Raw genomic sequence first — 144179 nt, 5'->3', positions numbered from 1 at the left:
ACCACTCTTTGCAGATGATATGATGTTATACTTAGAAAATCCTAGAGAATCAACTACAAAACTACTTGAAATTATTAACAACTTTAGCAAAGTTGCAGAATTCAAAATATACCCACGCAAATGATCCACATTTCTTTATATCACCAACAAAGTCCAGCAGCAAGAGATACAGAAATTCCATTTAAAATAAATGTAGACAATATAAAATACTTGGGAGTCTACCTGTCAAGACAAACCCAGGAACTATATGAACACAACTATAAAACACTTTTCACACAAATAAAGTCAGATCTAAACAATTGGAAAAATACTAATTGCTCAGGAGGCTAATCCAATATAATAAAAATGACAATTCTACTAAAATTAATTATTTATTCAGTACCATGCCAATCAAACTATCAAAAATTATTTTATGGAGCTAGAAAAAATAGGAACAAAATTCATCTTCAAGAACAAAAGCTCAGGGATATCAAAGGAACCAATGGGAAAAAAAATGCAAAAGAAGGTACTCTAGCCATGCCAGATCTCAAATTATTGTAAAGTGGTAATTATCAAAACTATCTAGTACTGGCTAAGAAATAGAGTAGTGGATCAGTAGAACAGATTAGGTACAGATTACATTTTAGTAAATGACCAGAGTAAACTAGTATATAATAAACCAAAAGATCCAAGCTTTTGGAACAAAAACTCATTATTTGATAAAAACTGCTAGGAAACCTAGAAAACAGTATGGCAGAAACTATGTACAGACCAATGTCTCACACTGTATACCAAGATAAGGTCAAAATGGGTACATGATTTACACATAAAGGGTGACACCATAAGCAAATTAAGAGAACATGGAACAGTTTATCTGTCAGATTTATGTGGAAGGGAAGAATTTAGGACTAAAAAAAAAGATGTAGAAGGCATTGCAAAATATAAAATAGATTATTTTAATTATATAAAATTAAAGTTTTTGCACAAACAAAACCAATGCAACTAAAATTATAAGGCAAGCAGAAAAGTGGGAAAATATTTTTGCAAAAAAGTACCTAGCATAAAGGCTTCATTTCTCAAATATATAGAGATAATATTTGTAAAAGAGAATGAGGCAAAGAATTCTATTTTAGAAAAATGTGCAGCAAATGAAAATTCAAAAGCTAATGAAAGACAGAACTGAGGCAAACAGGGGGTAAATGACTTGCTCAAGTCTTCCTGACTCATGCCATCTAGCTTCCAATAAACTATCAGATCCCTGGCAAAGGCGATTATCTTGTTAGCTCTTTGCCTGTATTTATTCTATCAGTGTCTTTTTCTTACTTTATTGATACAGGCAACATTTCTATAATTATATCACATGATGATGGTGGTAAAGGACATCCTTGCTTTACTCCTAATCTTATTGGAAGAGCCTCTAGCATTTTTCTGTTGCACATAACTCCAGGTCATGCTATTTACCATATTAGACAATAGTCAGTCTATTCTTATGCTTTTCAATTTTTGTTTTTTTTAACATAAATTAGTGTTACATTTTGTCAAAAGCCTTTTCTGCATCTATTGATATAATTTTATTTTTATAGCATTTTTAGTAAGATAGTCTATTATGTTTATAGTTTTTCTAATATTGAACCAATTCTACATTCTTGCCATAAATAAATATCAGAATGTGTAATCTCTTTTAATATGATGCTATAGTCTCTTTACTAATATTTTATTAAAGATGTTTGCATTGATATTCAATAGAGATACTGATCTGTAGGCTGTTTTCTACTTTTACTTTCTCTGGTTTAGGCATCAGGACCATATTTGTATCTATTTTATTGTATTTACAACCTATTCAACTAAGAAACTTCCTTTCTCATGCTATGTGTTAAAAAACATATGGAGGCTGTATTTTTTTTGGAGTAACACAGACATCCTGAGTCAGGGTTTAAATGTCCTCCTACAATTACTTGAGTCAGTCAAAGTTAAAGCTCTGGCTCCATGTATATTCCCTAACTTAAGGGAATAAATAATATGGATTTACTTGTCACCTATGTGAGAAATGCTGAATTATTAGGTTCCCACATAAGTTGCAAAAAAACCAGGAAAGGTGTTGAACGGCTAACTGATTGAGAGGAGAGTGACACTCCTTGGGCCAGTTAAGCTAGGTTAACTTAACAGCAGGGTTCCTGGTTTTGCAGTCAAGCCCATTGGGGGTCAATGTCCAGGCACAAGAATCGGTTACTATGCAGGCTCAGTGAACCTCATGCATATGCTAACTAGAGGAGCAGGATTTCCACCAATTGTAACTCAGATTGAGGTTTCTCTAATTAGAATATGGAATTGTGAGCCTAACCAGTTGTAGAACTTTTGATTGTAACTCAGAGCAATCTGAGTCTTGGAGGGAGGGGTAAGGGGACCAGACTAACAGCATAAAAGCTCACTCTTGCTTCTGTGCTCAGTGTGCCTCCTTCTTGGGAGGGAGTGCACCCACTTCTCAGGAGAATTGAATAAAGGAATTTCTTCCTTCACTGTAAAAGAGCTGTAGCCTGCATTTCTGAAAGAACTGTATCCTGTTAGACTCTCAGCTAGCTTGCAGCTGGGGAAGCAGTGGGCAGCAGCAGCTTGTCCCAGGCTAACTCCCTAGTCCTCCTGGTCCTGGAGGTTGTTGATAACACCTAGCTTGTTGTCTCTTTAACCAATTTTCAGGTAGACAGACTATACAGTAACTTTAAAATGTAGGGAAGATAGGCTTCTGATTTAGAATGCAATACAACTAGCACTAACACAGGCTCCTAAGACTGTTTTTGCCTAGTCTTATAGACTTAATGAAAAGGGCTTTAAATTAAAAAGGAAGAGGAAGAATGAAGACTTCCTATATGTCATCCTCCCCATCCTCCTCTTTTCTCTCAAATCTGACTTTGGACGTTTACTAGCTACGTGACCCTGGACAAGTCACTTAGCCTGTGCATCAGTGAACCTCAACTGTAAAATCAGGATAATCATAGCACTTACCTCCCAGGCCTGTGAGGATCAAAGGATATAATGTTTGTAAGGTACTTAGCCCAGGGCCTGGCACATAGTGGGCACTCACTAAATGCTTGTTGTCTCCCCTTCCCTCCTTAGACCATAGCTCTCAATGGATACTCCTTATTTAAAAGGAAAAAAAAGAGGTACCATAAGGTCCAGGGTATTATATTCATGTGCTGCTGCTGCCATAGCCATTGGTGCAATTGTATAGAAAGAAGAAAGAGATGAAGAGTTTGTTAATAGATCACCAGCACAGGCAAACCTACAAGGGTGTGTTGGCATGACCTGGAACATGCACTGGTTCCCACCTTCCCCTCCAGAACAGCGAGTGGAGGCACTGGAATAATGTGCTTGCCAAGATCGCAAGCCACCCTGAATCCTGAAAGAAAATCCTGACGCATTTAGCCAATTGCTTTAGTTGTTTGAGAGCTTTGAGAATCTTGATTTTATCACTGAACTTCATAGCACTTACAAGTCTGATTTTTATGCCCTGTCTCTTTATTCAGACCACTGGGGTGCAAATCATGTTGCCCTGGAGGTGAAACACTCTGGGAGATATCACTCCAGCATCCACTAGCTTGAGACATTTTGGGACTAGAATTTCTGGAAACTATAGGTTCTTCTGGAGGAGAGGAGCTGCAAGGAGTTGAATGTAGCTGAGAGCTGAGGTTTGGGGTTTGTCCTTCCTATTGGGACCAGGCGGGTAGGCAGAGAGTGTTGGATGAGTCAGAGTTCTGTGGCATGACACAAGACACCTCCCCGAACAGTGGCATCAATGCATTATTCATCATCTTTGGGTATGGCTTCATTCAGCCAGCTACAGATCAGCTATCACTGGCATGAATAAAGACTGAGCATCTCCTATTTCAGTGATCATTCACTGAGGAGGGGCTCTTTCATTCCTTCACTTCTGGGAAGATTTTATACTGTGCTGGTTGTCAGGAGATCCCAAGCCTATCTGTGCTCAGCAGACACAAAATCTTGCTCCTTGTTCCTGAACTCATGCCTAGAACCAGAAGGAGCTGGACCTTTCTTCTGCTCGCCTGGGAGCATCCTGGGCAGGAGGCACAGCAAAGGTCATCAGCAAGGAGGATGCAGAAGAGGGGGCACCCCACAGCCACAGCCACAGCCAACCCTCAACAACCTGGAGACACTTTGTACTGACATCTCATCTAAACTAGCTGCTTTTGCTCCAGCACCTCTGTCTCTCCTGTGCAGGTAAAGCTCTGGTAGGCTCCTCCCAATCCCCCACCCGAACATTACTCCTCGGTGTCTTACTCTTGGGCTTCCAGGCTCCCAGGAGAAGCTCTGTGAGTGAGTCTAAATATGATGAATTCCCAAGAGGGTGGCAATCCAAGAAAGGAGTAAAATCCCAAGAATGTATAATACCTTCTTCCTCCTGGGCAAATCACTTGCCCAATTCACACCAGTGGTCAGTTGGGTCTCCATAGGGTGGCTATTACTCCTCACTCTGTGGATGCCATCTTCCTAAACACCAGCTCAGCATCTGCCTCTGTCTACCCCCAATGTGCCTGCCTTTAATTAACCAGCTCTTTTTTTTTTTTTTAGCAAAAACATCTACTCAAGTAGCTTAGCAAGGACAATAGCCACAGAACATTTCTCTCTCCTCTGCAAACATCAGGGGCCCATGAGAGTGGTCATGAACTTAATGTACAATGGGAGTGAGGTACCCAGGGCCATGACAACCCATAACTCTAGGGTTCTCACTCTACTTCTGGGCTGTCATCGCAGGGCCTATGGGTGGTTCTGTTGAGGTCTAGTGGTGCTGGGAACCCCAGAATTCAAGGGCAGAAGAAGTGGGTCCTGCCTCAAATGAATTCAACTCAAGCCTTTTTTTTTTTCCCAATCAGATACAAGGTTTATTAAAACACCAATTGAGATGAGTGAGATTCTTAGTGAGTGCTCTATTGGCCAGATTTTAAGAATCTGAGCAATTTAAATGGAGGTCAGGATGAACCTTATATACTGAAAGACTGGGGGAAGATCAGGATCTGGATGCGACCTAGGAGTGGAACAGAGAAGGAGTCTAGATGTACTTGAGGGTGGGAAGTGGCTGGACAATTGGAGGTAACAGACAATGGAGGGATGGGCTAGATTAGAGGTAGCAGAAAATTGGAGATTGGGGCTACAATGCAAGGACAGTTGAAAAGATTATACTGAGATGAGCCTCAGGTGAACACCCGGGACCTAGGCCACGTGAGAAAGTCCAGGGCCTTTTAGGGGTCCATTATTAGTGCCCCATCGGTGTCATGGTGCATAGTGTCTAGCCTGGAGTCAGGAGGACCTGATGGTTTGCCTCAGTTTCCTCGAGTTCAAAATTCAGATCATAATAGCTTGGGTTCTTGTGAGGATAAAGTGAGGGAATATTTGCAAAGCATTTAGCACAGGGCCTGGCACACAGTAGGTGCTTAATAAATGCTTGCTTCTTTCCTTCTTTCCTGAAAACATGAAGCCGATTAGACCAAGCCAATTTCTAAGCAATGATGAGCATATGAATTGTTGTCTGAGAACTTGGAACAAGAATCATTCTCCAGTCGATGGATGGTTGAAGGACATTAGCAGGCAGTTTTCAGAGGAAGAAAATGCCCCAAATCACTGGTAATTAGGTCATCCTTCCTGTATTCAACCTCATCATCCTGAGTTCTAGGGCAATCCGAAGATATACAGATATTTCCTTAAAAATGACTCAAATTTCGGCTTATCTCTCAATCAACTAAATTCTGTGATGAGTGAAAATGTCTGAGAGATAGTCATTTTTCTCAGCTCAGCGCCCCTATCCCTGTTCGTTAAGAATTATTTATTTAACCTGCTTTCCCAATAAGCACCTGCTATTTATATATTAAAATCCTTAATCTTACAAGAGAAACTATTAAAGTTACTGAATATATAACTTTTAACAATGAAATCAATAATCACAAAACTTAATTATTTGCAACATTTTATTTGTAAAAAGGACTCCTTTTTGAACCAGCATTGACATTGCAGATGACTTTGCCTTACTTGAGTTTATTCAAGGCATCAAGCAAAGTATTTCCTTCCCAGCAGTCAATGAAAACCTGTTTGTTACCTTAGTAAACAGTTTAATTGGACTGGGTAAAAGAGCAATAAAACCAAATTCAGAAACCATCTCACCATTTCCCTGAGCATTATTACATTTTACCCTTTTTAGTGAAAAAACTAGCAGTGCCTGGGGCCTCTAGGTGGCATTCAAATCCAGCTGCAGACACATACCAGCTGTGTGACTCTGGGTAAGTCACTTAACCCTGTTTGCCTCAGAACCTTGTCAGAAAAATCTGAAACAAACAAACAAAAATCTACTACAGGAGTGAGTGAAGGAAAGAGAAGCAGGCACACGGAACTCTAATAGCACTTGTGCCACCGCACAGTGGTAGAATCAACTTTTAAATGGTTAATAAGATCCATACTCCAGCCACCAGGGCTAGGATTGGTCTAGTGCATCTGAGTTCACTCTTCCTGAACTGCCCATCCCACGTTCCTCCATGTTCTTCCTTGTCATGTTAACTCCACCTCGATCATGTGTCCCATGTTAAAAAATGGTGGCTGTCTCTGCCCTCAGAGTGTATCAGTGAATATTTAATAAGCTTATTAAGCAAGCACAGTGGAGAAAAGCCTTTCCCCTGTTGAGGCCCCATCCCTGATGGCTTGTAACCCCAGTTTAGCCTCCAGGGCTCTGTCTTAAGGAACTAGTTGTTTGCAGAATGTTTGGGGCACTTTCTGATTGATTGAGGGACTACCCATGAGATCTTGGAAATCCTTCTCAGACTCCCCTCATTCTGTTGGGGAAGCCTAACTCCTAATCCTTTCTCACAATATCATCTAGTAAAAAAAAAAAAAGCTGGAGAAGGAAATGGCAAGCCATTCTAGTATCTTTGTTAAGAAAATCCCCAACTGGGGGGTCATTAAGAGTCAGACATGACTGAAATGACTTAACAACAAGAAAAAGTAGTCTGGGGAAGAAATAGAGGAGCACTAGACCCTGTGCCCTGTTTGTTGAGTTTAAGATACTGACTGAAATCCAGTCCAGGATGGATGTCCAAGAGGCAGATGGGGGTGTGGAATTGGACCTCAGCAGGGAGAGTAGGGCTGGATATGTAGACCTGGACATCATCTTCACAGATATGATAATTGAGTCCTTGGGAGCTGATGAGAATGAGATGGTATAGATGGAGAAAAGGGCTCAGCCCTTGGGGGACACCCAACCCTCTGCATATCCAGGAAAGGAGACCAGGTGCTAGAAGAGAGGGTGGTCAACAGTGCCTGAGGCTGCAGGAAGCCAAGAAGAAGGATTGAGAAAAAGCCATAAGATCTGGCCATTAAGAAAGCATTGATGACTTTGGTGAGGGCAGTTTCAGGTGAACAATGAAGTCAGAATCCAGATTTTAGGGGATCCAGAAGAATGCAGAAGAAAAGAAAGTGCTGGCACTTGGCTTAAAAGAGATAAAGGATGAAAGCTTTCAGGGATGGTTGGATCTAGAGAGGGTGGAGGAGGAACAGGCATATTTATAGCTGGGAAGGAGACAGTAGGTAAGTGGTAGGGGAGATCTGCTGGAGAATTTGGGAAGGAATGGGATCAAAGGTGTATGTAGAGGGACCTGCCTTGGTCACTTCTTTATCTAAGAAAGGAATAAAGGAGGAGATAGTGGAGACGTTGGAGGGATTTAAAATGGAGAAGGGAGAAGGGAGTGCTCTTGGAAAATGGTATCAATTTTGGGAGTGAAATATGAGGCAAGTTACTCAGTTGGGAAGTTGGGGGAGAGATAGGGTAGGAGGCTTGGTAAGGGATGAAAAAGGTTTGGAATCTTCACTGTGGTAAGAAGGACATTTAACCCATTAGGGGAGGTGTCAAAAGATTGCCTTGATGCTGGGAGAACCCAATTGAGATCATGTAATTTGAGTTTGTAATGGGCCAGTCAGCACAGGTTCATGACTTTCTCTATCTTTGTTCCGCACTTATGACAGGAGTGAGGGAGACAAATGGTAGAAGTGATTCAGATGTCAGGTTTGGCAAAGTGTAATTGGTTATAGGATTCCAGAGGATAGAATGACATTGGTTGAGATGTTCACCACGGGGTTGAGTAGACAGGTTGAGAGAGACAAGTGACTCAATGACGGTCCTCCATGGAGACCTAACCTTTTATCAGATGGTGATTTTGTGTCCTGTGAAGCTTCAGGTATACAGGCAGGATTAGACAGCGGTGTGGGCTGGAGGAAAACAGTGAGAGGCAGGAGGTGGCAGGATGATAGGGATGTGTTAGAGAAAGCCCTGGGGAAGACAGGCTGGTGCATAGTAAGGTTTAATACATGCTCTTCACTTCCTCCCTGCCTCATTCATCCTTGGGTCCAGAGTGTGGCTGAAGAGATATTCTCTGACATAAAGGTGAAACTTGTAGTGAATGCTTGGTTCAAATCAACAGTGGCAAACGGCAACCAGTAGAACTAACGGATGTGACAGGATCACTGCATTTTTCTGGTCAGGCCACATCTGGAAGTTCTGGGCACATGACATTGATAAGTTGGAATGCATCCACAGGTGTGTGACTAGGGTGGAGAAAGATCTTGAGTCCGTGCCATCTAAGATTGGTAGAGGGAATTGGGCACGTTAGCCTCGTTTAGAGCTGCCTTGGGGAAGAGCAGGGAAGAGGGGTGGGAAGGGAGGAGAGAAGCATCATCAAGTATTTGGAGGGTGGCCTCATGGCAGGGGCATTGGATTCACTGTGATTTGTTCTAGACTCAGGCAAAAAGAACACAGAGCACCAGGTGGAAGTTTCAGAGAGGCAAATTTAGACTGTAGAAAGGAAAAACCACGTAAAAGTAAGCCTGCCGTGGGAATTTCTGTTTTTTCCCCTCTCTTTCCAGAGGGCCCCAAGCAGAGTCTGGCTTCCTCCATCACCCTTGGGGCTTCAGGACTAACTAGCTGTGTTAACAAGCAGCCAAGGCCCTTGCCTAATTAACACCAAGTCGCTAACGAGGTGCTTCAGCAGTCTAGGGATCCTGGGGGCTGAGACTACCAGGGGCCTATTGCAACCCTAGATGGGAAGCCCAGAGGGGCAGCCTTGGCAGATGTGAGGAGGAAGCTAATGAGCTCACCAGAAAAGTCTTGGCTCCTAATAAGCCCTGACCCCTCCCAGCCCATTGAAGTGTTTCAAGAACTTTGTCAAGTTCTGTGGCTCATGTGTGCTCACCTCCTCAAACTAGTTCTTGGGGAAGAAAGCCTAGGAGTCAGAAGCCTCTGCCCATCAGGGTCCATACTTTGTGCCCAAGTCACACCGAGTAGCTACATGCTTTTGGGCCTCTGCCTCTTGTCACACGGGACCTGTGTCATCTCTTCTGTACTGCTTACATGGCGTCTTAATGTTTCCAAAGCAATCTGCCTTCATTCTAGTTATGGCCAATCAGACTGATGTGATGTTCTATCTCCATCCATTCCCCCATCATTCCTCCTTTGCCATCAGTCAATGAGCATTTATAAAGAACCTCTTAGGTGCCAGGCACTGTGGTAGGCACAGGAAATACAAACATAATAACGAGATAATCCTTGTTTTCATCGAGCTTACATTCTATAGAGTGAGACAACATGCATATAAATATATATTTTCCAGTTGTGTCGAACTCTTTGTGTGACCCCATCTGGGGTTTTCTAGGCAAAGATACTGGAGTGCTTTGCCATTTCCTTCTCCAGGTCATCTTAAAGATGAGGAAACTGAGGCAAAGAGGATTAAGAGGATCACACTGTGTGAGCTGGATTTGAACTCAGGAAGAGGAGTCTTCCTGACTTCAGGCCCAGAGCTCTATCCATTGCACCACCTAGCTGCCCATAGGTAGAATACTGTACCTGCAAAGTAAATGTAATGGGGCTTAAAGCATAAACACATCAACCAAACTGGAGGCACCCTGCCTCTTCCACTGTGTAGGTGGAGAGGGCCTCCTCTCACTGCCTTCAGAGTCAGAAAAGGCCTCATCCTGAAAACTGGTCTGACTAGGAAATGTCTCTTTCTTTCCCGTGCTTTCTTTGAAGATCACATGCAGTTCATTCACTTCATGGGCTCCATGAACTGATGTGGGACAGGGAATATCATCTACCCTACTTTCTCTAGCTCTAAGAAATGAGCCTGTGGCAGCTTGATAGTACAGTGGACAGAGCATAGGCCCTGGAGTCAGGAGGACCTGAGTTCAAATCTGATCTCAGACACATGATACTCACTAGCTGTGTGACCCTGGGCAAGTCACTTAACCCTGATTGCCTTGCCAAAAAAAAAAATGGGCCTGAGGAGTGCCATGTAGTTTTTTTTTTTTGGGGGGGGAGGGTTAGGCGAAAGGGTTAAGCTACTTGTCCAGAGTCACACAGCTAGTAAGTGTTATATGTCTGAGGTCGGATTTGAACTCAGGTCCTCCCGAATCCAGGGCTGGTGCTCTATCCACTACACCACCTCGTTGCCCCAGGAGTGCTATTTCTGTCTTGCTTCACTTGTCTTTCTCAGTTTCAGGTCCTGGTGGTAATCTCCACTGGCCAAACTGGGAGCTTGAACCACAGGCACTTTGGAGCCAGGATTACGGGTGAGAAGGTCAGAGTCAGGATAATGAAGCAGGCTTTTAGACTGGGACTGTACTGTATAGGAACCTCTCTTCCCCAGAGATTGAGGTAGTTTAAGGGGGGAGGAGAAAGAGGGAATTGTGGGAATTGAGTGAGCCACACTGATTTCATCCTGTGACTCCATTCTGGAGCCAACTCAGTTCCCTTTCGCTTCAGTTATGGGTCTAGTGCAACGTCTCTCTTGTGGGAAAACTATGCAATTGTGGGAACTGGGAGAGGACTGTTGCATTGTTTGAACCTAGTGCTGTGTGGCTGGGAAGCTAAATTACCTCTCCCTGCTGCTTAGAGACTCTTAACTGGGGACCCTGGTTATGCTGACTGACCATCCAGTTCCAAAGATTGAGGCAAAGAGTTTTCCCACAATTGTATAGCTCAAGCAACCCAAATACCTTATCTGAAAACTAGACCCATACTGGTCAATCAGTTACTGTTTCCTTGTTCCTTTGATTGAATACATATACTTGGGAGGAGTGGGACACCTCTTTTTCTGATTTAGGAGATGTTCATTATCCTCCTTCCAACTTAGAAAACCCCTAATCTTTCCTCCAATCAGAAATCAGATGACCTAATCTTATATACTGGTTTGTAGCCTGTTAATTGTTTGTTTTTAATATATAAAAATATGTCTCCTCTTCTAGTCGGGGTCTAGTGCCAAGCTGAGGAGGCCTGGTCCCAATCTGTTATGCAATTGGCATGTGTTGCTTAAATAAACCAAATACGCTCAGAAGCCCGGACCTTTGTGCCTTAGTTATTTCAGATTTCACCTGTCATAAGGATTAAGCTCCATGTGTTGGACGGTAAGTTTACATATTTATGATTATACCTTTTCAAGTCAATATTACTTCATAAAAGCTCCTCTTACTGTTAGTGGATAAATAGAATTGAAGTGCAGGGGACCCTTTCCCTCCACAGTTGAAGGAACTGTTGATGGTAGCTGGAGACATTGGTAGAGAGAGTTAGACAGCTCAACTCCTTAATGGGTACCAGAGAACCTTGGGGGATGGGTGAGATGTAACCTACCTGGTCTTTACTGGGTGCCAGGGTAGTTAGTCAAGGGTTACATAAATAGGACTTTTTTGGGAGGGAGGGAGGCACTACCTTTGGGATCAGGATAGGCTTCACACAGAAGGTGGCTTGTTGATTTCACCTCTGGAGCATCTCTGGTCAGTTTCACCTCTGTAACATCTCTGCTCTATTTTGCCTCTGTAGTATCTCTGGTCAATTTCACCTCTGTAGCATGTCTGCTCTGTTTCACTTCTGCAGCATCTCTCTTATATTCCCCTTCTCTCCTATGACTCTGCCCTCACCCTGGGACAGGCCCTCATCTCCTCACCTGGACTATGGCGATAGCTGCTGGGGGTAGGGTCTACTTGGTTCATCTCTCCTCACTCCACTCCATCCTCCCTTGATGATAAAGTGATCTTCCTAAGGCACAGGTCTGTACTTTCCCCATCCCTCCCCCTTACTCAGTGAAGTCCAGTGGCTCTTTGTCACCCTCAGGATCAAATACAAACCCCTCTATTTGGCCTTCAAAGCCCTTCCTAACCTGCCCCCTCTCTCCTTTCTATCCTTCACCTGACTCCTCAACGTGTACTCTCCACTCCAGTGACCGTGTTCTCTTTGCTGTCCCATGAACAAGACCCTCCATCTCTCAGCTCTGGGCATTTTCTCTGGCCATCCCCCATGCCTGAATTGCTCTCCCTCCTCAGCTCTGCCCACTGGCTTCCCTGCCTTCTTTAAGTCCCAACTCAAATCCCATTCTAGAAGAAGCAGAGTTCTACAAGAACCCTAATTCCTCATCCCCCTAAATACTAGAGCCTCTCTACCAACTGTTCTTATTATATCACTATGGTGAAAACCTGTTTCTTTTAGAAACAGGTAATTGTGTGGATAACAAATTGGTATCATTGATAATACATACAAATTGATAACACACACGAAATGGTATCAGTGGTATCATTGATAATATATACAAATTGATAACACACATATTTGCACATATTATCAATGATGTACATTTGTCATATTGATATGTATGATATATATTGTTGTTTATATATAGACAAATGTATATATAACTATATGTAATGAGGACCTTGGAGCATGCCCGTAGCACACAATGTGGAGACATCCTGCTTCTCTGTTCTCCCCTTCCATATGGGTGGTAGTGGCCTCCTTTGATTGGCTGCATCTTTAAAAACTGCTAGACTGGGATGGTCAGTCTCTTTCCTGAGGTGTCTCTAGGGTGAAGATCACACAAAGTTCACTCACAGTGCAGGCTTCATGAATAAAACTGGGATGAGGGATACCTTCCACCCCCCTTCTCTTTCACCCTGGCTCCAGAAATGGGTCTGGGGTCTGTGTTCTTTGTCATTTGTCCTTCTCAGTTTCCAGTGCAGGTGGTGATCCTCTCCAATAGGGATTCCAGGTTGGAGGAAGCTGGGAGTAGCCAGAGTGCCTGGGCCTTGAATCCAAGGGAGATTTTGGGATTTGGGACTGAACTAAGTTATGAACCTGATCTCCTCACTCTCCCCAGAATATGAGATGGTACAAATGGGGTGAGGTGGAAGGATTATGTCCCACATGTTGAAGAGTAGGTTTGCATATTTGCAGTCATACCTCTTGAAGCAAACATTCCTTCGTACAAGCTATTAGTGGTCAAATGGAGCTGGGGTGCGCACCCTCTTACACTTGTGGGCACACCATCAGCTGAGCCTATGGCTATTTTCAGCGAGCCTAGACACTCTCAGGCCTCCTTAGGGGAAGCAGAGAACCTAGGGGGAGGGGTGAAATGTGACATTCCTGGTCTTCAGGTAGTGGGGGCCAGGGTAGCAAGTATTACATGTAGATACACACACAAACTCTTGACCCTTCGGGGGTACCCATACACCCTGAGGAAACAAGCTTCCCCTTTTTAATCTTGTTCCAAGGACTCAACTTTCTGATGTGAATCAGGGTTTGGGATAGTATCCCAGAGCATGTACTGCAACTTAAAGGATGTAAAATCAGGTTTTAAAAAGCTCAACTGTGTGTGGGACAGAGACCACCTACCCAAATTAAAACCAGAGTCTTGACAAAAGTTTGCAAAAAGGAGAAATCTCTTTATTGACTTTCTCGAGAAAGGGTACTCACATCAGCCCAAGACAGTGTGAGTCCCCTTTGTTCAAGGCAAGAATGCAGCAGCCTACCCTAACCCCCTTCCCGTCAGCTCATTGGCTGAGCCTCAGGGGTACAATCTTTGCACATAAATCTACCCCCCAGCAACAGAGAGGGCAAAGAGGTATAGAAATTATGTTAGCGTGTTCCCCTTTTCAGGGCCTCACAGTTTAGGCAGCCTTTTATCCAAGGTCATATAACTAGCTAGAGGATGAGATAGACAAGATGTTCTTAAGGCTCAGGAATTTCTGCTAACACCATCTAAGAGCAGGGGAGGGAGAAGGAAAGGGGATGGGGTCTTGTGTTCTGAGGGGTTTTGTGTTCTAAGGGGTCTTCACTTAGTGCTGGTACACATGTACCACTCAATGGTATTGGCACAAAAGGGGAAGATGCGGGCCTGCTGCTTGGTGGTGAGTGGGATCACGAGCCCTGGCAATAGAGAAAAGGTAAAGCCATTCCTTCCTCTTTTGGCTTCCGGGTTCTCTGCCAAGAAGAACATCCTTTGTAGAAGAAATGGCAGGGCCAACACGGCTAAAGGGGAGTTGGTACCAATAGGTAATAAGAACACCTCATTCTCTTTGGAGAAATCTGGCTTCCATGGGGGAAGGATCAGAAGAAGAGGAAAGGACTTGAGGTCCAAAAGTAGGAGGATTTGGCCTGAATTTGGGGAACAGAGGAGAGATTTCAGAGAGTCTGAAGGAGGACTATTTCTAGGCCTGGAGTGTATTTCTGGCTTCCTTGAGAGAAGGCTGAAGGAAAAGAAGGCTCAAGGAGGATAAACAAAGAGCAAGATTGAAGGATTAGCAGCCAGGCTGCACAGAAATGACTCGAGAAGGAGAAGAGCAAGGGCGCTGCCAAACACCACGGCTGAGTAAGAAAGGGCAGGTGGAACATGTGGGGAGGAGGAAGCTGGGGAGGACGGGGCCAGCTGCTGAAACGGTTCCCTGCTTGGTGAAGCTGAGATTTTCGTTCTGCGTATCATCCAGTATGCCCCACCCTGCACAGTTTCCCCAGGTGCTGCTTGCTCTGGCTAATCTCTTTGATCAATTATGGGCATGGTCATCTTGTGTTTGGTGGGAGGGAGCTAAGCAGGAGAGAGTGAGCTGTCTGTTACCCTCCAGTTCTGGGACAAGACTGCTTTCCTCCTAGAGTGACTGGGAAGGGGCGCTTTTGTCCCCAATCCCTAAAAGAGCACCATGCCCCTAAATGGCAAAATCTCACGTGCAGTAGGTATAGACATATGACTCGAGCCCAGTAATCTTCTTGAAGAGACAAGGGTGGAGGAGTGGGTCCTCAGCAACTTCAGGAAGCCGGCCTTCATCTGCCAGCTTGTTCCACTCAGGGCTGCCATTTGGATGCGTTACCTGCTGAGTTCTTTTGTCGTGAGAACTGTCCACTTTTCAGGTCTACTGGATTTCATGTTGTCCATAATCCTACGCTCACATTCCATACACCAATGGTGAGTGGAATCATCTTCACAAAAGTTTTTGTTCTTGTGTGTGTGTGTGTGTGTGTGTGTGAGCCTCAGGGTGGGATCCCCACCTGCATCAGTAAGCAGGCCAGGGTTGGATGAAGCAGACAACTTGTGGGTCACCCTTTCTAGCCCCTCCCTCATGCTGGAGGGAAGCAGTGTAGTTCTTCAAAAAGGCTGCTCTGACATCCAGAGGGCTGCTGAATTCCATTGCTGTTTTAGTCCAGTGAGAAAATGATGCTGTGGCCTGTATGGCCCATGCGCAGGGTTGTGACTACAGCTCCCAGTGTATCTGCACCTGCTGCTTTGTCACTTGCCTGTCACCACAGGACTTAGAGGCAGGTAAAATGGTGTGGGTCATGTTTTTTGAATCCTATGTAAATTGGATTTAAGTGAGAGAGAGTTGTGCAAAGTTACTGGCCTCACTCTCTCTTCCATTGTCATCAACATCCAGTTGCAAGACAAAAGTCAAGGTTATTGGTGATGGCTTGAGATGCAGTGGATGACCTCGGTGTCTTTGATGTCTGACCAAGCTCTAAGTGCTCCACAGCGCCTGCTTCAGCCCCCTTCAAAAACAAATTGTTCTCATGCAGCCATTCCGCTAAGAGCATGCTTGGGGTAGACACCCCCTTAATTAACTGACAGGTTAGAGGCCCATCAGTTACCTTCAGCCTGGTTTAGCCTGTCTGCTGAAATGGTTTATCTGGGTGTGGTAGCTGTACATGCTACAGCTTCTTGGAGCCACAGGTGAGAATTGGTCCCTAAAAAGGGCCTGTCAGACAGACAGATAGATCGATAGAGAGATAGACAGACCGACCGACAGACAGACAGACAGATAGACATTCAGACACATAGATTGATAGATAGATTGACAGACAGATAGATAGACACGACTGACAGACTGACAGATCAATAGACAGACAGACAGATCGATAGATAGATAGACACATAAAGATAGACAGATAGATAATTAGACAGACAGATAGACAAATAGGTAAATAGACAGACAGACAGATGGATAGACAGACAGACAGATAAATAGACAAATATAGATAGACAGACAGATAGATTGATAGACACATAGATTGATAGACAGATTGACAGACAGATAGGACTGACAGACTGACAGATAGATCAATAGACAGACAGACAGACAGACAGATAGATAGATAGACACATAAAGATAGACAAATAGATAGACAGATAGACAGATGGATAGATGGATAGACAGACACACAGGCAGATAAATAGACAAATATAGATGGACAGACATACAGATAAATAGATAGGTAAACAGACAAATAGAGCTAGCTAGATGGATAGATAAGACAGATAGACAGACAGACAGATAGACATAGATAAATAGACAGATAGACAAATAGATAGACAGATAGATAGATGGACATAAAGATAGATAGATAAATAGATAGACAGATAGACAAATAGACAGACAGACACAGAGAGACAGATTGATAGATAGAAATGTGTAGATATTTGGACAGGGTCAATTTGAAGATTTGTGTTGTTTGACTGTGCAGCTAGGATAGAGTTCAGAAGTTGGAATTAGGAAGACCCAAGCTGGTGAGAAGGAAGGAAAGATAATGAGTTCATTTTTGGACACATTAAGTTTAAGATGTCTCTGGGACATCCAGTTCCAGATATCTGATAGGCAGTGGAGATGTAAGGCTAGAGCTCAATAGAGAGGTTAGGGATGGATACATAGATCTGAGAATTATTAACATAGAGATGATAATTAAATTCACAGGAGCTGACGAGATCACCAAGTAAAGTCACATAGAGGGAGAAGAGACGAAAGCTCAAGACAGAAACCTGTGGAAGACCTATGGTGACTGGGTGTGACCTGGATGAGGATCCAGCAATGGAGACTGATTAATTAATGACCCTAATTATGTCTACCTCCTTGAGATGAGGCATGGTTTCACGTTTGTCTTTTTGTCAATGAAATCCTATGCTCTCAAACATGAATGCACCGAAAGCCCTGGTTGTTGTCAGGCAGGCATTTTTAAAGATGCAGACGGTTCTGGCTAAGCAACTAGTGAGAAACGCTGCCATCAACCTCCTGGTAGGCCAGCAAAGAATGCTTGTGTATGTACGTGCCGGCTCCCCAGTCCCAAAGCAGATCCCCCAGCATCTTTCCATGTGAATGACATCATCATCAGTGGTCTAGGCATGTGCCAAGCCTCCCATACTTGGCATCCTTTCTCTTGGATCCTTTTGGATCTGGTAGTGGTATCTCTGGGTCAAAGAGGACACACAGTTTACTGACTTTCTTTGCAGAGTTCCACATTGCTTTTCAGAATGGCTAAACCACCTTCACCAGCCGTGTGCAAACACGTCTGTTTTCTACAGCCCCTCCATTTTGGTGGCCTTTGCCAATCTGTTGGGTGTGAGGTAGAGTTTCATGTTTGGCTTAATTTGTATTTTCTCTGCATACTAGTGATTTGGAGCACTTAAAAAATATGGCTATTGACAACTTGGATTTCATCCTCTGCTAACTGGAGGACATTCTTTCTCAAGTATAATTTGGACTAGGTGGCCGTTTCAACTCTGAGAGGTGCTGTGATTTGTGATCATTTTGCCTTTGCTTGGAGACCTCTGGTGAGCTAAGGGACACTCACTACCTTCTGAGGGAACCCATTTTTTTCCCCACAGCTCTTAGTGTTATAAAGAACAATTAAGAACTCTGTTGCAGGTTGAAGGTGACAGATATATGGGCAGCAGTCTATCTTGAAAACAGATCCTGAGTAGGTCGCCTAACAATGATGACAAATAATAGGCTGTCCCTCATGATTCATATCGGAGCCCGCAGAATCACAAATGACTGCTAGGAGGCTGAAAGCTGAGTGGTTGGAGCTAGTGATCTCTCTGGCTATTTGGACAGGGCCAAAGAGGGAAAGAAAGCCTTGGGTCATTTATTCTGATCTTTGGTAGCTTTGTATTCTAATCATGATGAGTTGTGGCAGAATTCAAAGTGAAGGTGAGTAGAGTGAGATGATCTCATGTTGAAGCTATGAGCCACCTGGAGGTGGATGCTTGCTCTGTGTCAGACATAGATCTCCATGTTTTCCTCCAAAATTTAAAATATCACTTTGGTGCCACTGTGAGAGTGCAGCAGTGCAGCTTGGAAGTGGTAGTTCTGGGCACTTTGCTAAATACAGGAACACAAATGCAAAAGCTGGGTGGGTCCTCTCCCCAAGGAGTTCACCCTCCAGGAGGGACAGACAGCCCACATAACTGCAGGAATGGGAAATGGAACCATAGGACAGCTGATCTTTCTGGTTTTTTTAGAAGGGCATGAAATGACCTTGGCATGTCTTACCGATGTTATAATTATTGTTCTTAGGGCTAGAGGTGGAAAAGCGTATTTGGGATGGGGTGGGGGAAGCAAGGACAGAGGAGATAGATGGCAAGGAGATGGCCAGGTTGATGGCAGCTTGGCAAGCAGGGTCTGCCTGGATGGAGTCTGGGGCTGGTACGTTCGCTTTCACGGGCTAATTTATCAGCCAGTGCAGCACTCCTAAGCTGGGTGGATTAAGCCACCCTGGTCATGGCCTCAGGAAACCACAAAAGGGAAAGCATTCCATTGAAGAAATGAGATAAAGTTTTCAAATGAGAATAAAATGAAAAATAATTGCAAAATGAAAGCCAGAAGATACTTTTCTTTCCAGAAAACGTCCAGTTGAAAAGAAAATTACCTTCATTTAAAAACTCAGAGTGTTAAAAAAAAAACCAAACCCAAAACAACCTGTCCTAAGGTGAGTGTCCCACCTTTACGTGGGTATTCGTTTTTGGCCAGTTCATAGCTACACAGGGGCTAAAACTTCTCAGAATGCAGTATCTGAGCTGTGTGCGAGGTGACATTCACTTCATCTGGCCGGCAGCTGGGTGAGAAGCCTACCCTTTCAGCAAGCTGTAGTATCCTACCTGGCCACTAGTGGGCTGGGCTGGCTTTACTTCTGACTGGCCGCAAGCTCTTTTGGCCTTTTCCTTTGGGGAAATGGCTTCTGCATGTACTGCGTTCTAGTCTAAGAGATAAAATATTAATATTTAAACATAGAAGTCACTGCATTTTTGCTGTCCTTCCCCACCCTCTCAGTAGAGAATCAAAGGCTCAGCTTTTCTTCCCTCTGTAAGCTGCATGGTTGGACAAATTTCTCTCCTCCTCTCCCTTCTCTTCCTTCTCCTCCTCTTTCTTTTTCTCCTCCTTCTCCTCTTTCTCTTCCTTCTCACTGTCCTTATCCTCCTCTTCCTTTTTTCCTTTTTCCTCCTTCCTCTCCTCCTCTTTCCTTTTCTCCTCCTCTTTCTCCTCTTCCTCTTCTTCCTCCTCTCTCCTTTTTTCTTTTCTCTTCTTCCTCTTCCTCCTTCTCCTCTTTCTTCTCCCTCTCCTCCTCCTCTTCCTATTTTTCCTCCTTGTTTGTCTCCTCCTCCCTTTCCTTGTCCTTCTTCTTTTCCTCCTCCTCTCTCTCCTTTCTTATATTCTCCTCTTCCTTTTCTTCTTCATCCTCCCCTTTTCCTTCTTCTCTTCTTCTTCTTCCTCCTTCTCTTTTTCCTTTTCCTCCATCTCCTCTTTTTTCTCCTTCTCCTCCTCCTTTTCTTTTTCTTCCTTGTCTTTCTCCTTCTCCCTTGCCTCCTTTTCCTCCTCTTCCCTCTCCTCTTCTTTCTTTTCTTTTCCTCCTCATCATTTTCCTTCTCCACTATTTTCCTTCCCCTCCATCTCTTCCTCCTCTTTCTCCTCTTCCTTTTCCTCTTCCTCCTCCTTTCCTTCCTCTTTCCTTTCCTCTTGCTCCCAATATTCATTGAAATAGGTGACTTCTACCTGACCCTGCTGGTTGATTTGGGCACATCCTAAGGCTGCATTTGCCTGGGGTCTTGCATTGGACCTGTGGCTCAGTAAGGAAGTCCAGGTAGAGGAAACCCCCTATATCAATACAGGTCGACACTTTCTCTGAAATGTGTGATCTAACCAAGCTGCCTACATCTCCAGAATATGAAGTGATTGCCCAGGGTCACACATGTGGGATGTGCCAGATACTTGAACCCAGGCCGCCTGGCCTTTATTCACAAGACTGCTTCTCCTGATGTTTCATCTATCTCATCAACAAGGCTTTGAGCTAAGAAGGGATGGAGGGAGATTGTCTGCATATACACACCATCAACAGAAGCTCTGTAAGAGCAGGAAGAAGAGCGGCTGAGACACACAGAAGCTCACAGGAGAAAAGATCAAACAAATGGCCGCACCTTGGCCTGTAATGGCTATAAACAATTGCCCAAAGCTTGGGTCACAAAAAAGAACAGCAGAGGCCCTAAGGTGAGGGGGCTGCTTTGATCTCCTGGGTGTTGCTGAGATTTAGTGGGAGAAGCCCATGACTAGACCATGGCTCTGGATGGCTCTGTGATGAAGACAATGATGATGCTGATGGTGCCAGCACACATTCACGGTATGCTGTGCTGTTGGCTAGACCCTTTCCAACTCCTATCTGATTTGGTGCTCACAACATTTCTGTGAGCAGGTGCAATTTTATCCCCATGTTAATGACACTTAATAATAGCAGGCATTTGTATAGCATTTTTAATTTGAAAGAGATTTACATCTGCTAGCACATTTCTACAAGTGAGGAAACTGAGGTTGAGGGAGATTATGACACCATAGTGTCTAAGACAGAATTCAAACTCAAGTCTTCTTGACGTCAAGCCCAGTGCTCCATCAGCTGTGCCATCTCACTGCCTCATATATTTCAAGAGAATCATTTTTAAAAATAAAAAAGATAGGATAGATAAAATAGAGACTGAGGAAACATTGTATATTAAGAAGGTAAATGCACATGGGTGTGTCCACATTAAATAAATTGATAAAATGTCCAGAAACGAGAGTCGAGAAACATGACAGAGATTAGTAGTGGGAAGGTCAATAGAAGGGTTTTTCTCATTAGAGTGTACTATGGCCATCTAGCCAGGAGAGGGTGGGAAAAAGACCTCCCATCTGGCAAAGAGGCATGAGACCAGTCAGCTTGGGGAGCCCTGTTGACCTAGACGAGGCTGGATCTCACTCACTGCTGGAAGTAGAGCGACTACTTCTTAACTGGTTGTAATGATAATTTTCTCATCTGGAAGGGAAAGGAGAGACTCTTTTCTGGCTCTGGTTCTTACTACCAGCTGGCGCAGGAACGCTAGGAAACCTGATGGGAAGTGACCACTCTCTCCCCAGAGTTCATGATCAGGAAGGAGAAGAGAGCTGGATGGGGCCTGACATTTCCCTAGATTTGAGGAAGCTGGCTTCAAGGGGCCCCCTTTTTATCTATGATTTTGGCCAATGACACCAAGCTGAGAGAGGCAGTCAGGGTCTAAAATGGCCTCGGCAGCTTAAAGCGTTCCACAGGGACCAATGGAAAGTCTCCCTCTTAGGTTGGAGAAATCACCTTCATAAGCACCGTTAGACCAGAGTTCTGAAAAAGATCTGGGTCTGCTGGTCAAGTAGCGGCAACCCCAAGCCTCATGGGCTTGGGAACCCCCTGGAATAGAGAGGTGGGGGTGCTAGTATGCTGTTCCCTGATCAGACTCCATCTAGAGGGCTGTATTCAGTTCTGGGGGCCGGCACTGAGGAAGGACCTTGGTGAGTGGGGGAGAGTCCAGAGGAGAGCAATTAAGAGGGAGGGGGGCCTGGGGATGGGAAGAGAAAGGAAGGGAAGAAGCCTTTACAGAGCCCCTCCTAGGTGCCAGGCACTGTGCTGAGCACTTGACAAGGGTTATCTTACTGGATCCCTCACAACAGCCTGAGAGGGAGATGCATTATCATCCTCATTTTACAGCTGAGGAAACTGAGGCAAATAGAGGGTAAGTGACTTTCCCAGGGTCACATGCTAAGAAGTAAGTGAGGCTGGATTTGAACTCAGGCCTTCCTGACCCCACTGTGCCTGTGCATCACAGACAGGAGAAGCCTCAAGGGCTACATGTGAGCTTGTCTTCAAGTATCTGTGGGACTGTCATAAAGGGATCTGATGGATTCCCTTTGGCCTGATAGCCTGGGATAACAAGAGGAGTGGCAGGAAACTTTACAGGCTTAAATCACAAAACAAATGTTTTCTTGATTGTTAGTGCAAAAATGCCAGATGTTTTGTGTAAAAGGAATGATTTCCCCCCACCAAATGTCAAGACAAAAGGCACAAAAAAGGAAATTCCCAGGTGATGGGGCAGAAAAAATTAAGTAAATCAATGTATTTTCTAGAAAAACCAACTCAATGATTTAATTTTCAATTTTCAGTAACTAAGCAGCCTTGGGAGGTCCCAGGAAGTATAATTTGGTGCCCTGAATAGACTCTACCCACATCTTTAACAAAAAGTGTGATAAAATATCATCTCTTGAAATTTTTCCTGGCAGATGTGTTATTGAAATGGGCACTCTGGACCACAAAGGTTAGTGGACAAAGATGCAGAAAGATCGTACTTCCCTGAGCACATTTTTGCTGACTTCCTCACAAGGAAAGCTGCCTGAAAACTGAACGCATGAACTTCCAGGTGCTGGGTGCTGCCTCCCCAGAGGTCCACCAGAAGAGGACATTAGGTGAGTTGGTGAGATGTTGTGAGGACCCCTCCCCAACTTGGCTATTTGGTAATTAACAAGTAGACCACCTCCCCTTCCTGCTCCTCCCGCAATGACTGGGCCGGAGGTCTTTGCTTAGTTAGGCATCTTCATGATGAGCACTGTGATGATCTAACCCCGGGGTAGACAGAGTCAACAGGAGCAAAGCAGGCTTTCTACCCAAGTTGTCCTGGGGCCTTAAGTGAAACTCCTCCCTCCTTTACTCAGGGCTTCCCTCCTTTTACCTATTTGCACCCCCCACCCACCCCAGGCAGGGGCCTCCTGGCTTGGACTGGTAGTCAGCCTGAAGGCAAGTGTGCTTTAGGGATGACGGAGGGACCAGGGATATCAGGAGATGGCTAGGACCGTGAGCATGGACCAGCCTCTGCCAACAGTAAGGTCTCTCTCTGACTTCCCCCTCCCCCCAGCTCCTCAAGGAGTAGCCCCGCTGGGGCTGCAGGGACTTTGTTCTAATTGGCTGCATGGTGTGGTCACACCTGGGCAGCTTGGGGAATCAGGACCCAAGAGGTGCCAAGCTTCAGTAGAAAAAAATCACCTTGTGCACAGTGAAGGCAGAGGCCAGTCAAACCGTGGCACATGGTCTTCCTTCCATCCCGCCCTTCTGATCCCCAAACACCACATCAGGATTGCCAGCCCACTTTTCACCAAAGAAGCAGGGCATTTAGGGTTAGAGTTCAGGTGACCCCGGCCTGGGCTGAAGAGAGTGCCAGTGTCTGTCACTGCTGTGGCTGGAGCGCAGCAGGTAAGGTGTGGGCCAGGTCTCTGGCCCCTTCCTGCTTCCTCTCTAACAAGAGGTGTAATGGGACCCCTCCCCCACTGCACATCTCCTCTGCTGGGATAGCCGAGGCTCCCATGTGCCACAGGGGAGATGTGAGAGTTTCTGTCCTGGTATTAGAGCTGGGCTCTGTTTCCCTCACAGCATGCCTGTTCCAGAACTCCTGTCTGTCTGTCCACTTTGCTCACATTCCTTAGCAGCTCTCAGCATCACAGGTTCTGAATCATTCCCAGGGCAGTCAGCAATGTACTGCTCCTGCTTGGTCAGTCTAGAAAGAAAGTGGTCCATGGCTACCCAGTGATGGAGGGGAAATGCAGGGGCAGTGTTTATGTGGATGGTGAGAGGAACTGCAGGAAACAGAGAGGTTTCTCTTTTCCTCCCCTGCCCGTGCCCAAGCCCTGGGCTCCACAGGGTCCCAGTCCCAAATGAACTGTCAGGAAGCTGTGCTATTGATTTCTGGGAGGGTGGCTAGCCACAACTCTGGGGACTGAGGTGGGGTTGAGATTGGGTCATCAACGGCCACCCACAAGGAAAGAAGGAACTGGGAATGTTCATAGACTTTAGGCCCTGGCTGCGGGTGAGGGCTGTGCTTGGGAAGCCCCCAAATGGAGGTTGGTTCAGAAGGAGAGAGGAAGTCACCAAAGGACTTGGAGGAAGAAAGACGGTGACAAGTCCCAGGTCAGGTCCAGCCATGACAGCTCCCCTGTAGGGATGCCGAGAGCCCTGGGTCTGCAGTCAGAGGGCTCAGGCCACAGTCCCAGCTCTGCTTGGGCATCCCTTCTCTGGAAACAAACTGGCAGGGCCTCTCAGGTCCCAGTCAACTGAATCCAGGACCCTCTGACCTTTCTCTGTCCCTCTTCTCACTCCTTCACTGTTTCTCCTCTCCTCTGCTGGCTGGGACCTGAGGAGAATGGGGGGCCCAGTGTGGTCATGTCTGGCTGGAATGAAGAGCAGTTGCCCTTGGGAAGGCTGGAAAGGCAGGCTCTAGGAGCTATGGGGGATCGGAAGGCCTATTCTTAGAGCTCAGGTGTCAGGGAGAGAGTAAAAGGCTAGCAAAGCTCATTGGCCACAAAGACCTTTGGGATGGAATGTCCAAAGATCTTTGTCCTCATTCTGCAGACACAGAAGCTAAAGCTCAGAGAGACTTTTTTTTTTACATAGCTGTTCACATCTGTGCTTTCTCCTTTACTGAAGGTGACAAGGTATTTGTACACAGGTGAGAGTCAGGCTGTGAACCCAGATCTTCTCGAAGATAATTAGCTGTCACACAGTGCACAGTCAAGTAGAGAGGGGAGAGTCAGGAGGCAGCAAGTTCTAATGGCTCCATAGTGGTCAGCTGGGTGGCTTCAGGGAGACTCCTCGGTTGCTTGGATTTGGGGGGAGGGTCAGGAAAAGGGAGGCGTGAACCTGGGTGCCCAGAGGATGGGGGAGGGGTGGTGCTGGTGGTGGTCAGGGCTTTTCTATTTCCAGTTTCTTCAAATTATGTATCTCTAGGATAGATGGATGGATGAATAATTGAGTAGGTAGAAAGATGAATAAAGGATGGATGGCAGGCAGATAAGTAGGAAGCTAGGACGACAGACATGCAGACAGACAGAGATCCTCAGAGAGGAGGCAGATGCCCAGGTCCCCTCTGAAAGGGACCTCCTGATCTCCACCTGCTGGACCCACTCTAAAAGCCAGTGCACACTACAGTGTCATGAATTTGGACCTTCTTTCTTGTTAAGGAGAATTACATGTTGGCTTCAGGTGGAAAGCTGTGCCTGAGGTGAAATCAGTAGAGTGCCCCAAAACAAGACAGAACCCCCTCCCCCTGCCCAGATCCGATCGATGCCTGCCCACCCCCCTCCCCAGCTTGATTCAGCTGTCTGGAATTCCTTTTTAACTTCTTTGTGGTAAGACTTCAAGTAGATGGAAATGGCCTGAGGGCAGGGATTGGGGCTTTCTCTGGCACAGCAGGGGGTGCTCCTGCACCTGGGCATAGTTTCAACTGGGGCAAAAACAATTCAGGGGTGTGTTCGTGTATGTGTGTATGTACATGCGGGTGTGCATTCATGTGTGTGTGTGCAGACCACAGGCCAGCAGAAGTGTGATCACACTAGCTAGGGTCCAATTTTCCCCCATGGGTGCAGGGATGGGGGAGGGGGTGAGGACCCTGGAGGTGTGTGCAGAAGACCGTCATGAAAGGCAGATATGGTGAGCATGAAGTCCAGCTCCAGCTGTGCCCCTAGGAAGGCAGCATCTTGACCCCACCCACACAAAGCCCTATGCCATTTGGCTAGGAGGAGCTTCTTCCCTAGGTGACTCTGTTAAACCCAAATGTCCAGCCCCTCAACTTTCCTGAAGCTTAGGAATTTTATATCATCACCCTAATACATCCCATAGTACTTTAAGTTAGGGTTGTTGTGGCCTGGTCATGCCTGATTCTTCTTGACCACAGGGACCATGCTGTCCATGGGTTTTCTTGGCAAATACACTGGAGTGGTTCACCATTTCTTTCTCCGGTGGATTAAGGCCCATGGGGTGAAGTGACTTGAGTGGGGCCACACAGCTAATCGTTGTCTGAGCCCAGATTTGAAGTCAGGTCTTCCTGACTCCAGTGAGCTACCTAGCTGCCTCCTAGGTGAGGGTTAGCTTTCCTTAAAATGACCTGGGAAGCAGGTAATGGCTTGTTTTCTCCTTTCACAGATAAGAAAGCAGAGTCTCTGAGAGGGTAGGTGACTTGCTATAGATCACAGAGCAGGTAAGGCCCACCTTGGGAGAAGCAGAGACCAGGCACAGGGAACAAATGATCCTTGGTCAGACCTCATGGAGTGTCATTCTGGAGCAGCTGGATCTGACTTCTTGAAAGAGGTGTCTATTTGCCCAGGGGTCTACTCTTCCTTGTGCTTTATGACCCAGCTTTGTTCCTTGGCAACAAGGTCAGGAGAGGCAGCAGGTAGAGGAAAGCTGGCCTTCAAGGCAGAAAGACCACTGCCTGTCCCGGCTGGGGGACCTTGTGCCCCAAGAGACTGTCTAGGAGGGGAGCTGGCAGGAGCCAGCATACATCAGGGGAGCAAGGCTGGGGCTCTCTGGAAGGTTTCTCTCTGAGCATCTCTCTGCCTCTGTCCCACTCTATCTTGAGGTGGTGTTTTTCAGACTCAGCTGTCCTCAGCCCTACCACAGAATGAGGGGAGAGAATGTGACCCACATCAGGGAATTCATCCTTGTGGGCTTCCCCACGGCCCCATGGCTTCAGTACCTGCTCTTTCTGCTCTTCCTCCTGGCTTATCTCTTTGTCCTGGCAGAGAATGCCACCGTCATCCTTGTGGTCTGGACCAGTGCTGCCCTCCACAAGCCCATGTACTACTTTCTGGCAAGCCTGTCCTTCCTGGAGGTTTGGTATGTTTCCAACATCCTCCCCAAGATGCTGGACAGTTTCCTCTCCCAGCAGAGGAGTATCTCCTTCGCGGGCTGCATGACACAGCTCTACTTCTTCAGCTCTCTGGTGTGCAGTGAGTGTGTCCTTCTCGCCTCCATGGCCTATGACCGCTACGTGGCCATCGGCCACCCCTTGCGCTACTCAGTCATCATGACCACTGGCCTCTGTGTATGGCTAGTGGCTTTCTCCTATGCTAGTGGCTTCACCATCTCCATGATTAAAGTCTATTTCATCTCCAGTGCCACATTCTGTGGCTCCAATGTTATGAACCACTTTTTCTGTGACATCTCCCCCATCCTCAAACTGGCTTGCACAGACTTCTCCACAGCCGAGCTGGTGGACTTTGTCTTGGCTTTCGTCATCCTGGTGTTCCCACTCATTTCTACCATGCTGTCCTATGGACACATCTGCATGGCAGTGCTGCAAATCCCCCTCCTCCACCGGCCGCTGGAAAGCCTTCTCCACCTGTGCCTCCCACCTCACAGTGGTGGTCATCTTCTACACAGCCATGATCTTCATGTACGTCCGTCCCCAGGCCATTGACTCTCAGAGCTCAAATAAGCTGATTTCGTCCGTCTACACAGTCCTGACTCCAATTGTGAACCCTCTCATCTACTGCCTGAGGAACAAGGAGTTCAAGGGCAACCTCAAAAAGAGCTTGTTCAAGGCCCAGGCTCAAGGGGAGGAGCCAGCCCTCCACTATTAGAGGCATTATGTGACCCAGGACCCCAACTCAGCCACATTAGCTAACTAGCAGAACCACAGTGATGATAGAGGTCCTGGTGGTGCTGCACACAAGGGACAGGCAGGCGAGGGTTGGGTCAAGGGCCAGGGATGAACATGGAGTTAGATTTCTGGTCTGTCCTCTCTCTGTCCTTCCTGTCATCTGTGGGCCATTGTCTTCACTTAGGTAGTGACTTTGGTTTCTTTCTCTCTTGCCCATTATTCTCAGGGTACCATCCCAGACCATCAGATTTGGAAGGGCCCCTGAGGACCATCTACTCCAACATGCAACCTAACAAAGTTTCCTTTCTGTAACACACCTGATACACACCACCTTCAGCCACCATGTATAAGCGATCAATAGAGACCTTTTCCTTACCCGCAGAGCAGGGGCTCCTTCTTCCCTTTTCTTGTCTGAAGCTGGAGAATTTCCCCAGAGCTTCTGACCTCTGTTCACTGTGCTGAGTATTTATTGTTAATCTTGATTCATTTTGGTAAAGCACTCATCCTCCTTGTTTGGTTTTTTGGTTTTGCCAAGTATGATTGTAAATGCTTTCCAAGTGTTCTAAGGGGTAGAGGGGGCAGCTCTGAGGAGGTTTATGTTGCATAAAATGTATAAATACAATCCCACTTCCACACAAACCTGGGGCAGTTTCCCTGAAGCACAACCCCTCAGATTTTATGGACACTTTAGAGAAGAAGTCTGCAAAAGGTCTCTGAGGGGCAAGTGTAGACTTTTGAATGACAAACTGGGGATCTCTCCAGAAATGCAGACACAGGAGGAAATCAGCCCTCCTCATGGTTCTGAATTCCTGTGTTTGCAACCTCAGAGAGGGCTAAGAGCAGAGTCCACCTCTGCCTCTCACTCCCTTGACAACTGCTTTGATTTGTTGCTTCGTTGATTGTCTAGACTTCAGAAGGGGCAGCGAGGTGATGCAGTGGATGGAGCAGCCTGCCTGGAGTCAGTCATCATCCTGAACAATAACAACACACTTAAAAAAGTGTTTAAAATTCATCTTAAATTAAAGAGTATGTGTGGCACACCCCCATCTTGCTCTTTCCACATTGCTTGAGTTGAGCAGTAGAAGGCTCAGTAAATGAAGTCATCACCAGTCTGGAGGCCTGGCAAGTATTTGAGTCATGTCTGACTCTTTGTGACCCCATTTTGGGGTTTTCTTGGCAGAGATACCGGAGTGGTTTGCCATTTCCTTCTCCATCTCATTTTGCAGATGAGGAAACTGAGGCAAACAGGGCTAAGTGACTTGCCCAGGGTCACACAGCTAGTAAGTGTTTGAGGCCAGATTTGAACTAAGGATGATGACTGACTCCAGGCAGGTTGCTCTATCCACTGCACCACCTCACTGCCTTCTGGGGACCATAGACTAATGGTGATAATAATAATCATCATTTACATATCCTTTTAAGATTTTCAAAGGGCTTTGCATACATCATCCCATTTCAGCTTCACAGCACCCTTGCTCCATCACCCCCTATCTCCATTCTCTGTAGCTCTGGTTTGTTTTGTGTTTTCTTAACCCTTCTTCCTAAGTCAAAGGGCCTGTTGACTCTGATATGGTCTAGGGGCTGCACTAATCTTTGATTTTCTCTGATTTCTCATTACTATTTACTAGGTATTCCTGACAGTCTTTCTGTAATCAGCATTTGGTGGGTGGGAGCTAAGTGTACCCTCCCCTAGAGAGCAATCAAGGAAAACCACTTTTAGTTGGAAGCCACTACACCCTCCGCTATAGGTATTGGCTGTGCGATAGATAGAACTTGAGCTTGCTACACGTTTGGTGCATATGACAGTGACTGCTCTGATGCTCACTGCCTGTAAGCCAAGTATGTGACATGTTACCCTTCCCCAAGGGTTTTCCAGTACTCTGAAGGGGTCTCTCCACCATTGGCTCCAAACCTCTATGATGGATTTTCTCAATTTTGTGGTGTCCCCTGCAATCCAGTTCCATTTAACCACTTAAGAATTGGATTAGCTTTTATAAAGGAATATTTACCTCAAAGTTATAATAAGAAAAAAAACAAACATCCTTCCTTAAACACTTAGGGGCATAATTTATTCTCCCTTCCCCCCCAATATCCTACACCACCACCTCATATTTGGGGAAGGGAAGAGAATTAGGTTCACAGATCGGCTCAGTTCTAATATATCACAGACTCACCTTCCAAATCGAAAGTGCCCTTGGGCTTGAGTCCCCAGGACCCTGGCATTTCAGGGCTTCCCCACTGAGTTGGCTGGCTTTAACATCAATCCTAGAATCCTAGCTCCCTAAATTCATGGCTGGCACTCCTGAGTCCAGTGGGGATTCCACCCCCCACGTCTAGCACCAAAAAGGACAAATGAAATAATAAAACAAACCCTAAAGCCCATTTTTTGGGGCCATGGAGTAGATGGGAAAGTGAAAGGAGAAGGTGGCCCTTTCCACCTCACCAGCTCAGTTCATGGTACCAATGCTGTGGGTGAATTTGGATTTTCACTATCTCCAGACACTGTAGGTAAGAGAGGATAACTGTCCCAGTCTGGCTATACAGCCAATCAAAAGAGGCTATTCATATGGTAGGGGAACACAGTTTGTCTTTTCCCAGAAGTAGGGTGCTTTCATATTAGGTGTTATGGGCATGCACAAAGCCATGCCAAGCCAACCCTGGTTACATATACAAGAGAGGAAAGGAGAGCTCACCTTCCCGTGGATCCCACCTGCCCCTTTCCTCCCAGGCTGCTGCTGGTGCCAATAGGGACCTCTTCCTACTCTCCACAAAGATGGAAATTGCTATCTTGTTGGAGAGCGGTCCAGATCCTAGACCTCATCTAATCTTTTTTTCTTAACCTCTTAATATAAAGTTATTTATTTTTAGCTTTCAACATTCACTCCCACAAGTTTTTGAATTCCAAATTTATACCCCATCTCCCCCCTCCTCCCACCCCGAGATGGCATGCATTCTGAATATCCCTTCCCCTAGTCTGTCCTCTCTTCTGTCTCTCTTCCCTTCTCTTATCCCCTTCCCCTTCTATTTTCCTGTAGGGCAGGATAGACTTCTGTACCCCATTTCCTGTATTTCTCATTTCCCAGTACCATGTGAAAACATTTTTTTTAAACATATGTTTTTAAAACTTTAGGCTTCAAATTTTCTCTGTTCCTCCCTCACCACCCACACTCATTGAAAAGGCAAGCAACTCAATATAGGTTGTACATGTGCAGTTATGCAAAACACATCCATAGTAGACATGTTGTGAAAAACTAACTCTATTTCCCTTAATTCGATCCTGCCCTCCCATTTATTCTATTCTTTCTTTTGACTCTGTTCCTCCTCAGAAGTATTTACTTCTGATTACTCCCTTTCCCAATCTGTCCTCCTCTCTATCATCCCCCTACTCTCCTATCCTCTTTCCCTCTATTTTCCTGTAGGGTAAGATAGATTTCCATACCCAATTGAATGTGTTTGTTATTCCCTCCTTAAGCTAGATCCTATGAGAATAAGATTCACTCATTCTCTCTCACCTTCCCCCTTTTCCCCTCCACTGTAAGAGACTTTTCTTTTCTTTTTTTTTTTTGGTGGATCTCATCTAATTTTGCAAAACACATTTCAGATGTATCGGTACATTGGAAAGCTACCAATCACGTTAGCCAAGGAAGTGGTGAGTAGAGACTAGCTGGAGGCATATTTTATGAGCCATTTTCCTCTATATGAAACATATAGTATGAAACATAGTAACCCTTTTTCTTTCTGTCTGCCCCTGAAATCATGAGCCTGGTTTTCATTTCTATTGGTAGTAATTACCTAGTGTGGCTCCCTTCATGGTGAGCCTCAGAGGCTAGGCAGTTCCTCTATTCTCAGTTTCCAGAGAGAAAAGTAAGGATGCTTCCCTTCTGGAAACAGGAGGATCTGATCCCTCTCCTTAACCCACTTGGTCCCCACTCTCTCTACTCCTCTTCTCCATCAAGGGTTGCAGATTACCCAACCCATGCTGCAGACAGAGGGTTACTGTTTTTTTTAAAAACCGGAAGGCAATCTGGTCCTCCTTTTTTTTTAATCCTCTCTGGGGGAGCTTAAGGAACTACAGATCATTGATAAAATATTGCGAATAGTGCTTGAGCTTTTGAAGCCAGATTTGAACCCAGGTCTTCCTGACAGCCAGCCCAACGCTCTCTCCATTGCACCATCCAACTGCCTTTCTAGGAGCTCCCATGGAAAAGTTGGCTGGCAGGATGTGGAGCAGATGGAAATATGGAGGAGGGCGTCGTGTCCAGGTTAGGACAAGTCTTTCCAATGCTACCTCTATCCCCTGTGCATTCGTGCTAGAACATGGAACCCACTGTGGGAGCTTTGCCAAAGCTGGAGAAAGGGTAAGGGAGAGAAGGGATCAGAGGAGGTGAATGGATTTGGGGCCAACAGGAGAACTAGGAGGAGGGAGGGAATGTTGTTGGATGTTGGATGTAGGCTGGATATCTGGAACAACTTCCTCACAATCAGATCTATCCCAGAGTGGAAGGGAAGTGGAACCTGTAAAGGTAGTGAGCTCCTTATCCTTGGAAGTCTCCAAGCAGACCTTGGATGACCCCTTGTTGTGGATGTTGCAGGTGTGGGTATTATTGCTCAGATACTGGTCAGAATTCGAGGATACTGAGGTTCCTTCTAATACTGAAATTTTATGATTCTTTGAGGAGGGAGAGTGTAAAGAACATTGGGCTTTTGTCTATTACAGTTCAAGGACCCTAACCCTCCCTTTCTCCCATAGACCTTGGACCCCTTCACCCTTCTTCCCCTCGTGCCTTTACTGCATTTCACCACATAATCATTGCAGATTTTATAAAAACTGGGGTGTGACCATTATATGAAACTTAAAAATTTTTTTTGTGCTGGTATTATGTGTCTTTTAATTTCCACCAGTCTTGCCCCAAAATTTCACTTACTGAAAGCTGTCTTTCCGCAGCTCTGTTTCCATGCTGTTCAGCAAACACAATCACTTTCAGCTTGAAACCCACAGAACAGTTTTTATATTTACCCTATGATCAGAAGGAAATGCTTCACACGTTAATGTATCGCTGGCGGGTGAACTGTACAGGTTCGCTAGCATGGGAAGATGCAAGTCTTACCATATCACATGACTTACTCATGGCAGCTTCACCTGCCCACTCACTCCTCTTGTGCCTACAGCTCTTCATTGGGTTGAGTGACAATATCTTAGTACTGCAGTGCTCTAAACAAACCACACAAGTAGGCTTTCAGAAATATGCTGACAATGTGTGTGTGCTGAGAATTCTAGGTTCCCAGCTCATAATGCATGAGAGATAAATGTGTATCCACATGCCACTGGTGATTACATTGCTGCTGTTTACCCTTTAAGTGTCATGATGAACATAATTATACCATGTGACAATTATGGTTTATAAATCAATTTTTGGACTGAAAAAGCAGCATGTGATGATTATGCAGGGGCAATGATTCTGTGGTGAGATACAGCACTTTGCCCATTCCGTGTTCCACCCGAAGCCCTTCTTCACCAATATAGCTACTGTAGTTTGCTGGAGTCAGCTTGGTTGGCCAAGGCTGATTGTTAAATTTTTAGTGTGAGTTTTTATACCTTGCAATCTGGGTTTGATCCCTTTGTTGGCTTCTCAGACTTAGGAAAGTGACAAGACCATATTAATAATGCAGATTAGGCTTAGAAATGTGTCCCTGGAGGTGTTCAGAGGACCCAGTAAAGAAAGGAGGATAGTGGGAGTTGCAGTCTTTTCCTCTCCTCAGCTCCTGATCTGACCCCCTCTCCACCCCCATTCACTCACATCAGGGGAGATGTGCACACATTGATGTTTAACACTGAAGAACTAGTGCTGGGCCCCCAGGGATACTAGGGTATTAGGTCCACTCTTTTTCCTTAAGGGACCCCTATGCTGTGGTCCTAAGCATACAGTAGAGAGGCTCCTTATTTTCACAGTTTGCTCCAGGGGCAAATTATTTAAGAGGTTAGATTTTGGCTCATACTCAGGGCTTCCCCCAAATTACTCAGCAGACAATATGAGTCAGATATGGGACAGCTATTTATTTCCTGTACATCAAAGACATGCTAAACCACAGGCTAAACCCTACTCACAGGTGTACATTTGACATAAACCAACCTAAAATAGGAATGAGTGGCTCACTTTATCACTGCTCTTCCCATTTGCCAGGGGTGGGGGGAAATGGGGTAGGAGGCATTTCACATTGGTTCTGTGCTGTCCAATCATGTTGCCTGCTCAAATGGGCCAGGCTCAGGCCACTCCTCTGGCTGTCTTCTCTAAGACCACTGATGTAGTGGCCAGGGATTCCTGTCCTGCCACCATTCAGCTCTAACCAGAAGGAGTCACCTCCAAGCCTGGACATGTCCATCTCGCGATTGATGCTTACTCACCTATGATCAGGACAGAACAAACACGAATGTGGATGAGGCAGCCAGAGGCCCAGATGCAAACATACCTGCACAGTCCCCACCAGAAGCAGAGAAGAGCCAGCCCATCCCCCAGCCCTTGCTGGGAGTGTCAGAGCTACATGATGCCTTGGGGTGTATTCAAGGAAGACATCATTCAGGCAGAAGCTGTCTCCTTTGAAGCGACTCAGCTCCTTGCCCCTGCCCCTGTCACAGGGACCACTCAGGGTCTTTGGTGCCATGCTAAAGCCAGCGATCCTGCTGGGATGGATATTTGTCACCTCCGTGTCCTTGGAGACCCCAGCAGTTTGGAGGGGGAGCTGCAGGTGCATGCTCCACAGAATGGCTCCAATTCAGCTTCTGCTCCAAATGCTTGTGGAGATGGAGAAGAAAGCCAAAGAGGGCCCCCTGCTTGCTTCCCCTTCCCATGGCCCCATGTGCCCCTGACCCATGCCCTGCTACCCAACCGAATTCTCTCTTCTTCCTCTTCAGGCTGAGCAGCCACACAGTCCCAAAGGACATCAGTAGCTGCGGCAGCAGCATTGGCCAAGCTTCCTGCTGAGCTCTCCATGTGTCTTGTGACTCTGAAGGAGTATGAATGTGTGGGGTGTGAATGGGGCTGGGGTAATGACTGTCTCCTGGACATCACCATAGCCCTTGGCTACAACAGAGGTCTTGACCTGCGCTCTGCCCTTAATCCTCACCACTGAGCACAGCACAATTTTGGCTCAGGCCCCCGTATTCTGTGCTCCTTTCCAGGCCTGGTGGGTCTCATCCCACCTGGGCGAGGTGACTCCCCCCACTCCGGGAGACCTGGCTCTCTTCCTCTTCTTGCAGCCAGGTCATCCTGAAGTTCTGGGGGTGGAAGCCCAGCACCTTAGGGTGTTGGTCCCATGTTGGTCAGAGGTCCTTCCGGGGGCCTCCATGTAAGTCGTTCTTATTGATGGGACAGCTGGAGAAAGGGAGAAGAAAACTGAATGAGGACATTTCACCCCTTTACCCTGAGAGCCAAGAGGAGAAATGAATTCCCACATCTGCCCAAGTCTAAGGCAGGTACCAACCCTCATCCCTTCACCAACCATCATCATAGGAGAGGCTGGTGATATCCCAAGGTGCTGGACAGAGGCACAGCTGGGACTAATTTTCCTCTCTGGTCCACTGGAAAAGAGAGAAATTGAATCAGGACCCCAGAGGCAGATTGGGGGTAGGCAGTAGTACCTTATCTGTTCCAAGAGTTTCCTTTGGGTCTCTAGGAATCTCTGGAGCAGAGCAGACAGTCATTCATTTCCAACCTGTTCCTCAGCTGGTCCCCTCCCAGTCTGTGGGTCTTGGGCTGGGTCACTGGCCAGCCCAGGGTCTTAGGGTAGAAGATGAGGAAGTCCAGTCCATTGTAGACATGTCAGGAGAAGCCCCAGGGGTTTCCATCCTCCTGGAGATCACAGTTCAACTTGACCTAGAGGATGTGGGACCCTGAGCCCCATTCCCTGTCAGGTCACTGTTCAGCTCCCAGGGCACAAGACCCAGACTCTGTTTGCTGACACTACCCCAGCCAGCACTTACCTTTCCTCTGGTTCCTGTGCTGGCCTGTGATCTTTTGAAGGACTGACCTGATTTCCTGATTCTTGTTCCACAGGAACTAAGGCTCCTTCTCCCAAGTTTCGGAGGCCTCCGAGCTCTTGTCTTGTCCCTCTCTAGACCCCACAGGGGCTGACTCTCATTCTTATTTCCACCTATATACTCACATTCTAGGTCACCAAGAAACTCCCACCCTCATCTTTACCCCACTCTCCTTCTTTGCTCCATAAATCATTGTGTTAAGCAAACTTCCCTAATTGCACTCCCTGTCCCCCTCCTTCTCTCTCTCAGCTTGGACCACTGATTCAGAGGGTGAGAAATTACATCTTTGGCATGTGATACAAAGGGAAGAGATGAAGGGATAGGCACTAGAAACTAGTCCAAGTAGATGGGGCTGGGGCCAGAGCCTAGGCATTGAAGGTTAATAGGGAGTGGAGTGCCCCAGGGATCAAAGTTTGGGCACCCTGGGCTGTTTGACACTTTGCTCATGGACTTCCATCAAGGCCTAGATGTAATGATTTCACCCTTTTCTTCACTCTCTATTCACATTGCATACACTTCTCTGGATCCTTGTGGTCTCCCTCGTAAATGTGCTCTCCTTGAGAGTCAAAACTGTATCATTCCTTGTGGGGACAACGTCCACACATAGTGAGTGCTTGGAAAGGTTAAGTGCTTGACTGAGAGATGGGGAGCATTCTTGTCAGCACTGCTGATGATACTGGGCTAGGAAGGACAGGCTAGGTCACTGACCCAAAGTGGACAGGAGGAAATTCAATAGAGAGCAATAAGAGAGGTGTCACAGCATAGCTGCAGAATACAAGGCTGGCCTCGAAGCCTGCAAGATGGACATGCGTATGCCCCTCTGACACAATGGGAAGTTACCCCACTTAAGTTAATTGGTAGAGAGAATTTCCTCACCTGCAAACTCCCTATGACAATGAAACCATAGGTCCAGGACTGTCCCTAGAGCTCCTCGTCAGTGCAATGATGGGACAAACCTGCTTCCTATTTTTGGAAAAAGAAAATGATGTTCTATGAAAAAGTGATGTCAGCTTCTCATTCTCCTGTTAGGAAGGTCTGGTCTGCCTTTTCATAGAACCTATTGGCCAGAACAAACCTCACAGGCAGCTTCCCAACTGAGACCTGAGCAGGAATCCTTTCTCTACCCTGTCCTGGGAGATCTCTGCCTGGTTTCAGCTCCTTGACAGCCTAAAGAGAACCTTACCCACCATCATATCTAGAAAATTTGGTGTCCAAGAGGAAAAAAGAAAGACTGATTGGGCCAGTCGCACCCTCTCTTTCTTAAGGTATAGAGTGAGTTTATAACTTCAGACTTGCTCAGAGTACACAGCCATTCTGAAGCAGAAGGGAAATGGGGGTGTATGTAAGCCTTGGGGTCACCAGAGTTGCTAAAGGTCAAGTTTGTTCTTGTGGGAAAATACATTTCTCGGTGGTTCGTCTTATCAGAATATCCTGAGTAAGCAGGAAATTTCTGAGATGCTTCTATTTTAAAATGGAATCTTTCTTGTTCACTCAGTTATAGCCAGTAGGGAGTGAAGTAAAGGGCAGACTTCCCAGTTCTGTCTCCTTGGTCTCAGAGATCACTTAATTTGAGAGCCGATGTTTTCCCCAAATCCAAGTGTGCTGAGGTTCATTCTCCTCCTCCACAATTCTCCCCTTGGATCCTTCCTCAGGAGTTTCACCAAATCTGAACTACTCAATGTCTGTGTCTGTAATATAGCTAGGCAATTGTTTGTGCAGGCAAAGCAGAATCTTAGTCCAAATTGGGTTATGGCAGTGAGGAAGCCAAAAATGTATGAGGAACAAATACTACAAAATGCAAAACATTCTCTTTAAGGCTGAGGAGAAAACATGAATCAGTCAGTCATAATGCCATACATCTGAAAAGAATAAGAAGGCAGCTTCAACAAAACGTCTAAGCAAGAATGGAGGGTTGCAATAATTTCCAAAACTCACTCTTCCCTCTCAAGGTTTCTGAAGCAATTGCTCTGAATAGCAGTAAATATTTAGCAAAAGTGTCCACAATTATAAAGGGGAACTGGATCTCAAGAGTAGAATACACTTGTGTGGGACCCAAGATGCTCCCATACATAGATGAAGATATTATTACCTGTAATTTTGTGGGGAATTGGAACAAGGAGGACCTGGGTTTAAACTTCCAGTTTTTATCTTAAATCTGGTGCCTATGTACCCTTTTAAGTGGGTAAGAAAATTCTAAGAGACAAAGGGCAGTAAACATAACTGTATAATCAGAAGAACAAAAAGGAACACAGAATGCATCTTAATGTCCATTTAGACAATATAGTCCTCTCTCTGGAGTCTTGGGTTTAGCTGTCTGCTTCATGAAATAGTATGCTACTGGGGAAACACTTTTTCATTGCTAATTCTGAATCAAAAGGTTCTGTTTTAGATCACTACTCCACAAAGGGTTCATTTTGGCCCTGAGAAACATATATCCATGAATTAACACCTTCAACTTTTCAATTGCAGCATCAATTGTTAGCAGTTCCTCGTATGGACCTGTCCACCTTGTTTCTAGAGAATTCTGAAGAGTTATTTCTTCCAGCAGATTCATTTTTCTGGCTCTGATCACGCAATGACTCTCATGTTGGTTTCCTAGGTAATACTGCTCAAATCTGCTAGTGATAAGACTTAATATAATTTAGTAAGGTCTGACCAAACCTAACTACATTGTCTTTCCTGTAATTAGTCCATGAGGTGAAAGCTTGTGCAAACCTTATGGTATTAACCTTATAATTATCAAGGCTATAGGAAGAACATCTCATCTGAGTTTTAATTTTCACATGCCATTTGCTTTTTCTACCTTTCCCAAGACCTTTAGATGATATTAACAACAATGTTTAGTAAGGTTGGAGAAAGCATTTTTAAAAGGATCTTTGAGGACCAGACCTCAATGGACAGTTTCTTAACAAAGACTAGAGAAATTTTCTAAATGAAAGCCTCAATCCAACTTGAGAATTTATGGACAATTACTAAACATATTCAAAGCTCTCAGTTTTAGGCATTTGCATGAAATCCGTCTGGGGCTATTCAAATGGACCTCTTCTGGAGGAGGTTCAGTTCCTGTCTCCACCTTTTTCCGTCTTGTTCTTTGTTACCTACAAAGTCAGATATAAAACATATCACTTTGGGACCACTGTCTTCACTTGGCCTTTTGCCATTGTTTTTACTGGCACAACAGAGCAGAAATTCTAAAGCTCCTAGTACAATTGCATCCAAGATGAGATCTTTTAGTATTTTTAGTACCCATTGGGAAACCAACCCTAAAGGGAAACAGTCTAATTGTGCTGCCTCTCTCAAGGTAATATTTACTACTCCATTAAGAATTCTAGCCTTTATATGTCTTTCATCATTTCTCCCCTTTTGAAGATTATATTGTAACCTCATATCTTAGCTTCAGGTCATGGGAAAGGGAAGGGTCACTTGGATAGAAAGAAAGTGAGACCCTAAAAACATAATCTTATATATATATATATAAATATATAGCTATTAAACAAGTGAGCTAATGGGCTAATGGTCTACATCAGGAAGATGAGACAAATGATGACCAGAGTCAGAACAGCAAAGACAAGCAATAAGGTCCTTTACATCTGCTCAGAGAAGTCTGATGATTGGAACAATGAGATTCATTTTAAAACCTTTGTAATTAAGGGTCAAGTCTAAAGTCACAGACTGATAGATTGATAATGGGGTAAGAGGACAAGCTTTGTTTGATTTCAGGTAAAAGTAAAAAACACCTTTTTTAGAATAGCCAATTGTGCACTAAACTCCCATACTCTTCAAAGAGTCGAATAGCTGGGTTCGTATTATAACAGTTGGGAAACTTTCCTGCTCAAAGAGGAAATGGCATACTGGGAAACTGAGTCAAGAAGGTCCCATCATTACTTTTATAAGGCTGTCCTCTCAACTTTCTCAGCAATTAACATCTCCCTGTAACACACGGAGATCACACTCCTTTCGAATGGCTCTTGGCATTTCCCTTAAATGGTGGATTGCTAGCTTAGCAATCATTCAAACAGTTCTACCCAGACTCAATACTTGGGACAATCAAATTATCATCCTCAGAGGGTCCGTTTCACGGTAAGTTACCATCTCATGGGCACAGCAGTTTCTCAAGCTAATGGCAATATCAGTAAATTCACAATAAATAATAATTAAACACATTTATCCTTAGTGGTTATTTAGCATATACAAAGTTTTTCCAAAACTTTTAGTAGATTCCTTCTAGTTTAATACATTCCGATGCAAAAAAAGATCATTAGAAATTTAGAAAATAATCACATTTGGGGATTTTACTCATAAACTGAATGTACTCAAACCCCAAAAGACTCTGGTTATAGTCAGCCTGGACGAACTGATGCTCAACCCCGATGACAAAAGGAAAATCTTTGAAACTTGGGTCTGTTGATCCAAAGTGGACTCAAAGATGTAACACTGATATACGCCAATTAAGTTACAATTTTATACAGTGAGTTTCTATAAATCATATAACAATCAATACTCAGACAATTCACCATATTACAAACCAACATTTAAGCAATCTCCCCATTAGCATGTGTGTGTGTGTGTGTGTGTGTGTGTGTGTGCCTGGAGTGTATGTTGGTGGGGAAAGTTGGTTCCTCTGTGAGCCTTAATATCAGGGTAAAATTTACAAAACCTTTCTGCTTCCTCTTCGGTCGCGAAGCTGATGAGCTTTTCTGACCTTACCAAGGCAGAAGATTCAGAGGAGCTGGCTTGTTGATAGAATTCTCATAGTGAATCTCCCCAAGGTAGCAAGTTAATTTTGACAACCCAGAGGACACATTTAAGACCATTTTTAACCAGAAGAGCAAGCTGCCTTCCAGACAGGAGCTGCTAATAAGTGATAGCTTGAAGTCATAAAATCACAGCATTGTGATCAAAAGAGGAACAAACTTCCTAAGGATACAAATGTATCACACTCTGGGCATCATCCTGCAGACCAACAGTGCTTCTGTATACTCTAATCACAATGCAAAGAATCAAATCACAGTGCAAGAGACACATCAATGTAAGTAACACTAACAAGAAACAATATTATGGACTTAAGACATAAAACACAAAACAAAAGTTCCTGCCAGAGGGCATCAATCCAGTTGAATACATTTTCTAATGATTGTTTAGATACTCTGCCAATTTTGCCTCCTATGCCAGTGGCATTCAGAGAGGAGCCAGACTGAGCCATTCTTACTTTAACTCAGAACAAAGTACAAAACTATGGCCCCAATAGTGGGTGTTCAGAGCACAGATCAACCACGCTGTAAATAACAGTTTTCCCTAATAAATTTATTAAACCAATACAAATCTGTATTTCAAATAGCTCAATTTTAAAGCTCAAAACATTATTCCAGCTACTTTTAGACATCCACAAGGAACCAAGAATCTTTAACATCAAGCTTAGAAATGGTTAGAAATCCAAGCACTAAGTACCCGGGGGAGAAATCAGTATTTCTCCAAGGGGAGTTCACAGCTTTACAGACTTGTCAGTTTTCCTGTTCTCAATGAGGTCTCAAACTTCTGTCAACCCCCTACAAGGCTTTCCTAAAACCCAGGCTTTCCTTAGGGCCCACACTGGAGATTCTAATCTCTGATAAACCTTTCAGTGTATCACAAGTTTGATATTTGTGCTCTTTGGGAATCAAAGCTGAGGTGAATTTGGAATGTTTCTACTTTCAGGAACATCCTGTTTTAATTGAATTTCAGGTCTAAGTTGTGTCAGGGTAGGTCACCTCTAATTCCCCCCCACCCCCTCTGCTATTTTTCCTATACACATCAATTTCCATTTTATTGTAAGCCTTTGCATGAATGCTAATTCAAATGAATTTATCTGAAACTGTTTAAATGAGCAAATTATTTGGTATAGCGTCTTTGAAAAGATTTATCTATAATTTCCTTCCATTACAAAGACCTCTAACCTAGTGATGAAAATAATCAAAAAACCTTTTGGTGAATGTATTTAACTTTGAGTGGAGTATAATCAGAACTAAAAATCAAGCACTTCCATAGATCAAGATATAGGAGAATATTTTAAAGAAAAGAATAAGAAGGGGATCCCCACCCCCACCGCCCCTACCCCCAGCTCGGGAACAAGAAGACAGGATGAAAATGAACAAGATCCTTACTCCTGAATCTCTGAGGGATGAAAACCTTAGTTCCCTATGAGAGGGAAAAGGAGATCATTCCAGTCTATTAAGAGTTAAGTGGAATGAAATAAGAGATCGTTTTCTTGTTAAAATGTAGACAACAGGCCCTGCTATGTAAATGCTCTCTGGGAGGTGGGCTGGGCTGGGGTGGGGGTGGGGGACTCGGATTGCATTAATTTTGTGTCCAGGTCCAGAGGTAGAGAATCACGCAAACCGGCAGGATAATGGGCAAGAGAAGACTGTAAAAGCACAGGCTGGTCGTGCTGGTGCAGCCATGGGGGAAATTCTCATCCACGGAGGCCGAGTAGATCAGGCCGGCCAGAGAGATGAGGGGCACTAGCACTGTCAGCGTGGGCAGCGACATCAGCATCTTCCTCTGCTGCTTCCTCGGGCTCGGGGCTGGGCTGGGCTGGAGTAAGGTCCACGACTCCTGCTCTTTCCCCTCCGGCTGCTTATTCGGATGGATCATCCGAGCTGCCTGCGCTGTCATAGGAGGAATAGCATCTGGAATGAGCTGGGTACCAAGCCAGCTCTAAGCGAATCATTAGCTTATTTGGTGACATTTCATACCTGTGTGGCTCCGAGAAGCCGTCGCAGACTTGGGATCCACGTCCAAGGTGGCGGCAGGTGGAGGCCTAGCTTCACCTTAGGCTCCCGGGCAATCCCCTGGTCCTCCGCTGCGGCCCGGTCGGGCGATGTCAACCGCTACCTCCTCCGCAGCGCTGACGCAGCTCTGTCGCACCGCACATCTCTCTCTCTCTCTTTCTCTCTCTCTCTCTCTCTCTCTCTCTCTCTCTTCTCTCTCTCTCTCTCTCTCCTCTCCCTATCTCTCTTTTCTCTCTTCCTCTCTCACTTTATCCCTCTCTTTCTTTTCTCTCTTCCTGTCTCACCTTCTCCCTCTCTCTTTTCTCTCTTCCTCTCCTCCCCACTCCCACCTTTCTGTCTGTCTGTCTCTGTCCCTCTCTCTGTCTCTCTCTGTCTTTCTCTGTTTCTCTCTCCTTCCCCTTCTCCTCCACCCTCTCTTTTCTCTTTTCCTCTCTCACCTTCTCCCTCTCTCTTTTCTCTCTTCCTCTCTCCCTCCCTCCCTCCTCCCCCTCTCTCTGTCTCTGTCTGTCTCTCTCTCTGTGTGTCTTTCTCTGTCTCTTTCTGTCTCTCTTTCTTTTCTCTCTTCCTCTTCCTCTCTCTCTCTCCCTCTCCTTCCCTCCCTCTCTCTCTCTCTCTCTCTCTCTCTCTCTCTCTCTCTCTCTCTCCCTCTCCTTCCCTTTCTCTCCTTCTCTCTCTTTGTCTCTCCCTCCCTCCCCACCTCTGTCTCTCTGTCTCTGTCTTTCTGTCTCTCTTTCTCTCTCTCCTTCCCCCTCTCTCCTTCTCCCTCTCTCTTTTCTCTCTTCTTCTCTCACCTTATCCCTTTCTCTTTTTTTCTCTTCCTCTCTCCCTCCCTCTCTCCCTCCTTCCTCCCCCTCTCTCTGTCTCTGTCTTTCTATCTCCATCTCTCTCTGTGTCTCTCTACTCTCTTCCTCTTTCTCTCTCTCTTTCTTCCCTCTTCCTCTCTCTCTCCTTCCCCCTCTCTCTTTTCTCTCTTCCTCTCTCACCTTCTGCCTCTCTTTTCTTTCTTCTTCTCTCCCTCCCTGTCTCTCTCCCTCTCTCTGTCTCTGCCTGTCTTTGTCTCTTTGTCTCTATCTCTCTCTGTCTCTCTTTCTCTCCTCCCTCTCTCTCTTTTTCCTCTTCCCCCTTCTTCCTTCTCTCTCTCTCTCTCTCTCCTCCTCTCCCTCTCCCTCTTCCCCTTCTTTCTCTCTTCACAGAGTCTTAGGGATGAAAATCTTTTACTGTGGTTCTAACCTCCCTTTTCAGAGACTACAAGTATTTAGAAAGTTGAGAACAAAGAGATAGTCTCTTCAACTTAGAGATCTGCCAAGAAAACCAAGGGTGCTAAAGGAGAATACTGCAGGTGGCCTTACCTGATAGCTTATATTAAAAAACAAAACAAAACCAAAACAAAATCATAATGCTTGCCAGTGCAGTCCCAAGAATTTTGCTTATCATGTTTATCCTTAAAACAAGTTGCATGTTCTGTTGGTTTCCAGCAATTCATTGTATCCTGGACTAGAGGCCACACTACAGTTAACTTATCTTAAAGATGAAGTTCCACAGACTTCCCTTCAGGCTCCAGAAAGGAAACAATACTGGGATTAGTCTCCTAGTCTGATCTTCTTGCTTTCAATCACCACTTACTAGCCACCTATTCATACTACTCCACTCACAGAAGCTGGTTCAGATGTCATTTTTTTTGTAAGGGAAGAAAGAGAGACCATGGAGCATGAGGTTCAGAGTCAGTCTTATGACAGGCTCTGTCTGGGTAGCAACAGTCAGGGAGACAATCCTAGCATGGGGATTATTGACCCAGCTCTTGCTCTCTATTAGCTCTAAAATTAATGCTTGGATAGTAGTTGTGGTTGCTAGGTAGCTAGACTTAGCCTTGGACAATGGTTTACAAAACTGAGTTTCCTGATTCATTGTCAAAGTAGAAGGAGGTCTTAGGCCAACAAGATTCATATTTCACTTGAGTCTTGTATCTGAAAGTCAAATTTTCTATTCAGCTCTGGTCTTTCATCAAGAATGCTTGAAAGTCCTCTATTTCACTGAATGTCTATTTATTCCCCTGAAGGATTATACTCAGTTTTGCTGGTAGGTGATTCTTGGTTGTAATCCTATCTCCTTTGACCTCTGGAATATTATACTCCAAGCCCTGTGGTCCCTTCATGTAGGAGCTGCTAAATCCTGTGTTATCCTGACTGTCTTTCCATAATACTTGAATTGTTTCTTTCTGGCTGCTTGCAATATTTTCCCCTTGACCTCAGAACTCTGGAATTTGGCTACAATATTCCTAGGGGTTTTCCTTTGGAGATCTCTTTTAGGAGGTGATCAGTGGATTCTTTCAATTTATATTTTACCCTCTGGTTCTGGAACATCAGAGCATAATTTCTAGGCTCTTTTTCTGATTATGGCTTTCAGGTCAGCCAATAATTTTAAAATTATCTCTCCTGGCTCTATTTTCCAAGTCAGTTGTTTCTCCAGTGAGATATTTCACATTGTCTTCTATTTTTTTTTCATTCTTTTGGTTTTAAGTTATGATTTCTTGATTTCTTATGGAGTCATTAGTTTTCATTTGCTCCATTCTAATTTTTAAGGAATTATTTTCTTCAGTGAGCTTTTGGACCTCCTTTTCCATTTGGCCAGTTCTACTTTTTAAGGCATTCTTCTCCTCATTGGTTTTTTGGCCCTCTTTTGACATTTGGGTTAGTCTATTTTTCTAAGTGCTATTTTCTTCAGTATTTCTTTGGGTCTCCTTTAGCAAGCTGTTCACTTGTTTTTCCATGATTTTCTTGCATTACTCTCATTTCTCTTCCCAATTTTCCCTCTACTTCTATTACTTGATTTTCAAAATCCTTTTTGACCTCATCTATGGCCTGAGACCAATTCATATTTTTCTTGGAGGCTTCAGATGTAGGAGGTTTGACTTTGTTGTCTTCTTCTGAGTGCATATTTAGATCTTCTTTGTCATCAAAGTAAGATTCTATGGTCTGACTTTTTTTTTTTTTTGCATGGTTTGCTCATGTTCCCAGCTTATTGATTGACTTTCAAGTCTTTCTTAAAGTAGGGCTCTGCTTCCAGCATGAAGGTCACACTGTCCCAAGTTTCAGGGGGGTTGTGTAGCTGTTTTCAGAGATACTTCTAGGGACCTGTAAGTTTTCAGTTCTTCCAAGGTGGTATGATCTAAGGAGAGGTGTTTACTACTCTCCTGGCCTGTGCTCTGGTCTGTAAGTGATCCCAAGCACTCTTTTCTGACCTGGAACTGTGAGGAGGTTCCTCTCTCCAGGGCTGGCACAAGCTCTGCTATGCTAGTGCTCCTCCTTGCCCCAGGATTGCCATCTAGGACTGCAACCCAGATTGAAGTATGGGCAAAGCAATAGAGTACTGCCTCTGGGCTAGCAAAGAGACTGCTATAATCTCCTTCTGACTAGTTGTTTGATGCCCCACCTTACTGTCTGTGGGCTGAGAGCTCTAGAAGCAGCTGCTGTAGTTGCTGTGCTAATTCAGTTACTCCCAAGGCCTGCTCCTGGTTTGCTGGGGCTGGGGCTGTGCTGGGGCTGAACCTGGACTGTGCTCCTCTCTCACCTAGGTCCAACAGACCATTCCTACTGACATTCTAAGTTGTCTTTGGCATTTGTGGGCTGAGAAGTCTGGAAACTGCCACAGCTGCCAGTGATTCAGTCCTCTGAAGCCTGCTCTGGGTTTGCTGGGGTCTGGTCTGTGTTGACATGGATTGCACTGGACTGTACTTTTCTCTCACCCAGGGGCAACAGACCTTTTCTGTTGATCTTCCAGGTTGTCTTGACCTGGAAATTTTTTTTACTTTGTCTTTTTTTTGGGTTCTGCTGCTCTAGAATTTGTTTAGAGTCATTTTTACAGGTATTTGGAAGGGTTTGGGGGAGAGCTCAAGAGAGTCCCTGCCTTTACTCTGCCATCTTGGCTGTACTTGGAAGTCCTCTATTTCATTAAAAATCCAATCCCCTCCCCCACTGGCCTTGAAATTAAAATTTGGGTAATAGCTGTAGCTGATAGGTAGCTAGACTCAGGACCAAACTCAGTTTTGCTAGATAGGTTATTATTATTTTTTTGGCTAGGCAATGAGGTTAAGTGACTTGCCCAGAGTCACACAGCTAGTAAGTGTTGTGTGTCTGAGGCCAGATTTGAATTCAGGTCCTCCTGAATCCAGGGCTGGTGCTCTATCCACTGTGCCACCTAGCTGCCCCTGTAGATAGGTTAATTTTGGTTGTAAGTCTATATCCTTTGCTTTCTGGAATATTGTATTCCAAGCTCTATATATCTTTATGTAGTGGCTGCTAAATCTTGTGTGATTCTGGCTTTGGCTCCTTGGTACTTGAATTACTTCTTTCTGACTGCTTTCATTATTTCTTCTTTGACCTGGAAGTTCTCAATTTTGGCTATAATATTTCTGAGAGTTTTCATTTTGGAGTTTCTTTCAGGAGGTAACCGATGGATTCTTTCTATTTCTACTTTGGAAAGATCTTGTGAGTTTTCTTTTATGATTTATCTTTTTAAAATTAAATTTTTTCTTTTTATTTTCTTTTTATTCATTTTGAACTTAAATACAGAAAGATAGAAAGAAAGAACATTTCCACGTACACAGCACATAAGAGGAACAATATAAAATCATAAATTTCTATTTCACACTGTTAACTTAAAAAACCCCCCTATGTAATAGATATTACACATCATTTTCTAAGCTACCTTGCTTTTCTGTGCTACCTTCTAATTTTTCTTTCATTTTCTGCTGTGCAATTTTTATTTTTTCCTCCCTCCCTCCTCACCTCACCCTAAAGAAGGCTACCATTAGACACAAACATACATACATAAAATCATACTATGCATACTTCTATTTATCAGTTCTTCTCTGGATGTGGATAGCATCTTCCTTCATACGTCCCTTATAGTTGATCGTTTAATGTTTGGTAGAATTCACTTGCAAATCCATCTGATACTTCTTTTTTAGGAAGCTCATTTATGGCCTGTTCAATTTCTTTGTCTAAAATAGGTTTATTTAGATATTCTATTTCCTCTTCTGTTAGTCTAGGCAGTTTATATCTTGTAAATATTCTTCTATTTCTCTTACATTGTTAAATTCATTGGCATATAATTGGGCAAAATAACTCCTTACAATTACTTTGATTTAATCTTCTCTAGTGATATAGTCACTCTTTTCATTTTTAATACTAGTGATTTGGTTTTCTTCTCTCTCTTTTTTAAAATTATTAAACAATGGTTAATCTATTTTATTGTTTTTTTCCATAAAACCAGCTCACAGTTTTATTTATTAATTCAATAGTTTTTAAAAAGTCAATTTTATTAATCTCATCTTCAGTTTTTAAGATGTCCAATTTGGTGTTTAATTGGAGATTTTTAATTTGTTATTTTTCTAGTTTTTTAAATTGCACGCCCAATTTATTGGTTTGCTCTTTCTCTATTTTCTTTATATAAGTACTTAGAGATATCATTTTTCTTCTGATTACTGCTTTTGCTGCATCCCATAGATTTTGATATGTTGTCTCATTATTGTCATTCTCTTAAACGAAATTGTTGATTGTTTCAATCATTTGGTTTTTTGTCTACTAATTCTTTAAGATTAGGTTGTTTAGTCTCTAGTTTTTAATCTGTTTCCATGGTCTGTTATTAAATATAATTTTTATTATGTTGTGATCTGAAAAGGATGCATTTATTATTTCTGCTTTTCTGTATTTGAATACAAAATTTTTATGCCCTAATAGTGGTCATTTTTTGTAAAGGTATGATAGACTGCTGAGAAAAAGGTGTATTTCTTTTTATTCCCATTTAGTTCTCTCCAGATAGCTATCACATCTAGCTTGTCTAAGATTCTATTCACCTCTTTGACTTCTTTCTTAATTATTTTCAGTTAGATTTATCTGATTCTGATATAGGAAGGTTAAAATCCCCTACATTATAGTATTAATATCTATTTCTACCTATAATTCATTTAACTTTTCCTTTTAAAAAATTAGCTGCTATAGCATTTGGTGCATATAGGTTTAATATTGAGATTATTTCATTTTCTATGGTACCTTTTCTCATAATGCAGTTTCCCTTTTCCTGTCTTTTAATTCAATCTATTTAAATTTTGTCTTTGCCTGAGATCTTAATTGCCACCTCTGCTTTTTATTTTACCTCAGCTAAAGCATAAAATATTCTACTCCAGACATTTATTTTAACTGTTTATATCTCTCATTTTAAAAATTTGTAAACAATATATGTCAGATTCCAATTTTTTTTAATCTATCTGCTTTATGGCTGAGTTCATCCCATTCATATTCTTTAAAAAAATATTTTATTTCCCCCCAATTACAAGTAAAAACAATTCTCTTTTGAAAACTATTTTTGAACTTTCAAAAATGACTTTTAATTCTCATTCAAAAAGCCTGAAACTTCTAGACACGAATGCACCTCCATTTGATCACTTTTTGATATACAAATAGCAACTTAAAATAATATTTCTCTATGTTCATCTCTTATAGCTCCAATATATTATATACTTAATATATAACATGTACAATGCACATATGCATTCAGCAGGACTAAAAAGTATTTTTAAAAGTTTAATGATGGGGGCAGCTAGGTGGCGCAGTGGATACAGCTCTAGCCTTGAAATCAGGAGGACTTGAGTTCAAATCCAGCCTCAGACACTTATTAGCTGTGTGACCCTTGGCAAGTCACTTAACCCCGATTGCCTCACCAAAAAGAAAAAAAAAATGTTTGATCAATGTCGAGAAACATTTTTGTGCTGTTTTAAGATAAATTTGTCCAATAATATAGAAAATAATAGAAATTGAGGCCCACCCAAATTTGTGAGATCCAATCGTAGTAGCAAGCTGCTAAAAGCAATTGTTTATATGGCCATTTGTTATTGTTGTTTTAAAGAACTGCAGAGATTGAGACAACATACATTTTAAAATAACAGATGTCATGCACTTATATCTCCACTAAATTAAAATGATACACTACAGCTTCCTTTGCTGTAATATACAGCAGCTGTTTCTTCTTTCTTGTTGGATTTGTTGTAGTTGCTGCTATTCATTTGGAAAAGCAACTAACACAGTCCCAACAGAAGTTTGTTTTTTTCTCCCTTGTCTCCCCTAAGTATGGCTCAGTTTCTAGATTGTACCTTAATATTATTAAAAGGCATCAGACAATGCCTGAAGTCATAAATGAAGCTTCAAGGGTAGTTGGGTGTTACTGTAAACCGAGGTATCACAAGGATTTAAGTAGCCCTCTCACATCATTAAATGTGTATGTATATGTGTGTGTGCGTATATGTATATATGCATATACATACACACACATATGCACACATATATATATATAAATGTGTGTGTGTGTGTGTGTGTGTGTGTGTGTGTATATATACTTATCTATATAAAGAAAAAAGTCACAGTTTCACTGCCATGATTCAATAGTTACTCACCTACTCTTTACATAACAAAATTAACAAACCAACTTTTGATTTTAAACATTAAAACATCAGTTGACCCTGAGAAGACAGAGGAAGCAATAAAAAAAAAAAGACCATTTGAACGCTATGTATTTGTATTCAGTCTTTCTGCTTTCTTCTGATTTTCCCCAGCCCTTTCTTCAAAGGCACGTGGACTCCAAACTAGGCTGCCTTCACTACCTTGCTGTTGTTGTCTTTGTTAGCTGATCAGTTCATGCCGCAGTTAGGTACTGGTGATAGAAAGGTCCTCTTTGCTTGTGGCAAAGAGGCAAGTAGCAATCCACCAGGTTAGAAATGACAAGAGCCCTGGGAAGATCAGAAGAGTAAAGATGGCCTTTAGGCTGCCCAGCGCCACTGTTATCTGGGTAACAGCTACCTTCATTTTTTTTTTCATCAGCAGATGGTAATTCATTTTTTTATTTTTAATTTTTATTTTTTTTAGTGAGGCAATCGGGGTTAAGTGACTTGCCCAAGGTCACACAGCTAGTATGTGTCAAGTGTCTGAGGCTGGATTTGAACTCAGGTCCTCTTGACTTCAGGGCCAGTACTCTATCCACTGTGCCATCTAGCTGCCCCAGCAGATGGTAATTCAGAATGAACCGAACCAGAGAATGGATGATTCTCCACTAGAGAGTCAGAGCTAGACCTGGAATAAAGCCAGCAGGAATGATTACCTAGTGTTTTCAAAAGCAGGGTTGTGTGAAGCAGCATGAGCAGAGGTGCCATGTACTGCAGTGCAATTACACAAAGGTAATGAAGCAGTCTTACCACCATTTTCTGTAAATCAATAGTACTTAATCACCCAGCTTCTTTCATCTGATGCACACACTTCGCGCACATTAGAGTCAATCTAAGAGCCAACATAGCAGGATTATCAACCAGAGTCCCACAGCATCAAATGTCATTTCTGTTACTAAAGGAACACTTTCTTTACCCAAAGTTGGGTTCATAATGTAGTCTTTCGTGATTGGTTTTAGCTAAAGCAGGGCCATAAAGAAGGGTGCCAAGAAGTTGATGTGAAGTAATGCTTGTGTTATTTTTTCTGTTGCCAAATTCAGGGCATCCAGATGCATTTGAGCCAACCACAGCCCAGGAAAGTAAAAAAAGCACCAATAAGTGAACACAGAATAGTGAGGAAAAATTGGGAAGTAAGTTTAGACACAGGACCCTAGGATTCTAAACCTTGCTTTTTGAGAAACTGCATCACTCTTTCTGAAAAATTTGTAAAACCTGTTTCAAGTCCCAATTCTAGATAGTTTTTAGTAATAATCAAGATTGCCATGGCTTTGACAAAGAAAAAAAATCTAAAGGCAGCACAGACTGATCTTTCATCACTTTCTTCTACTTTAAAATAATGTGTAGTCAATGAAAACTGTACCTTAATTGCAAAAGTTAAAACAAGCAAGCAATAGATAATGCTGATATTCATTTCCTGTGTAGGTTTCATCAAACTTTAGTAGATTTTAGTTACTAGATGCACTACTGTATCTGCCACTGTGAAATCCACCAGCCATTGATATTCAGTAACACAATGCAATGCTAAAGTATCTACTTGTATAATTGTCTTTATTTCTAGATGAAGATCAATATCCTTTGGAATGGTCAGTGGCTTACTTTCAATATGGCCATTATATTCCTATTGGTTTTGCTCTTTCCCCTTTTTTCCTGCAAGAAGGCATAACTCTTCTTCTGCCATCACAAACTCTCCAAAAATAGAGTGGCTAAGCAAGACATTTTTAAACATCTACCACAATCAGGTCTCAGCTGCTGGCCTTCATTCTACCAGGGAACAGAGGAGGAGTCATCAATACAAGACAGAGGAAGTAACAGCTTGATCTGAAGAGCCCAAAACTCCATTAATGCATTAAGTCCAATTCTATCTATCTTTAAGTATATAAAATTATCATGAGGAAGGTGGTATTCAGTTATTCTGTATCTCCACAAAAGGCCCAAACATAAGAAAATGGATGAAAAATAATTTAAGGAGTATGGTAATTTCACAAAGATGAAAAACTGCCATTACAGAGAAGCCAGTGAGCAAGAGAATAGTGAGGTAAGATCTTCCACATGACACTGTCCATCATCATGGTAACAATAAGTTTTATACCTATCACACCTGTGACTCTGGAGCAAGGTAATCCTACCTCCTTATTTTGCCAGGATGATCCGGAATGTCTCACCTTCCTGTCCAGGAATTTCTGACTCCTTCCAGGAGTGGAGGATTTCTGGCTCACTTTTATTTAAAGTTGAGTTCCAAATTCTATCCCTCCCTCTCTCTCTCCCTCATTCCTGAGGTGGTAAGCAATCAGGTATAGGTAATATGCAATTACGTATAACATTTCCATTTTAGTCGTTTTGTACAAGACTCAAATTAAAAAAAATAAAGAAAGTGAAAAATAGTATGCTTCAGTCTGTATTCAAATGTATTAGTTCTTTCTATGGAGGAGGATAGTACGCTTCATCGTTAGTCCTTTGGGGTTGTCTTGGATCATTGTTTTGCTGAGAATAGCTAAGTCAAAGAGTAAAGACAATTCTTAATATTAATTTTTTAAGAAATTTTTGAATTCCAAATTCTCTCCATTCTTCCCCCCCCCATTGAGAAGACAAGCAATTAGATATAGGTTATACATGTGCAGTCATGCAAAACTTATTTCCATGTTAGTCATGTGAAAGAAAACATAGATTAAAAAAAATAAAGAAAGTAAAGAAAAAGTATGCTTCAGTTACATTCAGACTCCATCAAATCCTGCTCTAGAGATGGATAGGATTTTTCAGCATAAGTCCTTCAGAATTGTCTTGGATCATTGTATTGCTGAGAACAGCTAAGTCATTCACAGTTGATCATCATACAAAAAACTATTACTGTATACAGTGTCCTCCTGGTTCTGTTTATTTCACTTTGCATCAGTTTTTTAAAGTCTTTTCAAGTTTTTCTGACAGCATCCTGCTCATTATTTCTTATAGCACAATAGTATTCCATCACAATCATATACAACAACTTGAGCCATTCACCAATTGGTGGGTATCCCCTCAATTTCCAAGTCTTTGCCATTTCATAAAGAGCTGCTATACATATTTTTGTATAGATAGGTCCTTTCCTTTTTTTTTTTTTTTAATCTCCTGTTACAGACCTAGTAGTGGTATTGCTTGGTCAAAGGGTATGCATGGTTGTGATGCAACAAAAGTTTGAGAATCGTAGTCTCTGGGTAGTTAATCAACTTATTAATTATTGCTAGTGGATAATTAATAAAAGGGTCATTTGGATGTCTCTGCTAAAGCAAAGACCTCTCATGGAACTGATTCAATGCTTATATGCCCTTGGAACAGAGGATGTTCCTGAAGGTAGAAATCAACTGCGATTGGTTAACAAGTAATGAGAGAGTGAATATTATAATGAAAGGTGGACTTATTCTAATGTGGGTCTAGGGAATGTGACTGATCACTCAGCCTTGGTCAAAGAGACATCTAAAACCATACTACCCTGTTTAGGGTAATCTAAACAAAAGCAGAATCCACTTTTACCCAGACCTGTCTGACTAAAACACAATGTTCCAGAATCCACCAATTCCCCTTAAGTATAATTTCTTTACTTTTTGATCAGACCTGAACTTTCTCTGTTTTGCCTCATCTCATTATCAGTCCCAGACTTCAAAGCCTATCTAATTAAATAGCCTATAGGGGTTCATTTATGAATGAGGAAATAAAAGGGGAAAAATCCTGGATCTCTCTAATAGTAAATGGTTATTAATACGAGAGAAACAATCCTTTCTTTCAATGGTTTGGTAGCCCTTTGGGCATAGTTCCAATTGCTCTCCAGAATGGTTGAATCAGTATACAACTTTGCCAACATGGCATTAGTGTTTCAATTTTCTACATACCCTCCAACATTAATCATTTTCTTTTTCTGTCATATTAGCCAATCTAATTGGAGTGGAGTGGTAGATTAGAGTTATTCTTAATTTGCATTTCTCTAATCAATAGTGATGAAGGTAATTTTTATAAGACTATAGATAGCTTTGATTATTTTGTCTGAAAACTGCCTATTCATATCCTTTGACCATTTATTAAGTGAGGAATGGCTCTTATTTCTATAAATTTGACTCAGTTCTCTCTATGTTTAAAAATTGTTTTGAAGTTATTAAGCATTTTAATTTTCCCTAGTTACATGGAAAAAAATGTTCACATTCATTTTTTGAAACTTTGAGTTCCAAATTCTCTCCCTTCCTCTCTCCCCATCCTCTTCATTGAGATGGCAAGTAATTTGATATAGATTATACATGTGTAGTCGTGTAAAATATTTCCATGTTTGTTATGTTGCAAAAGAAAACATAGACAAAAACAACGTATCTCAAGAAAAATAAAGTAAAAAAGTATGCTTCAATCTCTAGTCAGACGCCATCAGTTCTTTCTCTGGGGATGGAATAGCATTTTCGATCTTTGACTTGAAGCTACTTAGAATTGGTAACAGATGGCATCTGGAACAACAAAGGAAACCCTTAGGTCCCTATCACAGAATGCAACGACTTCCTATGGGAAAACCAGGCAGCAGGAGGACTCTTGGACACAGGAGATCAACACTTTTCTCTCTCTAATAATTGAAAGATCCTCCAAACCCTGCACACTAGGAATGAAGATGTCCTCTTTGATGGCAGACTCAGAGTTATTAGAGGAAGTGTCCTTACTTAGGGAGAGCAGAGTCCAGGCATTCTGTAGCATGACCTCTTTGTACAACCTCCTCCAGGAAGCTCCACTTCTCCTGGGTGAAGTCGACAGCCACGTCCTTGAATGTCATTGTCTCCTAGATCATCAAAAGTCATAGCACATAGAGCTGAAAGACACTTGAGAGTTAAATAGTCCAATCCTCATCAATTTGCAGGAGGAAACTTGAAGCCCAGAGAAGGGATTTGCCCAAAGGTCATATCTTTATGAGTGTCAGAGTCAACTCTTAAAATCACAGTCATTAAGAATTCAATGGAATTTTGAGGAAAACATTTTATATGGTCAGTTGGAAAAAAAGCTAAGAAATGTCTTATTATGAAATGTGTCTCCCTGTGGAATCAGGGAGAAAGTTTGTGTTCTATCTGTGAGGTAGGTGGATCTGTGGAGGAGAAAGAGAGAAGGAGAAATGTATTTCTTCTAAGAACTGATAAATGTGATACATTGTAAGGAAAATTCTGTGAAGTCCTTGTGAGAAGCTGGCAAGTATAGTGTATTTGGGGTGGGGGAGGGAGTTTTATGTGATCACTTAAAAGAGAACAAAGTTAAAGAAAAGATCTAGTTTGTTTCCTGAGAGGCTGGAATTCAATCTTATCTGGATAGAAACATGAAGAGGATTCTAGAAAGATATTCATCAGAATATGGACTGCACTGAGTGGTATGAGATGGTTTCCAGCCAAGTGAAGAAGACTTATTTGTTGTTACATTGCAGGCTTGAGGTCACTCTAGTATGATGTTGCCATAGCCAAAACAAATTATGCCTTTGTTTATGATTGCTTTCATTTGTATATGGCATATTTTCCTTAATTATAATATTTCATTACAGAGAAACAAGAGTAACTAGGATAAAGAAAGGAGGCTTCATTCTTTGATTTAAAAAAAAAACCCACTAAGGGGAGACAGAGCCAAGATGGTGGAGTGAAGGCAGGGACTTGCCAAAGCTCTCTCCAAAACTCCTCCAAATACCTTAAAAATGACTTTAAACAAATTCTAGAGCAGTAGAACCCACAAAAAGAGCAAAACAGATTTCCAGCCCAAGACAACTTGGAAGGTTGGCAGGAAAGCTCTGTTGCACTAAGGTCAGAGAGGAGCACAGTTCAGCACAGGCCAGGCCAGCACAAACTGGGCCCCAGCAAAGCCAGAGCAGTCCTCGGGGTGACTGAATCACTCGCAGCAGTGGCAGTTTCCAGACCACTCAGTCCACAGATGCCAAAGACAACTTAGAAAGTCAGCAGGAAAGGTCCATTGCATCTGGGTTAGAGAGGAGTACAGTCTAGCCCTAGCCCCAGCACAGCTCTGGCCCCAGCAAACCAGGAGCAGGCCTTTGGAGAGACTGAATCAGCAGTGGCAGCAGCCGTAGTTGCTTCTGGAGCTCTCAGCCTACAGATGGTAAGGGAGTTGAAAAACTGGTCAGAAGGATGTGTGGGACAGAGACCACCCACTCAAAATAAAAACAAAGACTTAGATACCTTGAAAGCAGAAAAAGAGTTTATTGCTTTTTCATGAGAAAGGGTACTGCCCCTAGTCACCATTGCTGGCCCGGAGAGTACGAGTTGGGAGCCACACCCTTGGCTTTTTATCCCTTAACACGATGCCCCCTCCCACTCTCTTACCCCTTTCTCCTTTGACTGGGTACTCAGGGAGTACATTCTAAATGTGGCAGATGATACCCATGTCCATGTTTGGACTATATGTGTATATGTACTAGGAAGTAGGAGTGATCAGGCACTGAGCTCCCTCACCCATGCTGGAGAAATAGAAGCTTATCGGGGAAAATGGAAACTTAACTCAAGGCTTTCTGGAGGAACGAAACCTAGGCCTGTGGGAACTGTACTGCAGGCCATCTCTCACACTCAGGCAGGTTGCAGAGGAGAGACAAGAGCATAGCAGGGAGGTAAGAATGTAGTAGGAAGATACTAACAAGGGAACTTCACTGTGAGCCATCCCTCACAAGGAGATTACAAAAGTCTTTTTGTTAGTACTGAGGCAGGACTCTGTTGCTTTCCCCATCTCAGATCTGGGTCCTGAGTGGTAGTCCTGGGGTGAGGAGGAGCACTAGCACAGCAGAGGGGGAGCCCTCCTTATAATTCCAGAAGGTAGTGCTTGTGGTCACTTACAGACCAGAGCACAGGCCAGGAGAGTAGTAAACACCTCTGCTTAGATCATACCACCTTAGAAGAACTGGAAACTTACAGGGCCTTAGAAGTATCCCTGAAAACAGCTATACAACCCCCCCTGAAACTTGGGACAGTGTGCCTTCCGTTCTGGAAGCAGAGCCCGACTTCAACAAAGACTTAAAAGTCAAACAATAATTGTATTGAATTCCTATTATTATTCCTAATATTGAAATCCTATTGTATAGGTTTCATTTTTCCCCAGTTGACATAATGTTGACAAAAGTCCTTTTCATTATTCTGAAGACATTCTGTTTGTGAGAACATCCTGGTGGCTTCTTTCACATAATCCTGCAGATCATGAGTAATTCTATTGCCTCCTTCAGCTTTGCCACTTGGTGAGTCAGTATGAATTATTTTCCCTTAATTCACCATTCTGTAAGACACAAAATTTAACCTTTCACCAGTGACCTCCATCTTCTGGAGAGAAGCATGTCCCCTTGGAGCACATTCATAAGTCTTTTTTCCAAGACGAATCCTCTGATGTAAAGTCAGAGCTGATCTCTGGCTGAAGGCCTTCTCACATTGAGGCCATAAATGGCTTATACCCAGAGTGAATTTCCTACTATCTCAGAAACTCTGTACTCCATTTTAATGCTTTTCTGCATTCATGTCAGTGGTAAGAATTCTATCTCCTTTGAATTCTCTGATGGGAAATAAGGACTTTTGCTGAAGGCTTTACTACATTAATTACATTCATAAGTTTTCTCACTAGTATGGATTCTCAGATGTTTAATAAGATGGGAACTGTTTCTAAAAGCCTTTCCACACTGATTACATTCATGAGTTTTTTCTCCAGTGTGGATTCTCTGATGTACAATAAGATTGCCACTCCATGTGAAAACCTTTCCACACTGCATACATTCATGAGATTTCCCTCCATTGTGGATTCTCTGATGCTTAGCAAGAGTGGAGCTCTCTCTGAAAGCCTTTCCACATTGATGACATTCATAAAGTTTCTCTCCAGTGCGCATTCGCTGGTATACAATAAGACTGCCACTCCATGTAAAAATTTTCCCCCACTGAATACATTCAAGTAGTTTCTTCCTACTGTAGATTCTCTGATGTTCAGCAAAGCTGATTCTGTATTTGAAAGCCTTTCCGCATTGATTATATTTGTAAGGTTTCTTTCCAGTATGGATTTTGTCATGTAAAATAAGATGCTCCATCCATGTAAAAGCCTTTCCACATTGATTACATTCATAAGGCTTCTTTCCAGAATAGATTCTCTGATGTGTAGTACAGAATTTACAAATGACGTCACAGAGACCAGCACTCATGAATCTTTGCTTGTGAGTTTCTTCTGCAGTAGTCTCTTTCATTTCAAGTGTGATTTCTCCTTCTGAAAAAAAAACAAACAATAAAACCAATATACACAGACACACACACACACCCTTCCCTCCATTGGTGGAACATGAACTCATTTACTTTCTATTTCCCTAGGCAAAGAAAAAAATCTTCAAACATAAATGGGCAAAACCACTCATTTTAATATGCCATTAGCTCACATCTGAAAGATGATTTAATTTACAAAGAGCTTCACATAGAATCACACTGCATCCTCACAACAAACCTCTGACAAAGGCAGGGCTGGCATTGTCGTCATATTCAAGACTCAGGCCTTGAGCTCAGAATGTCTGAATGAATTGACCCAAAGACCAACAGCTGAGGCCAGCACGCAAACTCTTTGACTGGGCACGCTCTGTCCACAGGACTAGACAGATTGTTTCCACTTCCAATGTTTCCTTTCCCTTTTTACTTTCATTGTCTGTACTTTCTTTCCTTTTTTCATAGATATCATGCCATTTGGCACACATATACTAAATATTCAAATTCTTCCATGCTCTATCCTACCTGTAAAGTGATGTAATTTGCCTGGTGATCACTTTCAATCTGATTTTTCCTGTTGCAGTATCAGAGGGCACATGAAGAATACCAGCACTGTATTTTGTACTTACTACTTTTGGGGATAATGCAGTGAGTACATCAGACCCTCACTGCTTCTAAGTACAACATATTCTTTCAATTTTTCAACTTGAGATCTATGTGCAAATGGTGACAGGTATGCACAGCCCCACGCTGGCTGGCTGCCAATGCACCAGAGTAGTTCTCTCATTCCTGGGTTACTTCATCAAACCTGTAATCACCAGAAGAAGACATCACTTGTGTTTGCATTCCTGCAGCAGAGGTAACAAGCTCTTCGAAAACCATGATCGCTAGGTAAGCATAGGAGAGGGCATCATGGCATCATCATGGACCACCACAACCATTCTGCAGATGCAGACCTTAAATGGTCACTTATTCCCCAGTTAAGGTTTTCTAATGTGGACCTCTTTTCTCCCTAAGGCCAGTTGATGGGATTGTAGCCTCAGGTGAATGGCAGAGATTTGGCCATGTGGAAAAGACCCCTTTTTGGAGTCCAGATCTCATCCTCATCATTCCCCCCTCAAACAAATGGGACCCAAATTCTTTTGGGGTAAGGGGCGAAGGTCTTGGCTTCTGAAACTGCTTTCTGCTGGTAAGGGGCTTAGAGCTGTCCCTGGCTTGAGGAGGTCCCAAAGAGGAGGTTGACTGGAACTGATCACAGGCTGCATCCAAGGGACGATGGGGGGACATTGTCTGGTACTCACTGTTTGCTCCCAACTGTAGGTGAATGGCCTGTAGTCTGGAAGACACAAACTTGACAGAAAAGACTGCAGGGCCCAAATGACAGGATAAAACATCCTTAGCTCTGTTTGGATTTAGATAATTCAGTTTTCCAACCATGCTGACTTCTGATGCTGACTTCCCACCAGTATCACATTCTCTCTGAGTAGCTTGTGGTATTTCTCAGATGTGGATATTGATTTATTGATGGATTATTATGATCCATTAGAGAACTCAAAATAAAATCCCACATGCTTTTTTACCTCAAACAGCAAGTTTCACTAATCAAGTTTAGGAAAAACTTTTCCATGATCTGCATCTCAAATTTAAATTTGTCCTGGTGTAAAAAGCAACTCATTAGAAATTATTTCTACATACTTGTAAATTCTCAGCAAGACAAAACCCAAACGAGCTTTTTGGCAAGTTTAGACATTAAAACAATAACCAACAATAGCCAAATTATTTTAGTGGTAACCAAATTATGAAAATTGCTTGACATAACTGATCCAAAATTTCACCAATTTGAAACTTGAAATAAACACATTACCAATCAGGTGACTTCAGTTTTGTTAAATGCATTTCCAAATTACTTTACACAGAGAATCAACATCTCATCATTAACAGTTAAAAAAACAGTTTTAAAAGAGTGTGCTTACCCAAGTTCGGAGGCTAGCTTCTTTAACTTGAGCAGGATGCGCCGAACCTGGATGATGCTTCCAGGCAAAGGTTGCCCCAGGACCCAAAGCCATTGCCAGTGGGGCCCATGCTGTAGCTGCTGCCGCTTCCCCCTCCTTCCTTTTGCCATGTGAGGGAGGGTGAATTCGAAGGTGAGGGGGAGAAAGGTGAAACTTTCTTCTCCTATGATAAGGGTTAATGGATGCCCTCTTGACTCAAGGGAAGGGAGTGGGAGAAAGAAGTGATTAGGGTTGTAAGGAGGAATTTCAAAACTCCTTAATGATCAATCACAAAACCTCCAGAATCTGCTAAGATATTTTTAGCTGTTCTAACTTTTCCCTGTAACCTCCATGAAGGAGGATTCAGGGGTGTAGAGGGAAGGGATCAAGTAAACCTCAGGGAACCAAAAAGCACCTGCAGTTTTCCCAGTTCCCTAGTGATGAGAGAATTGACAGAATTGAGCATATGCTTCCAGACAGGGCATCTGTCCTTGTCCTTTATGCTGTGGAAGGTGCTTCCAGGTCCATGGCTTTGAACCGACCCAATGGACTGAGAGCCTGAGAGCATCAGGCTGACTGTGAGACAGCCTCATAACTGTCTGCCCTAAAAGCACCTCCAAGCCTTCTGAGGTGCTTGGAGAGTAACCTCAGCTGCAGAGCAAGAAAGAAGGGAGGAGGCTTACATATCTTTCAGTATTGGCTGGAGAAGAAGTTGGGGTTAGGTAGTTTTTCCCATATGGGACACCAAAATGTTGAGATTTAGGGGTTTAGGGGTTCTGGGACCCCAAAATCACAACACATGGGCCCTGCCTGAAAGAATTTGACCCAAGCCTTTTTTCAGCCAAAGACAAGGTTTATTAGCACATCCACCATATCGGCCAGACTCTTAAGGAATCTGAATACTTGTGAGCTATTGGCTAGATTTTAAGAATCTAAGCCCTATGCTTAGATTATTATGCCGTTATTATCCTCCCTCCATTTATTCCCTCATCTCCAGCTGAAATGAGTGTATTTACATTCCAAAATGTTCTTTTCCAGTAGATCAGCCAAGAGTGAGGTGGATGATGTGTTGCTCCTTACCAAACAGACTCATCTTCCTGCTTTCCTTTTTTTTTTTTCTTTGTTAACTGTCTTTATTTCAAACATTTTAGGAGAAAAGAAATCTTTGTGTAACTGAAGAGAACAGCAAATATCCTTGCAACATACTCCCTGCCTGGCATCTGCCCAACCTGCAAGGATTTGGAAGATATACACAATATATGGAGAAAAGGCAATATACCTGTACTCACACCATGCCTAAGTAGAGACTGATCATAGATGGACCAAGGAAGAAAGATATCTAGTGTACGGAAGGGAATGTAGCAAGTCTGAATCAAATTTGTGGTAGCCAGTCAAAGCAGGTCTTCTGATGGTCATGTCATGGTCACAGCTGCGGGTTGGATAGAGCTTCCAAGAAACTGCATTCAGATCACAGAAGGCAGTATTAGAAATGAAGTCACTACTAACATCAGCTGTGCTACAGGCCTAGCTGGGGTGCCATCAAGTCAATGTCACTCAGGTTCCTAGCGAACCAGACACCAGCAGCAAATGTAATGCAGAACATTATTTTACCATTTAGGTAGTAGAACCCTTTAGGCCATGGAAAACTCCAAATTCCTTAGCAAGACCCTTATCTGGCTGCTCAGGCTCCAGCCCTCAGATCATATCTCTGGAAGCCTCCATTGTGAGAAAGTTTGCACAGCATTATCATATCTACATAGAGGGAGAAGGGTGTCCTTGACCAGCCCCCCAAAAAACCTCTTCCTCTTGCCAGACTTCAAAGATCCATCCCCCTCCCTGTCCTGTATACTCCCTATACAAACCCTAGCTCAACCCCTGATGGCTGCTGCTTGATTTGGATGTGAATATCCCTGGCAGCCGCGCACTAAGAAAGTCCACAATTTAAAATTAGCTTGGGTCGTCAACTCGCTCATTTCTCGGTATAACATTTTGGAGGCCCCAGCGAGATAGCAGCGTACCGTGTCGCTGCAGAGACCCACCTGGAGAGGACATCGGCCTCGGGAGGGGGAATTGTTCTGTTCTGACTTCTAGGGGAGCCGGCCCCTGATGATGTTCCAGGGCCCCAGGACTCAGGACTAGGAGAAGCCTCCCTCCCCGACTCCGACTGTACCTCATTTCGGCCCTCGTGGACCTGGTAACCCTCTGGAGGTAAATGTTTGCAAACCTGTTTTCTGGGGGAACGAGTGCCAGACGTGGCAGAGCACCTAATTAGTGCCTCAATCCCCCAGGCACCCCGAGACGTCGGGACTATGCCTGTATCTGGTTCCTGGTACCCGGTTTCTGGTTCCTGGTTTCTGTCTTAGTTCTGTTGGGCCCGTGTCTCGTTCCTGGTTTCTGTCTCAGTGTTGGTCTATTAGTTTATATGTGTAGAGATTGTGTTTTTAAGAGATTCTGTTTTGCAATCATCTGCCTGAAGCCACCTCTGTTTCATACTGAAAGACAGGTGTCAGACTGGATTGCAGACAGTTTTCTCCAGGGCAGTTCCTTTGACTTCATTGGGAGGATGTGTTGTGTTCAGGCTCTTATTGTTTGTCTGTGTCTGTGTTCTGCAATAATGGGGGGATACGGCCAGTACATCATTTCCCTCCCTTTTGGGTTGTTTGCAGCCAGACAGCCAAAGGCTGCAGCAGGACTCTGAAAAGTTGCCTTCATTCTCCCCCTCTCCCTCCCCAGGTAACAGCAGCTTCAAAGCAGTGCGTGGATGGGAGAGGGAAAGAGAGAAGAATACTTTATTATTTAGGTTATATGGTTGGTAGAGGGCAAGTTGGGAAGGATTTTTGAAGTGTCAGGTCAGAATTAGAAAGGAATGAGATATGTACAGGTTTTAAGGGGATTTTAAATCATTAGAAAGAAAGGCAAGGAAGTTTAAGCATGTAGGAGAGAGGAGTGTGTGTAGAAAATTTGAAGGGAATATGATTTAGTTGCATGGTGTGACTGGAGGTTTTGAAAGTGAGAAGGTTTTGGGACTTTTGCATGAGTAATAGTTTCTCTCTCTCTCTGCATTCTAACTCTGGCCAAGTTTGAGTGTGGAGACAAAGAGAAAAGTTCTTGTGTACCAGAACACAGACAAATGGTTTATATGCTGAGGACTATGGCTTGCTGGGTTTAGTTGATATTTTCCCACGAGCCCCAGCTCATCCAAATTGGTAAATATGTGAGGTTTTCAATTTCAGCATTTGTTACACTGTTTTGCACTTAGGTACATTGAAGGAAACTCAGACGAGTGGATTGTTTTGAGTGCACAGTGAGGGCAGTTTGAGGAGAGATGGAGGGAATTATGTCCACCCACCTTTCAGGCTAGATCCCCGGGTGGGTTCTTTTAAAGACTTGTCATTATGGGAAAGAAAAAGCAATCAGAATACTGGTCCAGTACATTTCTAAGCTTAACAAGGGTATTGCATTTGGGGATATATTTTTGTCTACCCCTCCAAAAACTAAATAAATAAATAGGGGAGAATGAATGGGTTAGAATAAGCTTCCAAATTTTATTGCTTTTAAGAGGAAGTTTCACCTATAATTCTTATCAAATCTGTGTAAACGTTTTCTGTGTTGTGAAATTCCTGAGTAAATGAGAATTCTTGAGATAAAAATTGAGTAAATTTTTAAAGGTTTGATAATATTTGTTATTGTGGTAATGTTCTTATTATAAAAACTGAATTTTTTTCTGTTTTTGACTAAGGAAATTTGATGTCTAGGAATTCTGTAACAACTAGGAATTTAGTTTGTTATGGTACTTTGGGAAGTTATTTATGTTACTTGAGGACATTTTACATCAACTTAGTTTTAATGAATTCCATTTTTAAAGGTTTATTTTTACTTTAAGGTAGAAAGGAAAGATATCTATCACCTTAAAAATTTCTAACAAATGTTCTTCATGAAAGTTTAGTGATTATTCCTTCTAACATCAGGATAAACTGTAAGCTTTTTTAGAAAGGGAAATACTTTTTACAAAGTAATGTTTTGCAAAATCTTTTTGTATGATTTTTAGAAGGCCTACTAAATTTCCATTTGCAAGCTAATTTGTTGCAATAATTTAATACTGATAACAATTATGTCTTAATCCACTGTGAATTTTCTAAGTTTCATTCCTATGTAAATTGTGTCCTTGAATTGGCCTTAAATGGGTGCTTTCAGAGAAACAGAGTCAATGGTTCCTGCTTCAGGTAGCATAAGAAAGGGCACTGGTCTCAAGAATGTAGGTTTGAAAGTTCAATGCCCCACTCTAAGTTTTTAAGGGGTGGACGTAGAAGTGAAAAAGATAGGACAGCTAAAACATCTTAGCAGATTCTGGAAGTTTTTGAGATTGATCATTAAGGAGTTTTTAAACACCTCCTTACAATCTTGTCACTCCTTTCCCCCACTTCCTCCCCTTGAGTCAAGAGGGTATCTCTGTGTGGGGATCCCAAACAGTGCTGGGTTTCTCTATTAACCCCTTTCAGCCCAGATCAGATTAGGAAGAGAGTGTTTTACCCCCTCTCCCCTGCCCGCAAAATTCACCTTCCCCCACCTGGCTATAGGAAGGAAGGGGAGGGGTAGCAGCTACAGCCTGGAAGTATCTTCCAGCACACAGCCATGGGGAGTAAAAGGGGATGGGTCAAGGTAAAGAAGCCAGTCTATAGGGATGAGTGGCCCCAGGAGACTGTTGGACCTGGTGAAAGGGTCTAGAAAGAAGAAAGATTTTTTTATTGGGTCAATTGTATTAGTTATGTTGCTGGAAGGGCAATTTCTTTTATAATCTAGAATGTTAAGTTAATTGTGTCTTAAAAAAAAAAAGGAGTCAATTTGGCTGTTGGGGCATTTTATATGATCCTGTTTTGTAACATTTCCTTTTAAATATTGTAATTCAAGGAAGTATAAAATTTTCAAATTTTGTCTCTATTGAAAGGGAATTTTCAGTTGAAATTGTTTTGTTATAATTTATGAAATTTGTGAGATTGTTAACTAAGTTATTTGGGGTTATTGTTTTAATATCAAAACCTAAGATTGTTAATTGATTACTTGTGTGTGAAAAGGAGGGGCACATGGCAATTCCCCTTATTTTGTAAACTTACCAGGATCCCTGGAAACTATGGGGGGGGGCAAGGTCATCTGCCCTGAAAAAAAAAAAAGTGCAGCTTCCATATGTTTGTTTGACATGTGGCATGGGAAGGAATTTTCTTAATTGAATGGGTTGTAAATTCAATAGAGCCGGAGGGTGTCAAAGTGTCAGTTGAAATTATAGACCAAGATATCTGTGTTTCTTTTACCATTAACATGACATAGCATAGTCTATGTCCATAAGATACCGAGATAAGAAAAGTCCCATTGTTCTGGAGAGTGTTTGGTCCCAGACATCTTGGGCTCAGTGATAACACACAGAAAGAATGTTGGTCAGTTCTATCTGGTCCTGGAAAGGGGTGTTTTTGGTTCACTTGAAAAAAAAAAAGAATTAGCTCAGGTTTTTTGGCCCTTATTGGGGTTCAATTGATTATACTCACCTCAAGATGTTCCCATTGTTTAAAGGAATTATGAGAGCAGTAGTATTTTTCTGTGATCAGTCTCTTACTATTACCAATGTGAGATTAAATTCTTATTATCAGGATTTGTGATTTTATGGGACAGACATTTACTATTGTTTTGAGCTTTGATTACCAGGGTACTTGTCTGAGTTGTCATAAAGCCAATAGCAGAATGGCATGTGCTGCAGGCTGATAACTGATAAAGGTGGAAGTCTGTGCCTGGGAAGACTTTTGAGGACAACCTTGGACACAGCCTAGATAGGATCTTCTGACTCTATTTCCCAATTGTGCTATTTCCTTTTGACAAGGGAAATCCCCACCTGATTAATCCCAGGCCCTGCTTTTAACATCCAGTGACTACGTGATTACCTATCAGATATGACTCATGCCTGGAATCAAATGGAGCTAAGGAAGTTCTTTCCTTCTGATATGATATATGACCCTGTCCCTCTGGAACATCCCTGTGTTACCGTAATAGGATGCAAGTACATTCATGGCCACATAATAATAATATAGGGATAACATCCCCCTAAGGAGGAAATGTTTACACACAATAATAGGACAAAGGTGTAATGTGATAGATGTCTAATTAAATAGGATAGCAAATTTTGAGAAAAGCAATAGGATTAGACTGATATGATTGGCTTCCAAGATGTATCTATCATAGCAATCCAAGCTTTAAGCATGTTTAGGTAGGAAGATCACAGTTTTGGATTTTTACACTAAGCCAGAGAAGCAGAGCTCCCTTTTTGAACTGCCTATGAATTAAACCGATTGTACATGAGCAAGGAACTTAATGTTAGTTAATATAGGTAATACTGATTGTATTGATTTGTATGATTCCTGTCTAAGGTTTTCTTTGTTACCCTGATTACATGTAAATCTCTCTTTTCCAAACTAGTCTATTGTGAGCTCTCTGATTGGTTTAATCTGTACCTGACTTAATGTAATTATGCAATTTTGCGAATTATGAGTAAACTTTGTTGTATTGTTTGAACCTAGTCCTGTGTGACTGGGAAAACTGAACTATCTCTATGTGCCTTTAACTAAAGACTTATGAGGGATTCTGGAATACTTAGGAATTCAGTTTCCTTAATACTACTCTGGAATTTGTGTTATTTAAGAACTGTTTTGTACCAATTTAGTGAGGTTTTATGAACAAGAGTAGAAATGCATGCAAGCATTTTAGGGCTCATTTTGGAAATGTTCCTTAGGCAATGTGACATCTTAGGGTACTATAGAACTGGGACTTGTGTTCTGTGTGTGTTCCTATATGAGTTAAGTTCTTTACAATTCAGGGGTTTGTGAGAATGTTATTTTGTTATTTGGGTAATATCACACTTGTTTAAAGTTTTGTTACAATTAATAATGTTAAAAGGGAAATGGCTTGTGGTTTATCTTGTCCATGTCATCAGAGAAACATGGCATGACTGAAACATTTAAGATCCTATATGCACTGTGTTAAAATGGATTCTTTCATATATCTATGTATGTATTGGGGCCTGTGGATTAATGTAAGGTATGCATATTGTTGTTTGCTCTTGTTTACTATTTAGTGGGGGTTGGCAGTATGGGTCCGGCTCTTACGGCAGTCCTCTTCCTTGGATGATTCCTTTGCCAAAAACTAAAAGGGGGAGTAGGAACTCAGGGCAGATGGCACTAATTCTTCCTTAACCAAGTTCCTGCAGGGACTCCAGAAAGAAAACACAGAGGACTCTCCAAAAATATGTCCAGGACACCTACCAGTCTCTACCTGTCAGCCTGTACCCGCTTTCAGCCCAGGAGACCCAGTCTTGGTCAAGAAGTACACTGCCTCTGGCCTGGAACCTAAGTGGAAAGGTCCCTACACCATGATCCTGACCACTCCAACAGCCATAAAGGTGGACTCTATCCCTGTCTGGCTTCATCATTCAGTAAAGGCAGCCGCTTCATCTACCAGTCCTGAGAAATGGGAAACGATACCTGGTCCAGATCCCCTCAAGTTGCGTCACTCCCGAACATCCCCTTCCTAACCTTTTCCCTTGTTTTTTTAATCCTTGCATTGGACATCCTAATCCCCACGCTCCTTTGCCAAAACCTCAGTGGGTCCTCAAGTCTAGGGGCGCTAACCCCGAATACACCCTCACTATGTCTGACTGCCTACCTGGACCCCAAGGCCCTGGTGCCCTCTTCAATGTTCCAAAACCACCGTGCTCTGGCATCCCTTCCAAACCCTTTCTCTGCCAGGGGTTAAGGGTATGTCAGCCTCCTGAGTACTTTGACCTGACAGCATCTTTTACCCTCATGGCCAACTCTACTCATGTGACTCTTGTTATCCCTAATCAACAGTCCCTCCAGTGGCTCACACCCCAGACCTGGGGTTTGTATGCCTGTAAGGGGGGAGAAGAAGGAGTGCTCCTCACTGTGTATAAACAGGTCCCTGAGAGGTCCCCTTTGCCCATCGGTCCCCTAGGAGGACTGGCCCGCCCACCTGAAATTCCTCCCAATCCTCTGACCCCCACTAGGATCCCCTCCGACCGGCTCAGCACCCCTCAGCCACCTAAGATTCTTCCCGATCCTCTGGCTCCTAGTAGGACCCCTCAGGCTGATCCCCCTCACCCCTCAATTATAAGACTGCTCCGAGCCATCCATAGCATTGTCAACTCCACCAGGCCTGACCTAGGACCTAGCTGCTGGCTGTGTATGGATGCACCACCCCCATACTATGTGGGAGTGGCAGTTAATGGTTCTGTTTCCCATAGCCCAGACTCGGACCTAAGTTGACCCTGGGGGATGTCCAAGGAAAAGGTACCTGTCTTACCTCATCCACCACATCCCTGAAAACTTCTCCTTACTCTCCTGTCTGTAATAGTACTGTGGTTGTTCCCCAATCCTCCTCCTCTTTTTATTCAGCACCATCCGGCACTTGGTGGGCCTGTCTGGATGGGATCACACAGTGTGTCTCCACTGTGGTGTTTCTAAAAGAATCTGAGCCTTTATGTATATTAGTCTCCATTATCCCCAGGGTCTCCCTTCTTCAGGGCCCGGAGGGTTGGGAGTACTTCAGTCATGAGGGCAGTGTGTCCTACTGAAGCAAGCGAGCTGTTCCCCTCCTCATCCCTATCCTCAGTGGGGTTGGGGTTAGTGGGATCAACTGCTGTGGGTACCGCTGCCCTAGTCCGAGGAGAGGCCAGTTACCAGGAACTTAGTGCTCAGGTCGATGCAGACCTCAGTCAGTCATCTGGAGCACTCTATATCCCAACTCGAGAGACAGGTCAACTCCTTGGCAGAGATGGTTCTGCAGAACCAGAGGGGTTTAGGCTTATTGTTTCTCAGGCAAGGCGGCCTTTGTGCCGCCCTAGGGGAGGCCTGCTGTTTCTATGCCAATAACTCAGGTGTAGTTCAGGAGAGCCTTTCCCTACGGAAAAATATTGCAGACAGGCAGAGGGAACGAGAAGGGAACGAAAATTGGTACCACAGCCTGTTTCGGACTTCCCCATGGTTAACCATTCTTATTTCTGCCTTAGCCAGGCTCTTTGCTCCTCCTTACTATAACCCTGATTCTTGACCCTTGTCTAGTTAATCGGCTCTTTGACTTTGTTAGATCCTGTATTAATTTAGTTAAGTTACTGTTGGTTAGAGGTCCCTGTTATCAGACCCTGGTGTCTGCCTTCTTTGCACCCTATAATGAGGCAGCCCCCACCACGTCAAGGGTTTGACGTGGTACACAAAAGAAGTGGGGAATGTAATGCAGAACATTATTTTACCATTTAGGTAGTAGAACCCTTTAGGCCATGGAAAACTCCAAATTCCTTAGCAAGACCCTTATCTGGCTGCTCAGGCTTCAGCCCTCAGATCATATCTCTGGAAACCTCCAGATTCCTTAGCAAGACCCTTATCTGGCTGCTCAGGCTCCAGCCCTCAGATCATATCTCTGGAAGCCTCCATTGTGAGAAAGTTTGCACAGCATTATCATATCTACATAGAGGGAGAAGGGTGTCCTTGACCAGCCCCCCAAAAAACCTCTTCCTCTTGCCAGACTTCAAAGATCCATCCCCCTCCCTGTCCTGTATACTCCCTATATAAACCCTAGCTCAACCCCTGATGGCTGCTGCTTGATTTGGATGTGAATATCCCTGGCAGCCGCGCACTAATAAAGTCCACAATTTAAAATTAGCTTGGGTCGTCAACTCGCTCATTTCTCGGTATAACACAAAGAGTCCCAAATTAACAAATTCCTCTGGAAGTCTTCCTGTCGATGGCAAAGCGATAGGCACCCTGCAGCCACTTCCTGACACCCTCGGGGGCTCCTGTCCCTCCACTTGAGGCCCCTGCAGGAGGCACCACCTGAGGCGGCACCAAGGACCTCTCGCAGCCATGGCAGGTAGCCCGAAGGGCTCAGCTCCACATTATCTTCCTGCTTTCCTAATGCAATCCCAATAGTCCAGGCTCAGAGATGAGGTGTCAGGCACTCCTCAGCAACTCTCACATTCACTCTCTTGACCCCCATATTCAATCTGGAGCAGAGTCCCATGATTCTACCTATGTGACATCTCTCCCATACAACTCCTTTCCCATCACTGTCACTTTCTTGGTTCAGGCCCCAATCACCTCAGAGCTGAGGTATTTAAGAACCTCCCCCAGTCCAGTCAATCTTCCCTTGAGCTGTCAAGTTCATCTTCCTAAGGCTGTCACCTAACCGTGTCACCACCTACTCGACAATCTCCAGAATAGGCTTTGCCTCAGTCAGACTGAGGCCTGTTAAGGACCTAACTTGAAAAAGTATTTCCAGTCATCCTGATCTATATGTGGCCACTGGACCCACATGGGTCACTGGAGAAGAGAGTGAGGCTGGTGACTTTGCACAGCCCTCCCTCACTTAAATCCATTTCACTTTCATATCATGGCATCACCTCGATGATGTCATGTCCTCTTCCAGAAAGAACAAACAGCAACCTCTGCGAGTAGAAAAGGAGCTGCCCACTAGGGACCAAACTTCCAGTTGAGCAATACTTTCCTTCTTTCTTTGTTTCTTTCTTACTTTTTTTCCTCCTTCCCTTCCTCTTTTTTTCCCTTCTTTTCATTTTTTTTTCTCTTAAAGACCAGCCTTAACCACAAAACACTCTGATCCAAAACCAAGCCTTACTTGGTCACTGCTTGGGCCTGATTGGCCCAGAATGAATGTAAATAACAATTGTTTCTGTTTTCCCTAGAAACCCTGAGGGTCTTCCCTTCCCAGATCTATTTTTTTTTAAAAGAAGCCATCCTTTGCCTCATTTTTTTTTTTTATTAAGCCTTAATCACTGAGTGGGTGCTGCCTGAGTCAAACTGAGTCTTGTTAAAGATCTTAGCTTAGTCCCCTACTGCATCCTGGGCCATCTCCAGTTGTCCTGCTCCTTCTCTGGCCACTGGACCCAGATGTCATTAGAGAAGGAGCTGCCCACTAGGGAGCAATTTTCTTTCTTTTCTTTTCTTTCTTTCTTTCTTTCTTTCTTTCTTTTCTTCTTCTTTTCTTCTTTCTTTCTTTCTCTTTCTTTCTCTCTCTCTCTCTCTCTCTCTCTCTCTCTCTCTCTCTCTCTCTCTCTCTCTCTCTCTCTCCCCCTCTTTCTCCCTGCTTCCTCTCTCTCTCTTTCTTTTTTTTCTTTTAAAGATCAGCCTTAATCCCAAATTACTCTGGTCCCATACCAAGCCCTACTTGGTCACTGTTGGGGGCTGATTGCCTCAGAATGAATTAAATAAAAATTGTTCCCATTGTTCTCAGAAACCCTGAGGGTCATCCCCTCTCAGATCTTTTTTTTTTTTTTAATGAGGCCCTTCTTAGTCTAGTTTTTTTTTTTTATTAAGGCTTAATCCCTGAATGGGTGCTGTCTGAGTCAAATTGAGACCTGTTAAAGACCTTAGCTTGAAAAGGCCAAGGGCTTCTACTGCATACTGAGCAAACTCCAGGTGTCCTGATTCATATTGAGAATAGACTTAGAATGTACACCATTTGTCCTCTTTTGCTTATAAATGTGGGAGTTGTCTTGGGAATCAGTTCTTTGCACCTAGGAAGGTATTGTAAACATGAACAGCACATGATCCCCCTGAGGACACACAAGAGAGAACCCACAGGAAGATACTTTAGCCAAAGAAAATTCTGCACCCCAAAACTTATCTGTAGCCCACAGATTTTGGCAGTCCAATAGTCATCCTGTGATTGTTAAAATGGTAGGCAGCCCATTTTCACCCCCCACTCCTCTTGTATCACAATTCTTTCCACAAGGAGTCAGAGCAGCTTCCAGAATAGGTAACAGGTCCATCACACACACACACACACACACACACACACACACACACACACAAGTAACATGGTGAGCAAGATTACAATTGGTGAATAAAGACAGCCAAGATGGCAGGAGCTTCAGGCATCCAGTCCTTTGGGAGTATCCATGCTCTTTAGGAGTGTGGCAAGCACTTCCTGTGCATGGATCAGGGCAGGGGTGGGGCGCATTGTCTGGACCTCTACAGAGGCCAGGTCACTTGCAAAGATTCTCTAGTTAATGTGCTAGGTCCTTACTACTCCCACAGGCTTTTCAGTTGTTCTCCTGGAAAGGCCAAAGAGGAGAGGGGATAAAGACAGCCAAGCAGGCCTTCCCTTCTATATCCTGCAGTGCTTTGGCCCTGGTTCACTCCTGCTGCTCCCCTTGGCTCAACTTCTCCCGGATGCTCGGGGCCAACTCCCAGGGTCCCTGCTCCCCAGGAGGTTGGCTATTTCTATGTGATGAGTTCCCTCTATGTGGCCAGGTCTGGGGGAACATAGTCCACCAAGTACAGCTCCTATGACTACCCCATCTCCAGTGGACACCTCCTGGTTCCCACAGGTTCCCCTAGGTTCCCAGCCCAGGCTCTTTGTATTTGGAATTTGTATTGTACACTGGGTTCTTTTACTCCTCTGTGAATTTTGTATTTTACTCCACTCGATGAGTGAGCCTGCTCTATAACCCACCTAACAGGTCCAGTCCTTCTTGGGAATGCTTTAGGAATGGCTTCCATAAGGCCGTGGCCCACTTTTTCTGTCTCATCAAGGTGTTCCTTGTTAGGCAGAACCTGACAAACGTCTTCTGGGAGATGTTTACCATCAGCAGTTCTATACCGTGTTCTGCCTCCTCCAGACTCACCAGAACCTGACTCAATTGATAAATGGCAGGGAGGCTGGGCTTGCAAGTAGGCCAACTGAGTTAGAATTCTCCTGTGAAACTGCCCGGGTCTTTACAGCCTTTTGGAAAGTCCTTGGCTGTAGCCCAGAGTTCAGCTTTGGTCCAGGGTGTCAGAGTGAGTTATTTTGGTGTCCTTATCTCTCCTGGCCGTTGTGATTTATCTTAAACGGATGTTGGGGCACAGGGTCCAGCGCCTCAGAGGTCCCCCCCTCCCTCTCTCCTTTCCTGATTTCATCCTAAGGGGAGGGGTTCTCTTTGGGGAGGGGTGTGTTGTGATGTGAGAGGTTGTGAGGTTGTAACCCCTCAAAGACCAGAGTACAGGCCGGGCCGTCTGGAATGAATTCACAGATTCAAGCATTCTTTGAGTCAAGGTGGCAAGATTTATTGTTACGCTTTTCAGCGGGCAAGGATTCTTACGGATCCTGCAACCTTAGAGAGGTACAGTTAAAGTTTATATGGGATAAAATACAATAAAACATATGCCAAATATGCTAACTAGGGGCTTCAGGGTGGGATTAGGGAGTGGTTAAGGAGTGGTCAGTTCTTAAAGAAACATGCAGGGCAGTGAGGTGGTGCAGTGGCCCTGGAGTCAGGAGGACCTGGCTTCAAATCTGGCCTCAGACCAAACGTTTGACACTTACTAGCTGTGTGACCCTGGGCAAGTTGCTTAACCCCAATTGCCTTTAAAAAAAAAAAAGGAACATATACTTCTTGTTCCTACTACGCAGGCATTTTACCCAGAGTTCATTAAGAAAAGCCCACAAGGTGGGCCACATGGAGGTGTGGTTTTAGGCCTGCTTTGTCACTAAGTCAACTAGAATTCAGGGTAACTGAGAGTTGTCCAGTCTGCCACCAGTCAATGTCTTGTTTGACAAGATAGATGTAGGGAGTATCCATATGTCTGAAGTCTAGAATACAGTTAAGGAGGAGCCCAGGATGTAGATAATGAGGTAGGGCGGTACTATAGATAGTCCAGTGGGGATGAATATCTTTATGACCCAGTGCAAAGCCAGTTCAAACTAATAATTACTTCAGGTGCTGTTTGTAACTGCACCAGGGAGAGAGATAAGTGTCTTGCTGGGGCCCACTCATGAGTAATTGCTAGGCACAGTGTCCTTGGGCTGGGGAGAAACTGTCAGGGATAGTGTTTCTGAGGCTAGGGAGAAATTGGGGTCCAAGTACAAGCACCCAAACACAAGCACCCAAGCACTCTGTCAGGTGGATAGGTTTTCTTAGGGCTGGGCAATTTGATCTGACATGAACCCAAATCTCTGATTTCCTATTGTAACTGAGCAATACAATTCTATCACTGTAGAGGGCCCAGATCTTCTCTTCTACCCTTTCCCCATTTTTAAAAATTCTACTTAAGGTTTCCTTAAACAAGGTATAAGAGGCTTCTCCTTTGGTAGTTTTGAGTAGCCATTTATTAAAAGCATTCCATTTCTTAAGGCAATTTATTTTATCCTGATCAAAAGAACCCCCTGTTGGCTAATAGTGATAAGGGTCACCTTGGGTCCATTTCTGCCATTTAGTTAAATACATAACATAAACATGTGGCCAGCAGCCATCATCTTGGGAAGTTTGGTTCTCCTTGGAAACTTGGTCAAGATCTTACTTTATTTTGGAATTTGTATTTTCACCAAATAATATGTACTACCTAAATTAAAAACTGGGGATATTTAATCAGTTGCTAACCCTAACTTCACTGTAAATCCTGGCACTCATCAGCCCCAACCTACAGGTTCTCACAAGTCCCCACCAGCAAAGTCTTCACCACTTCCCCACTTACCAGGTATCTGCCTTGTGGAGCCCACAAAGGAGTCTGCACCCTGTGGCCACAAACCCTTGGGCCCTTTGGGCCTTAGTCATTGGTCAACATTTCCCTTGCCACTGAAACCGGAAAAGTTTTATTAGCAGGAACGTAAGACATTAATGCTGAGGCACCCCAGTACAAAAGGGGCTGAATAATTGTTACAGAATGATTAATTGAAGTGCATGTCCTCCTGACTAGAGGGAATGGAGGCATAGTGAGTACAGGACATGCATGTACTCAGAGAACAGGAGAACCTAGTCTGGCTGCTCCAAAGATTGGGAGCTAGGGAATGCTTTCTATGGTTTTGCAACAAAGAGAGGCATGAGAATAGGAGAAATGCAGAGTACCTAGGACCAAGATGTTTGTGTAAGCTCTGTCCATTTGGGGTCAGTATGAACCAGTTTGAGCCAGCCCTGTGGTTGCTGGCACAGTAGACATGTTAAAGACTCACCCCTGAACACTGCAAAGGATCACTGGTATGTCAAACTTGAGCAACACTCATTCCACTTTCTGATTGGCTGATTTGATTCCCAGATTATTTTAGCCTCTTTTGGATAATGAGGGGGCTCAAGCAAGTCATGGTGATTAGTAAACTCACTATCATTCCATTTCCACAGAGCCTCCAGCCTAGGAGCAGCAGGTGCAATATGTTTGAAAATCACTAAGGGGAGGTTCCGGGAGGAGTCAAAGTAAAGAGTGTACAGTCTTTCCCAGGAACAGGTGAGGCATAGAAACAGGATGTTCTGCAGGAACAATTAACCTCTAGGCTGGTTTGGGCCACTTTGGGTGATCAGAGTTCAGCAAGGTCAGTGAGAGAACACCAGGAAAGGCATCTTTTTTTTTTTTTTAGTCATTGATCTGGCTGACTGCAGGCTCCTGATTGGCACCTTTTGGCAAACAGGCTCACTCTGTGTCCCAGTGCATGTGGCTGGTGAGGTAACTCGTGGAAAACAGACATATTAATCTCAGGGGCACTTTAACAAATGTAAATCCAAAATTGATGGGACTGAGTTTGTCCTAAACTAAATTCTAATGGGACATCATTTAAAGTCACATGTGTTTTTCTATTAGGATAATTACGATGTTTGACCTTAGTTTGGGGATTAAAATTGTCCAACTAGAATAAGAGACTGAGGCAGAATTCTGAGACAATAGCACTTTATGAAAGATTTCATGGTCCCCTCTAATGAAGTGGACCTCAGATCTTTCTCACAGTCTGAGGTGCTCCCTTCTTACAGTACTTTGTTTTTTAGGGTTTGATACTCAAATATGCAAAAGAGGCATGGCAAAATACAGCATCTCACGGGCTGATAAATGTTGCTCTTTAGGGCCAAAAAAGACATATGGGGGGCACAGGTTGGGTGAAGCCTGGGGCATGTCCACTGACTAAGTAGTCCTAAGATGTTCACTTATACGGGCTGGACAAGAGAGAATGGTCCAGAGATACAATGACTTGGGGGACTTTCCAAAGCACCAAGCAATGCCACCCACGCTGGTTTTGGACATGGAAACTGAGTAAAACAGGATGGAGATACCTTTGTCAGCATTCTTATGGTTGCACAAGTAAGCCTTGGTAAACAAGCAGTGAACATTACATTAAAGTTTGAAGTCTACTATAAGAACCAAGCTATCCCCATATAATTTATGTAGTATATGAAACTGATTAATACTGACTGAAATAGAGGAGGTATCCAAATGAATGATTTCTCACAGTAGGTCAGATCTTAATGCAAAATATGTATAAAATTTGATATGAAGGTGATGTTTGGAAATTGTGAGAATAAGAAATAAAAGTGTAATTGGACCAAAATTATGCTATACTGGTATCTGAATGCAATCAGCCCACAGTGTCAAACTGAGAAAGGCATAAAGTCATTTTCTATTTAAGATGATTTGGAAAAGCATTAAATTGAATTGGTGTCATTGGACTGCCAATAATTTTATCTCACATTTGAAATCCATAAAATCATTTTGCTATTATCTTCTAATTTTTCATATATTGGGATATTTAGGAAACTACTGTGTATGAAATGTTGCTAATTAAAGAATGATTCCTAGAAGTTGATAAAATTATTTTTGTTGCTCAGTTGTTCAGTTACCTCTGACTCTGTGATCCCATGTTCCACAGCATGCCAGGCCTTTCTATCCTTCACTGTCTCCCAAAGTTTTTCCAAGCTCATGCTCATTGCTTCCATGACACTGTTCCACCTCATCCTCTGCCATCTCCTCTCTCTTCCTTTCATCATTTCCAACACCAGGGTCTTTCCAGTGAGTCCTGTCTTCTCGTTACGTGGCCCAAGTTTCAGCTTCAGTATTTGACCTTCCATTGAATAGCATGAATTAATTGGATTTGCTCTCCTTGCAGTCCAAGGGACTCTCAAAAGTCTTCTCCAGCACCACAATTTGAAAGTGCCAATTCTGCAGCAATCAGTTTTCTTTAGATTCCAACTCTCACAGCCATACATTGCTACTGGAAAAATAATGGCTTGGACTAAACTTACTTTTATTGGCAAGGTGATGGTTCTGTTTCAGTATGCTTTCCAGATTAGCCATAGCTTTCCCGCCAAGGAGCAAGCATCTTTTAATTCTATGGCTGCAGTTGCCATTTACAGTGATCTTTGAGCCCAAGAATATAAACTCCATTTCTTCTCCCTCTATCTGCCAGGAGGTAAAGGGACCAGTTGCCATAATCTTAGGTTTTTTTTTTTATTGTCAAGCTTCAAGCTAGCTTTAATACTCTCCTTTTACCCTTTTCAAGCAGCTTCTTGGAACTTCTTCACTTTGTGCCATCAGAGTGTAATCATCTGCATATGTGACATTAAGCCAATCAGGGTCAACTGACTGGCCAAGGGTCACACAGCTTATAAGTGTCTGAGGTCACATTTGAATTCAAGTCCTCTTGATTTCAGGGCCAGTGCTCTGTCCACTGTGCCACCTAACTGCCCCGACATTGGTAACATTTCTCCCAGCAAACTTAGTTCTGTCTTTTGATTTGTCCAGACCAGTATTTAACCTGATGTACTCTGTATATGTGAAATAAATAAGGCGGCCATAGACAGGCTTGTTGTACCCCTTCCCCAATCCCGAAGCAGTCAGTTGTTTCACGTTCACTTCTAACTTGCTGCTTGACCTGCATATAGGTTCCTTAGGAGAAAAGTAAGATGATCTAGGAGTCCCATCTCTTGGAGAACTGCCCACATTTTGTTGTGATCCACACAATGAGACAGAAGTGGATGTTTCTTTCTGGAATTCCCATGCTTTCTTCCTAATCCAGCAAATGTTGGCAATTTGTTCTCTCCTTCCTCTGCCTCTTTGAGAACCAGTTTGCACTTCTGCTCATTCCTGGATCACATTGAGCTGAAGTCTAGCTTGCAGAATCTTAAGCATAAATTAGCTGTAGTGTGAAATGAGTGCATTGTTTGGTAATTTAAACATCCTTCTTCATAACCCTTCTTAGGATTGGGACTTAAACTCATGTTTTCCAATCCAGTGGCCACTTTTGAGTTTTAAAATTTGCTTGTGTATTGAGTGAAGCACTTCATTTTTTTTAGTGAAAATTTTATGTTTTATTTTTTTCAAATTACATGCAAAACCAATATTTTAACCTGTTTTTAAATTTTGAGTTCCAAATTTTCTCCTTCCCTCTATCCTGATATTGTGATGTGAAACTGTGTGTGCAAATGCAAGATGGTCCTGTGCCCAATGCCAGCAAAGGAGTCCTTATCATTTCTTTCTGACCACTTTACTGCCTATGAACTGAGAGCTCTCTAAGCTGCCGCTGTTGCCTTGGTGAGGAGTGACCTTCACCACAATGTCCTCCAGGCCTAACCATCATCAATTTTCCTGTAGCCTCCAGAGTTACCTTGTTTTGGAAAATTGTCTTATGCTGACTTTTTCTTGGTTCTTCCACTCAAGAATTTGATTCAAAGCATTATTTAAAGTTGTTTGGAGGGGGGTTTGGGAGAGTTCTGGGGAGTTTCTGCCCTTACTGAGCCATCTTGGCTCCTCCCCCCTTCTTAAAGTCATAAATGTAGCCTTTACTTAGTTTATGATACTATAAATTGCTGCAGACTGAAAAAAAAAGTTACCCTTTTGTATGTCTCTTGTCTGCCTACCAAACTTGACAGGAGTTAGAAAAACAGCAGGAGAGACTCTGTCTTTTTGAAGGCTTTGCAAGTTCCTCAGAAAAACTTTCATTCTTTTTACACCCCTTTTCCTTTGGCTGATCTGGCCACAGGAAACAGTCTCTTTAGATTTAGCAAGACACAGCACTATCTCCTGCAGAGGAGTCCTGGGAGGTCCCTCTGACTGCCCAGATCTGTGGATTGTAAGTGACAATCAGCCCAGACACCTCTTATGGGGTTTGTAGCTCTTCTCATTTCCCCTGCCAGGCTGGCGGAGCCCAGCAACCATGGGAGGCTGGTTAGATAGAAATTGCAGGGCCTCTTACTTGCCTGGGAGCAGCTGCTTCTCCACACGATAGTTCTGCTCTGCCTCATGTGCAATCAGGGAAGCCCTTCCTCATCACCATGATTGTTGGGATCACAAAAATCAGGAGGCAGAAATGATCTCAAGTCAATGAGAAGTCTTCTGACTGTCCCATTTAGTAGCCTGAACATAGGCTGATACATGCATGTTGGTGGCCTGCAGGAGACCACAAAATTCCTTCAAATCATCACAATGCTTATACCCTTGATCAAGCACCTCTGATTTCTTCCCTTCACCAAACATTGTTCCCCAGTTGACATACTGATACAAGTTCATTTCCTTATTCTGAAGACCTTCTGTTTTGGAGAACATCCAGATGTCTTTTTTCATGCAGGGCTACAGTTTATGAGCCTATTTCCTCCTGTTTTGGTCTTGCAACCTAGTGGGATGGCATGAATTATTTTCCATTATTTCATCATTCTGTTACAGTGAGACACAAAATATAACCTTCACCACTGACTTCTTTGTTCCAGAGAAAGGCATGTCCCCATCGAGCACATTCATAAGGTTTCCTCCTAGTACAAATCCTCTGATGAGGATAAGAGATGATCTCTGGCTAAAGGCCTTCTCACATTGAGTCCATAAATGGCTTGTACCCAGAATCTTCTGCTTTCTTAGAACCTCTGTACTCCATTTACATGCCTTTCCACAATAAGTTTTAATATCTTATATGAATTCTCTGATGTGAAAGGGGGGCTGACGTTTGTCTGAAGGCTTTGCCATATGGATTGCATTCTCTCCACTGTGGATTCTCTGATGTTCAGCAAGCTTGGAGCCACCTCTGAATGCCTTTCCACACTGATTACTTTCATAAGGGTTTCTCTCCAGTGTGGATTCTCTGATGTCTAGTAAGATTGTTCCTAAACGTGAAAGCCTTTCCACACTGATCGCATTCAAAAAGTTTCTCTCCAGTGTGGATTCTCTGATGTACTCTAAAACTGGACCTCCATGTAAAAGCCTTTCCACATTGATTACATTCATAAGGTTTCTCTCCAGTGTGGATTCTCTGATGTATTCTAAGACTGGATCTCCCTGTAAAAGCCTTTTCACATTGATTGCATTCATAAGGTTTCTCCCCAGTGTGGATTCTCTGATGCTCAGCAAAGCTGGAGCTGAAGCCCTTTCCACACTGATTACATTCATAAGGTTTCTCTCCAGTATGGCTTCTCTGATGTACTCTAAGACTGGACCTCCCTGTAAAAGCCTTTCCACATTGATTGCATTCATAAGGTTTCTCACCAGTGTGGATTCTCTGATGTTCAGCAAGAATGGAACTGCCTCTGAAAGTCTTTCCACATTGTTTACATTCATAAGGTTTCTCCTCAGTGTGGATTCTCAGATGTTTAATAAGATGGGAATGGATTATGAAAGCCTTTCCACACTGATTACATTCATAAGGTTTCTCTCCAGTGTGGGTTTTCTGATGTTTAGCAAGAGAAGAGTTGCTTCTAAAAGCCTTTCCACATTGACTACATTTATAAGGTTTCTCCCCAGTGTGGATTCTCTGATGTTCAGCAAGAATGGAGCTGCCTCTGAAAGTCTTTCCACATTGTTTACATTCATAAGGTTTCCCCTCAGTGTGGATTCTCAGATGTTTAATAAGATGGGAATGGATTATGAAAGCCTTTCCACACTGATTACATTCATAAGGTTTCTCTCCAATGTGGGTTTTCTGATGTTTAGCAAGAGAAGAGTTGTCTCTAAAAGCCTTTCCACACTGATTACATTCATAAGGTTTCTCTGCAGTGTGGGTTTTCTGATGTTTAGCAAGAGAAGAGTTGCTTCTAAAAGCCTTTCCACATTGACTACATTCATAAGGTTTCTCCCCAGTGTGGATTCTCTGATGTATTCTAAGAGTGCCCCTCAGTGTAAAAGCCTTTCCACAATGATTACATTCAAAAGGTTTCTCCCCAATGTGGATTCTCTGATGTATTCTAAGACTGCCCCTCTGTGTAAAAGCCTTTCCACACTGATTACATTCATAAGGTTTCTCTCCAGTGTGGATTCTCTGATGCTCAGTAAGACCAGTCCTCACTGTAAAAGCCCTTCCACACTGATTACATTTATAAGGTTTCTCTCCAGTATGGATTCTCTGATGTATTCTAAGAGTGCCCCTCAGTGTAAAAGCCTTTCCACACTGATTACATTCATAAGGTTTCTCTCCAGTGTGGATTCTCTGATGCTCAGTAAGACCAGTTCTCACTGTAAAAGCCCTTCCACATTGATTACATTTATAAGGTTTCTCTCCAGTGTGGATTCTTTTATGAAAAGCAATACTGGTTCTCCGAAGGACAAATTTTCCACACTCATCACACTTGTAAGGTTTCTCCCCAGTGTGGGTTGTCCGATGTTTAGCAAGTCCAGAGTTGCTTGTGAAGGCCTTTCCACACTGATTGCATTCATAAGGTTTCTCTCCAGTGTGTCTTCTCTGATGTACAGTAAGAGTGAATCGGTGTGTAAAAGCCCTTCCACAGTGATTACATTCAAAAGGTTTCTCGCCAGTGTGGATTCTCTGATGTTCAGCAAGCCTGATCCCATGTGTAAAAGCCTTTCCACACTGATTACATTCATATGGTTTCTCTCCTGTGTGGCTTCTCTGATGCCCAATAAGACTGCCCCTCTGTGTAAAAGCCTTTCCACATTGATTACATTCATAAGGTTTCTCACCAGTGTGGATTCTTTTATGTAAAGCAAGATTAGCCCTTAGAAAGAAAGATTTCTCACACTGATTACATTCATAAGGTTTCACCCCTGTGTGGATTCTCTGATGTTTAGCAAGATTCGAGTTGCCTGTGAAAGCTTTTCCACACTGATTGCATTCATAAAGTTTCTCCCCGGTGTGGATTCTCTGATGTTCAGCAAGACGACTCTTCAGTGTAAAAGCCTTTCCACACTGATTACATTCATAAGGTTTTTCTCCAGTGTGGATTCTTTGATGTTGAGCAAGACTGGAGCTGCCTCGGAAAGTCTTTCCACACTGATTACATTCATAAGATTTCTTACCAGTGTGGATTTTCTGATGTACACTAAGACAAGACCTCTGGGTAAAAGTCTTTCCACACTGATTACATTCATAAGATTTCTTACCAGTGTGGATTTTCTGATGTACACTAAGATAAGACCTCTGGGTAAAAGTCTTTCCACACTGATTACATTCATAAGATTTCTTACCAGTGTGGATTTTCTGATGTACACTAAGATAAGACCTCTGGGTAAAAGTCTTTCCACACTGATTACATTCATAAGATTTCTTACCAGTGTGGATTTTCTGATGCACACTAAGATAAGACCTGTGGGTAAAAGTCTTTCCACACTGATTACATTCATAAGGTTTTTCTCCAGTGTGGATTCTTTGATGTTGAGCAAAACTGGAGCTGTGTCTAAAAGCCTTTCCACATTGATCACATTCATAAGATTTGTCTCCAGTGTGGATTATCTGATGTACTCTAAGACAGGACCTCTGTGTACAACTCTTTCCACACTGATTATAGTCATATGATTTACCTCCAGTGTGGATTTTCTGATGTTGAGCCAGACTTGCCCTATTCATGAAAGCCTTTCCACATTGATTACATTCATAAGGTTTCTCTCCAGTGTGGATTCTCTGATGTAGAGCACGGATTTCTCTCCAAGTGATGTCACAAGGACCATCATCCATGAATCTTTGCTCCCGAGTTTCCTCCACAGAAAGACTTAGCTCTGCCGTAGTCTCCTTCACTTTCAGTCTCATGTCTCCCTCTGAAAGAAACAAGCAATAAAACATATGTAATTATTTCCCCTTCCCACCATTGGCAGAACATAAATTCCTTTATAATCTCTTTCCCCAGGTAAAGAGAAAAGTCTTCAAATTTCGAAAGTCTTCAAATTAGCAGAACAAATTGTATAAAAATGCCATTACCTCACATCCCAAGGATGATTTAATTTACAAAGAGCTTCACACACAACCACGTTAGATCCTCACAACAAATCTGTGACAGAGGCAGAACATTTTCATCACATTCACAACTCAGGCCATGAGCTCAGAATGACTGAGTGAACTGACTGAAATCTCAGAGGGTGAGACAAGAACTCAAACCCATGACTTAGCATGCTTTGCCCACAGTACTAGACAGACTGTTTCCACTTTCAATATTTCTTTTTCATCATCTGTACTTTCGATTTTTTTCCCTAGATATATGCCATTTGGTGCACATATACTAAATATTCAAATTATTTCATAATCTTTCATATCTGGAGGTATTATGTAATTTCCCTAGTAATAGTCTTCAATCTTATTTCTTTCTCTTGCAGTATTTAAGGTCATATGAAGAATATCAATACTGTTTTTTGTATTTATGTAAAGCGTAAAAGATTTTGTTCTGGCCTTTAAAAATTTTATTTGTGAGGCAATTGGACTTGTGGAGGGTCATATAGCTGGTAAATGTCAAGTGTCTCAGGCTGGATTTGAACTCAGGTCCTCCTGATTCCAGGGCTGGTGCTCTATCAACTGTACCACCTAGCTAGCTGCCCCTTGGCCTATTAATGTTTTGGGCTAGCCATTACCTCTCTCTCTTTTTTTTAATTGTCTTTAAATGCCTGCACTCACTAAGATAAAAATGAAATCCTTGTAATAATGATTGCACATGTATAACCTATATCAGATTGTTTACTACTTCAGGGAGAGGAGAGGGGAAAGATGGAAAGAATTTGGAATTTGAAATCTAAACAAATGTTTAAAAAGTGTTTTAATGTCTAATAGGAGAAAATAAAATATTATATTAAAAATAAACTATATTTGTACTAAAAAAAAATCCTCATAATAAATGCAATTTTAAAAACGTATGGTCTTTCCCATGTCTGAAAATATGTATCTCATACATGAATTTGAGTCTATCATCCTTTTGTAAAGAAGTGGGAAGGTATCTGGATGTGGGTTTGCCTTGACACTTCTAGTGTAGAAGACCTTTGTTCTCTTCACCCATCATGTGTGTTTGGTCCCCACATGTTTCCAACCCCACTCCTCTACCTCTTGGCTCCAGCCAGACCCCCAGGTGGCTGGCCCCATTCCAGCATATTCCTCTTTCTGCTCTTTCTTCTCTGTCCCTGACCCCCGACATGTATTTGGTCTGTGTGCTGGCTTCCTCCCTCCGCAGGTGCTCAGCTTCCTTCCTACTTCCCCCACCCCACCTTCCCTATCAAATTCACATTTTGTAAAAATCACTTTTTGTAGAGTTCTGAGCAATGGTCCACTTATGAAAAGTGAGAACTGTCTGAACCAGTTTCATTTACTGTCTCTGTACCTTGGCACATCTCCCTCATGCCTATAAAGCTCTTCTTCTTTAGTAACATCTTTTTAGAATCCCTAGCTCCTTTAAAGCTCAGGTCAAGTACCACTCCCTAAAGGAGACTTTTTTGGATTATCTTCCACACGCAGAGAAAGTCTTTGTATCTACATATATATGTTTCCCCTCAAAAGTCTTATTCCCTTTGATAGAATGCAAGCTCCTTGAGGGCAAGAAGTATTCCATTTTGTTTCCCAGTACCTACCACAATGACTGACATTTCTAGGAAAACATTTGCTTAATAAATGCTTATTAAATGATTAATTTTCATAAGCTTGCTTATTTAATAATTTTGTAGTCATGTAGTTTTACTTTAAAGTATATTTTGAGTTTAGTAATGTTGCAAGCCATTATAAGCTAGAGAATGCTATTTTTAACACAGTATACAGTTCTCTGAATCTGATTTTTTTTAGCCTCTTTACAATTCTTTGTCTGCAGCCACTGTAACTTGTACCTTTTAAGCTTCTTTTTCTTAATTTTATATTCTTTGACAGTAGGAATTATAGTTGAAGGTACTGATTGTTAAAAAAAAAAGTGGTCAGGTGAAGTAGACGGGGAAGGTTGGAAGTGAAGCAGAAGTGGCCAGCTGCTTGTGGAAGGTGGTTTTGCTTTGTCTTGTTCTGAAGGCTCTTCAACCAGCTACAATGTCAGCAGACAATGATGTTTCCCTCTCCATTTATGATGAGACTTTGGGATCAAAACTTGCTCAAAAAGCTAAAGAGGCACCATTTGTCCCAGTAGGAATGGCAGGCTTTGCAGCTATTGTTGCATATGGATTATACAAACTGAAGAGAAGAGGGGAGACTAAAATGTCTGTCCACCTGATTCACATGCGTGTGGGAGCCCAAGGCTTTGTAGTAAGAGCCATGACTGTTGGCATGTTGTACTCCATGTATCGGGAATACTGGGCAAAACCCAAACCTTAGGAGGAAAGATACTGTCTTCATGCTGATGTTTTAGAGCTAAATACCTCACATTGAGGTTTTTGTTTATGTTTAAAAATAAATCATTTAGGGATACGTGGTTCCAAAAAGCAGCACAAGTCAGACATGACCAATCATGATATTTTAAAGATTGGATTTTTTTCATGGAAGCTTTAGTTTCCCAAGTGATTCCAGGTACACTGATTGGTATCAGAGAGTTAATTAGGAGAACTAAGTTAGTACAAAAGGAACTGGTCACTGAAGCTTACTTGGGTGATAAATTATATTCATAGTCCCCAAATCTCAAAAATTAATGACTAAAAAATTAGAGGTCCAGACATAGCTCCTATTGCTTTAAGATCAGAAATATTTTGGGATATGATATGGGAAGCTGCTTTAACACAATTCAGGAAACACTTCCTCATCTTGTAGAATTGGTGGAAACTTCAGTGTCTAGGGCTGCCTGGCTTTGACTAAGGCCAAAAGAACATCTATAAGAAAAACGTGAAATAAAATATTGTAGCAAGAGTTTTCTTGTTTGTATTTAAGATGAGCCTTGAACAGTTGTTAACCAGGCTACTTAACACAGTAGTATTATGAAGTTAGTAAAAGATAAGAAGAACAAATGGTATGGCTTAGTTGTATTTTTGCTGCTACCACACTGAAATTGTTTTTTAAATGCCATCTGTTTTATATGTATTTGAAGTGCTGGTTCAGCAGTAAAGAGACTTAAAATGTGTGCAGTATTGTGTTTTCTCTGTAAGAGTCATGTCCAACTGAAAAATATATTATTGTGCTTTAGATTTGATGGTTTATCATATTATGGGCAGCATTCTCCTTAGACAAATGTCGACATATTTAAGTAATGCTTTGTTACACTTGTGGAATTCTAATGTTTAAAATGAATTGACATTCCATGGTATTAACATGGTATGGATATTATTAAATAAAATGAACATATCACACACACACACAAAAGAACTGGACAGCATGCTTCATTATTAGTCTTCGGGAAGTCCCTTCCCATTTATGGGTTCACAAAGCCCATTGGAGATTCTAGACAGTGGGCCAAAGGATTAACTAAAAATTTGCTAATGCCACCTTAAGCAGTAAGTAATCATAAACTTTTGATGCTAAGATATTTACGCTCTAGGACAACAAGCTTGTACAAATTTCAATAATGGGATTCTTTGTGCAGTGATTCCAAATCATTATGGTCAGGCATATAATGCTTTTGGGGTTCTTCCAATAAGAACATCACACTCTGACTGCTTCTGACTGTTTGCAACATGTTCTTTCTGTTTCTCAATTCAACATCAAATTGTTTCCAAACTTCCTGAAACATTGGACATTCACGTGCAAATGGTCACAGGCATGCACAGACCCTCACTATCTCGCTGTAACTGCACCACAGTAGTCCTTTCATTCCTGGGTTACCTTGTAATCACAACTCCTCAAAGCTGTAATTACCAGATCAAGGTGTTATGGGGGTTTGCATTCTTGCAATAGAGATAACAGGCTCTTTGGAACACTAATTGCTCTGCATATACAGTAGAGGCCACATTGAAACCATCACGGACCCCTACAACTGTTCTACAAAAACAGACCTTAAAGAGCCCCTCATTGCAATGCTAAGATTGTTCTCAGATTTGAACCTATACTCTACTTTTGTTATTATTCGCCTCCCTGTCAGCTTCTCAAATGAACTGTTTGGCAACACAGATTAGTCAATTCAGTAGTTTCAGTGAAAATGTACCTGGTTTTCCATGGATAGAAAAAAGAAAGTTATGTCTGAAGAAATATTATCCTTACAATGTTGGTTTTAAATAGAAACATTGTTTAAAAAAAGATGTATTCTGTGCAATTAACTTTCAAGTACATTTATCATTATACATTATCACGGTCTTATACCATGGGACATACTTGTCATGAGCCAGGAGAAAAATAAGTCTTTTATATAATAACCATCAATTCATTGTATTTACTGGTTAGGGAGCTCAAAACAATGACTTTCCATCATTTGGGATTGTTTTGGATCATTGCATTGCTGAGAAAAGCCAAGTCATTCACAGTTCCTCGTTAAACAATATTACTGTTATGATGTACCATGTTCTGGTTCTGTTCACTTCCTCATGCATCAGTTCATGTAAGTCTTTCCAGGATTTTCTGAAATCATCCTGCTTGTCATATCTTATAGTACAATAATATTCCATTAAAATCATATATCACAGCTTGTTTAGCCATTCCCCAATTGATGTGTATCACTCCAATTTCTAATTTTTTGCCCCCACAAAAAGAGCTGCCATAAATATTTTTGTACAAATAGGTGCTTGTCCCTTTTTTTGGATGTCTTGGGGATGTAGACCTAGAAGTAGCATTGCCCGATGAAAGGGTATGCACAGTTGTATAGCCTTCTGCGTATAGTTCCAAATTGCTCTCCAGAATGGTTGAATAAGTTCACAGCTCCAACAGTGCATTAATGTCCCAATCTTCCCACATCCCCTCCAATATCCAACATTTTCCTTTTTGGTGATATTAGCCACTTTGATGTGAGGTAGTACTTCCAAGGTATTTTAATGTGCATTTCTTTGATCAATAGTGATTTAGAATATATTTTTCATATGACTATATATGCTAGCTGTTTTTTAATTAATTAATTAATTGATATTTTTAATCATGATTTTGATTTAGATTATTTCCCCCAATTGTGTTCTCCTTCTCAGATTGTTATTATCCTCACTCCTTGTCATTTCTCTGTTGAATTATATGTATTTCCATTCAAAAACAATCTCTTTTCAAGTAGATCAATTAAGAGTAAGGTTCATCTTCTGTTTTTCTCCAACTATCTCCATGTTTGTTTACTACACTGGGAGCTCCCTGATAGCAGAGACTTTATTTTGCCTTTCTTTGTACCCTTAGAGCTTAGCATAGTGCTTAAAACACAAGGTGCTTAATCAGTGTTTATTGATTGCCTGACTGGGTAGAGGGCTGACAGCACACCCTAGCCTCTACTTCAATCCCTGCATTCTGGCCTCTCTCTGAATTATCAAATGCATGTTCTGGCTTCAGTCACAGTTCTGTCTCTTTCCTGCATTAGGTTCTAACTCTAATGGAAGCTGACCAGACCCAACATTGAAGACCAGAGATGCTTCTTTCTCGGCTCCTGAAGGGTCTCATACCATGGGACACCTTCAAGTCTCTACCTCCCAGCTCCCTAAACTGAGGTCATAATCACTACATGAACCTGGTCAATGAGTCTCCAAGAATGGGACAGAGATTGAGGCATAGAGATCAGGAAAGGGACTTGGGCTAATGATTTATGTATAGCTCAGCCTTACACGACTTCTAAGTAAGACAGCAGCCTTCACTCCAACTCATGTGCTCCTGGATGAGAGAGAAAATCATGAAATCTGGCCACTTGGGTCCATCACAAATTTCAACTACATAATCTCAGCTGGACCCTCATTGTGGCAAGGCAATCCTTTGACATCTACCAAACTGATTCCCCATGCCACTCACCACAGCAGCTTTTCCTAATCTTTTCATTCATCCCCAACCCTCCCTAATGGCTAACCCTACCCCTAACCCTATCCACACCTTCTCACTTAAGAACTAGGCCTCTTACTTCATTGAAAAAACTGGACATTTATCAAGAGCTATCTTATTCTCCTTATCTCACATAAATCACAGCGCTTATTTCCTTTTTGACCCCAGTATCAGAAGATACTTGCTTGCTATATTTGCTAGAGCAAATCCCTTTATGTGTGCAAATAATCCCATTCCATCCCTCATCTAGCCTATTATATTCTTCCCCAGTATATCCATTTTTTCACTAATTTTCACTCTCCTACACTAATGACTCTTTCCCTGTTGACACAAATAAAATCATTTCTCTCAAAACACCTTCAATGATCCACACATCCCCATGAGATATTGTCCAACATATTTCCTTTTTTTTAGGACTAAACAGCTAGACATGGCCATTTACAACTGGTGTCTCCAACTCCTTTCTCTTGCTTCCTTTGAAACTCTCTGCAGTCTGGCTCCCACCTTCATTGTTCAACTGACACTTCTTTCTCCAAAATTACCAATAATCTTCAAATTGCCATTTCTTGAACCTCATTCTTCTTGACTTGTCTGCAGGCTTTGACACGTCAATCACCCCTTTCTCTTGATACTCTCCTCTCTAAGCTTTAGTGACACAACTCTCTTCTGGTTCTCATTCTCCTTGCCCCAACCATCCCCTCTTCCTACTTTCCTAATGCTATCACAGGCATCCTCCAATAATCCAGGCTTAGAGACGAAGTATCATGCACTTCTCAACAACTCTCACACATGCACACTCTTGACCCCATATTCAATATTGAACAAAGTCCTGTAATTCCACTTGTGTGACATCTCTCCCATACAACCCCTTCTCTCCCACCATTGTCATCTTCTTGACTCAGGCCCCAATCACCTCACACCTTAGATATTTCAGTGCCTTCTGGTTGATCTGGCTGCCTCTCTCCCCTCAGTCAGGCAATCCTCAACCCAGTTGTCAAGGTCATTGTCCTAACGCTCTCACCTGACCATGTCACCACCCACTCAACAGCCTCCTCTGGCTCCCCAGCACAGGATCTAATATAAAATCCTCTCTCGGGCTGCTAGAGCACTTCATCACCTCCCTCTCTCCTGCTTTTCTAGTCTTTTTTCACCCTATTTCCCCCCATATATGCTATATGGCATGGGCCTCCTTTGTTCTGTGAACAGGACACTCCACCTCCTGACTTCCTGGGTTTTTCTCAATACCCTTTTTGCCTAGAACACTTGCTTGGCTTCCCTAAAGCCCTGGCTAGAACCCATCTTTTACAATAAATCATTTTCAATCCTTCTTAACTTTAGTGCCTTCCTTCTCTTGACCAGCTCCAATTTATCCTGTCCATAGTGGGTGTCTGCACAGTTGTTGGAGTGTTGTCAGCCCCGCCAGACTGTGAGTTCCAAGAGAGCCGGGGATGTCCTTGGTATCTCTTTATGTCTCTGGTGTTTAGCGAAGGGCCTAGCATGCAGCAGGCACTTAATAAATGTTTATTGGCTTGAAGGTCTAAGAAAGAGCTCATATTGGAGAACCTAACCCCTTTTGACACTTTCAGGAGATTCCAGGTCCCTAAATTCCAAATAATGACTTCTTATAAGATGAAAGATTTATCCCCAGAAGGAGCTGAAAGGCCATGGAGTCTAACGGCCTCATTTGACAAATGGGGAAACTGAGGCTCCATTTTTTCAGTGAATGACCCAAGAAGCCACAGCTAAAAAAAAAATCTGAAAGAGAATTCCAAGGCAGGTCTTCCTGCCCCCAAATCTAGCACTTGCTTCACCATAACATTGCCTCTGGTAATTACAGTTCTCATATACTTACTTTTGCCTCACTCACCTGGACAGCGGCTCCTCAGGCCTTCTTGCTCCAGCATCCATGGTACTTCCCTTTGCTCAAAATAAGAGATCACATCTTCTCTGGGAACTGGAAGCCCTGGGCATAGAAGTCAGTTAGGGATGAGCATGGAGAGAAACTTGTAATTTAGTTCTCTTTGGCGAGAGGAGTGTGGGCATAGATCTGCTCCACTTTGAGAATCACTCCATTCTGGTCACCCATAGAGAAGTCTGTACTGACCCATCAGAGCTTATGTTGCAAGTAACCCAAAATAGGATGTGTTGTACAACCTGTTCTGAGAAACAGCCAAACCCTCTGCCCCCCATCCTGTTATGCTCCTCAAACTGGATAAAAGGGTAATTATGACAGATTGGCCTCAAGCCCCAGCTCCAGGGACCTTGATGAATCACCCTTTGCCCTGTCCTCCTGCACTGGCTCCTCACTCCCTGAAACCCACAGAAACCTTGTGTACTGTTCATTCAGGGAGCGTTTGCCCCTTTGGGTGAGAGGAGGGGGAAAAGTCATGGAATCGGTTTGGAGTCAGAGAATTTGATCTTGTGCACCTTCTTCATAGAAGGATGGACTCATTGCATAGTTTCCATTGTCTAGAAATCAGAGGCAGCTGATGGTGCAGCGGAGAGAGCCCTGGGCCTGGAGTCAGGGTTGCCTGAGGTTAAATCCTGCCTCAGATAGTTACCAGCTGGGTACCTCTGGACAAGTCACTTAACAGCTGTTTGTCTCAGTTTTCCAACTACAAATTAGGGATAATACCACCCAACTTTAAAGGCTATTGTGAAGATAAAGTGACATAATATTGTAAAGAAATCACTTTTCCCGGCACATGGCAAATAGCAGGTGAATATAAATGTCTATTCCCTTACCTTCCTGCCCTACCATCTATGCGGGAATTTTGGGGTAATAGGAAGGAAGATGAAGGACAAATGTGCTACACTGGCTATAAGAGCTATGAGCTACCAATGTCTGCTTGTTAAATAGCAGACTATTCCAAACACCAGGCCCATCCCAAAGAGGAAGGGGTTGCAAGGAAAAGCTGGCTGAGCAGTTCTCAGAGATTTGGCCAACAAAATTCATGTCCGAGAAGAGGTTAGACCAAATAACCCCCGAGATTACTTCCATGTCTGAGATTCTTCCACACTGACTGTATCTCTGACCTGAAGCTACCTAGAATTGGTAAAAGATAGCATCAGCTGCAACAAAGGAAAATCTCTGGTTCCTTGCACAGAATGCAAAGACTTCTTATAGGAAAACTAGGTAGCATGAGGGGTCTGTCTCTTTGACACAGGAGACTAACATTTCTCTCTTTAATAATTGATAGATCCTCCAAACCCTGCACACTAGGGAATGAAGATGTTCCCTTTGCTTGCAGACTCAGAGTTACCAGGGGAAGTGTCCTTACCCAGAGAGAGCAGGTTCCAGGCATTCTCCAGCATGACCCCCTTGTACAACTCCTTCTGAGGAAGGTCCAAGAGGCCCCACTCCTCCTGGGTGAAGTCCACAGCCACATCCTTGAATGTCACTTTCTCCTAAATCATCAAAAGTCATAAGCCATAGAGCTGAAAGACACTGAAGAGGTAAATAGTCCAAACCTCATTGATTTATAGGAAGAAACTTGAAGTCCAGAGAAGAGATTAGCTCAAAGGTCATACCCTTTATGACTCAACTGTTGAAACCTCAGTCAGTAAGAGCCCTGTGGAATTTTGAGAAAAGCATTTTATATGGTCATCAGTTGGAAGAAATCCGAGAAATGTCTTATTTTGCAATGTATCTCCCTGTGGAATCAGGGAGAAAATGTGTTCTATCTCTGAGGTGGATGGATCCATGGAGAAGAAAGAGAGGGTGATGTGAAATTTCTGCCCTCTCAGAAGTGATATATGTGATATGTTTTAAAGAAAACTCTGTGAAGTCTTTGTGAGAAGCTGGGAGTTTTATGAGATCATTTAAAAGAGAACAAAGTTAAAGATCTAGTTTGTTTCCTGAGAGCTTGAAGAAAGTCTTATCTGAATGAAAACACGAAGAGAATTTTAAAGAGATATCATCAGATTCTGCACTGCACTGAGTGGTATGAGATAGTTTTCAGTCAAGTGAAGAAGAGTTATCTGTTATTACATTGAGGACTTGAGGTCACTCATATCCAAAACAGTTCATGCTTTTGATTTATGATTGCTTTCATTTGTCCATGGTGTATATTCCTTAATTACAAAATTAATTACATAATAAAAAGAGTAACTATGATGGAGAAGGGCAAGCTAGGTGGCTTAGTGGATAGAGCACTGGGCTTGGAATCAGGAAGACTCATCTTTAATGAGTTCAAATACAGACTTAGTAACTTAGTAGCTGAGTGACCCTGAGCAATTCACTTAACCTTGTTTATCTCAGTTTCCTCATCTGTAAAATGAACTGGAGAAGGAAATAGCAGTATTTTTGCTAAGAAAAGCCCTAATGGGTTTACTAAGTGTTGAACATGAATGAAATGACCAAACAACAACAATGATGGAGAGAGGAGGGCCTTTATTGCTAAAAAAAAGGGCAATATTTAATTAGTTTGGGTTTTGTTTGAGCTAATTTATCAGAAGAGTTTAGCCAGTTTCTTTATGAAAAATGAATTATCTAAACACACCTCTAAAGCTGCAGAAACTTGGGAAAACAAGAGTCAAAAGAATGAGCTAAGAGTCTGACTGATGGGCCATATATAGGAGAGGCTGGCCAGATCTGAGCATATTTTGATACTTGGGAGGGGCCATCCATATTTCTAGCCTTATACATTCACAACACGTGTTTGGCCAATGAACTTGGAATCTGATCCATTTCAGTCATAAGCATAGGTTTCACTTTGGGAATAATCCTCCATCCTATTCATAAAATTGTTGATTCATTTTTCATCATTGTGATTTCTTCTTTAAAACATTTGATTTAGGGTTTTCTTGTAATCTGTATTTCACCTTTCACTTCTTTATTCTATTATTTTACATTGGAACAATTGAGAAATTTATTGCTCTTTTACACTTCTTGAGATTCCTAAGAATTTCTAAATCTTTTCTTTTCTCTAGGGTCCCCTGAGTCACTCCTTTTTCACTTAAGAGTCAGACTTGGAGAGGATTTGGGGAAGATGGTCAGAAAATTTCAAGCTCTCAAGATTTTCCTCCACAAAAGAAATGAAACAGCACCTCAGGGTGAACATAGAGCAGTTAAAATACACAAGAGTAGGAAGTCCTCCTGGAATCATCAGGGAAAACCTTAAGAAAAATCCCAGGATGAGGTATGCTCCCTATGAAGAGTAAACACTTCCAGGCCAGACCCTTGGTCAGCCTCAACAATAAGCAGCAAGTCCTGGGGTTAGCCGGGTCGGAAGGCTGCCTCTGCCCCAACCCCAGGAACTTTTAACTCCGGGACAGTGAGGGGAGTTGGGTGTCTGAGCCAGGAACAGTGGACAAGAAATAATAGACCCAGCTGTGCCATGGAGACCCCACAGGGGCGAGAAGGAACCGGCACATATCTGGTAAACGCAGAGACAGTGAGGCGGGGATGCGGCTGGCTGTGGGCATTTACAGGAGGCTGGAGGTGTTGATTTGGGTTCAAGGTCAGACGGAGAACTGAAGGAGGATCTGAGGCCAGAGGCACATCCCCCACGCCCCAGGCCTAGAGATGATTACAAAAACTAAAGTATTACAAAAAAATGCCCAGACAAAGGAGAAAGAATCTAACCATACAGAGTTTCTATGAGAATACAGAAGACCAGAGTTCATCTTCAGAGGACGATACAGAAGCAAAGAAACTCTCTCCTGCTCCAAAGAATACTGTCAAATGGTCAACTGCCCAAAAAGAATTTATAGAAGAACTTAAAAAAGACTTTAAAAATCAAAGGAGAGAGATTGAGGAAAAACTAAAAAGAAAAATAAGAATCCAAGAAAAACAAGAAGATTATGAAAAGAAAGTCAACCAATTAGAAAAGAAGATCCAGAATCTTAAAGAAGAAAATGACTCCTTAAAAATCAGAATTGGGCAAGGGGAAGCCAGCAAAGTTATAAGAGATAAAGAAATAATAAAAACAAAATATAAAGAATTAAAAAAAAAGAAAAGAACATAAAATATCTCATAATAAAAATAACTGATCTGGAGAACATATCAAGAAGAGAAAACATAAGAATAATCAGACTACCTGAAAATTATGATAAAAAAAAAGAATCTTAAGAAATAATTGAAGAAAAATGTCCTGATACATTAGAATAGGGGAAAGTAGAAATAGAAAAAAAATCTACCAATCACCAAACTGAAAGAGATCCTACGAGGAAAACTCGCAGGAATATTACAGTCAAGTTCTGAAACCCCCAGGTCAAACACAAAATACTATGAGCAACAAGAAAAAAATTCACATATGATGGTGCCACAATTAGAATCATCCAAGACCTAGCAGTGGTGCCGCTAAAAGACTACAGGTCTTGGAACACTATATATCGAAGAGCAAAAGAACTGCTGTTCTAGCTGAAAATATCACACCCAGCAAAACTAGGCATAATTTTGAATGAAAAGAAAAAAAGACATTTAATGAATTGTCAGACTTTAAGGATTTTAAAAAAAAACAACTGAGTTTAATAGAATATTTGACATATAAGAGCCAAGAGAAATATAAGGTATATACCAATGACCAGTTACAAGGGATTGAATAAGGACAGACTGTTTACTTTTTATGTATGTAAAATGTACAATCCATGTCTAAGATTGTTATTAGTAATTGGGTAATTCATAAGAAAGATTGGGGTAGGGGCAGCTAGGTGGCACAGTGGATAGAGTACCGGCCCTGAAGTCAGGAGTACCTGAGTTCAAATCCGGCCTCAGACCAAATAGTTGACACTTACTAGCTGTGTGACCCTGGGCAAGTCACTTAACCCCAATTGCCTAAAAAAAGAAAAGAAAAAAAAGAAAGATTGGGATAGACCTGAACATGATATGCCTTCAAAAAGTAAAATCATTCAGGAACAGCTGAAAAGAGTCATTATCTTATACAAATGAGGTGCCAGAAGAACTGATACAGAGGAATTAGATGAGGGAGGAGGACTGTTAGCTTTGGAAGCCTACTCTCATTGGGAATGGGTTCAAGAGGGAGCAATACATATACATCTAGAAAAGTATAAAAATCTTCTAAATTTAGAAAGAAATAAAATGCTAAGGGGATAGGGATGGGGGAGAGGATGAGAGGGATCTTCAGAGGGGAGGTTGAGGGAATAGGTTAAAGGGGATTATAGAAGGATGTTTAGATTAATGGTAATGTGAAAGTAAGGGAGGGGTTGTTGGAGGGGGTAGGTCAAGTAATAGGAAGGCAAGGTAGCAGGTAGAAGTAAAGTAGAGGAGTCAGGAGGGATAGGAAATGAGATACACTCACACATAAAAACAAAGATTAGGGTTAGAATCTGTTAAGGAATGTATATGTTTATATATGTAAGTATGTATGCATATATGTATGCATGTGTATTTGTGTATATGTGTATATATACATATCTATCTACATATCTATCAATTTATCCATGCTTAATTGTAGTGTCTGGGAGGGGGAGGAAGGAGAGAAGGGGAAAAAAGAACAAAGTAAAAAGTGCACAGCATAGAACAAAAGAAAACTTACAAGGAAGTAAAGAAAAGATGGACAGTTTTCAATGCAATGTGTAGTATTTATTATTCAGGTTTTCTTGAAATGGACACTTATTGGGGCAGCTAGGTGGTGCAGTGGATAGAGCACCGGCCCTGGATTCAGGAGGACCTGAGTTCAAATCTGGCCTCAGATACCCAACACTTACTAACTGTGTGACCCTGGGCAGGTCACAACCCCATTGCCTAGCCAAAAAAAAAAAAAAAGAAATGGATACCTATTACTGTTGTACACATGACATGCTTTTTTTCTTTCCTTATTTTGTATATAAGTTTCAATATTTAGGTCCCTAATATGTTTCTTTTACTTTTTCATATTGTGTATTTGTTTACTAAATAAAAAAAAAATTAAAGAGTCAGACAGGACTGAAGGTACTGAACAACTTCTTGAAACACTCTATAAGACTATAATCTGTACCCTGGTTTAATTTGTCTTCCACACTCCACTGCCATGCCCCACCCCCACCCTAATATTATCATTGCTACCAATGTAACAAGTTTTTTTTTTTCCAGGAAAAAATTCTTTTCTACGCCACTGAGCTTTAGAGAAAAATTATCCCAAATGTCTCCATAGAAAGTTAGCTGGCTCCCAAAGGACAAATCACCAGGCTTTCCTTCTCTCTTCAGATCTCTGTAAATCCCTAATAGACACCAGCTTCCTGGTCACTCAGTCAAGAACCTTAGGTGTAATCTTCCATTCCTAAGTATATCAGCCCCCACTTCTCATATCAAATCTGTAATTGAGCCCTGTCAAGTTCACCCTTTCACTATCCCTGGAATACATCCCCACCTTTGTGAAGGCCCTCATCACCTCACACCTGGAATATGGCAACAGCTGCTGGGGACAGTCTGCCTGCCTCAACTCTCTTCCTACTCCAGTCCATCCCCCAGTCAGCTGTCAAACTGATAGAAAGGGTTGTGTGTGTGTGGGGGGATTCTGACCATGTTATACTCTCATTGCATAAATTACATAAATGGCTTCCTATTACCCTCCAGAATCAAAAATAAAATCCTATGTAGCATTCAGAGCCCTTCATAACCTGGTCCCCATTCAACCTTTCCAGTCTTCCTACAGCTTATCTCCACATACTCTGGAATCCAGTGGCACTGCCCTTCCTGTGAGTTCCTCACACAAGAAACTCTGTCCTGACTCTGGCTGTCTCCATGCCTGCCATGTCCTCCCTCATCTCCACCTCCTGCCTTTCTTCATGTCCCAACTGAAAATTCCACCTTCTAGAAGAAGCCTCTCTACAAGTTGTGTAACCCTGGGCAAGTCACTTAACCCCTATTTCCTTGGAAGAACAAAACAGAACCTTCCCTCATCCTCTCCATTCTAATGCCATCCCTCTGATCATGCCCTATGTGTCTGGTACATAGTCTGTTTGGCCATGGTTCTCTTCTCCCTTACTAGACTTGGGGTTTCTTGACAGCAGGGACTGTTGATTCATCTTAAAGTAGTTAGAGAAGAGGCTTGACTGGCCCTTGTTGGGGTATTTTTGGCCTCTTGGATAGAAAGACCAGTATGATCTCCAGCATTTGACTGGGCATTCATGGCCACAGTAGAAGACAACCAATTCCAGTTGGGCATTATACAAAAAAGAGGCCAAGGTCAACAACTACAATAAAAAGACAGCTGCCTCATCTAGTCTAAAGAAAGAACAAGACTGAACAGAACCTTCTCAACACATCCAAGAGGGCAAATGGGGACAGACTGACTCTAGCATAGTCTAAGAACTGAGGATGGCTGTCTAGGTAAATAGAAGAAAAGACCACACACAATGAAGAAATAAAATGGGGCAAAAAGTCCAACAGGTTAAACTCAGGCCAGAATAACCCCATGAAAAAGTCAAGACTTGGGAAGAAAAGTCTTGGGCCCTAAGACTAAACTTCTTCTACCCCTGGATGTTGAGTGCCAACCCCTTAGCCACCACACAGCCTTCATGCAACCTCATTACTCACTGGAATAATCTCTTGATCTCCCTATCTCCCAAAGACTCTTAAGTAATTACTATGGTCAAAATACTTTGCGTTAGAGAGCCTTACAGATGCCATTGTGGTGTTCTGAAAATAGCTAGCACTTATATAGTGCTTTAGGAATCTCATTTTTAGCATCACAAGAACTCTGGCAGGTAGGTGCTGTCATCTCCATTTGAATGGTTATTCCTATTTTGTTTTTGAAAGTTGTTAACTATAAAAGTATAGCAAGGACCAGAATACACAACCATCCCCAAAAGTGCCTGAGACACTGGACCACAAGAGCATTCAGAGTCTGGGGGAAAGAGAGCCCATGCTTAGACTTCACATGGCCAATGGGTCATTCAAAGCTGCTGGATGAATCAAAATTCTCTTCTCTTTTCCCCAGTCTCTAGGAGGGTCCCCTGGGATGTAGCTCTTTGCTGGGCCTCAGGGGTTACAATTCTGTGTAGTTCTGAAGCTGCCTTTTCTCGATGTGTCTAGTTCTTGGCTCCCAATTCTAGAGACAAAACCAAATGATCTTCCCTAAAGCCTTGAGGAAAATGGGAAGGAAAAAGGCACTGTCCCATGGATAATAAATAGGTTTTTTCCATTAGAAAAAAAAATCCCCCTTCTTTTCTTTCCTCTCACCTCCACCCTCAGTGAAAATAAATGAAAAACCAAGGCCCTGCTTTCCACCTTTATAGCCATGGAAACCTTCCTTCCATGTTGGCCACCTCCAGAGAAAAATAAATGGAAAAGAAATGAGTGACATGGAAGAAAGTATCAATGAGGGGCAGCTAGGTGGTGCAGTGTACAGAGTACTGGCCCTGAATTCTGGAGGACCTGAGTTCAAATCTGACCTCAGACACATAACACTTACTAGTTGTGTGACCCTGGGCAAGTCACTTAACCCCAATTGCCTAAAAAAAAAAAAAACCGAAGAAGAAATCAATGAGTTAACAGCTTGGCACAAGGAGTACAAAACCTTGGCCAAATAAACCAAATAGAAGTCACAAGGCAATAACAAATATTAAAACAAATTCAAGAGGTTGAAAAAAACACATAAAAAATGTAAGGCATATCATAGTTAAAAACAACTCACGTAGAAAAGAGAGCAAGGCAAAATCTAAATAACATTGGACTATCTGAATGCCATAAAAAAAGGAACCTGGACATAAGATTTTAAGAAACCTTAAAACTGCAGATGTCGTACAACCAGAGCACAATGTCAAAATAAACCCAGATTACTTCCTAAAAGAAATCTCTGAATGAAAACTTCCAGAAACATTGTAACCAAAACATGGAGCTTCAAGTTGAATGAGAAAAATACAGCAAGCATCCAGAAAGAAACTGAAGTACCAAGGAGCCATAGTTAGGATCACACAGAATTTGGCAATAACCATCATTAAAGAGCACAGAGCTTGGAACAGGTTACTCCAGAAGGTAAAGAACATAGTCTTATAGCCAAGAATAATTTACTCAACAAAACTGAGCATAATGATAGAAGGGGGAAGTGATCCTCAAAGAAAGGACTTCCAAGCATTCTTGATGAAAAGATCATAACTGCAGAGAACTTTTAAAGTTCAAACACAAGTGAAGAGAAACATAAGAAAGAAAAGAAAAATGAACTAGCCTATGGGAGTTAAAAATAAAAAAGGATAAACTACTTATATTCAAATATGAGGAGGTGATATGTGTCCCCTCTGACCTCTCTCAGGGCTCACAGGGGGAATCAAATTAGAAAAGATCTTGGAGAGGTTCTATTATGTCTTGATCTTAAGGAAAAGATGGAAAAAGAGGAAGAGGGATACACTCAGGTGGGTGGATGGAAAGGAGGGTTAGGAAATATTATCTCATGTAATGATGGGGCACAAGTACACATCTATACAAACAAGGAGAAGGGAGTGGCAGGGAGCATCTGATGCCTAGTCAAAGGTAGGAAGAATGCATACAACACAGAGTTGGGTATAGAAATATATTTTATAACTAGTGAAAAGGAGGGAAAGGAAAGAAAGGAGAGGAGGAATTAGAATGAGGATAGACTGAGGGAGTAGGCCTAAGCAAAACAAATTCAAAGGATGCATAACATTATTTCTAATTCTTTTTGAGGTGGCAAAAAAAGGTAATTTGAGGGATTATTCATAAATGGGGTATGGATGAATAAGTAAAGTCCATAAATGTAATAGAATACTATGGCATTGAACATGAATTAGCATAGTGACCAACAAAGACTCCAGAGGGCCAATGATGAAGAAACATTCCGCCTACCACCTAGAGGTGAAGGAGTCAGGTTTTCAGAACATAGAACATAGGTACTGTGGTTTTTTTTTTCCAGATTGGCTCTACATTGTGTGTAATGGGTTTTGTTTTTCTTGTGTTCTCAATGTGGGGGAGAGAATTGAATGCGAGGATTAGAAGGTTGATCTTGGCTGATACAAATGTGTGTATTCATATATATGTGTGTATACACATATTGGAACTCTGATCAGTGCAATGATCAAGCAATTCCTGAGGATTCATGATGACATATTGCCAACCTCTTGATAGAGAGGTGATACTTAGAGTGCCAGATGATATAATTTTCTTTAGATATAACCAATGAGAAATTTTGTTCAGCTTGACTACACATGTTCTTGTAATAGGGGTTAGGTTTTCTTGCTTTCTTAATGGGGGGTTGGTAGAAAGGGAAGGAAGAGAAAGCTAATTTCTGCTGCAAAAAAATTTGAATTTAAAAAATATTTTCCTCCAAATATTCCTGAATTTATAAGTAAAAATAAAATGGGGATAATGATACTTTCCTTCCAGTGCTGGTTGTGAGGATCACATGAGATATTGGTAAGGTGTTTACCAAGTGCCTAGCACTTACTAGGTGGCTGATAATAAATGCTGGTTTTCTTCCTTTAGGTAGTCTTGAGAAATTAGACTGACCATTCACCTGATGGCTGTCAAAGGTAGCATGATCCCTACTTGTGAAAGCGCCACTATCTCCTGGAGTTCTGTCCTTTTCCTGTCACCTGGTTAGGCCAGCTTTATTTTTTCTTTCCCTGACTTACATAGTGGGCAAAGGCTCCATGTGCCTCCCTTCAAGCAGTATTCTGAGGGTCTCTGGACAAACTAGTGTGGCTGCTTGGTAAACTAAAGGCATAAAAATCTACCCATGTGAAATCAGGGTCCTTCCTATATGACAGATTTCCTCAAATGGCATACTGCCACACCTTGCTCTGCTGACTAGATGAGCTCCCACATGCAGGTAAGAGGATCTGTGTCTACTCAAGCGAAAGAACTCTCATATCTCTATTGAGTGTCCTTTTTATACTATACTTAAATAAGGCTCCTTTTACTGGTAGAATGACCTAGGAATATTTGATTTTTGCTTAACATTAAAACTGAGTATTGGCTTGAGTCAGGTCCATCCATTCCTTTCCCAGGTCAATCTAGGACCTTCTCTAGCCTACAGAAGAGTAAAAATTTCCAAGAAATTGTCTGAGGTACCTTGACACACTAACTTGACTTCGCCCATCCTTCCTTTTCTCCTTTTTGCTCTCACGCTCTCTGCCAGTGCATGGGACACTCTACACAGGGCAGAACAAATTATACCACCAGGAAGCCAATCTGTACAGTAATATGGTATGTGGTGAAGCCAGTCCTGGTGCCCAGAACCAACGGAGGCAAGGATGAGAATCCCAGGAGCTTCTTTTACACAGTAGAGAAGCCATCCGTTATTCAATCGCTGTGCCAGCGCAGGTCTTAGAAACACAGGAGCAGTAAGATGGCCCCAGAGCAGTCTGTACAAGAAATCTTGGGTTTGTATATTGTCAATGGAATTTTAAATGTAGTCCAGACTGGACCAGTCTCTAACCTGGGGATAGCTGAGGCCAAAACAGAGCAAGCCAGAGGCAGGTGTGTCAGAAATTAAGTAGTGGTTTAATTAGAGAGCGGGAAAATGCTTGCAAGCAGAAGTCTCCTACTCACCCCCATCTTGCGAAGGATGGCTCAATATTCTGGGGTACAGGCAAGGCTTATATACATGCCAGAAGTTGGACCACAACACAATCATTCTTAGGTCTTGAGTAAGCAGTTCCCATGATTGGCATTTCTTGGCTTGGATCTGTCCCATGGGAACAGCCTCTTAAGTCCTAAGGGTTGTCGCATGTTTTGACTGTTCAGCAGGGTTCAGAACTACAGTTGTCATGGTGGGAATAGGAGTGCCTTCTTCAGTTTACTTGGCAGTTACAAGAAATAGGGATTGTGAGCATGTCAACAAATATGATGGATGGCTTTAGTCTGTAGAGCATTGGCTCTCAGGTCCCTGAGAAATAGGGGGAGCTCCAACAAATCTAAACATTTATTAATATGAAAATCATAAATCCCTCAGTAAACACCTGGTGCTGGTCCAAGCAATACATGTTGCCAGAGGATGAGATCATCCAGGGTGCAAAGGACTGCTGCTATGCCAAGCTCAGGGCACAGCCTGCTTGCTGGGCCTTAGCTCTGGGAAATATAGTGTCTCTAAATACCTTGACAATATCTAGGGCCTTTCTAAATGCTCACTGACTTGACCTAAGAACTGTTAACAGAGAGGGGTTCAGAGGGATCTGGGAAATCGTGTGTGACCTGAGGCAGGAGGACCATGAGCAGCACCTGGAGCACCATTTCTGCTCTAGTGCTAGCACATTAAAAAACAATAGCTGGGGAAGCCTTCAGGGCTCTGCTCCAGGTCTGTCCAGCTAAGATTCAGGGTGAAGAGTTTTCCGGGGGGGGGGAGAGCTCGGCCACAAGAAACAAAGAAGAAGGGGAGAAGTTGTGTGTGTGTGTGTGTGTGTGTGTGTGTGTGTGTGTGTGTGTGTGTGTGTACAATACTAGGCAGCCATTAAGAGAGCTAAAATATGATCCCTAGGTAATAGAGACTAATGAGTGAAGTGGTCACCCTTGTTAGACAGCTGCAATGAGGGAGAACTTAAAAACAAACAGGGAGGGCAGCATGGGATGGGGGAGCAGTGCTCAATATATCAAGGACCCAATGAATCAGTTTGAAACATGGAAAAGAGTAGGGTAGTGTTGATACTACTGTATTCAATTTCATGCCTATTTTTGTACAGAAATGATCCCTAAAGCAGGCATTGCCAGCTTCATAGACCAACCTCTGTGTCTATGGAAATGGCTGGATTGCTGACATCAGTCAAGTCTATGGATGGACTGCACTCACCTGGGCTGGGGCTTGGCTGCTCCCAAGACTCATTCTCTCCCAATCCAGGCTCCCTGTGTAGGTAGCAAAGTAACCAAAGTGACTCCATTTTGTAAAGTTCCTCCATCTTATCCCTGGACCTTATCTAGCCCAGGCATCTGCTTCCCCCAGCCTTTATGTCCCCCACAAATAGAGCAGCAGCCCAAACTCTTACTAACCGATGTCCCAAGTAATCATGGGATGTTCTAATCGCCTTTCTGATGACCATGAAACAGCCTGGAGACACCTGGAAAGTCCTTTCCTTCTTTACTTCTGTACAGAAAGCCCATCTGCCCCACCTGTCATCTTAATGCCAGGCTGGCTGCCTTGGTGCTCATACTCTGGGGGTTTGCTATTTGTTGTACCTTATAATAAAACTTTTAACTTCCCTCCAGCTTTGGTGTCTGGATTTGACCCAATATCTGCTTGGGGCAGGCTTTGTTCCTCTGCAGACTGAGCTGGGGAGGGAGAAGGATCCCAGAGAAGGACAGCTCTTTCCCCTCTCTTCCTAGGCAGGAGGCTGCCCAACTGGAATTTGCAGAGGGCAAGGTCCCATAAGAGTTAGAAAGACTCAGGCCCTGCCCTCAGGGAAAGGACTCCAATCTGTAGAGGGAGGGAGGCAGCAGGGAGGGTCAGGATAGGAAATGAAGATGATCTGAACAGGAAAACTACTTCACTCCTCTTACTTCTCTTCTGCCCCCCTCTTTCCCCCCCTCCTTCTACAGAGCCTTAAGAGGAAGATGAAGCTTGGGATCCCAGATAGGATGAGACCAGTCAGAGCCTCAGTGACCCCTGAGACAGAGCTCTCCCTCGAACTGGTGCTCTGCCCTCCCTGCATCCCCTCTCCCCAGTTAACACACATATTATCTAAATAATAGACTGACTGATAGATCTAGAAGGGAGGGAAGTTAGGGAAGGCCGAGGATGGGGAGGGCTCTGGTATGGAGCTGCCAAGGAGTGACCAGGGAAGCCAGAGACTGGGAGACAAAACCCAGTTTGGGATTCAGCCCCCTGCATGGGACCTGAGAGGTCTTAAAGAAGTGGGGGCAGGGGAGCAGAAGGCCTGGGGAAGCGGAGCAGAGGTGGAGTCTGGGAGGCAGGACGGTCTAACTCTAACTCTAAATGCTCATGACAGGGAGGTCAGGGACACTTGATTGAAAGAAGTGTTCCAAATGGACATTATGCTTGGGTAGGCAAGGATGACTGTGTCCTAGGATCTGGGGAGGATGCCTGGGACCCTCTGGTACAGCTTAAGCTTGGAATCCCTCAAGGGAGCCAGATGAATGGGATCTGATAGGGAACCAGCCCAAGAGGCGCAGATTCAGATAAGGGGGATCGGGAAAGAGCTTTGGTTCCTCCAAGGTGGAGACTTGTGGATCCTTACAGGGGCCGGGAGCGAAGGCAGGATTCTTATGGGCAAGTGTGACCCAATGAGAAATCTTGGGAGGGTCAGCCAGGATGTTTAGGAAGTGATTGGGAGTCTGGAAAAGTTTTAGGGGCAGGGAGCTGGTCTGGTAGCCAGGCCTGGGAGGGGTGCTTCTGGCAGACCCGGGGAATGAAATTCAATGGCAAGGACCGTCAGCAAACAAAGGCCAGGACGTAAGTGGGAACACTGGCTTAGACCTACCTGGGATCTGCAAGAACAGAGTGGGCTTCTGGAAGGCAGAGCGATCTCAGGTCCCGGGGAAGGCAGAGAGAACTCCGGTCAAAAGGAAAAAGGAGAGAATCTGAGCTCCACGGAAGGAGGAGCAGTCTCAGCTCAAAGACTTCCTGTTTCCCATCATCCCACTCTGATCCTTCTAGACTCAGGGACCCTGACCGCCTCTCCCTCCCAAGCCCACCCCTCCATCACGTGGAAAGCCTTCTCCAATGCAATGATCCCCTCTTCCCCCTAAACTCCTCCTCCCAGCCTCCAAACTCCACCCCAGTGCTCTAACTCCACCCGGACCACCCCCCACCAGGCTGGTCATCTCTAAGAGCTCCTCCTCCCCCGGGTCTCCTCCACCTCCCTCCCTCCCAGACTTACCTCCTCCTCCTTCTGAGCAGAGAAACACTGCCTTAATCAAACTGCAGCCCCAGAGTAAGTGGAAGCGATGGACTCTATATTTTGAGGAGCTGGCAGCAAACGGCTCTCGGGAAAATTAGGATCCATATACCATTTGAAACTGTAAATCCAGATTGGATGAGACTTCTCCCTTTGGAGTTGCGATGTTTGACCCTCTGCAAGTAGATCAGATCTTAAGGGTAAATACACTTAAAATTCAGCATTAAGGCAATGGGATGAGGAAGTGTAAGAATAAGAATGGAAGGTAATTGGATCAGAATTACTCAATCCTACTCTGAATGCAATCAGTCTAGAGTGTCAAACAGAGATGAATGAAGTGATTTTTTTATGTAAGATAATTCACAAATGAATTGAACTGAATTGATGTCATTTGGCAACTTTTCAGGTTTTAAATATGTAACATTGTTTATGTTATTATGCTTCTGATTTTTCTCCTATTGGAATATTTGGGAAACCATTGTATAAAATGCTGTAATTTGAAAAAATAATTTTTAGAGGGTGATACAATTGTATCCTTAGAAATTTATCTCCTCAGCAATTTGGAACTATGCCCAAAGGGTTATAAAATTGTTCATACCCTTTGATCCTGCAATACCACTACTAGGTCTGTATCCCAAAGAGATCATAAAAATGGAGAAAAGACCCACATGTACAAAAATATTTATAGCTGCTCTTCTTGTGGTGGTAAAGAATTGGAAATTGAAGGGTTGCCCATCAATTGGGGAATGGCCTCACAAGTTGGGGTATATGAATGTAATGGAATACTATTGTGCTGTAAAAAATGATGAGCAGGTGGATTTCAGAAAAATCTCTAAAACTTACATGAACTGATGCTGAGTGAAGTAAGCAGAACCAAGGGAACATTGTACACAGTAACAGTAACATTGTGTGATGTTCAACTTTGACAGACTTACCTCTTCTCAGCAATACAATGACCTAAGACAATTGCAAAAGATTCATGATGGAAAATGCTATCCACCTCCAGAGAAAAAGCTATGGAATCTGAATGCAGATTGAAACTGATAATCATTTAAGATCAATTGAGTCCCAATAAGGGCCAAAAACCTGAATTAAGTCTTTTCTGAGTGAACTAAAAATGCCCCTTCCTTTGTCAGCAATGACAGGACCAGATGGAACTGACCAGCATTCTTCCTGTTTGTGATCATTAAGGACAGGATATCTGGGACCAGACACTCTCTTGAATAGTGGGACTTTTCATATCTTGGTATCCTATAGACATATGTTATGTAGGGGAAACACAGATATATTGGATCTATAATTTCAATTGACACTTTGACATTCTCCTATTTTATTGTATTTACAACCTATTCAACTAAGAAACTTTCTTTCCCATGCTATGTGTTAAAAAAAACATATGGAAACTGTATTTTTTTTTGGAGTAACACAGACATCCTGAGTCAGGGTTTAAATGTCCTCCTAAAACTGCTTGAGTCAGTCAGAGTTAAAGCTCTGATTCCATGTATATTCACAAACTTAAGGGAATAAAACAATATGAATTTATCACCTAGCTTGTTGTCTCTTTAACCAACTTTCAGGTCGACAGAGAATACTATTTTCTTTTTTTTCCTTTCTCATGGTTTTTCCCTTTTGTTCTGACTTTTTTTCCCCACAGCATGACTAACGTAGAAACATGTTTAATATGATTGTACATGTATGATCTAATATCAGATTGCATGCTATCTTGGGCAGGAGGGAAAGGAGGGAGGGAGGGAGGGAGAAAAAAACTTGGAACTCAAAATCTTATAAAAGTGAATGTTAAAAACAAAAAAAGATAAAAAAAAGATATTTAACTCCTCTTCTGATCTGGATGCCATGAAAGTTTGAATTAAACTGCAAGAGAGTGTGGTTACAATGTGTAAAAACTGCTATATTTAATTGAATTTATTTTGCTTTAAAATGAAAAATAAGAATAATTTAGTCTTTGAGAAAAGTTAAAAGGACCTTGGAAAGTCTCCTTTTCTATGAAGTTCTTTGAGAACTTACCAGGTAATACCTTGGGACTTGTTCTTTCAGCAAAGTCACCAAATCTTAGCCCTGGGGAAGAAGTTGCTGAAAGAAGGCTGCTCAATTTGAAAGTGATGAAGTGGTTTACTGAGTAACTGAGAATTATACCAGCTGTAGTGGAGGGTGGGGGTGGAAGGAGAGGCCCAGTGGAAAGGGCAGAAGCCAGAAAGAAGCCAGGAGGCATGTGAGGGCCTGGCTCAGACCTGCCTGGGACCTGCACCCACACTGCTGGCTTCTAGAAGGCAGAGTGATCTTAGGTCCAGGGCAAAAGGCTTTACGTGTTTTGTTATTAGCTTGTTTCTAATAGAGAAGTGCTTTTTATCTGATGAATTTTCTGACCACTGATTATGAAAATCATAAAATCACACCTGGAATAATATGTATTGAAGTAACACCTTGGAGCCAACTTAGTCTCAGCAGATCCCAGCCTTGGTTCAGAATGAGACTCCTGCCTTAACTCAAGTTGATACGGTCAGCTCTTGGAATGTAGAAAGTAAGAGAACACCTCAAAATTAAGGCACTTAATTAATCCATAAACATTTACTAAGTACCTACTATGTGCCAGGCAGTAGACTAAGTGCTGTGATACACAGACAGATTGCACAGTGCCTCTCCTCTGGGAGCTCACATTCTAATGGATTAAGTCAAGTCACCAAGTCACCAGGCATTTATGAAGCATCTAGTACCCCCAGGGAACAGATAGGCTCTGGGGAGACCAAGAATGGACTTAGAAAACAGGAGAGAACTAGCAAACCACTGTCGACCTGAGAGTTGGTTAAAGAGACAACAAGCTAGGCAATAAGTAAATCCATATTGTTGTATTCCCTTAAGGTAGTGACATGTAACATGTGACATGGAGGCAGAACTTTAACTCTGACTGAATCAAGCAATTTATGGAGGACATTTAAACCCTGACTCAGGATGTCAGTGTCACTCAGTTTTATGGTCTCCGTATGTTTAACCAGACCATAAGAAAGGAAATTTAAGTAAGATAGGAAATGTCAGATGCAGGATATCTGTTTCCCTTACTACCATCAAGGCAGTGTCTGGGTTAGAGGCGCCTTAGTGGTCACCAACATAAGAACACTCTTGGTCAGCTCTAATTGCTGACACAGGAAGGGGCGTTCTCAGTTCACTCAGAGAGAAAAGATGAATTCAGGGTTTTGGCCCTTATTGGGGCTCAGTTGATCTTAAATGATTATCACCACTAATTACACATGCACACGTAGGTGTGTGTCCACATCTGCACATACACACACAAATACATGCATGTCTACACACTTCTTCCCATTTCCACTTTTGAGGGAATACCATCAAGTGTAGGTTATCTGATTCAATGTTTGTGCTCTGGGTCTCCCCACCTTCCTTGGATTTAATGTATTTTTTTTAAACATATTTTTTCTTTATGGAGAGAGGAGACAAACCTTTCTCCCTCCAGACTGAATTCTCTCTGGGGACAAAGTAAAATTCCCTGGTGGCAAAGAAAGATTTAGGATTCCCTGAGACAGGGATCCTACAGGCACATTTGCTAGTGGCAATAACCTTCCACCCTGGTAGTGAGACCTCTGGGCCTCCCTGTGAAGAGGGAGATGCCTTTCATCATCTGGTCTCAGACACATCCACTATTTGATATCGTTACTCAAAAGTGAGAGTTTATTAATAATTTATTTTTTTAATTAATAATATGCTAGCAGTATTAATACAATGATTAATTACCCAGAAACTCTGTCTCTTGAACTTTTTATGTGTCACAGTATGGTGACTATGAAAGGACTGTTACTATGCATTCCAGGTTTTTAAAAATATTCATTTAGTATTATACTTTGCCCCCATTACATGTAAAAACAACTGTTAACATTCTTTTTGTGTGTGTGAGGCAACCGAGGTTAGGTGACTTGCCCAGGGTCCCACAGCTAGTAAGTGTCAAGTGTCTGAGACGAGTTGAGCTCAGGTCCTCCTGACACCAGGGCTGGTGCTCTGTCCTCTGCGCCACCTAGCTGCCCCAACGTTTGTTTTTAAAACTTTGAGTTCCAAATTCTCTCTCTTCTCCCCTCTTCACCCACCTATGGAGAAGGCAAGCAATTTGGTACAGGTTATACATGCATATTCATGCAAAACATTTCCATATTAGTCATGTTGTAAAAGAAAACATAGACTAAAAAAAAACCCTCAAGAAAAATAAAGTCAAAAAGTCTGCATCAATCTGTATTCAGACACCATCAATTCTTTCTCTGGGGATGGATAACATTTTTCATCCTATGTCCTTCAGAGTTGTCTTGGATTGTTGTATTGCTGAGAATAGCTAAGTTATTCCCAGCTGATCACCGCAAAATATTGCTGTTACTTTGAACACAGTACATTTCACTTTGCATCAGCCTGAATGGGATGTCTTCCTTGAGTACTTTCAGAAAGAGATCTCTTTTCTCTCTCTGTTGCTATTTCTATCCCTGCCTGCTGAATTTATTCATTCCTCCTTCATTTCTGTTGTTTGAGGCATTTGAGAAACAAATAATCTTTTCAGTTATGTTTTTTTATTAATTTCTTTTATTAGTAATCACTTCCATATGGTTTTGAGTTTAAAATTTTTCTCCCGCTTCCTCCCCACTTCACCCTCCCCAAGATGGCACACAATCTGATAAAGGCTATACATTTACATTCCTATTAAACATATTTTCACATTAGGGATGTTGTCAGTAAGAATTTGAACCAATAGAAGGAACCACCAGAAAGAGGAAACAAAACTTAACAGAAGAATAACAAATTGCCTCATTCAAAGTGAGAATCTGGAAAGACCTTAGCTTAAAAAGGTGAGGCCTTTCAAATTTCTATTCTCAAGATTAGGGTGTCCCTCCACCAGTATACTCTTATGAGGGGAGACAAATTACAGAAGCAAAAGCCAGGTTAAATAACCCTAATGGGAAAAGCCCCCTCCCACCAACTGGCCAATGTTTGGCTCACAACCTAAATGCAAAAATCTACCACAGAAACAGAAAAACAAAGAAATAATATACATATCTATATTTAGCTCCTTAGTTTGCTGAAGTAATACCAAAGAAGCAATTAAAAATGTGCAGTCAAGCTAGACACTGTGCTGTTGTGGCAAGGTTACCACCATGAATGGAATATAGCAACAGGTGTGACAACAAAATACAGGGGGGGTTTCAAGGGTATGCACATTTTTATAGCCCTTTGGGCATAGCTTATGGTTTTATTTCTTTTTTTTTTTAAGGAAGTTGGGGTTAAGTGACTTGCCCAGGGTCACACAGCTAGTAAGTGTCAAGTGTTTGGTCTGAGGCCCTATTTGAACTCAGGTGCTCCTGACTTCAAGGCCAGTGCTCTATCCACCACGCCACCTAGCTGCCCCTTATGGTTTTATTTCTTAAAAAATTATTCAAGCTCTCCTTTATCACTGAACATCCATTTTTTTTTTTGGTCCTGCAAGGCTAAGCTCAGACTTGCAGGATAAGTCTCTCTGAGACACAGGAAAGTCCTTGCCTTTGTATGTGAAGGTCTTTTTCCTGATGGCTGCAGAACTTGTAATTTCTGAATTGAATTGTGAAATTGAACTACTAGGTGTCTTGGAGTTTGTAGTCTTGGGTTTTTGTTTTTTTTTCCTGGAGGCAATCTGAGTTCTTTGGATTGGAATTTCATTTTCTATTTTCAGAACTTCTGGGAAGTTCTCTCTTATTATTTACTTGATTGTGGTGTTAAGGTTTTTTGTCCTGGCATGTTCTTCAGACCCATATTTTTTGCTTTAATATTCTTGTTTTTTGCTTTTCTTCTGCTAGATCGTCCCCCATGGACGGTTCTCTCTTTTGTTTCTTTGGTGAGGCTTGCCATGGCAAATTCAAGTGCTTCTGTTCTGCTCATTATTTTTGCTTTGCAGGATATAAATTCTGCTCTCATCATTCTCATTTCTCTTTTAAACCACTCAGAAGCCATATTCTCTTTAAATTCCACAAGGTCTTTTGTCTCATCAGGATTGTTTTAATTCATTTCGCTCTGTTTCTGCAGCTTATGATTTCTCTTTCCAGAGGCTACAACAACTCAAGAAATAAGCCCAATGACGTGGGCTTACATCTTCCTCTCTTTCTAGTGAGAGAAATGATTATTTCCCTTATATTATAACCAATTAATATGGGGGTGGGAATCCAGGTTTTTCCTATTTCCTCATTCAGAAATAAACCCCTGTAGGTTATTCAACCAGTCTCTGAAGGACATTGCTGATAGAAGAAATGCCCAAATCCTCAGGGTATATATTTGGGTGGTACCCCATACAACTAGAAGAGAATCTAATCTAGGTGAATTCCAGCCCATTCATTGTGTTCCACTAAGGCAGGCTTGGGTTGGAGCTAGATCCCTCTGTCTAGCCTGCCCTAGGCAGGGGTGGTCTGGGTAGAGATAAGTAAGAGTGACATAATCAAAGTCTTGTCCCCTAGCCCCTCATTAGAACAGGCCCACCTTTTACTATAATATTCATTCTCTCATTAATTGTTAACCAGTCAGAGTTGATGTTTGCCTGTTAGGAATATCCACTCTTCCAAGCGTATATAAGCATGGGCAGCCTCGATAATTCCTCTTTGGTTTATGAAAGACATCCAATGGTAATTTTATTAATTATCTCCTAATCATTAATTACCAGAAACTATGTCCCTTGCACTTTTCACTTGTCACACTAGGTTAAGGAACCCAACTTCCTTTTGGCTCAGGACTCAGTGTCAGCTACTCAGCGCTGGTTAAGCAGATCTCCCCACTGGGCTTCCTTCATTTGAATGCTGTTATTTGTCCTTCATTCTGGAAGAAGACCAGGACATCATGGAGGTGATGCCACGGCATGCAAGTGAACTGGATGTAAATGAGGGGGTGCTGTGCAAAGTCATCAGTCTTACTTTCTCCTCTGGAGCCATCTGGGTCCAGTGGCCAAATACACATCAGGATGACTGGAGATGGCACTGCAACGAGAAAAGAGGGGTGGGAAAAGGAAAATCGTGAGTTCACTTGAATTAACTTGGTGGTAGTGGCTAAATTCTACACAGCCTGGCCCCTAGTAAGTGCCCAATATGGGCCTGTTCATCATTACTGCTTCTTCCATTTGCTTCTTTCTCTTCTGCTTTTCTTCCTTGCTTCTAAGCTCCTAGTGAAGCTACTCTAGTCTTGGTCTTCATCACCTCATCTTTATAATATTGTAGTAACCTCCTAACTGGTTTTCCTGCCTTTAGCTTATAGCCTGTCATACATCCTGCACATCCCAGCAGATTCACTTTTCTCTAAGTTGACTTGTAGAGGCAACATGTATTAGTGGGTAGTCAATCAGTTTTGGAGTCAGGAAAAGAAAAAAAAACCAAACATTAAGTGTCTACTATGTGCCAGGTACTGTGATAACGCCAGGGGGTACAAAGAAAGGCAAAATGCAGTCCCTGATTCCAAGGAGCTCACAGTCTAATGGGGGAAGACAACATATAAAAAGAAGTTTAAATAGGATGAAGTCTCTCAAGATTATTTGGAGATACCCTGTTTCCCAGAGCTAAGGCCCAGCAAGCAGGCTATGCCCTGGGCTTAGAATAACAACAATTCTTTGAGCTCTGGATGATCTTACCCACTAGCAAAATGTACTGCTTTGACCGGTATCAGGTGTTCCCTGAGGGATTTATGATTTTCACATTAATCAATAACTGTTCAGATTTATTGGAGCTCTCCCTTTTCCCCAGGGTCAGGGACCCTGAGAGCCAGAAGCAGCTGATGAGCTGTGGCCTAAAACCATCCATCAAAATCTCCTGACATGCTAACAATTCCTGAATTCCTGTGCTTGTGTAACTGGACCAGACACTGCACTCTTGTTCCCACCCCACTAACTTTGGTTCTGTACCCCGCTGAACAATCACAAGGCTCAACAACCCTTAGGCAACTCAGAGATTGTTCCCATGGGACCCAAGAATACCTGCATTGTCCCAAGAAATGCCAACCATGAGAACTGCTACTCAAGACTTAAGAAGGGTTGTGTTGTGGTCCAGCCTCCTTGTGGTTTTCATGTATATAAGCCCCACTTCTGCTCCAGCAAGTTAAGTCCTCCTACTTGGCAGTAGATGTTTTCCTCACTCCTGACACACCTGCCTCTGGCCTGCTTTGTCTGGCTCTGGCCATTCACAGGCTGGAAGCTGGTTCCAGTCTGGTTAACAAGTCCAAAGGAGGGAAACAGAGAGATGGCTGTGCTTACCAGTCGCACCACAGAGGCAGATCTGCGTTGATGGAGGGCGTTTCCTCACCAGGAGTTCACAATCGGCCCCCAAGCACAGCAGACAAGGCTTTCCCTCAATGCTCCCCCACTCACAATTGCATTTCCCAGGATTCCTCTCCCCAGGTGTGGCTTTTGCTGCCTCTCTTTGTTAGTTTCCTTCATAGGTCATGTCTTCTTTCACCAACTAACCTGTAAGTTGTTTTAGGCATGGCTTCTTTACCTAAGGTTCACGAACTTGTCTTAGTTAAATATTTTGATGACTATATTTTAGTATAATTGGTTTCCTTTGCACTGCTACTATTTTATTTTTGCTTTAAAAACTATATTCTCAGAAGGGGTCCATATGCTTCCCAAGACTGTCAAAGGGTCCAAGACACACAAAAAAGGTTAACCCTGTTCTTAACCCATTTGAAAAATGGGGAAAATGAGGAAGAAACAAGTCTAACACTCTTACTGATACAATTGTGCTCTGGAAGCAAAAAACCTGGGTTCAAATTCCAGATAGGCTATATCCTGCCTGCATGACCTTGGGCAAGTCATTTCCTTTCTCTGGGTTCCAATTGCCTCTCCTCATCTGTAAAACAAAGGGGTGGGGGTCAGATGATCTCTAAGATCCCTTTTAGCTTTTAATCCAGGAAATGTATTGTTTTTAATGTTGACCTGTGCTCACTTTCCCTGAAATTCTTACTCTGGCACCCTTGAAGCCTTTAGCTTACACAGTACCAGTCCTCCCAACTGCCTCCCTCCCAACTAAGTACTGATCAAATCAGGGTACCTTTGAGAGATAGTGGGTAATCTGGCTTCAAGTCTCTTCTCCGATACATATTGTGATCCTGGATGAGCCACTTAAACCTCTTCTGGTGCTTTAGGCAGTTCCACAGTTCTCAGTTGTAGAGAGGGCACTGACCTGCTCTGGTGAAGGGACTTCTCTTATCTAAGAATTCTCTATACCACTGAAGTCATGGAGAGGAGTCCCTATTCCCCTCTTCCACCCAGTTTACTGTGAAAGGCTATCTCTTTGAAATCATAAGTCCTGCACCTGAACAGGATTGATAGCCAAAGATTACTAACCTTTGAGCTCTGCTCTGTAGCAGACCCCTTCTACCCTGGTTCCAATCTCTATGGTAGGTCCAATGAGGGGGAAAATAGCTAGTGTGAGAGAAGCCAACCGGTGGATAAAATGTTTACTTAACAATCAGGTTAATATAGTAATACATGTGACTGACCAGGCTTCTGAGAGCAATAAAATAGCCCACGCCTGAAATGTTGTGTGTCTCTCATTTTGAAGAGGACAAATAACATCACAGGTGATGTTTGACTTGTGCGTGAACTGGATTTAAGTGAGGCAGAGTTACACAAAGTGATCAGCCCCTCTCTCTTCCAGCCGTCAGGATCCAGTGGCAAGACAAAAGTCAGGATGACTGATAATGGCCTGGGATGAAGTGGATGACCTTGGTATCTCTGACGTCTGATCAAGCTCTAAGCACACATTTAGGTTTCCACAGAGCCTGCCCTAATTTACTGATGGATTTGTAGCCTGTTGATTACCCTCAACCTCATTTAGTCTATCTGCTGAGATAGTTTTACCAAGGTGTGGCCACTGTGCATGCTACAGCTTCTTGGAGCTACAGGTAAGAGCTGTGTAAAGGTGGACATCCAAGGTGGATAAGCAACCCTGAAAAGGGCTCAGCAAGCCCTCTCATCAGACATGCTAGTCCTCCTTAAAGACCCCATACACTCCTTCATGCCCCAAGTACCATGAACCATCAAACTTGGAGCTGCCAGCCTTTTTCTCCATTGCTTGACTTTCTCAGTCAATCCTTTGGAGTTGAACATATCAAAAGTGCCCTCTAGCGGTGAAGTACTAGGGAGCACCAGCTTCTCCTTATTAAAGGCGTGTGAGCTTTGGAAACAGTAACATTCTTAGGCTCCTTTGACTTAGTTTTGATTCAGTGATTACCAATCGTAAGGGGGAAAAGGCATAGTTTGGTGTAGTGGAAAGTGTTGCAGGGAACCAAGGTTCAAATCCAGGCCTTGCCACTTGCTTGTGTCATTTTTGGCAAGCATGATTCAGCCCCCTCCGTGGCCATCGAAACAAATTGTTCTCATTCACCTATTCCTCTGGGGGATGTCTTCACATGATTGGGGTAGACATCCCGCTGATGCACTAGTGGGTTTGTGCCTGTTGGTCATGCTCAACTTGGTTTAGTCCATCTGGTGAGATGACCTGTTTCCTTATCTGTAAAATGAGGGGTTGAACCGGATGACCTCTGAGCTCCCTTCCAGATTTAGGTCTGTGACCTTTTCCAAAATTATTTTTATTTCATTAAATATTTCCCAATTACATGTAAAAATTTTTTAGCAATTATTTAAAAAATTTTTGAGTTCCAAATTGTCCATGAGAAGGCAAGCAATATGATTTCAAATATAAAAGAAAACACAAACAAAATAAAACCATAAAAAGAGTTAAAGAGTATGCTTCAACCCGCATTTACAATGCATCAGTTCTCTCTTTGGAGGTGGAGAGTATTTTTCAGCATGGGCCCTTTAGCGTTGTCTTGGATCATTGTTTTGATCTGAGTAGCTAAGTCTTTCATAGCTGATCATCTTTACAACATTCCTATTACTATGTACAATGTTCTCCTGTTTCTGTTCACTTCACTTGGCATCAATTCATATAAATCTTCCCATGTGTTTCTGAAACTATCTGACTTTTTTTTTTTTACAACATAACAGTTTTCCATCACAATCATATACCACAATTTGTTCAGCCATTCCCTCAACTGATGGGCATCCCCTTGATTTCCAATTCTTTGCCACACAAAATGCTGCTATAAATATTTTTGTACTTGAAGGTCCTTTCCTTTTTTCTTTTGTCTTTTTGGGATACAGACCTAGAAGTGGTAATGCCGGTTAAAGGGTGTGTAGTTTTAGAGCCCTGTAGGCACAGTTCCAAATCCTTCTTCAACATGGTTGGGTCAGTTCACAGCTCCACCAACAGGGCATTAGTTTCCCAATTTTTCCTCATCTCTTCCAGCATTTGTCATTTTCATTTTCTGTCACATTAGCCTGATAGGTGTGAGGGGCTATCTTAGAGTTGCTTTAATTGCATTTCCCTAATCAGTAGTGATTTAGAACATTTTTCGTGTGACCAGCTTTGATTTCTTCTTCCAAAGACTTTCTGTTCATATCTGTTGACTGGGGAATAGCTTATTTTTATGAATTTGGCTCAGTTCCTAATATATTTGAAAAATGATCTCTATCAGAGAAACTTGCTATGCATTTTTTTTCCTGTTTCCCTTCTAATTTTGGTTGCATTCATTTGTTTGTGCAAAAGCTTTTTAATCTCACATAATCAAAATCATCTATTTTACTTCCCATAATCCCCTCTATCTCTTGTTTAGTCACAAACTCTTTATCCATAGGCTTGACAGACATATTTTTCCATGCTTCCCTAATTAACTTGTGGTACCCTTTATGTCTAAATCATTTATCCATTTTGACCTTATCTTGGAGTATGGTATGAGGTGTTGGTCTACACCTAGTTACTACCAAACTGTTTTCCCAGGAGGTTGGAGACAAGCTGGCAGAGTAAGGCAGGAAATTGGCTGAACTGAATTCACCTCTAAACAATTAAAAAATAACAGTTCAAAATGAATTCTGGAGTGGCAGAACCAACAGAAGGACAGAGTAAAACAATACTGCAACCCAACACAACTAGAGGGTCTAAAGGAAAAGTCTGTCTCATTTAGGTAAAGGGGAGTTCAGTCCAGAGCAATCTGGGTAAAGCAGCAGCAAGAAAAATCCCAGCAAACTGGTAGCACAGCCTTGAGGGCAGCAGCAAGGCCCCATGCCCCCAGGGCAGCAGGCCAGTGAGCCCAAGAAACTTGAAACAGTGCTCTCACCATCCCAAGAGAAGAGCCCAACTTTAACATAAAATTAAAAGTCATAAAATAGGCTAGAAAAAATGAGAAAAAAGAACCAGACCATGTAGTTACTTTGGTGACAGGGATAATCAAAACAAACTCAGAAGACAAAAATATCAAAACTCCTGTGTGCAAAGCCTCAAAAAAAAAAAGTGAATTGGTCTCAGGCCCAAAAAGAACTCCTAGTAGAGCTCAAAAAAGATTTTAAAAACAAGTAAAAGAAGTAAGAGAAAAATTTGGAAAACAAATTAGAGTGATGTAAGAGAATCATGCAAAAACGTCCAACAACTTGGTAAAGGAAGCACAAAAATGGAAAAAGATGTACAAAAATTAGCTGAAGAAAACAACTCCTTAAAAACTTACTAAAAACTAGAACTGGACAAGTGGAAGCCTATGATTTCACAAAATACCAAGAATTAATCACACAAAACCAAAAGAATGAAAAAAAAATAGAAGAAAATGTGAAATATGTCCTTGGAAAAACAACTAGCCTAGAAAATAGATTGAGGAGAGATAATTTAAGAATTATTGGACTACCTGAAAGCCATAATAAAAAAAAAAAGAGCTTGGACATCATATTTCAAGAAACTATGAAAGAAAACTGCCCTGACAGCCCAGAACCAGAGGGTATACCAAAATGAAAACCCCCAGGAAGATTATAGCCAAATTCCAGAGCTCCTAGGTCAAGGAAAAAATATTGCAAGCAATCAGAAAGACTTCAAATATCATGGAGCCCCAGTCAGAATAACACAAGATTTAGCAGCTTCCCCACAAAAGTATTGGAAAGCTTGGAATATGATTATCCAGAAGGCAAAGAAGCTAGGATTGTAGCCAAGAATTACCTACCCCATGGAACTAAGTGTACTCTTTCAGTGAAATAGAGGACTTTCAAGCATTACTAATGAAATGACCAGAGCTGAGTAGAATTTGAGTCTCTCAAAAATAGATAAATCTAACCAAAAATTAAAACACTAAAGAAGTGAAGGAGGTGAATAGAATTGCTCTTTATTTTACTGATGTAAGCATTTAGAGATATAAAATTCCCCCTAACTACTGTTTGGCTGCATCCCATACATTTTGGTATGTTGTCTCATTGTCATTCTCTCTCTCTCTCTCTCTCTTTTTTTTTTTTTTGCTTTTAGGCAATTGGGGTTAAGTGATTTGCCCAGGGTCACACAGCTAGTAAGTCATTGTCATTCTCTTAATGAAATTATTGTTTCTATAATTTTGACTGAGTTGTTCTTTGACCCACTCATTCTTTAGGATGAAATTATTTATTTTCTAATTTTTCATCTATACAGTCCTTTATTGAATGTAATTTTTATTTTATTCTAGTCTCAAAAGGGTACATTTAATATTTCTGCCTGTCTGCATTTGATTGTGAGGTTTTTATGCCCTAATATATGGTCAATTTTTGTGCAAGTGGCATATACCACTGAGAAAAATGTAAATTCCTTTGTATTCCCATTCAATTTTCTACAGAGGTCTAGTATAGCTAACTAAATTGCTATTTATTGCAATGCTGTTTCTTTTTTTCTGATATGAATTTATCCTCTGCTTATGTTACTACTCTTCTACCTGGCAGCTTCTCAAAGGAATTGGTTGGCCACTACAGTCATTGTATAGCTTCAGTGAGAGTATTACCGGTTTGCCAGCAGTAGAGGAAAGAAAGTTATGTCTGAAGAAATTCTGTCCTTACAAAGATCATTTTATATACAGAAGATATTTTTAAAAAACCCAAAGCAGTATGTGCAGTTGACCTTCAAACACATTTATCATTAAACACATTAATTATCATGAGACAACAGAAAAGTAAATATTTTATATAGTAACTAGCAATTCATTTTATCCACTGGTTAAGGAGCTAAAAAAAAAAGAAATCCTATCCCTTAGCAAGAGAGCTTGTCCATTTCTCTTCTCATTTTCCACATACATGTATGAGCATTTTCATGATATTCTATTAAAAAATCAGAATATAGCTGGTTGTGCAGTGGAAAGAATGCTGGGCCTTCAGTTAGGAAGACCTCAGTTCTAAACCTACATCAGAAACATGAGTACAGTGACCCTGGACAATTCACATGATCTCCACTTGCCTCACTTTCTTCATAGCCATAATAATAATAGCATCTAACTCCTAGGGTTCATATGAGAATGAAATGCAAAAACATTTCTGCAGCACATACCACATAGTAGGTGCTATATAAATTCTAGCCATTATTTTTATCATTATTATTTTGACCTTCACTATTTGCTTTCCTTTTTAAACTGTTATCCTCACTCTTCATATTCCCTTATTTCTCCGTTGAACTAAATTTGTTTTGATTCTAAAACACTCTTTTCAAGTAGATCAGCTAAGAGTGAGGTTCGTGATTTGTTGCTTCTTCTAAGTTGCATGACAGCAGGGACTGTCTTTTGCCTTCCTTTGTAACCTCAGGGCTTGGCACAGTATCTAAAACATGGAAAGTACTTAATCAATGTTTACTGACTGATTGAGACCCAGCTTCTACCTCTACCTGCATTCTGGTCTCTCTCCTAGTTGTCAAATGCACGTTCTGGCCTCAGTCATGACTCTGTCTCTTTCTTGCACCTACTGACCTCTAACTAGTCACCTTTGTCAGTTCTGATGCTGATGGAACCTGACCATATCCAATACTGAAGATCACAGAGTTTCTTTTTCGGCTCCTGAATCCCACTATGGGATACCTGGGAATCTCTACCTCTCTACTCCCTAAACTGAGGTGGTGGTTACCTACATCAACTGGGTCAATGATTCTCCAAGAATGGAACAGAGATTGAGCCATAGAGATCAGGAAAAGGACTTTGGCTGATAACTTATGCAAAACTTTGCCTTGGATTACTTCCAAATAAGGCAACAGCCTTTACTGCTACTCATGATGCTGAATGAAGAGAGAGAAAATCAAGAAACCAGGCTGCTGGGTCCACTACAAATTTAGGCTACATAATTCAGCTGGCCCCCAGTGTGGCAAGGCAATTCTTTGACATTTCCCTAACTCCCTATACCACTCACCACAACAGCTTTTCCAAATCTTTTCATTTCTCCCCAACCTTCCCATCTACTTGTTCTCTGCCCCCTGCCTCTATCCACACCATTTTCCACTAATTTTCAGTCTCTCCCACACTAATGACTCCTTTCCTATGGCCACAAAAAACCAAAAAACAAAAAAAACTCCTCTCAAAACAAACCAATTTCTCTCTGATCCTAAAAACACCCTCAATGATCCATGCATTCCCATGAAATGTTATTAAATATCTTTCTTCCTTTTCAGGGCTAAACAGCTAGAGGTCACCATTTACAACTGGTGTCTCCAATTCCTTTTCCTTGCTTTCCCTGAAACTTTCTGCAGTCTGGCTCCCAATATTGTTCAACTCAAACTTCTTTCTCCAAAATTACCAATAATCTTGAAACTGCTTAATTCAATGGCCATTAATCCTCATCCTTCTTCACTTCTCTACAGACTTTGACACTGTCAATCACCCTCTTTCTTTCCTTTTTTTTTTTTTGGTTAGGCAATGGGGTTAAGTGACTTGCCCAGGGTCACACAGCTAGTAAGTGTTATGTGTCTGAGGCTGGATTTGAACTCAGGTCCTCCTGACTCCACGGCCAGTGCTCCATCCACTGTGCCACCTAGCTGCCCCAATCACCCCTCTTTCTTGATACTCTCCTCTAGGATTTAGTGACACTACTGTCTCCTGGTTCTCCTTTTGCTATATACAAAATGAAACTCATTCTCTCTCCCTCAATCCTCTCATCTTCCTACTTTCCTAATGCTATCCAAGGCATTCTCCAATAGTCTAGGCTCAGCGGTGAAGTGTCATGCACTCCTCAACTCTCACATATTCCTGACCCCATATTCAATCTGTTGCAAAGTCCTGTTAATTCCACTTTTGCAACATCTCTCCCATATAAGCCCTTCTCTCCCAACACTACCACTTCCTTGATTCAGGTCCCAATCACCTCACACCTGAGATACTGTAAGAGCCTGCTGGTTGGTGTAACTGCTTCAAATATCCCCCAAAGTTCAGTCAATCCTCCCTCCAGGTGTTAAGTTCATCTTCCTAAAGCTCTAGCCTGATCATGTCACCATCTACTCCACAACCTCCTCTGGTTCCCCAGCAAAAAGATCAAATACAAAAACCCTCCCTGGGGCTGCTAGAGCACTTCCTCACCTCCCCTCTTTTCCTGTCTTCTTGCACCTTATTTCCCTCAATACATGCTATAATCCAGGAGGCATGGGCCTCCTTTCTGTTCTGTGAACAGGACACTCTACTTCCTAACTCTGTGGGTTTTTCTCACTACCCCTTTTGCTTAGAATGCTCTCCCTGGCTTCCCTGAAGCCTCGGCTAGAGTCCACCTTTTACAATAAATCACTTTCAGCCCTTCACTTCAGTGCCTTCCCTCTCTTGACCAGCTCCAATTTAACCTGTACATAGTGGGTTCCTACACAGTTGTTGGAGTGTTGTCTGCCCCAATAAACTGTGAGCTCCATGACAGCCAGGGATATCCCTTGCATCTCTTTATGTTCCCAGTGCTTAGCACAGGGAGTGGCATGTAGCAGGTGTTTAAATGTTTGCTGACTTCAAGGTCTAAGAAAGAACTCACGTTGGAAAGCCTAACCTCTTTGCACTTTCAGGAGAATTCCATGAACCCAGATTCCAAGCAATGACTTTTTTCTTTCTTTTCTTTCCTTTTCTTTTCTTTTCTTTCTTTCTTTTCTTTTCTTTTCTTTTCTTTCTTTCTTTCTTTCTCTCTCTCTTTCTTTCTTTCTTTCTTTCTTTCTCTCTTTCTTTCTTTTTTTTTCCTTTCTCTTTCTCTTTTTTCTTTCTTTCTTTCCTTTCTCTCTCTTTCTTCATTCATTCATTCATTCATTTATTTATATAAATTTATTTTTACTTTTTAATATTCACTTCCACAAGTTTTTGAGCTCCAAATTTCTCACCCCTCCCCACCCCAAGATGGCATGCATTCTGATTACCCTTTCACCTAGTCTGCCTTATGTTCTATCTCTCCCCCCTCCCTTCTCTTATCCCCTCCCCCTTCTACTTTCCTGTAGAGCAGGATAGACTTCTGTACCCCATTTCCTGTATTTCTTACTTCCAAGTTGCATGTGAAAACATTTTTTTAAAACGTGTTTTTAAAACTTTGAGTTCCAAATTTTCTCCCTTCCTCCCTCCCCTCATTGAAAAGGCAAGCAACTCAATCAATATAGGTTGTACATGTGCAGTTATGCAAAATACTTCCTTAGTAGACATGTTGTGAAAAACTAACTCTATTTCCCTTAATCCTATCCTGCCCTCCCATTTATTCTATTCTTTCTTTTGAACCTGTCTCTCCTCAGAAGTATTTGCTTCTGATTACCCTCTTTCCCAATCTGCCCTCCTCTCTATCACCCCCCTGCTCTCTTGTCTCCTTCTCCCCCTATTTTCCTGTAGGGTAAGCCAGATTTCCATACCCAAATGAATGTGTATGTTATTCTCTCCTTAAGCCAAATCCTATGAGAATGAGATTCCCTCATTCCCTCTCACCTTCCCGTTTCCTTTTTTTCCACAGTGAGAGACCTTTCTTTTGTTTTTTTTTGTGAGATAATTTACCCCATCTACCTCTCCCTTTCTTCTCCAAGTATCATCCTCTCTCATCCCTTAATTTTATTCTTCAGATATGACCCCTTAATCTTCAACTCACCCTGTGCCCTCTATCTATCTATCTATCTATATATACATACATACATACAATTTTTTTCCTTCAACCACCCTAATACTGACAAAGTTCTCATGAGTTACAAATATCATTTTTCCATGCAGGAATGTACCAAGCAATGACTTCTTAAAGGACCATAGATTTATCCCTAGATGGGAGCTGAAAGATCATGGAGTCCAACCCCCTCATTTTACAGATGGGGAAACAGGATCCACGGTTCAGGGATTTGCTCAGGAAGTCGCTGCCAAAAATATCTGAAAGAATTCCAAGGCAGGTCTTCCTGCTCCCAACTCTAGCACTTGCTTCACCACAACACCTAGAAGCCTCTTATCACAGCTCTCAATCAACACCTGCTTTCACCTCACTGACCTGGACAATGGCTCCTCAGGACTTCTTGCTCCAACATTCATGGTGCTTCCCTTTGCTCAAAATAGGAGATCAAATCGTCTCTGGGAACTAGAAGCCCTGGGCATGGGAATCAGTTAGGGATGAGCATGGAAAGTTGAAATTTAGTTCTCTTTAGGGAGAGGAGTGTGGATACAGAGCTGCTCCGCTTTGAGAATCACTCCATTACATTCACATGAATCTGTACTCATCCATTAGTGCTTGTAAGGCAAGTAACCCCAAACAGTAGGTGTTGTACATAATATTCATGAGGTTCTCCTTCAGTATGAATTCTTTGGCATTAGGTACACTCTTTCCTCAGATGGAAGACTTTCCCAAATTGTTTATATTTGTAAGATTTCTCTCTAGCATGAATTCTCTGATGGAGGGTAAGCTGTCTTCATAGAGAACATTTTCCCATTACACTCCTAAGGCTTTTCTCCATTATGAATTCTTTGATGTTGGGTATATTCTTTACTCAGGTGGAAAGCTGGCTCACATTCATTATATTGATATTTTCTCTATGAACTCTCTGATGTTAAGTGTGTGCTCTAGCTGAAGACCTTCCTATACTGATTACATTCATAAGTGTTCTCTCCAGTGTGAATCCTCTGATGCTGAATAAGTTTTCCTTTTATGCAGAAGGCCTTCCCCCTTTCATAAGGTTTCTCTCCAATATGAATTTTCTGGTTTTGAGCAAACAATCCTTTTAGATGGAAGGCCTTCCCACATGTCCTTAAGGTTTCTCTCCAGTATGAATTCTCTAATGGAAGACAAGTTCTGTCTCCCCACAGAAGACATTCCCAAATTAGTTAGTGATAAGGTTTTTTTTCCCCCCTAATATGAATTAAGTCAAATAATCTCTTTGTTCACATGGAAGGCATTCCTTCATTCAATATTTTCATAAGGTTCTCTCCAGTATGAAGCCTGTGATACAAAATAAGATCTCACAGACCAAAGGCCTTTGCACCTTTATAAGCTAACTCTAACCTTCCCAAATTAATTGTATTTATGAGGTTTGTTACCAGTACGAATTTTCTGACACTGAGTAAGAATATGCTCATAGAGAATGCCTTCCCACATTCTTTACATTTATTTTCTCCACTTTTGAATTGCTTTGTGTTGAATGTCGTCTTTACACAGGCAGGCCTTCCAATACTGATTACACTCTGGTTGAAGGCCACCCCAAACCCATTACATTCATAAAGTGTCTCTCCATTATGAATTTTCTAGTGAAGAAAAAGCTGTAAACTCTGATGTAAAGCCTTCCTATGTTCATTACACTGATAAGGTTTCCTCTCAGGTTGAATTCTATTATAAGGAATGAATTGTGGTTGAAAGGTTCTAGTGTGAACTTGTTGATTTTCATTTAATTCTATGGTTTTGGAGGAAGCCTTCCCAGACTGATTACATTTACGAGTTTTCTCTCCATTGGGCTTAGGAAGACAGGTTTCCCACATTCATTAGGCTCACTAGGTTTCTCTCCAGAATAAAGTCTATGATATGCAATAAAGTCTGATTAGATGTAGAAACTACCTCCCTAGAGCAAATTTTGTGACCTTTCCTTGGTTCTGAAGATAAAATGAAGCTCTCTCTGCCTGGATTGCATTTGAGAAGATCCTTTTCTACAAAAAGCTTTGGTTCCAAACTGATACTTTGGACATATTCATTATCGGCACAATCCATTATTTTACTGAAGGTTTTCCTTTGGGTGACATTTACTTGCTGAGAATTTCTATTCTCCATGCTCTGCTGCCTTTCTAGTCTGGCATCACAGTCCCAGGCTTCTCTCAAGCTAGAGACACAGAGACCATCCTTTGTGAGTCTGTCCTGGAACAACTGCTTCACAGAAATGTCTAGTTTTGGAGTTGACTTTTTGTTTTCAGGCCTAGTATCCGAATCTGAAAAAAAAGAAAGAAAATGGAAATATCCCTAGTATCCACTTGCTTACACTTACTCCTCGATCTGTGCCTCTTCCAGAAACAATTATTGTTCGATTTTAAAAGGGAGAACAAGTCAGCCTTGTCGGTACAGTTCCATGTAGTCTAAGCGAAGATTTCCCATTGACCCTCACCACCACCTTGAGAGGGAGGAAGGACAGTGATTATAGTTTATAAGAGAAAACGGAAGCTCAGAACAATTTTCATGATTTGTTCAAGGCTAACCAACTAATATCTGAAACACAACAGGGCCTCACCTGTCATTTCTATCCCTCTGGTCTTCTGGCCACACCAAGCTGCTTCCACACAATGGAGGGGACATTTAAGTAGATGCTGGGTGGTGATCAGTTTGGGAGTACTTTGAGAGGATTCTTTCATTAAGTGGAGGGCTGGCTGGACTGTCGCTGTTTCTGATACTGATTCCAAATCTTCCTTATGTTTGGGAAAATGGCAACAAGAACAATGAGTCTGAGTAACTCATGTCCTTTTCTGTGTGTCTGTGCACTAGGGGATTCTGTATGTGACAGAGAAAGGCACAAAGTGCCTAGGTACCTACATGTCTTATGAGACAAGGCTTAAAATTTAACTTGGTTCTAAACAATACAAGGATAAAGAATGGGGCAATAACCAAGGATTCCTGATCTTTCCCCTACTCATAGTCTCCCTCCCTAATTACCTTGTAACTATTTGTATTTACTAGGAGGTATTTATCCAGAGACATAAAATATATTGGCAGTGACATGGCATAGCTGATAGATCACTGGGCCTGGAGTCAAGAAGACCTGCATTCAAATCTAGCCTCAGATACTTACTAGTGTGTGATCTTGGCTAAGTCACCTTTTTGCCTCAGTTTCCCCAACTGTAAAATGAGTTAAATCATTTGAGTTCAAATGAAATAATTGCAAAGTGCTTAGCGCAGTACTTGGCACACAATAGATGCTACATAAATGCTAGCTATTACGTATATACATGTCATCTTTCCCAACAGATGGTCAAATTCTCGAGGGCAAAGATAGCTTCAACTATTTTCTTTGTATCTTCAACACAGAGAATGCTTAGCACACAGACCCTTTCAAAATACTTGAGCAATCAATCAGCATTTTAAAATTTTGGTGTTTTAGTATAATTCTGGTTTGTTTGTTTCACTATATAATTGCTTTTTATAACTGCATCTATTTCTATGGGGGGGAAACCCTCTGGTATTTTGATGTTACATTATGTAAATAAATTTTATAAGAATTATCCTTTTATTATAAGAATTATCCCTTTTATTATGCTAATCTGACAAATCTACAGAAGTTGAAGATGCTCCAGCTACTTAGTTGCTTTATTTCTTATCTCCATAATACAGTTGTCTTTACACAAGCCCCAAGAGTCCTAGGTAGGGCAGTTCACAAGGAAGGGATGCCTTTTATTATTCTGATGTCGAATTAAGTGTCCTTTGAGGCTAAAGGCCTTCCCACATTCATTACATTCATAAGGTTTTTCTCCAGTATGAATTATCTGATGTTTAGTAAGAAGTCCTCTGAGGCGAAATACCTTTCCACAGTCATTACATTCGTAAGGTTTTTCCCCAGTATGAATTGTCTGATGTACGGTAAGATGCCCTCTCTGGCTAAATGCCTTTCCACATTCATTACATTTATGAGGTTTCTCTCCAGTATGAATCCTTTGATGTAGAGTAAGGAGTTCTCTTAGGCGAAAGGACTTTTCACATTCTTTGCATTCATAAGGTTTCTCTCCAGTATGAATCCTTTGGTGTCGAGTAAACTGTTCTCTCAGGCAGAAGGCCTTCCCACATTCATTACATTCATAAGGTTTCTCCCCAGTGTGGATCCTCTGGTGTCGAGTAAGGTATTCTCTCTGGTGGAAGGCTTTCCCACATTCATTACATTCATAAGGCTTCTCTCCAGTATGGATCCTCTGATGTCGAGTAAGATCTGTACTCAGTAGGAAGGCCTTCCCACATTCCTTACATTTATAAGGTTTTCTCCAGTATGAATCCTCTGATGTCGAGTAAGATCTGAGCTCAGGTGGAAGGACTTCCCACATTCATTGCACTCATAAGGCCTCTCTCCAGTATGGATTCTTTGATGTCGAGAAAGGTGTGCTCTCAGATGGAAGGCCTTCCCACATTCCTTACATTCATAAGGCTTCTCTCCAGTATGAATCCTCTGATGTCCAATTAGGTCTGTATTCAAGTGGAAGGACTTCCCACATTCCTTACATTCATAAGGTTTCTCTCCAGTATGAATCCTCTGATGTCTAGTAAGCTCTGTGCTCAGGTAGAAGGCCTTCCCACATTCCTTACACTCATAAGGCTTCTCTCCAGTATGAATACCCTGATGTCGAGTAAGCTGTTCTCTCAGATGGAAGGCCTTCCCACATTCCTTACATTCATAAGGTTTTTCTCCAGTATGGATTGTCTGATGTTTAGTGAGAAGACCTCTGAGGCGAAATACCTTTCCACAGTCATTACATTCATAAGGTTTTTCCCCAGTATGAATTGTCTGATGTACGGTAAGATGTCCTCTCTGGCTAAAAGCCTTCCCACATTCACTACATTTATGAGGTTTCTCTCCAGTGTGAATCATCTGATGTCGAGTAAGATCCGTGCTGAGGTGGAAGGCCTTCCTACATTCACTACATTTGTGAGGTTTCTCTCCAGTATGAATCCTCTGATGTCGAGTAAGGTGTTCTCTTAAGCGGAAGGCCTTCCCACATTCCTTACAGTCATAAGGCTTTTCTCCAGTATGAATCCTCTGATGTCCAGGAAGGTATCCTCTCTGGCTGAAAGTCTTCCCACATTCATTACATTCAAAATGCTTTTCTCCAGTATGAATTTTCTGGTGATGAGGAAGCTGTGAACCTTGGAGGAAGGACTTCAAAAATTCATAAGATTTCTTCGCAGGGTGAATTTTTTGATGGGAAGGAAGGGATGAGTTGTGGTTGAAAGGTTTCCCATGTTCACTATATTTAGAAGGTGTCTCTCCTTTGTGAACTTGCTGAATTTCATTTAATTCTATGGTTTTGGAGGAAGCCTTCCCAGATTGATTATATTTATGAGTTTTCTCTCCAATAATAATTTGCTGATGGGAACTGATGGTTGGGCTTAGAAAGACAGGTTTCCCACATTCATTAGGCTCACTAGGTTTCTCTCCAGAATAAAGTCTATGATATGCAATAAAGTCTGATTTAGATGTAGAAACTACCTCCCTAGAGCAAATTTTGTGACCTTTCCTTGGTTCTGAAGATAAAATGAAGCTCTCTCTGCCTGGATTGTATTTGAGAAGATCCTTTTCTACAAAAAGCTTTGGTTCCAAACTGATACTTTGGACATATTCATTATCGGCACAATCCATCATTTTACTGAAGGTTTTCCTTTGGGTGACATTTACTTGCTGAGAATTTCTATTCTCCATGCTCTGCTGCCTTTCTAGTCTGGCATCACAGTCCCAGGCTTCTCTCAAGCTAGAGACACAGAGACCATCCTTTGTGAGTCTGTTCTGGAACAACTGCTTCACAGAAATGTCTAGTTTTGGAGTTGACTTTTTGTTTTCAGGCCTAGTATCCGAATCTGAAAAAAAAGAAAGAAAATGGAAATATCCCTAGTATCCACTTGCTTACACTTACTCCTCGATCTGTGCCTCTTCCAGAAACAATTATTGTTCAATTTTAAAAGGGAGAACAAGTCAGCCTTGTCGGTACAGTTCCATGTAGTCTAAGCGAAGATTTCCCATTGACCCTCACCACCACCTTGAGAGGGAGGAAGGACAGTGATTATAGTTTATAAGAGAAAACGGAAGCTCAGAACAATTTTCATGATTTGTTCAAGGCTAACCAACTAATATCTGAAACACAACAGGGCCTCACCTGTCATTTCTATCCCTCTGGTCTTCTGGCCACACCAAGCTGCTTCCACACAATGGAGGGGACATTTAAGTAGATGCTGGGTGGTGATCAGTTTGGGAGTACTTTGAGAGGATTCTTTCATTAAGTGGAGGGCTGGTTGGACTGTCGCTGTTTCTGATACTGATTCCAAATCTTCCTTATGTTTGGGAAAATGGCAACAAGAACAATGAGTCTGAGTAACTCATGTCCTTTTCTGTGTGTCTGTGCACTAGGGGATTCTGTATGTGACAGAGAAAGGCACAAAGTGCCTAGGTACCTACATGTCTTATAGACAAGGCTTAAAATTTAACCTGGTTCTAAATGTCAAGATGTAAGACAAAGATTGAGGTCAGTCAATATGCATTTTAAAGCATTTATTATATACCAGGCATTGTGCTAAGCACTGGGGATGCAAAGAAAGGCATAAGATAGTTTCTGCCCTTAAGAAGCCCACAATTTAATAATGGAGGGCCCAAGAAACAAGGCACATTCAGGATAAACAAGATATTGTTAAGAGAGGGAAGACACTAGAATTAAGAGGGATTGGGAAAATGTTTCCTGTAGGAGGTAAAATCTTAGGAACTTGAAGGAAGCCAGCATGTGGAGACGAAGATGGAGAGGACTCCAAGTATAGGAGACAGCCAGAGAAAATGCCAGAAGCCAACAGGTGGAGGGTCTTGTTTGTGGAACAGTAAGGAGATCATTGTCACTGGATTGGAGTGTGTGTGTGTAGGGGAAGGCAAAGTAGAAAGGAGTAAGAAGACTGAAAAAGTGTGTTTAGGGAGTAGGTTGGGAAGAGCTTCACCAACTAAAAAAGAGGATTTTGGATATGATCCTGCCATCATGCCAATCTAATGAGTGTCAGGTGACACCTCTGAGGGTCTTTCCCTCCCAGATTGTTTTGGGAAGGCAAACTAGGCCATCTTTCATCTCAATTCTAACCTAGTCTTTAATCACCAAATGAGTGCTGCCTCAGACAAACTGAGTCCTGGGAAAGACCTTAGCTAAAAAAGGTCAAGGTCTCCCACTGCATCCCGGCTGTTGCCAGTTGTCTTGACTTACGTCTTGCCCCTGTACTCTGGTGAATCCAATGATTCTGCACAGCTCAGCCTCATTTATATCCAATTACTTGCAAGATGTTTGCTTGATGGTCACAGTCCTCTTTGAGAAGAGTGGGCAAGCAGCAGCCACCTCTGAGGTATTTATGTCACCGCTTCTTTTACTCTGGCAGCTAAAGGTCACCATCGTGCACCTAACATTGGTCTGGAGTTAGGAAGACCCGAGTTCAAACCCATCCTCAGATACTTCCTAGTGCGGTGATCCTGGGCATGTCACTTAACCTCAGTCTTGCTTCCTGTGGTTGTTGCAAGGGTAAAATGAGATATCTGTAAAGCATACATATATATAAATGCTACTTACCATCATCGTCATTATCATTATTATTTAGTACATAATACAGAATGTATTTTGTGTCATTGGTAGTTTTCATTTCCTTTGTCAAAATGTGTTTGAAAAAAAATAAAGAAGTGTTTGTTCATTTCCTGTGATCGTTCATCACTGAAAAATGCCTCTTGGTCATACAGCTGAGTCCAATACCCTCATGTTTAGATTAAAGTGAAGCTTTTGCACCTGCTTGTCCTAATCTCTGTGTGTGAAAAAGTCTGAAAACTTCCTGCCATCACTGAAACGGTCTCTTTTCTGTTTTAGAGTCACCTCTGTCCCTCTAACTTCAGGGAATTGTTGCTGTGGCTGGCGTTTGCACCCTGAGACCACCCATCTACTGGAGAATGGCTCTAGTCTTCTATACTGGGGTCAAATTCCTACACAGTTTAGGTCTGAAATAGAGAGTTTCCCCCAATAAGGGTTTCTTGTCTTACTCTGGTTATTTCGTTTTTCTGAAAAAGCTTTTGAATTTTATAGAATTGAAATTGTCCATTTTATCCTTTTGGATCACCTCCATTCCTTGGTGAGCTGTGAATTCTTCTTGGACCCAGGATGCATCTCCTTCCATTCTCCTCCTGATAGGACCTTTAATATTTAAGTAGAGTCTTCACTGGCACTCAGTGGTGTATTTGGTGTAAAATGCTCGCCTGTGCTCACTCCCAGGGAAACTGCTCTTTAGTTTTGCCTGCAGCTCTTGTCAAACAGGGAGTGATTCATCTAGTGGTTTATGCTCACCCAAACCTGGAGTAGTGAGTTTGATTGTCTCTGGAAGAAGGAAAACAGCTCAGAGACAAGAAGCTGATATAGTCAAGATGAAGGACAGAGAAAGGGAACATCTGAGGAGTCTGTGTCACCAGGCCTAGGTACTAAAAAGAACAAAAAAATCCCCCAGATGTGGCATATATAAATACTGTGCCAAAGATGTCTGAGAGATCAGAAAGACTGTAGCTGTATGGCAGAGATGGCAGATTTCAGGATTTTCAAGGAAAAAAATGGGAACACTGGCTGTAAACAACAGACCAAAGACCTTGACTCCATTTTCTGGAACAAAATCTTTAAAACGTATCATTAAGGGAATAGTCAGTCAATGTCGTCTTTTTTTTGTTGCCTTTTCTTTTTTTTTTTTTGGCTAGGCAATGGGGTTAAGTGACTTGCCCAGGGTCACACAGCTAGTAAGTGTTATTGTGTCTGAGGTCGGATTTGAACTCAGGTCCTCCTGAATCCAGGGCCAGTGCTCTATCCACTGTGCCACGTAGCTGCCCCTTATAGTTAATCGATGTCTAGAAAAGGCAGTGGTGATCACAAAGGGCCGGCTAGGCTCCCACAAGAACAGGTTATGCTACCTGGACTCCATGGTACCGAGCTACTTGGCCTTGGCTCCCCATTTCTCATTCAGGGTTTATATAAAAGTATTAATTATGAACAATTACAGCAATATTTACAGAAATAAAGGAAGGTCAAAACGACTGGCAAGATCTTCATCAAAAAGGATCACGTTACCTGAATTCACCTACAGATTCAATGCTATATACTAATCCAATGGCCAAAGGGACACCTCATGAAAAATAAAAAAGATAAAATTCTTAATAATAGATAGATATGGCATTTTGAGTAATTAATGAGAAAGGTAGAGATTCAGGGAGCCTAGCAATCCACAACTCAAGTTATTTTATATCAATCAATCAGCACTTTTAAGCCACAGAAAAATAGCTTGTATAAAGTTTTGATATCTCCCTAGGCAGAGAGTTGACCCAAATGTATATAATCCAAAGCCATCCTCCCATCGACAAAGGGTCAACAGGCACCCACAAATATGGTTCCACCGTGGCTAAGAGAGTAATATACGAATCTGAGATCTGAGAGTCTCCTGGAGAGAGATGGTTATTGGGCCATGGCTGCTAAGGAGGTGACCAATGGGAGAGAGGAGAGAAATGAGAAGAGGGCCTGGACAGAGGCTGGAGGGACACCTACAGTTAATACTGTGGATGAAGATCTGGCATACGAGGCTGGGAAGAAAGAACTCCAGGAAGAGAGAGTGGTCCAGTGTCAAAAGCTGCTGAGAGGTCAAGAACAAGAAGAACCGAGGAAAGGCCAGTCACCTGGGGACTCTGGAGAGAAGAGTGTCTGTTGAATGGGGAGGTTGGAAGCCAGATACTGGAAGGTTTAGAAGAGAGTGAGAGAAGTGGCAATACCTTTGCCATGTTGAGATGAGAAGGAGAAGAGAGATACGGGAGGACAACTGGAGGGGATGGTAAGATCGAGGGAGTATTTGCTAAGGATGGGGCAGTGACTAGCAGATAAGGAGGGCCTGAAGACTGGAGGTGGTGGGGGAGGTGAAGGAGGGAGCAACCTAGTCTAGACAAAGTGAGCTGTAGACAGAATAAATGGGAAATGTGAAGAGGAGCTGGGGAAGTCTAGGTAGCAAAGTCTGCAGTGGGCCCAATCATGATGGTCGCACGCCTTCCTCAAATCCCATTCAGGAATACATGAATAGGAACAAAGGACTTAGGTGGAGGGAGACATCCAGGACTGTGGAAGGACCAGGTGCCACCAGTGGCTGGACAAGTGGAAAACGGATTCGAGAGAAGAGGAAAGTGTTGAACTGGGTTCTAGGATCAGGATCAAGAAGGAAGGGGAAGGGAGTCAGACCTTGGCCAATGGCCTTGGATGGTCGAGGGGGCAGATGTCAACAGTGGAGATGGAGAATAGGCACAGCAGCAGTAAGGCACAGGGAGAGATGGAAGGAGACATGATTAGGAACAACCTTCCAAGTCCTTGAACGAGCAAGTGTAAGACTTGTGAGAGGGTGAGATCAAGAGTGTGACCAATCCTAGGGATAATGGAGGAGCTGAGTGAGAAATCAGAAGATTGGACCAACATGTGCACTGTTATTCTTGGAAGGAGGGCAGGAGTAGGCAGAGGAGGCACAAAAGTCATTGAGAAAGAGGGGAGAATGTCTTAGGGGCAGGATCGGGAGGAAGAGTAGATAGTGGGAACCAAAATCTGGATTGGGTGAAAGGTTTGGCTCAAAAGGGGAAGGTGCTGAGTGATGGTGGGAGAGAGAGAGAGAAAGTGGGAGAGAGAAGGGAGCAAAGGGAAGGGGATAGAGGAGAGAGAGAACAGATTGTGGAAGTGTTGCAAGAGATGCAGGAGCATTCTGATTCATCCACCAGTGAGTCAGGGGTTAAAGAAGGTAATTATCAAAAGTGACTGGTATTGGTGAAAAGAAAACATAAATCAGTGAAACACATTAGAACCCACGCAAGATGCCACAGTGAATAGAGTGTTGGGCCTGGAGTCATGAAGACCTGAGTTCAAATCCACCCTCAGACACTCACTAGCTGTGTGATCCTGGGCAAGTCACTTCACCCTGTTTGCCTCAGTTTCCTCACCTGTAAAATGAACTGGAGAAGGAAATGACAAACCGCTCCAGTATCTATCCCTGGTAAGAAAACCCCAGAATGGGGTCATGAAGAGTCGGACACGACTGAAACAACTGGATGATGATTATGATGACAACATAGTGGACGAGTTGTTAAATAAACCTGAGACTGCAAACTACTGGGGCAGCAGCTTTTAACCAGCAGGGAAAATGAGAAAGCATCCTGGCAGAAAACAGGCTCTGATCAACAGCTTACAACACACAGCACAACAACTTATAGAGGAATACAGCAATGCAGACATAAAAGTTCTCATCCTTTTTTTAAAAAATAGAAAGTCCTATCTTTTACAACTAATTAGACACAGATCAGAAATTATGAAAGTCAGACCATTTTGAGAATATGAAATCTAAATTTAAAAATGGTGGCCTGAATAAAAATGTAGCCAGACTAAGAAAACCTATGGACTGGAAAAAAAAAATCTTTGCATCAAGTAACTCTGAAAGAAATCCAATATTCAAAATCTACAGGGTATTCATTTTAGACTGAGTCATTTGAGGTAAGTGGTCAAAGGTTAAAAACAAACTCTTCTTAAGAGAAAAAAAATGTTCCAAATCTCTACTACTAGAAATACAATGAAAACAAAGAGCTTTTCACCTCCCACTCATCAAACTGGCAAGACAGTAAAAGGTGGGTGGAGAGAGCCAAAGCCAGAGGGACCAGCATGCTGCTGGCGGGACAAGGATACATGGGACAGTTGTAGAAACAATCCACTTTAGGAAGGACAACAAGCTACTGCCAAGGCAAACTCACTGCTGGGCACAAGAGCTGGCAGCAGAATTATCTGCAGAAGCAAAACCTGTCCTCTGACCTGGGAGAATGGCAGACCACATTTGGACACGCAAACACCAAATATGATGAAGTCCGGCAGAAACAACAGAGAAAGGTGGGCTGAGGGGACTGTGCCAGGAAGGAAGCCAACGCTGCAGGGGAAAGGAGACCCTGAAAAATGAATGTCCGTCCATCCATCCATTCCTCTGTCTGTCACACTGGATGGATGACTTCTGAATGGGCCACACTGACTTCTGAATGGGCCTCCATTCAGACAACCTGGGCTTTCTCCACACGTGTGGGTCGGTATGACTGATCAGCAGATATACAAGGACTCCCTGCCTGGGGGTCAGTCACTTGCTCACCGGGACAGCCGCTTGCTGGGACTCTCCCCTCTGGCCTCCAAGGTGCCTCCCCGTGCTCCAGCTGGCGGATCACCTCTGGCTTGGACACGGCCAGTCCTGTTTAAAGGGAATGGGAGTCTTAGGATAAAGAAGGAGCCGTGGAAGGTTCCAACCACGCTCAGATCCCCAAGAATCACCCCAGAAAGGATGAAAAAGAGCCAAGGATAAAACACAGATTCAAGGAGCATCAAGAGAAAGCCAGGAAGTCCCTGCACTTGGCCCAGGACTGCACAAGGAGATGGCTCCAAGACTCAGGTAGGAGTCTGAGGGCCGGGATCTCAAGTCTTGGATCCCTTCCAGTCCTTCTCCTCCTCTCAGGGGCGGGCTGCCCAAATCCATCTCCCAATCTAAACCCCCGTGGTCCTCTTCTCCTGAGTCCCAAGCCTGGTCTCCACCTCCACGCCTGCCCTCCCACTTCATTCAGAGGTTCCCTCCAGGACCCAAACTTGGCGGCTCCACACCATTGACGTTATTCTCCCTCACAAATGCTCCGCTCCGTGGCCATGAACTCTGAAATTCCCCTTTTAGCAACCCATCTCTCCCTCTCCCTTCTGCCCCTTATCCCCCCCTTCACTCCACCCCTCAGCTCTTTCCCAGGACATTCCTTCGGTCCCTTGGTCCCTGATCTGGGAAACTCTCACCCCCTTATCTTATCATCCATCACGCCTTGTCAGACCCCAACCTTGGAGTGGGTGGATGGCATGACTGTTCTGACCAACTGACCATCTGCCTCCTATTCATGGGCTGGGGAACAAAGCTGAAGAAAGTCACCCAGCTTGGCTTCTGTCTAGTACAAGTTCGTGTTAAGTAATCTCACCTGGGCCCCCCCAGCACACTGCCATAATGGCTGCCCCCCTTCTCTCAAGCCTCTCACAACGCTCCTTTCCCCCACCTCATCTTCTCTCACAGGGCTATTGCAACAGCCTCCTGGCCAATCCATCCTCCACCAAGCTGTTTCCCTAAGGCCCAGGTCTGAGCACATGCCCTCCTCTGTCAGTGGCAGCTCTTCTTGGCCTGGCCCCTCGCTTCTGCCCTCCTCTCTCTTCCTGCACCATGCTCCTGTCTACATCCTCCATGGTTCCATCAACCTGGCTTCCTTGCCTTAACCCTCTCACTGAGCACAATTCGGACTTTCCGCCTACTCTGCATGGATCCTGTATCTTGCACACATGTATTGACTTACATGTTGTCTGACCCACTGTCAGGGGCTCCCCTTCTCCTTTGCACACAGTAGGTCTCTCATCAAGACTTGCTGAATTGTTCCCTGGGAAGAGGAAGCCCAAGTGTACCCCAATCACGCCCAGATGTCCCTCCACTTGACCCCCCTATTACCTCCCACTGTCATATGCTATCGATATGTGCTCCTTTTCAGTCAGCCCTTTGCAATCTGACCTGAGACTGGAGCCACTCTCACATGAATTCGCTCGGATGGCCTTTCTCTGCTCTCATCCAACATGGACCCTAATTCCCCCTGAATCCCCTCTCTTTCTGGGCGTGTCCATGACCCTGCTCCTTCCATGACTGACACCTTTCCTCTTGACTGATCTCCTCCCCTACACCACCACATTACGCCTGGCTATTCCCCAACGGCTGTCCTGTCAGCCTCTCAAACTCAACATGTCCTGAATGGAACACACTATCTTTCCCCCAAAACCTTCCCCTCTCCTCAGACTCTCTTCCTCATAGGTGTCCTTCCCTCTTCTTATCTGGCTGATTCTTGCCAAGTCTTTCTGATTCTACCTCATGGCCACTTGCACTGTGGCTGCCACAGCTTCACACTGATCTCTCTCCCTCCACACGGCTCTCCAAGTGACATTCCTACTGCACTTCCCTGCTCAAGGAGACCTGGCATGAAATACAAAACCCCTTCCTGGTCTGGCTCCAAGTGTCCCAAGTGGCAGGATCCTCAGTTCAATCCTCATCCTACGCAAGGGCCAACACGATCCCCTCAAAGGTGCTAGTGCCCTTACCAGCCCCTCAGAAACTACTGGTGTTGACTTAACTGTGTTCATGTGTTTCTCCCCATCTTCTGACCCCAACAGGATGTAAGCTCCTGGGGGGCAGGGACTGTTGCTTTTGTCTCTGTGCTCCAGCACCCAGCACAGGGCCCGGCACACATCCAAGAGGATGAGGACTCCCCACTCTCTGAAGCCCAAACAGTCCCCTCTAAGCCTTTTCCCAAGGAAGGACCCAAGGACCCCTCTGGGGCTGGGAGGGGGAGGCAGAGCCTGAGTCTCAGAGGGAAGCTGTGCTGACCCAGGCACAGAAGGTTCCGGTAGTTCTCCAGCATCACATCTCGGTACAGCTCCTTCTGGGAAGGGTCCAGGTGAGCCCACTGATCCCTTGTGAAGACCACGGCCACATCCTGGAAGGTCACTGGCTCCTGAAACACCAAAGGCCTTTGTTTGTGCTTGTCCAGGGACTGGCCCTCAGGTGGACCTGGGAGTAAAGGGCCCAGACACTGGGGAGAGGGGGTGTAGCTTTTGGGGTTCTGGCCTCACAAAGATCCATCCAAACATCTACCAGTGCTTTGGTTTGTAACAGCCTCTGAATCATATAGTTAAAGAATTATCCTAGTGAGGGAAACAACATGAGAGGGAAGAAGCAGGCTGGATCAGAGGTCACAAGACCTGGATTCAAATCTACTTATTTGAACAAATCTTGACTTTGGACAAATGGATGCTCCAGTTTCCTCATCTAAAAAACGAGGGGGACTGAGGGGATGCTCATCAACTGGGGAATGGCTAAACAGATCATGGCATAAGACTGGGATGGAGTACTATCGTGCTATAAGAAATGATGAGCAAGACACTCTCAGAAAAACTGGGAAGCCTTATATGAACTGATGCAAAGTGAAGTGAGCAGAACCAGAAGAACACTGCACATAGTAACAGCTACATTGTAACAATGATTGATGGTGAATGACTTAGCTACCGTGGCCAAGACAATGATCCAAGACAACTGCAAAGGCCTCTTGATGAAAAATGTTCTCCAGCTCCAGAGAGAGAACTGACGCACTGAGTGCAGATGGAAGCAGAGGTTTTTAAACTTTGTCTTGCCTTTTTTCTTTTTTGTTTTTGCAACATGGCTAACATGGAAACATCTTGCATGACTTCACATGTATAATGGGTATTACACTGCTTGACTTCTCAAGGAGGTGGGGAGGGAAGGAGAGAATTTGAAGCTCAAAATTTTAAGAATGAATGGTTTAAAAAAAGTGCTTAGCCTAGTGTCCGCCACAGAGTAGGTGCTTAATACTAATTTTAAGAAAAGAGCTGGTTAAACTAGACATGCTTAAGGTCTTTTCTAGCCCCTGGAGTCAGTCCTGTGATCCCCACATCGCACTTCACATTTTGCTAACCCTGACCTTGCCTTACAGGTATTTAATATCACCATTAGACAGACAGGAAAACTGAATTTAGGAAAGGCTCACTGTCAAGCAAGCAGTACCTGTGCGAAGGCTCACATCCAGTTCTTTGCACTCCCACATTCCTGCTCTCTCCACTGCTCCATCTTGCTTTTTGTGCCAAAGGTCAAGCTCTGCCCTTCATTCTGACACTTCCTACAATGGCTTTCACCAAATCCTATCTCACAATGAGGCACAAAGTCACTCATCATCAGCTGGCACGCTCCGAAGAGGAGGGATTCCCTGCAGGGTGAGGTCCCTGACACTGGTTTGCAGATGACACTGAGGCTTAGGCCATGGAAAAGCCTTCCCGTCCACACAGGTCAAACAACCCATAGGTCTGGCCCATCGACATCGCTGTCCTGCAGCCAGACCCGAGCTCTCAATTCAACACCTGCCCATCTTTTTAAATAGTGATATTCTTGTGGGGGAGCGGGGAGGGCCAAGTGACATCCAGGACTGAAGGTGAGATGGAAGGGCATGGGATGGGTATGAGCAGAGGTGGATGGTGTCATCAGACAAATGTGTGCTAGAAACCAAAGAGGCTAGTCACACGGCGAGAGGGAAGAAGTTATACGCTGTCTGGGCACATCTGTGACGGGCTTGAGGAAGACTTCCAGCACAATGGGTGGACCTTGTGGGACAAACTTATGGGAGATGCGAGCAGGGATGGGCTGCAATCTATCAGTGAAGGGAATAACTCCCTGTGCCCTCATATCAATGATAAATAGATCCACTGGGGTACTCAGAAACGTGGCAATGACTCTCCAGCTAATTCCAAATATTTCTACTAAGTAACCAAGGTGATGCCTTCCCATTCTTCTTAATTGCACAATTCGCACCAAACAAGCTCATTAAAATGGGTTTTCTACAGCAACTCCCACAGGGCAAATCTCCTTTTACCCTAAAGTGGGAACTTCAAAACACACAGTTTGGTCAGATGCTGGAAAAACTCTCAGAAATTAAGCCATTGTTCCTAATCACGAGCCATATTAACACTCTTGTGATACCCAAAGCTCTTTCACACAATAATAATGACAACACCTACCACTCATTTGCAAGCTTCTAGCTTTACCTGTGGTGTCTAACTTGATCCTTATCACAATCCTGGAAGCGTGGTGCTATTTTTTTTTCTTTTCTTTTCTTTTTTTTTTTTTGAGGCAATGGGGTGAAGCTTGTCCAGGACCACACAGCTAGTACGTGTCAAGTGTCTGAGGTCACATTAGAACTCAGGTCTTCCAGAATCCAGGGCCAGTGCTCTTCTACTGAAAACCATTCAGCTGTCTTTATCGTTCACCTTCTGCCTAGCAACCAAGCAGGGCAGACACTGCTGGACTGAAGAAGGAGAAAGGCTCAGATGTGGTCCATGACCACACAGCTAGTAAGTGCAGGAGCCAAGACAGAGCTTCGAGGTCCCTCGAGGACCCCTGCTGGGTGGCCTGAGAATGTCACACTCAGCAGGCCCACCCCCAACACCCTAAAGGGGACACTTGTCTCCCTTTTCTGGGGGCTCTCCGGACCTCTCACCTAACCCGGCTGACACAACACAAGCAAACAGAAGATACAAATATTCAGCCTTTATTTATACCTGGTCTCCTCCTCTCAGCTTGGAACAGAGGACCAGGAGGCAGGAAGAAGCCCGGAGCTTGTTCTACTAAGAATTCAGAGCCTCAGAGCTTGGAAGAGGCACCAGAGACAACAGGAGAGAGCTCGGTGCAGTGGCAAGAGGGTTTAATCAAAGGAACAGGGCCCGAGTTCAAGTCTGGCAATCGAGATTTCCAGCTAGTGTGACCTTGGGTAACTCCTGACCTCTCTGGACCCATTTCCTCACCTGTAAAATGAGGGAGATGGATAGATGGCCTCGGAGGTCTCTTCCAGGGGGAGATCTGGGTCCTAGGACTGCACACTCTACAGCTCCCCTAAGGAGGTGTCAGCTGGGCTCCAGGGGAAACCCACCAGGGCTGGGGAACTCACTACCTAATAGGGCCCACAGCCTTCTGGATGGCTCCAGTGCTGGGGAGCTGTTCCCAACACCAAGCCCAAAGAGAACCCATCGGACCCTATAAATATTGGGTAACAGTTATCATGGCCTCACCAAGAAAAGCACACTCCTTCGAAGCTCCCCCCATGACACGAGCCCCAGGCCCTTTCCCTCCCTGGTCCCCTCCACTGGACACCTGCGTGCTGCTGGGCCTGGGACCTCACTGGTTTGGGCACTGATCCCCTTCCCTCAAGGCCTTCCCCTCCTGGCCTTCTCCCGTCCACCCCCACCCAGAGAATCCAACCAAGACATGGGAAGGAGGCTCCTCCAGCTCTTCTTCATGTTAGGCTCTCAGGCTGCCCATCCCCCATCCCTCATTCTGCCCCCCCATCTGTGGGGGTCCTAAGGGTCTTTCCCGACACCCCTTAAGCTATGTGGGTCACCACTGAACCAGGAGTCTTTCTACTGATGCCCTGGGTAACCCACAACTCAGAACAAGGTGTGTGACCACATAGTTTGTGAAAAGATGTGTCTTTGAAAGCAAAAAGAAGTAAACCCGGTACAGTGTGAAATTCAATACAAACTTCCCCCCCAAAATTCAGTTTCACGTAAATCCTTTTTCTGGTTCTTCTTTGTATTTTGGGATGTTTGCATTTATCAATGACTAAACCATAATAAGTAAATTTATCTTAAATAAAAAGATCAATTGTTTTTACATTAATTGGGAAAAAATAAATTATTTTAAAAAACATATAGAAGGGAGCAGCTAGGTGGCACAGTGGATAGGGCACCGGCCCTGAAGTCAGGAGGACCTGAGTTCAAATCTGGCCTCAGACCAAACACTTGACACTTACTAGCTGTGTGACCCTGGGCAAGTCACTTAACCCCAAATGCCTAAAAATTAAAAAAAAACAACAAAAACATATGGAAATAGAGGGATCTTTGCTTAATCTAATCAGAAACACATATAACCTTCCAACTCCCCTCCAGCTCATTCCCTCCCCCTCAATTCTAGGAGCGACAGTCAAGGCCTGTCTCTGAGAGTCTTGCTAAGGGCCTTGTTCAGGGGCTGTCCCCCAACCCCACTCCCCAGACTCTACTGTCTTCTCCCCTCTAGCTATGAAGCCCATTTCTGGACTCATCCTGAGGCTCAGCACATCACCAGGGGCCTCTGCAGGAGCCCACCAGCACCAGGGAATCCCTCATGCAGGAAGTTCTCCTGTGTAGCCAGAACAGGTCCTTTCCTATGGTTTACCTGGCATTAACAGTCACAGAAGAACAGGATTTTCTTTAGGGCCACACAGATCAAAGAATGTACACAGCCCAACCCCTAGGCAGGAGGCCCTCCTTTTGGGAGGAGAGCCCTTCATGCAGGGCTTAGCTCTGTCAAGGCAATTACATCTTTTGGAATTGACAAACAACTACTTGTCAATATCCTCTGAAAAGGGGGATCCCTCAACCGAAATGTGATGGGGGCCCCAGGGACCACTCCCTCACTGGTCCTGGGTATCTCAGCTGGACTGGTCAATCTGTGGGGCTGGCACTCTGGCACTCCCAGATTGGGCTTAGCCCAGTGGGTGCATAAGCAGGCTGACATATCACTGTCCTAAGACTGACAGAAATCTCTCCCAGGCTGCTCTGGCTCCTCAGAGAAGTAGATCCTCTCTGCTTTTCCTTTCGCTTCCCAGACTTGAGCCTCCAAGCAACAGGACACACTCCACAGAGAGACTGAGTTCCTCCTCCTTTTCTCTGGAGGTGCTCCCCTGAATCCTCATCTCCAACATTAAGCCCTAAACAGGTAATGCACGTTGGCCCAAACATCATAAAACACTTCTCTGTTTCGGGGCTACCCAATTAACTCCAAAGTTCTCCAATATGACACATGCAAATGAGTACCTGGAACATAGAATTAGGAAGCCCAGTTTACCCTGAACAAATTATTTGCTTCTACAGCTACCTTTATAAGTATTCTTTTTTTAAAAAAAAATTTAGTTGGAGTTCCAAATTCTCTCCCTCTCCCACCCATGGAGAAGGTGAAAGAAATAATTCCTAATCAAGTTAGTATTGATTATCCTGATGATTTATTTTAGTTTATAAGGTCTAATTCAGACAGCTTTTAGATGAAGACATATGCAATCACAGTATTATTAAGCTAGCTATAAAGAGAATTTTCTGTCAGGAGCTGTGTCCCTCTTTTTGTCAGCCAGGGTAACCTCCTGCTTTTGCAGAGCTGAGGTTGGCACAGACCCATCCTCACTTTCCCACACTCCAGACCACCTATACCTCAGCTGTAACTTTCCAGCTAGGGCAATCACCCCAATGAACAGGACGATGGATGGCCAATAGAATAATGAATCTAGAGAGTGTCCCGCTCCCACTCTGCCCAAAACACCCTGTTATATCCATGCCCCAAATGTCAGCAATAAGAACGAGTTACACCCATACTGTTCCTGGATGTGCTGGGCCCAACCACAGATCAGGTGACTTACCTCATCAAATTGAATTATATTCAAAACAAATTTCTCAAGGCACCTGTAACTTGTGATTCCCTTTTTCCTACTATAAAAGTAAGCTCTGTAAATCACTCCTTTGTCTGAGTACTGAGAAATCAGATGACTTGACTTGTTGGCAACTGCTTGCCTTGAAAAGAAATAAGTCATTACGTTCAGAATTTTGAGCCTCAGACTCTATTGCAGATAATAAAGAAAGGCAAGCAACAGGATACCTATCACATATGTGAAATCAT

At 42.8% G+C, this 144179-nt stretch overlaps 3 protein-coding genes, 1 long non-coding RNA gene and 2 pseudogenes across 4 annotated transcripts in view; 2 read left to right on the top strand and 4 right to left on the bottom strand.

The window, feature by feature from the left end:
* Nucleotides 1-26634: 26634 nt before the first annotated feature.
* Nucleotides 26635-27787, top strand: LOC110202061 (olfactory receptor 6B2-like). Its single transcript, XM_020978033.1, is given in 2 exon segments — nt 26635-27497; nt 27499-27787. Coding segments are annotated over 2 exon segments (960 nt in total). The 5' UTR covers nt 26635-26813; the 3' UTR covers nt 27775-27787.
* Nucleotides 27788-50282: 22495 nt separating this feature from the next.
* Nucleotides 50283-52157, bottom strand: LOC110202035 (transmembrane protein 161B-like; annotated as a pseudogene).
* Nucleotides 52158-56252: 4095 nt separating this feature from the next.
* Nucleotides 56253-62512, bottom strand: LOC110202056 (uncharacterized). The gene is made up of 2 exons (XR_013484403.1): nt 58919-62512; nt 56253-58302 (listed from the first exon to the last, which is right to left on the bottom strand). It is a non-coding gene; the product is annotated as an uncharacterized LOC110202056 (long non-coding RNA).
* Nucleotides 62513-73370: 10858 nt separating this feature from the next.
* Nucleotides 73371-105519, bottom strand: LOC110202054 (uncharacterized). The gene is given in 6 exon segments (XM_078149204.1): nt 73371-80130; nt 80132-83052; nt 90972-91067; nt 92386-92512; nt 103789-103841; nt 105434-105519. Coding segments are annotated over 5 exon segments (3327 nt in total). The 5' UTR covers nt 103822-103841; nt 105434-105519; the 3' UTR covers nt 73371-79980.
* Nucleotides 85280-85593, top strand: LOC110202057 (HIG1 domain family member 1A, mitochondrial pseudogene; annotated as a pseudogene).
* Nucleotides 105520-127325: 21806 nt separating the features above from the next.
* The window catches only part of LOC110202055 (uncharacterized), a 19765-nt gene continuing 2911 nt past the window's right edge, over nt 127326-144179 (bottom strand). The window contains 4 exon segments of the mRNA XM_078149205.1: nt 127326-128088; nt 128091-129674; nt 136008-136103; nt 138303-138429. Coding sequence (XP_078005331.1) covers nt 127475-128088; nt 128091-129674; nt 136008-136103; nt 138303-138429 — 2421 coding nt within the window. The 3' untranslated portion in view covers nt 127326-127474.

This window comes from Phascolarctos cinereus, unplaced genomic scaffold (assembly GCF_003287225.1).
Source record: "Phascolarctos cinereus isolate Bilbo 61053 unplaced genomic scaffold, phaCin_HiC Scaffold_2;HRSCAF=192, whole genome shotgun sequence".
NCBI classification, from domain to species: Eukaryota; Metazoa; Chordata; class Mammalia; order Diprotodontia; family Phascolarctidae; genus Phascolarctos; species Phascolarctos cinereus.
This window is presented reverse-complemented; position numbering and strand designations above follow the sequence as displayed.